We start from the raw sequence: 144,179 nt of genomic DNA, 5'->3' as shown, positions 1-144,179 counted from the left end.
GAGGCCAATGAGGTAAGACTGAGAACCTTGTTAAACCTGTCTCACCCACAATCAACCCTCTCCTCTCTCCCTTTGCCCCATGTCCCTCTGTCTTTCCTGCTGCTTGCTCTGTATTTGTGTGTGTGTAGTATCATCTCTCTAAGGAGACAGTAGAAGCTCTTAGATTGCCTACATTTGATGCTTGGCAGTGGGAACCCAATGAGGTGAGACTAACAGTTTTATGAATCAACTGATTAATGTTTCATGCTATACAGGTTAAGGGGTTAGTTCAGATGTGTCGGTAGTGTTGTTGAGGTACTGACTAACAGTAAGCGTGATACTGTACATACAGCTGACACCTTGATTATTTGTGATTTTGTCAACAATGTCAGCACTATATCAGTTCTATATTAGGTACGAGGTGACCAAAATATTTCACTATTATTTCAGGATAAAAAAAGTAATCTTAGCTGCAGCAAAAAACAAAGCTACTCTGAAATTGGTTTAAACTTCAAGATTCCTAATATGAGCTTATATTATAAATGGTGCCACTGCCAATACCTTAAACAACAGGTTGTTCATTAACTATGCATACTGTATCTGAAGCTTATTCACTCCTTCATCACCCTAAATATATGTCACATGTATTTATTTTGGTTCTTTTAATTTATCTTTATCCGTTTGCTTTTACTGCTGTTTGATATTTCTTTTCTTTTTGAATTATCTAGTCTATATCATCATCGTCTCTATTTCATTTCCTAATTAGGTTATGTACTTCTTTACTTACTTATTTGTTTATTTAATTTTTATTATTAGATTATTACTATTATTGGTATTGGTATAAGTTCTGTGATCTGACTCTGTTGCTTGAGTGGACTTTCATATGTGCTTCCCAATCTACTTACTACACTTGTATTACTTTAATTGAGAATTGTAACAGAAAAAAAGAAAAAGAAAAGAATAGAGAATGACTTCACTGACATGAACTTACCAAACAAGACCGCAGTAGACCAGCAGCTTCTTATTTTCTCTATGTAGGTATGGGAGAGTGACAGTTAAACTGTAGTTTCCCCTTGAAAAAGGCCGTTTACTGGCAAGATTAAGCAGAGACTATATCTTTAAGATAAAGTAAACTTAAGCTGACACACGGCATCTCTTGTCTGCTGTGAATTCTGTGCACATGGATCACACAGAGCACCGTCAGCTGTTTGTAACATGCCGACTATTTATCAATGCCTCATACAACTACATGGAAAAACAACCAAACTATACCTTTATTAACTTCCTGTTATTACTGAATAATAATCTGCAATTATTACCTGATGTTTGCTGAAGGTTGTGCAGAAACAGTGTTTCTAAGTGTAGACTGCTTAAAATAACAAAGGCTTAAGATGGAGAGTGACATTCTGTCATACATAAAAGAATCAAGTGAGTTATAGCATTGTGGTATGTGTTTCGTTTCTGAAGTTTCCCTTAGCTATGTAAACTATAAATACTTCATTTTTATTACGTATTCAACACCCAGACAACGTCAAATTTCAGAATCACACTGCACAGACTAAATGGCTGATGTCATTCTGATGAGTTGTGGCATCAAGCTAATTTGTGCAACTAAAATCAAACATTGTGCAAGTGCAACTGCATCTCTGACGGACACATCACAGTGATTTGCTTTGTTCTTTCAGATGCTAAGCTGTCTGGAACATATGTACCATGACCTTGGCTTGGTCAAAGACTTTAACATCAACCCAATTACACTCAAGAGATGGCTGGTAAGACCTGAAACACATTCAATACATCTGACAATCCAAACCAAGAACATTCCCTTTACAGACCATAGTGACATGAATAAGCCATGAGGTGCCATGTTGTGAATTTACACCAATATTTGTTAACTTATACATATATCGCATAGTTTAATCTAAATATTAAATGTTACACATCAGTGTTAAATCTAAATGTTAGATATAGGGTCACACAGGTGGTGTAGTGGTTAGCACTCTTGCCTTTGCAGCAAGAAGACACAGATTGGAGCCCGGTTGGAACAAGAGCCTTTCTACATGGAGTTTGCATGTTCTCCCTGTGTGTGTGTGTGTGTGTGGGTGTTCTCCAGCTTCCTCCCACAGTCTATAAAACATGCAATATGAGGATTAGGTAAAGTGGACACTCATTGACCATAGGAGTGAGCGTGAGAGTGAATGGTTGAAAGGTTGTTTCTATATGTGCTGCGGTGTTTGGACCAGAGTGAAAACAAACAAACGTGTGTAGGTGCTGAAAAACAAAATGACATATCACTGTTTATCACCAGTATGTGTGAAAACACTCACTGTGGCAGCTGCACCTAGGCAGTTTTTAAATGAATTGTTATTTATTCCTACATTTATATATTTAAGTTCTTTTTCAGTTGTGTCTGACTATCAAACTAAACAAAAAAAGAAAGTTAAATCTTTTGCTCATGTTTTACAAAGGGTTTAACCTGAACTGGGAATATAATCTGGATTTTTTGTATTGCTCTTGATGTGAATCTTGTTTTATCATTAATTATTAATGACTTATATATTGTTTTATAAAAGAGTTAACGGTCAGGAAAACCAGCTGAGTGAAGAAGGTTTTGTGTTTGTTACTGGTTAGTTGAACCAATGTTAAAATGATAAAGTGATGGCTTTGTGGCATTAAAGTAAGTTTTCAAAGATGTGTGCGTGTCTTTGAGGTCAGTTCTACCCCAACATATGACGCTCTTCTCTCACAAATGTCAGAATGATAATCCACACTTTTTCACCAAGCCTAGAAAAATGAGGTGTCACGGCTGCAGCGTGTGTCAGTGTCAAGCTGCCTGAGTCTCAGCTGACTGTTGGTGCAGCATGCATGCGCCAAGGTTATGGACAGCAAATACAAGTGTTCTTTGTTTGACAGTTTGAAGATTGTTCACATGTTTTATATGCTCTAAATAATGAACGAGTGAGTAAATGAATGAACGAATGAATGACTTTGTGTCATTGTTTTTTTTCTCTAAGATTCAAATTGAAATATTCCTGATATACCTTTGAAAGTTTTTATGGATGTTGCCAACCTGTTATGTTTGTATACAGCAATTTTTACACATTTTACAATTTTTATCACATTTACAGTGGTCAGTGGTCTGAAAATGCACTAAAGAGATACATCAGGCTTGAAAATGTACACACAGACACCACAGTCTCCTAAACTCCTGTGGAAAACACTGATTTAATGTATGTATATGTTTAGAAATATTGGTGTAAATGTGGAACATGTTAAAACACATTTTTAAACATTGAAGCTAAATGTGGCAAAGTGTTGATGTTATTTTCAGCTTGAGCCACATTACAAACAGCACTTCATGAGAAACACATTATTTCTCACACTTTCTCTGCTTCTTTGTCTCTCTTGGTAGTTATGTATCCATGACAACTACAGGAACAACCCCTTCCACAACTTCCGCCACTGTTTCTGTGTCACACAGATGATGTACAGCATGATCTGCCTCTGCAGCCTTCAGGTAAAGACCTTCTGCTGTGACACCTAAATGTTGGGGATATGTAGAGGAATTGGAACAGAAAAACATTTGCACATTTGTGAAAAGTCCACACAGTATTTGAAGTTAACCATAATCAGACCTCTGAAATCCATGGAGGCTGCTGTCGCACCCCTGAGATAAATGTGTTGAATTGATTATTTCTTTGTTGTATCAGTGCTTCTCTGCAATTAATGTCATTGTTGGAAAGCCTGTTTATTTCCTTTTAAATGGTGTCACATTTACAGTATAAAGATAATGCATTTGTGGGTTGAGCAGCATAGTTGAGTATGTGGTTTGTGCCAAATCTTCTCTGCCGATGCCAAACAGCTTATTCTGCTACTGACTCTTGTTTGGTGTCGTTTGTTGGATTGGATGATTGAAGTCTGAAGAAACAACACATATTGGCAATTCAACAATTTATTAATTTAGTAAACAGGGGCCTCAGTATCATGTGGAAGAACCATACACAGACACCACAGCCTGGCAATTCCTCCTCATGCTCAGATAATTACAGTTCATATGTGAACATTACATCACATGACAGCACTCGGCTGATACAGGTCCTGGCTCAGGTCAATTTTCACACCACTCCAATGAAAGCATATTCACATTCATAAAAACCATTGCTACCTGGAGATGGTTTGTCCTATTACATTGATTATTCAAACAATAAATAGCACTGATGTCTACGCTCAGTTTCAGATTGGGTAGGATTGGTTTTGCATGTGCAGACTGCAGAGAGCTGTCTATGGGTGAAAAACAAGCAATTGTGAACTTGATAGAAGATCAAATTTGTTTGTGAGCTGTAACGAAAGACCCTAAAACAACTGTTAGTGACATCAGCAACGACCTCCAGAGGGCAGGAGTCAAGGTCTCACAATATAATGTTCGCAGAAGACTTCATGAACAAACGTAGAGGCTACACCAGAAGATGCAAACCATTCATTAGCAAGAAAATAAGAAGGTCAGGCTGGAATTTGCCAAAAAGTATAGACAAAGTTTTATGGACTGGTGAGACAAAGATTATCTTTTACCAAAGTGATGGAAAGGCTAAAGTTTGGGGAAAGAAATGATCTGCTCATGATCCCAAACATACAAGCTCATCTGTGAAACATGATGGAGGTGATGTCATGGCTTCTTCTGGGATGGGCTCATTAATCTTCATTGATGATGTAACACATGACGGCAGCAGCAACAAGAACTCAGACGTTTACAGAAACATTTTGTCTGCCAATTTAAAGAGAAATGCAATCGATGATTTGGGAGATCCTTCATCATGCAGCAAGATAACGAGCCCACACACACACACACAGAGTTCATCAGGGGCAAGAAGTGGAAAGTTTTAGACTGGCCAAGTCAACCTCCACATTTGACCTGCTAAAGAGGAGACTGAAGGGAGTAAACCCCCAAAACAAGCAACAACTGAAATAGGCTGCGGTGAAACCTGGAAGAGCATCACAGCAGAAGAATGCAAAGGTTTGGTGATGTCAGTGGGTCACAGGCTTGATGCAGTTATTGAAAGCAAAGTATTTGCAAATAAATATCAAGTCTTATATACTTTAATCCTTTTTAAGTCTATCTGTTTCAATACTTTTGCTCACATGAACATTGGGTGGGTTCAAACAAAAGGTGACATCTTCTATGTTCTGCACCAGATCCACATGTAAATACCTGGAAGTAAAAGCTTTTGATGTAAAACCCAAATGTTTTCAGTCTATGGCAAACATAAGGAACTGACCTCACTGTTCCAGGACTATAGGAGGACACTGTATTTACAACAACAAAATCAACAAAAGTCATGCCATGCAGCTTGAATTACATACATTTCCTCTAATCAGTATCAGTACCATGACAACATCATTTACTAATTGAATGATTGCTTTATCAAAAGCATCACTGTTATATAATCTGTGTTGTTTCTACAAGTAACATCATCCATTTTTCATCATCATCATCATCGTCACCACATGCTCTTGCTCAAGTACTTTCGTTAACATGAATTAATGTGATGCTAAAAATGATTCATTCAGTCATGCTGTAATTATCATGGAAGAGTGGTAACAAAGCAAGCGATGTCATGGGAATGTGAACACCAGGGGAGACAGGATAAGAGGAGGAGGTGGGAGGGTGCTGAAGTAAAGAAGGAGGGGCTTCTATCTGTGGCTTTCCATCTACTCACTGGATGTTTTATAATCCCACACCTAATGAGTAATTATCAAGCATCTGATCTGTGATGTGATAATGAGGTATCTCTCTATCCCCCCACACACACACACACATACACACTGATTCATTCAAAAATGTGTGTGTTCATATTTCAGGAGAAGTTCACTCAGGTGGATATTTTGATTCTCATGACGGCTGCTGTGTGTCACGATCTCGATCACCCTGGATACAACAACACGTAAGAGAAAATAAACACACCTTCTGACCATGCATGGCAACGATTTTAATCCCAGCTAAAGAGGTGACCCTTTTAACTGTCAACAGAGAGTGAGTCCTCAAAGATAACAGGACAGTTATACATGATGTGCTGTGGAAGGATGGAGTGTGATTGTGTTTTGGAACAGATCTGCAGTGGATACGGGATATTTTACTGAAACATTATCAGATAGGAACCTTTTGACATAATTATACATTTCTCAAGAATTTCTCTTTAGGACTTATAGGATATTTTTTTGTCCCATATTGGCTTTTCTTGGTGATATTTGATATTTTGATCCACCGATATTGTCCAACACGTAATATCAACCAATGCCGATGTATGCAGGCTTTTTTCCCACATCACGTATCTCCTGTTGGCGCCAGGTGCTTAAGCCTCATTACCGCCCCCTACAGACTGTTGATATACGAACATGTAAAATATATATATATAATATTTGTGTTTTTTTAGTCTTGATGATCACTCCAAGCTGCTTTTCACTACGTTTTTGACATTCACCCATTCACTCACACTGTCATACAGCACATGGGTGAATCAAACCCATGTATATATATATATATATGTATATATATATATATATATATATATATATATATATATCTATATATATAGATATATATAGATATATATCTACACACACTCATATATACATATATGCACACATAGGTATATGTGTGTGTATATATGTATATATATACACACACATATATATGTATATACATCTTAATACACCTCAAGTTTATCTTGAAACTGCATCTGGGGAAAATATTTATTTCAGGTTTAAATTTCTTTTCTCTGCCGCTATGTTCCGGCCAAATGCATTCTGGGATATATGGCTTTATCAAGTACGCTCAAGTTACACTAACTAAATGCAGTATTTGTGCAGGCATGGTGCAGCAATCATTGTTGTACTGTTTTCACACATGTTTTTGTGTTCTGCACATGAGTTAGAGTGTTCATGCATTTAATGACACTCTGGGTATTCATTGCATCTGGTAGTCAACACTTTATTGGACATCCCTCGATATTTTATTCACTCTCTTTGAGTTTTCATAAAGAAAAACATATAGCCCTAAGTGATCCTGCTTGGCGGGGATACACATTAAAAGATGCGGTCCAAACTAGTATCATGATAGGCAGACAGATAGTTTTCAGAGGCAGAAGGAGTACAGAGGAGTACCCTCATGTACATAGGTGTTTTTTGTCTCGCATTCATGTGGTACTGTATATGACCTAAATGGTATACTTATTTCATATATTTATATACGTATTTGTGGAATTGTGTGACAGTATCATCACATTTAAATAGTCCAACCCCATCCTGGTCTATGTAAATGTAATATACTGAAGAGTTAGAAAGTAGGTTAAAGAGATACTAACAATATTTCTAATATTAAGTCAAATACATTTAAGTGGCTCTGTGGTGTAGTGTGGATGGATCAGTCTCTTGCTGAATGATGTGTAACCCACAGATAGTTGCTAAATCATTAGCATCACAGTCAATGCTTCATATTAATAGCAGATGCTCGCATGCTCCCGTTACAGCTTAGAATAAGGTCATGTGATCGATGTGCGTATCATATGTTTGTGTGACTGTGTGTGTGAGGGGCATAACTTTATATCAACAACAGATGACTGATGTTGTTTGTCTTTTTTATGTTGTGGGTTATTACGTCACTGTTAAAACAATAAAATAAGTTAAACATAGTGTTTACCAGCACTTAAAATGCACCAATGCTAAACACCTCCATCCGCTAACCTGATCTGCTCCTAAATGTAATTGGTTCTTCCTTGAACTTTGAACAGACAGAGAATCAAAAACATCAGGTAATGATAAAACCTCAACAAGTATATATGAAGAACTAATGTGTGTGAACAGGATTTGGTGTGAATCTGGATAATGACATGGATTTCTGTGTTGGCAGATCTGTGCACATCCTTTCCTTTCATCATGTAGCCTCATCTGTACTTTCTTCCCCCCAGTCTTGTTGTTTGTTCTGTCCTCTATCTGCTATGTCTGCAGCTCTCCTTCTCCCTGGTTCTCATTCTTGCCCTTCTGTCTCTCTTCCAGGTACCAGATCAATGCCAGAACAGAGTTGGCAGTTCGTTACAACGACATCTCCCCCCTGGAGAATCACCACTGCGCTGTGGCTTTCCAGATTTTCTCTCAACCCGACTGTAACATCTTCTCCAACTTTGACCCGGAAGCCTTCAAACAGATACGACAGGTGTGTGCGCATCTCTGTCTGTGTTTGTGTTAATGAGCTGTTTGACCGTGGGACCCACTGTTTTTCAGGGAACTATCACACTGATCCTGGCTACAGACATGGCACGACACGGTGAGATCCTAGACTCCTTTAAGCAGAAAGTCGACAACTTTGACTACACAGATGAGGAGCATGTCACCTGTGTAAGGAGTTTTGATTTTATGTAATTAGTACTTTTGAGTAGCTCTGCATGGACATGTAATCAGTAATGACATAAATAACTGATGAGTGTTGAAGTGATGGTTTGACTCTCTTGAAGTGTGGTTGTGAAAGGCATGTGTTCTGACCTTGACACACATACTCACTCTTAGTGGAAAAAATGGGCTTTCATTTTTATTGATTTGTTCTTTCACAATGGTAAACTGCTGGTAAAGCTCACAGATTGTTTTTATATTGTTACAGCTCAATTAGTTGTTTAGTCAGAACATTTTGTCAGAAAATACGAAAAAATGTTGAGTGTTATCTCAAATGTCTTATTTGGTCCACAAACCAAAATTGATTCGTTTTAATTATTTGTTTTATGGAGAAACATATAAACAGCATATTTAAGAAGCTGTCGTGAACTTGCTTTACCCACACCCGTCGCAAGAGTGCTTGTGCCCCTCCCACTGAACTACGTTCTGTACACATGAGCGCAAAAGCCCGTTGTGGTGCGCGAGCCCCGCCAGGAGTGCCAAGAGAGAAGTGAAATGATTTGATATACAGATGTTAATTAAATAGTTAATTTCTATTGTGTTATAAATGAAAAAAAACAAAAAGGGCTTTTATCTGTAATTTCAAGAGCGGATTCAATTTCTGTTAGTCAATGGTCACATTTTGCTTCCTCATCACCTGTATTCACATTACACATCTATTTATTTTCACTTGTACTTTGATTATGGAAATTATATGCAAATGAATTATGAACGTTCAAAATGACCGCTATGGTATTTGGCATTTCTCTGCATTATTTCCGCTGGTTCGAGTGTTAATGATAAATTGATTAAAAACTTTAGAAGTGATGATTACATGCTGCGTGAATATAGGATTATTAAAAATATACGTACTGTAGGCTAATAATTGTGCCCCATGCATTTCATCTGCCCACCTTGAGAGTGAGGTCTGACGACGGGTCTGGTTTTACCTTGTACTTTAACACTGTAAAATGTACTGTGTTAGAACCACACTTTAAAAAAAACACCTGTCCGACTGAGCCGATTTCATAGGTGAGATTATGACTTTAGATGATTTCATTTGTTAGGTAATTGAAGCAGCTTGGAAACTTGAAGGTTGCCTCACAGTATTATGTCAGATGATGAACATAGCAAACTGTGAATTTGTTTTCAGTGCGCTGTCAGGCTTTTGCACTGCACTGTAATCCTCATGTTGGCGTTTGTGCTATGTGCAGCTGAAGATGGTGCTTATCAAGTGCTGTGACATCTCCAATGAAGTGCGACCCATGGAGGTGGCTGAGCCCTGGGTGGACTGTCTGCTGGAGGAGTACTTCATGCAGGTGAGTCCAACAAGCACTGAGGAAACGTTTAAAAATTCTTTCATTCAATGATTTCATCTGGTTTCATTCCTTCATTATTATTATATAATATTATTATTATTATTTATATATATACAGTATATATAATAATCATTTATCAATCCTATTCTTGTAAACTTCATCTCTCATTTGTCAGTGAGGGAAACCAACACATGTGTCTCATGATATTAGATTGAAGTTTAGACTTAAGATGTTGGTGGTCAAACGCTACTACAACACTGTGCGCAGCCAGCATGTCCATGTGGGCCACATAAGGATTAAACTGTACTATGTGTGCTGACAAACTGGTTTGTCTTGTCTGTGTTTGTCCACTTAATAACTACCCTTACCCGTCTACCTGGCTACTAAGTGGCCATGAAATGGGAACATTTTGCAGGTCCCATATTGCAAACATAGGTGGAGCCACAATGGAAACCATGGACAAACCTGCTTGGGACCCATATTGTATATATTGTATATTGTAATATAACCCTTATGAGGCCCACATGTAATTTCATAACATCGGGCACAATCATTTGGACACAGTGATTAATAGATTTACAGTTAAAGGTCAAAGGTTAAGGTCACTGTCACCTTGTCAAACACATTTTTGACATTGAATACTTTTGGTACATATGTTCACTTGGGTTAAAGGATGAATTGATGACATCTTTGTGGTCACAGGTCAGTGTGACAAACATGTTTTGAGCCACTATAACACTTTACTACTACTAACACAATTTTAGCTACATTTACTGTACTTTAAGGCGGGGTCAGGTTTCCTCCATCCCACTGTGTAAAGTGACTTCTAATCAGCTCATATCTGTGTCCATGCTGCGCAGAGTGACAGGGAAAAGTCTGAAGGGCTTCCTGTGGCTCCATTCATGGACAGAGAGAAAGTCACCAAACCGACGGCTCAGATCGGCTTCATTAAGTTTGTCCTCATCCCCATGTTTGAGACTGTGATGAAGGTAAATCTGCACCTCAGTGATGACAATGTCAGCCTTTTACACCAGGATTAGTGGGTACTGAGATTTGGACATAACTAGAGCTGCAGCTAACGATTATGTTCATAATCGATTCATCTGTCGATTATTTTCTCTATTAATTGTTTGGTCCATAAAATATCAGAAATCCTTAAAAAATGTTGATCGGTGTTTGTCAAACCTGGAAAGGATGATGTTCTCAAATGTCTTGTTTTGCCCACAAACCAAAATGATTTGTTATGCAAGCAACAAAATGAAGAAAATATTCAAATCGAAGAAGTTCAAACAATTGAAATTTAGACATAACATGACTCGATTTGCTCACAGTGCCATGTTAGCAGGAAAATCACCTGAAAACAGAAGACAGCTGTAAGAGTTCACTGTTATAATACTCCCAAATTCTTTAATCACATTACTTGTGTGCTACACTGACAATTCACTATCAAAGACGACAAGTGATAAAGGGAGGACTGTCTCTATAGATTGTGATGTTCTTGACCAAAGATTAAAACATGTTTTATTGCTGTTATAGCTGCCATCCACTCCTTGACATGGATTTGGTTATATGTGGTTTGCAAAATGGAGTTCAGTGCTTGTATGTATTGTCAGCAGCTGTGTCATGAGTTAAAATCATTTTGCACGTATTGTAACACTGGCAGAACTGACACTGTTGTGTATTCAGCACACAGTGTATTATGTTTTTCCTGCTCACACGTATCAGTACAGAAATATTTAATTGTTTGCTGTAAACATAGAAACAGTGATGAAACTGACTATTGACAAACCTGTGTGCCAGCTGTTCCCCCAGATTGAGGAGGCGATGGTGCAGCCACTCCGAGAGTCAAGGGACCGATATGAAGAACTCAAACAGATCGATGATGCCATGAATGAGGTTGGATTATTTGTGAATTCAGGACTAAGATTTGAATAATTTGTAGTTAGGTTTCAGTTAGTAATACCTAGTTGGCAGTACCTGGCTGGCATTACCTAGTTATTATAATATGTATATAATAAATGCCTTGGTTAGGGATAACACTTTTAAGGTGTCCAAATAAATGCTATCCCTTAAAAGGACAGCGGTGTGTATAATTTGTTCCTGGTGCAGCTTGTTGCTCATACTTGTTTCTTTCAGGTTCAGAAAAAGAAAAGTGAGAACTTGACCATGGGAGGAAAGAAGAAGTAAAAATTGGGTAAGAAAGATTGTGACTGCTATTCCCTTAGGCATTGATTACATACTCCATCCATCCTCCACTGCATTTCCTGGAGACCTGACCTAACCACAGATGTTTGAATGAATTCTGTGTGTTTTGTGTTTTTCAGAGGCAGTGAGACTGTAGAGAATGAGAGTGAAGCAGTGTGACCTGGAGTGGTCAGACACTTTGGTTCATCCTGGACCATCACTGTGTCCTGTCCTCACTTCAGCCTGCTGCAGAGCACTTCACCACGACGATGTGTGATCTGGGAAAATCAGGTAGATTTCAGTGTGTCACAGAAAAATGGCCGAGTGGATCAGAGTGGCTCTGAGACGGTCACGGGCTAGTGATGGACTCAAGGACCAGATGGACAACCCAACCCAAAGCCTTTTTCAGGGAATGTCAACATTTGTACAGCACATACTACTTCAGTGAACAACATTTAGATACATAACTTGCATTATTTTTTATTTGAAATGTGTTTTTTACAGATTGTACAGATTTTAGTGACATTTGTTTATTCCTATGAAAAATAAAGACTTTAATTACAAGTTACAGTCTCCACTGTTATTATCACTGATTTACATCATCCACCATTAATACATAATTTGTGGTTGAGATGCAAGACAAAGCTCTTAAGTACACAATTTAAATATCATTCCTGGCTAATGATGCCTCACTGTTCAGTTTACAAAAGTGTGCATATGTTCATATGGGTACATGTGAAATCTCACAGATTGACCTTGATGGTTTTCATTTCTGTTTTAATCATATCCTGCAATCACTGTAAATGTGTTGTATTTGTTCTAAATGAAATTCCCTCTTAATATTCCTGATAAAACATAAGTTCACAGTGACCTTCGACCATCAAATTTCAATTATTTCCCTCCTTTTTGAGTGAGAGGACATTTGTAATAAATGTGGTGAAATTCCTTCAGTCACAATCACGACAATGAGACAGTGAGTGATGACACCTGAAATATCCTCACTCTGTCCCCACACCCACAGCAAATCAAAGCACAGAGTGAAAGGGAGGAGTAAATATGAGAGCAGCTGCACTCATGGCAGCAACAGAAGGCTCAGCTTTGTGTTTGCATAATATTTATTTTAAAAAAAAGTGAAGAGAACATATATATATAGCAGAACACACACTATCCAAAGGCTTCACACATTCAACTTAGATTCATCAACACAAAGGAAATCACCGTTCTGACGTTTAGGTTGATGACTGCGTTACATCCCTTGACATCTCCTTCCTGGCTTTCTTGTTATCATTTACTTTGTGTGTCTTGGTCCTCTTTAGCTGCTGCTCGTCTAGTCTCTGCTGCTTCTTGTGCAAATACGCCTCCACGTTGTCATAACTTCTCTTGACCAGATGCTCAAACCTGCTGTTGGTCCTTGTATTGGCTGTTGTGTGAGAAGGAAGACAAGTCATTCCATGCTGTATAGAGATTTCTATAGAGGACAATATAATGAGCTAAATGAAAACACTTTTAGACACTGCTCTCAGTAATCAAGTTATTATTATTATTATTATTATTATTATTATTATTATTATTATTATTAATAGCATAAAAGGTCTATTACTGGACAATCTATTAAATGCTTCTGTGAGAAATGTCAAAAGTTATGACGGGATAACAGACTGAAAAAATATGATAGCAACAGCTATCACACACAATCTGAAATAGAGAGAAAACAGCAGCATATGTATGTGATGGAAACATCCAGGAAGTGACATATTCTGACACAATTCATGAATACACATAAGGACAAGTATTGGCTTCATCTTTTCACATACTGTATCACATACTGTACATAAATCAAACATTATTTTACTATCTAAAGTTATGGTTCAAAAAATGGTTCAACAATCTGAATGAGACAGATAAAATATGAGAAAATAAATATTCTCAGCTGTAAATTAATTAAGGGACAGTAAAGAGAAAACCACTTGATTTTAAAGGAAGCTGTAATAGACACTTGTTTTTTCATGAGAAGATATGCTCAATATACACTACCATCCAATAGTTTAGACATAGTTTATTTTCATGACTATTTACATTGTAGATTCTCACTGAAGGCATCAATACTATGAATGAACATGTGGAATTATGTAGTATTTTAGATTCCTCAAAGTAGCCACCCTTCGCCTTGTTGACAGCTCTGCAAACCCTTGGCCTTCTCTCAATGAGCTTCATGACGTAGTCACCTAAAATGGTTTTCACTTCACAGCCCTGTCAGGGTTCATGAGTGGAATTACTTGCCTTTTTAATGGGTTGGTACACAGCTGACAGCTCTATTTGACAACTGTTAGAATTCATATTATGGCAAGAACCAATCAGCTAAGTAAAGAGAAACGACAGTCCATCATTACTTTGAGAAATGAAGGTCAGTCAGTCTAGAAAATGATGAAACTGGCTCCGGGGATCTCCCCAGGAAAGGAAGACCAAGAGTCACCTCTGCTGCTGAGGATAAGTTCCTCCGAGTCACCAGCCTCAGAAATCGCAAGTTAACAGCATCTCAGATTAGAGCCCAGATCAATGCCACACAGAGTTCTAGTGGCAGACACATCTCTACATCAACTGTTCACAGGAGACTGTGTGAATCAGGCCTTTATGGTCGAATAGCTGCTAAAAAACACTACTAAGGAAAAGCAACAAGCAGAAGAGATTTGTTTGGGCCAAGAAACACAAGGAATGGACATTAGACCAGTGGAAATCTGTGCTTTGGTCTGATGAGTCCAAACTTGAGATCTTTGGTTCCACCTGCCGTGTCTTTGTGCGATGCAGAAAAGGTGAACAGATGGTCTCTACATGCATGGTTGCCACCGTGAAGCATGGAGGAGGAGGTGTGATGTTGTGGGGGAGCTTTGCTGGTGACACTGTTGGGGATTTATTCAAAATTGAATTGAACAATGAACCAGCATGGCTACCACAGCATCCTGCAGCATCATGCCATCCCACCCGGGTAGCGTGAATAACAATGACCCCAAACACACCTCCAGGCTGTGTAAGGGCTATTTGACCAACAAGGACAGTGGTTTAGGATGAGATGGACTGCAGAGTAGCGGGAAAAACGGCCATCAAGTGCATCTCTGTTGGAAAACCATTTCAGGTGATGACCTCATGAAGCTCATGGATAGAATGCCAAGAGTGTGCAAAGCAGTAATCAAAGCAAAGGGTGGCAACTTTGAAGACTAATATAAAACATGTTATTTCACACTTTTTACTACATAATACATATAACATAGTTTTGATGCCTTCAGTGCGAATCTACAATGTAAACAGTCATGAAAATAAAGAAAAACCATTAAATGAGAAGGTGTGTCCAAATTTTTGGATGGTAGTGTATATTGAGCATATCTTCTCATATGAAAAAATAAGTGTCTATTACAACTTCATATGCTGCTGTATTCTCTCCTCTACCATGGCCAAGAACAGCTAATGCTGTTGCTCCTATATTTATTCATTATCCTGTGATAACTAACGACATAAATGAATGTGTTAGCGCCGGATAAAAAGGCTTGTACATCTGTAGGCTTGTGCCAGTAGACCAAACAACAGGCCAGAATGTATAATTGATACTCTTCTACTGCACCAGTTGCTGCTACACAGCCACAACAATGTCATACAAGATTTTTTTATGAAATATGAGTATAGTCAACCCACATGATGGGAGATGAATCTTGGAGACACGGTGCACACAGAACTGTGCAGTTATTAGTAGCAGATAGTAGGGTGAGAACACCTGAAGTCCTTCCCGGTTACTGAAACCACCCTGGCTACACCAATTATACATTTGGGCCTGTTTACAAGTTGTTTGGTCTACTGGCACAAGCCTACACATGTGTACTTTTGCTGGCATGGCCGCTCTTGGCTTCTGTACAATACATCATGGTCTTAGTGCAATACAGTATATATTTCCATATTTGTATAAGCACTTATGTGGAGTGTTTTTAAAGTGGTCAGAGAAAGTATAATGAAAATTTCATTATACCCTCGGGGTCCCTCGATGTGTTATTGATAACCATTGCTCAAACAACAACAATAGTTTATGTCCTGTGGGCTAACAGATATCAGATGTCATTGACAGCTAGACCAGGAGGGAGTTGGACTATGTAAATGTGATGATACTGTCGCTTGGCTCCCAGAAGGTTTCTTCTGTCGCTACCTCACCTCCCTCTCAACCTTTCTGTCCCCCTCCTCTCCTCTGTCCCCCCCATTTTTCCTTTCACCCCAAATGGTCGAGGCAGATGGCTGCACATCTCTGAGTCTGGTTCTGTCAGAGATTTCTTTTTCTTTCTTTCTTTTTTTTTTATTTCCTGTTAAGAGGGAGTTTTTTTCTCTCCACTGATGCCTCGGTGTTTGCTCATTGTGTGAACTGTTGGGTTTCTCTGCGCTCCATGATGTTGTCTATGTACAGTTCCTTGTATGTTGTGACTTGGCGCTATACAAATAAAATTGAAGGCTAAAATTCTCCTAAACCAGTTTGAGGAGTGCCTACATTCAAATGGCCACATCTTCAAATATTTTCAGATTTCCATGTGTTAGACATTAATGCAAAGCTTAGGAATCAGTTTTTGAATCTGTAAATAACTCAAAATGCCCCTCAGCCTACTTGTTCCTGTTTTTTCATGGCTGGGCACAAATCATGTTATATTATTTATTTTCACATTAAATTGGAGGCAAATGGAGGTCTATACTTATATAGCGCCTATCTAGTTTTGATGACAACTCAAACAAACACCAGTTTTGCCATTCAACCTTTCACCCACACATTCATACAGAGCATCTATGTGCTGTGGCTTTTCTATCACGTTTCACGTATGACAAATGTTAAAAAATTAAGCATCTATGCTCATTACTGAATCATAAATGCCAATTTAAAAAATAGTTTTTAATTTGTGGAAACAGGTGCAGGTCCAGAGAGTGGCATCTGACTCCACATCCATACCACAGTCCATCAATTACTGATCTCACATGGAAAGGAGACATTCATAAACTCATCATAAAACAAATAAATACTGTTTACAAGAGAGGTCATGTGACAGATGATATGCGTCAAGACTCACCTTCAAGTGTCTTCCAGTGTGGCTGGAAGGCTTCAGTGACTGTCATGAGATCTTGGCTCTCAGCATCACACTAGAGGGAGCAGGAGAGAATGTAGGTCAGTGACAGGGGAAGGGGAACCCAGTTCACACAGGATGGAAGTACAATGAGAACATTTAAATATTTGGCAAAAACAGCATATAGCTGGTCAGTCCTCCTTCCTCTCTCATCCACTGCAGAGTGACACAAGTACTTAAACATGAGTCTGGTTCTGTAAGAAATTTCTTCCTGTTAAAGGCAGTTTTTTCTCTCCACTGATGTCATTGTGTGAATTGTTGGGTTTCTCTGCTCTTCATGATGTTGTCTATGTACAGTGCCTATAGATAATGTATGTTATGATTTGGCACTATACAAATAAAATTTAATTTAATGAGAGCATAGCTGGACAAATGGCAGTTAAAAGCTCTGATCACAAGGGAAAATATTCTCTGTTATGAGACTAAAAGGTCCCATTCAGGCCTGGTATTTACAGCCATCTTTAGTGATCTGATTGTATGCAGAATGTTCACAGCTGAAATTAAAATTTATCCTATGGGCTTCCGGGTTCACGGAGCCTTCAGTTACCAGGCTCCTCCTCTCCTGTGGAACCAGCTTCCAATGACAGTTCGGGAGGCGGACACTCTCTCTGTATTTAAAGTTAAACTTAAAACTTTCCTTTTTGATAAAGCTTATAGTTAGAGCTGGTTCAGGGAAACCTGGACCATCTCTTAGTTATGCTGCTATAGACCTAGACTGCTGGGGGATTTTCTTGTGGTGCACACAAGAAAACTTGGATTTGATTGAGGACTTTCGCAACTTAAATCATGGTGTTTAAGTTGCGAAACTTAAACACCATGATAGCTTTTCTGTAAGAAACACATTTGGGACCTTCTGACCACAACAAATTAAGAATGAGTTGGGTTGGTCAGTCGTATCATTCCATTATTACATGTAAATCTAGAGGGACGGCCATCAAAATTCATAAGGCCATTCCATTTAAAGTATTTTGCACAATAGCGGACCCAAACGGGCATTATATTTTCGTTTCAGGTAAACTATATAATACACCACTAGTTATTGCTAATATATATGGGCCCAACTGGGATGATGGCTTCTTTCGTAAATTGTTTTCAGCAATCCCCGTCCTTGAATCCCATTATATTATTATGGAAGGATATGGGCTTTCCGACCCATGGAGATTTCTATATCCCCAAAATAAAAAAAAATTGTTCCTTTCCCCAGTTCATCACACCTTTTCACATACAGATTTTTTCCCGTTAGCTATCGTTATCTTAGACCATGCCCCTGTGACCCTTGAGCTCTCCTTCCCAGATAAGCCAAATTCTCGTTTGGCGTTTCAACCCATTACAACTGTCAGATGAAGCATTTACCAATTCGAAGTAAGTACGAATGTCAACCCAGGGATATCTGCTTCACTGGTTTGGGAGACCTTCAAGGCTAACGTTAGGGGCCAAATTACAGCCTTTTCTGGATCTCAGGGGAAGCAGCGTAAGCCAATCTCATCGTAGAATGCTACTTACAAAAAAGCTACTTCTCAAATCTGAATTTGACACCTTGGCCACAGCGCAAGCAGAATCTAAGCTCCCCAGGAAATTAATGGTCATTTTAGAGACTTCTTTAGTTTATTATATAAATATGAAAAATACAATGACTCATTAACTTTTGATTCTTTTTATAAATACAACAAATACACATAAATATTCCCCAAAATTTCTACAAACCAAAAGGAAAGTCTGGATAAAGCGCTCACTATGCAATCTGGGAAAAGCCCAGGGGTCTCATGTATAAACCGTGCATACTAGAGCTGCAACTAACGATTATTTTAATAATCGATTAATCTGTTGATTATTTTCTCGATGAATCGTTTGGTCCATAAAATATCAGAAAACCTTAAAAATGTTGATCGGTGTTTGTCAAACCTGGAAATGATGATGTTCTCAAATGACTTGTTTTGTCCACAAATCAAAATGATTAACGTTAAATGATTTCTTTGTTATCCAGAGCAAAGAAATTAAGAAAATATTCACATTTAAGAATCTTAAACAATCAGAAATCTTGTTTTAATCATGAAAAAAAAAAAACTTCAAACCGATTATCGATTATCAAAATAGTTGTCAATTAATTGTTTCAGGTCTAGTGCGTACACACAAAAAGATGGCGTACACACTACAAAGCTGTGTGTGTGTGCATGAGTGAGAGAGGGAGACTCACTTGCTTACGTTGAGCAAATTACTGAAAATAATTTTCCAGATTAATATTTTCTTTGGCCTGTGATGGACTAGCAGTGTGTAGGGTGTAAATTCAGCTCACACGGATAAGTCATGTCTAAACATACATGTTACACCAGAAAAAAACATGCACAGGATCAACTATCAATGCACAGCCAGTTTTGTAAGCACCAATATTACTATTAATATTAACATTAATATGAGAGCAGTTGTTGTGACCCTGACATTTAGTTCCTTCGTGTTTATAACTAATTCCAAAAAAAAACAAACCTCATGTTTGCTGCCTCATTTGTCCTTTTTCTTCAGGAAGAAGGTGTCAGAGACTGCGTTTTAGAGTCAGTTGCATATTCATTTGTGGGTGGAACAGGGGCGTGGTGTGTTACTCATTCACCTCCGCTCAGTTTCACGTTTGATGCGATGTATAAAGAAAAGATGCGATGTATGAAGAAAAGGTGCGCAGGACTTCGCGTACGCACGGTTTTATAAATCCGAGAGTTTCTTTTCGGCATACTTTTCAAATTTTGTGCGTACGCCGTCTTTTAGTATGAAAGCTGTGCACCCTTTTATACATGAGGCCCCTGGTCCGGATGGCCGAGTTTTTTAAGAAATTCTCTACAAAAATTGTTTCTGAATATGCTTAATGAGTCTCTAATATCTGGTATTCTCCTCCCCTCCCTCCAGCAAGCCTCTATCTCTTTAATTTTGAAAAAGAACAAGGACCCACTTCAATGCTCATCCTACCGCCCTATGTCATTGTTAAATCCTGACGTTAAGGTGCTTGCCAAGGTTCTTGCACTCTGAATATGTCCTTCAATCAGAGGATCCCGATACACTCTGACCAGATTGGGTTCATCAAAAACCGGCATTCTTTTTTCAATATCAGGCGTCTTTTTGATATAATCTGTGATAATAAGGTTTCTCGGTGTCCAGAGGTAGTGGTTTCTCTAGGCGCTGAGAAAGCTTTTGATACTGGAAATTCGGATTTGGCCAGGGTTTTTTATCTTGGACAGCTTTCTCCTCTTCTGTTCGCGATGGCTATTGAACCGTTGGCCATTTGCTCTGCGTAGTCTCCCAGGGTTCAAAGGAATTACTAGATATAGGAATGTATCTCTATATGCTGATGATCTCCTTTTATTAATTTCCAAGCCAACTGAGTCGTTCCACATATACTAAAGACGTTAGAATGTTTTGGAAAGATTTCTGGTTACAAACTCAACTTTGACAAAAGTGAGGTATTTCCTGTTACTAAAGCTGCAGCCACAAATCTGCTTTCAACACTACCCTTTAAGTGTTAAAGAAAGGTTTTACGTACCTAGGGGTGGCGGTTACTGACAAATTTAACAAACTTTTTGAATCCAATTTTGAAACTTTATTCACACGTGTGAAGGATGATCTTCACCTTCGTTATTACCTTTATCTTTGGCAGGTAGAATTAATTCAGTTAAGATGACAATACTTCCCAAATTCCTTTATCTTTTTCAGTGTATTCCTGCATTTATTCCAAAGACATTTTTCCACAAATTAGACACGGCAGTTGCAGTTTATATAGGGCAGAAGGGTTCCCCGCCTACGTAAAAATGTCTGGCTGAAATCAAAAGGAGATGGTGGAGTGGCACTACCCAATTTTATATATTCCTACTGGGCTGCCAACATGCAACCAATCCTGCACTGAAGCGAGCGGATGATGATCCCCCTGCCTGGTGTCTGATGGAGTTGACAAAGCCTTTGAGTTGTGGTTTCACAATGGCATACGTATAGTGAGGAATCTGTTTGTTGGTGTCTTTGCTTCATTTCAGCAATTGGTTGAGAGGTTTCATTCCGAATTATCATCTGTTTACATACCTTCAAGTAAGAGACTTTTACAGAAAGAGGTACCAAGATTTTCCTCACACTCCAGCAGATACGCTGATTGATACAATCCTTAAAGCTCCCACGGCAATCAAGGGGTTAATATCTACTCTCTATAATGCAATTCTATGTCTTTGCTCTCCTTCTGACCAAACACCAACTACTTGGTCCCAGGATCTGAATGTTGATTTGTCAGTAGGGATGTCCCGATACAACTTTTTCACTTCCGATACGATACCGATATTGCAGCCTTGAGTATTGGCCAACACCGATATTGATCCGATACGATATCAGCAGAGTCATACATACTTTAATGACTTATTTTGTAGTGTGGAATGTTAGAATAGGCTTGATCAAGTGATAGTACTTAAACAGAGAACAATAGTCAGCAACAGTAGGTATGAGGAAAAACTGACCCATTTATTATTAACCAATGTGTTGCATCAATTATAACCTTCAACATAAGAATATTGGATTTTTTTCCATGTTAATTTCATAGTCTCTGGTTAATTTCATCAGGAGAAAAGGACTCAAGTGCTCAAGGGGGTGTTTTCAGAGCACCCGTGTTTTTTCAGAAAACACCCCTCTTGTTTTCACTATTTTGGATTAGCCCAACCCACACAGGGTGAGTGACTCGTCCCACAGGTAAACACGGAGCCCGAGGACCGCCCCGCAGACGTACTTAGCTCCGTGTGTGGAGCTTCAGGACACCTTTAAAACACAGACAGCTCTTGGCATGGCTGATTTCTGGGGTATAATTAACAAACGGAGGCTGTTGAAAGGTCGACAGGTGGCGCTGGTTTATGAAATAATGTTGTTTTAGCAGCGCGCCTCAGGATGAGCTAGCAACTCTTACTTAGATTCCACTAAATTATCAAAACCCCAATCTGATTTAGCTGCTTTTCTGAGGGACTGGAAATCACAATACCCACCAACACACTCATTGTGGATTTAGGGAGATTTTTTTCAAAACTCGAAAAGATTCGACACTTAAAGAGAGGTTCTGTATCTAAATTTAACGAATTGTGGCAGCTGTTCCTTCTGCAAATGTAAATTTACCGTTATTTGGCTTATGACTGATCTTTCTCTTGTAACTGCTCTGATAGGTGAGACCCCCCCTTTTATTGATATATTATATATATTCAATTTTCTTTTATTTGTTTGTATATTTATACTTTTTTTGTGCCTCTTTTGTTTGTAAGTATATATATGCTGTTATCATTCTTTTGAATATCCCTTGTGGCCCCTTTTCTGCTATCTCCTAATGTGTATGTGTTAAGAAAAAGAAAAGCAAATTAGATCTTGCTTCCCCACCCTTTATTCAAATACACCCTTTTGTAATAACTGTTTGAAATGACGGAATTATGTTTTTTTGATCTGTCTGTTGTCAGCAGGTTTGTGTATGCATTTATAAGTGTGTGCCCATGACCGTGTCCCCCACGGTTCAAAAACATGCAGAGGACACTCTAAAGTGACCATAGGTGTGAATATTAGAATGAATAGTTCGCTAGTTGTTGGCCATGTGATGGACTGGTGACCTTCTCCCTATGTCAGCAGGGATTGGCTCCAGCAAGCCCCCATGTGGAGGAAAAAGCAGTAGTGCCATAAGTGGGAGCCTGTATTTTTCCAGTCATGATTTATATTTTTCTTTTATGACACACTGACACCGGCAGAGCTTTTGTGTGTGTGGGTGTAGTACAGCCTTTCTCAAAGTGTGGTCCATGAGCGACCCCTAGTGGTCCGCGAGGTGACAAGCAAGTAAGATATGTTTTAAAATTTAAAATATCAGTGTTTTGATTTCAGTGTTTCTCATACGGCCTGCGACATACATGTGTTGTTTTCAATATCAATCATATAGTAGCCTATGTAAAATCAAAAAATATTTTGTGGCATTGTCTCAGTTAAGCAGAGCAGTGGACCGGTTTGCGACGTTGCCTACTGTTGGGGCTATTTTGAGTTAGGTGGTCCGTGAGTGTTTTTTTATGGGCTAAGTGGTCCTTGCCCTGAAAAAGTTTTAGAAACACTGGTGTAGAAGGTGAGTTCCCTTCAGTGAGTTTGAAGGGAAAACTCATACTGTTCTCATCTATGTGTGTGCATACACAAGTATCAAACTGTACCTCCCAGGAACCGTGTCTCTGCGAGTACATTTGCAGCATTTTGTCACTGGAGTCCATCAGCACCCAGAGTCTTCCTTCCAGGTCAAACGTCATGTCCAGGGGACAGTGCGGCAAGGTCAGTCTAGTGTGTGGCACAAGTTTCTCTTTACTCTCCAGGTTCAGAGTAAAAATTTGAACTGTTGGTAACCTGGGGACAAACAAAGAAAAGAACAAAGAAATGTGAATCGCTGATCACTAAGAGGATCCACATGCCAGTTCTTTTTGAGGAGGAGTTTGAGAATCAATTGGTTTTACTCAACACGTCAATAAAGCCACTTACTGCCTTAGCCACACCCTCAATCTTGTTCAGACATATGCCATAGATATTGGAAAATATAAAGATTTTTCCCAAAAACCCTCTCCTATTTATCAAAATTTAATTGTACTATAATGAATTACATTGAAAGAAGGAAAAAGATACCACTACAGTCGATGGGATGGGATGAGGGACAAAGGATGCAAAAGGATGCAAAAAGACAAGGTTTGAATCAAATGGATGGTGTTTCTCATCTCAGAATACATAATATGTCCAGCCTTGAGGTGAATGGATACTTAAATAGACAGATTCAAACACGCAGATAAACCCACCTTTCACACAGCACAGCGACGTGGTATTGATCAGGAGAGCTGGTGATATGACTCACTGTTGGCTTCTGGCAGAGAAAAGACAAACAGGAAGTAGATGAGGAGTTGATCGTCTCCTGCCTCTACTTTCAGATCTACTGAGATTTTTAGCATCTTTAGGCTCAATGTTTCTGGTTTTATAACATATATATATTTGTCAGTTAAAGCAAACTTAGTTTATTTTTTAGAAGTTTATTTATTTATTTATTGTATGTATATATATATGCTATCTTCCATGTTGTGTAACAGATCCAGATGTAAATACCTGGAAGTAAAAGCTGAAATGTTCATCTTTTGTCTCATATGCATCTTTTGATGTAAAACCCAATGTTTTCAGTCTATGGCAAAAATAACGAAATTGGCCTCACTGTTCCAATACAATAGGAGGGCACCGTAGTAATAGTATTAAAAAACACAACCTCTTTTTTCAATGTTATGCAGATGACCTGCAGTTGTACATGTCAATGAAGTCGTATGACAGTAATGAAGTTGTCAAGCTCCTGGAATGTCTTACAGACATTAGGACCTGGAAGACATATACTTTTTAATTTAATTCTGTACTGCCTCATAGGTACAGTACCAATACTTCAGCTTGCTTACCTTCTCTTCATCAGCCTCAGAGCTCAATTTCTCCACAAGGTGTTTGAGGTCGCAGCTCTGCAGCCTGCGACCAGACTCAAAATCCCATAGCTTCACAGTTCCGTCCTGACACAAACAAATGAGTGCTGTATGAAAGTATGAGTGAACAGGTGAATGGCAAAACTGTAGTGTAACGCATAGTGTTGATCAAGACTAAAAAAGTGCTATATAAATACCGACCATTTATCATTTACAAAAGCACATCACATTACAAAACATTGTTCAATCGTTCTTGATCAATCCTGTGTCAGCTCTGATCTTATGCCATCAAGGATTTATTTAACAGTAGATCGTTACTGAATTTAAGTATAATCATTTTTGTTTTTGGTCTGGTTTTCTTACTGTGATTAGAATGTATTCCCTCATATTTTCATATATATGTAAACTTATCACAAAAAGTAAGGAAATATGTGTTTGATTGATTATGTCTTTGTTGTAACAATTCTTCTTGGCAGTAAATCTTATACTGTTGGAAAGCCCATTTATTTCCCTTTTAAATGGTGCCACAATGCATTTGTAGGTTGAGCAGCAGGGTTGAGTACGTGGGTTGTGTCCATGAAAAACTTCTCTTCTCTGCCAATGCCAAACAGCTTATTTGGCTCAACGGAAAACAAGGCTTGTCATCATTGGAGTAAATCTCAATGGAGAGAGATATTGATATGAGATCTGCAACCAGTGTCAATCCCGTATCTTCACAGTCTGGGACCAAACTCTATCCTTCAGGATGACACGCTCGCCCCCAGAGACCAGGGTTTATCAGAGACTACCTCAAGAATTTGGATGTAGAGAGGATGGTATGGCCTTCCTGCCGTCCTGACCTCAACCCTATTGAACACTGATCAGCTTGGGCTTGCTGTTTGTGTTAGAGTGACCAACACAACCCCATTGGCTGACTTGCAACAAATGCTGGTTGAATGGGATGCCATCCCAGAGCAGTGTGTGACCAAGCTGGTGTCCAGCATGATTTCCTCACTTTTTGTGAATCCGAAAAAGATTATATAAGAAAACAACTGTACGATTATAAATCATAGTTTGAAATTCAAAAATAGAATGTGGCGAAGCTAAATGGGTTTAAAATCTTATATTTTGTTAATTACCAGAGAAAATAGTATTGTGGTTTAGAATTGCAACTAAGGATTATTTACATAATAAATTAATATGTTGATTATTTTCTTCATTAATCGATTAATCTTTTGGTCCACAAAATATCAGAAAACCTTAAAAAATCGGTGTTCGTCACACCTGGAAATGATGATGTTCTCAAATGTCTCGTTTTTGTCCACAAACCAAAATGATTAACTTTTAATGATTTTTCTTATCCAGAGCAAAGATATTAAGAAAATACTCACATTTAAGAAGCTTAAACAATCGGAAAGATTGTTTTAATCATGAAAAAAGCTTCGAACTGATTAATCGATAATCAAAATAGTTGTCGATTAATTTAGTAATTGATTGATAGTTTCAGCTCTATTGTGGTTTTAAACATACCTGAGCAAATTATCAAATAAAATCATGTAACAGGTAAATAACTTTTTAAATTTTTATCACAATATCATTATGCCTTTTACTAAAATGTGGGGACAAGTGAAACCAGAATATTGATGTTACGTGTGTGAATGTGTGTTTATTTAACTCACCCCTGATCCAGACAGCAGATAGTGGGAATGAGCTGATGGGATGAGCAGTGCACTGACGAACCTGAGAGATGAAGCAATAATCATGATACAATTTAAACCTGTGAGGAAATTAAGCAAATTTTCAAGGCACGCATCTTGGCCCTGTGACGAGCAAAAAACATGGAAAATAGAAAAAGAACATTGAAAAATTAACAGAACAGGCCTGTCCACATGAGCCCACTAGAGGGAGCTTTTACTCCACTAGTGGGACAGCAGACCAGCCAGCCTGTGCGGTTGCACAGGAGCGCACAACAGGGAGCCATTGCTCCACTAATGGGACAGCAGCCTGCTGCAATGAGCAAAATGTACACTGCAGTCACACAGCCTGCAGCCCATCTTCTCTGCCAATGCCAAACAGCTTATTTGGCATTTCCTCTCAGCCCAGTACTTCAGGCAGGTCGCAGTTGGGCCTGCTTGCGAATCAAGCCCAGCAGTGGCAGGTATCTGGGGCACCAGATTGGGTAATAAAGACTGTAACCAGGGGCTACAGACTTCAGTTTGCATCCACCTCACCCCGTTTCACTTGATCAGGCCTATTCTAACATTCCACACTACAAAATAAGTCAATAAAGTATGTATGATTCGTGCTGATATTGTATCGGATCAATATCAGTATTGGCCAATACTCAAGGCTGCAATATCGGTATCGTATCGGAAGTGAAAAAGTATCGCGACATCCCTAGTAGTCATTGTTTATTTCTCATTTAGTTTATAATAATTCATTTTTTGCCTGCTCAGTTTACAGTTTATACATTGTTTGTTTTCTGGAATTCAAAAAAATTGTTAAATCTTAGATTCTGTGTGGGTTTTTTTTCTATATGTGTATTCAGTGTTTCCTGTTACGTGTGTCTATTTAAGAATACTGTATGTCCAGCATTAAATATGCATGGCCGGAATTTTGAAATATTACCGGCCACATTGACAATCAAAAATATTTTCAAGCGTAAACTCTGGTTGGGCTGCATAAATAACATTGACTTGACAGCTTTAGAGCAGTTACGGTTACACAGTGTTTTTTCTCCTTTCTTTTCCATGGCCTAATGTCTCCCTAATTTGAGGGGGAGTACATTTCCATTTTAATGTTTATATTGTATAGTAATACATATGAATTCTAATTTCAATAAACTTTTTTGGTCCCCAGGGGGCAATTTAAAGCACACATTGCAGGTGTCAAACAGAACAAGTCAACTAAGTTCTAAGAACGTTAAGGCATATTTTAGACGATTCTATGATTAATCTTTTGAATTGAACACATCCAGCTGTTCTATATTGCATGTACTGCAGTTCTGTATGGGTCATTTACTCACTCTTGATGTCCCAGGCAGAAGGACTGGATGTTGTATGGACACCTGAAGTGGCTCACTCTGATCTTCTCATCACGGTCAGCGGTGACGATGTACTTATCATCTGGTGACATAGTCTGAAAGAAAGCAAGAGGGGAAGCTTAGTCACTCAACTAGGCCTTAATCCTAAAAAGTACAGAGGATGTATGTTAAAAATTCTTCTAAAATTCTGTAAAAACTTCAAACGACTACTCTATTAGTGTATTTGGTAGTGTACTTGGTAGTGTATTTGGTGTACTTGGTGTAATATTTAACCTTTTTCAAAAACAAAGAGTGCTACTGCTTCCTACTCTGATTGCCATTTCGGTCTTTTAATTGTTTGCAGGTGCGTGCCGCAGTGCCCCGGCGGCACCCTGGGGCTCATTGGGGCCTGCCTCTCAGTTGGGTGGGGCACTGCCAGTTGAGAAGCTGGCACCCTATATGGGTAGACACTCCTGCTTGCCCACTATGCTCTCTCCCTGCCAGGTTTGGTACATCCATTCCTCTATTTTTAGCATTAGGGTCTAGGGCAGGGGTGTCAAACTCATTTTTGTTCAGGGGCCACATACAGGATAATTTGATCTCAAGTGGGCCGGACCAGTAAAAATAGTAAAATAATAGCATAATAACCTATGAACAACAAGAACTCCTTGCTTTTTTTCTCCTTTGTTTTACATTTACTGAAGGATATTTTTACAAAACAAGACATTTCTTGAGAAATATAAGTGCAATTTCAACAATATCGTGCCTAAATGTACTATTTACACATCACACTGGATCTAAAACGTCACAAACGTTTAGTCACGGGTATCTGGAAGAGAAAAATATTGTATTTGACGTTACGTTTAGATTGTAATCGTAGTGTGAAATTTTAACAAATTCATCCTGTGGGCCAGATTGGACCCTCTGGCGGGCCGGATCTGGCCCCCGGGCCGTATGTTTGACACCCCTGGTCTAGGGGGTGGGTGGTGCATACGGATAGCTCTGCTGTCTACCAACAGTGGGATGTCCGTGGCACATCTTTCCCCTCAGTTTTAATTGCACATTATGGCCCTTTTCCACTACGGTCCTGGCTCACCTTGCTTTGGCAAGGTTTTCGGTTCCAACTGACAGATTCCATCGGAATTGTACGCCTCCAATGTAATGGATTGTTCTTAACAATTCTCTCATTTCACTGCACAACATTTTTTTCCAGTTTCCCCGACTCGCGGTACATTTACGTCACACTCCGCAACAACTCAGATCTTCACACCAATCCCTCTCTCCCTAGTTTGTGTCTTTCCTTCCTTCCCTCTCTCTCTCTCTCTGTATTCTCATCTTGCAGGATCAAGATCCAGTTTTATTATTTTGCTATAATTAAAAGTCGATATTAGTATAATTTTTATCAACACTCTCTGTTGCTGCTTTATAAATGACATTGTATTGCTACACACATGTTATCATTGACTGTATAAACTTGATACAGTTGTTGTGTATCTGCTCCTGGTCTCACTCTCTCTCTTCTGTCTTTACCTCATCTTCCTCTTGTCCTTTCTCTCCCCCTTCTGTCCCCCACCTCTCCTCTGTCCCCCATTTTCCTTTCACCCCAACCGGTCGAGGCAGATGACCGCACATCTCTGAGCCTGGTTCTGTCAGAGATTTCTTCCTGTTAAGAGGGAGTTTTTTCTCTCCACTGATGCCTAGTGTTTGCTCATTGTGTGAACTGTTGGGGTTCTCTGCTCTCCTTGATGTTGTCTATGTACAGTGCCTTGAGATAATGTATGTTATGATTTGGCACTATACAAATAAAACTGAATTGAATTGAACCACACAAGGAAGTGTCATGGAGAGGAGAAAGTGATCCAAAGTCTGGCTCCATTTCACCAAACAGGCAGAAAATTCTGCCTTTAAAAAGAATGATTCTGTGAACAAATCTTTGTAATTATCTGAGTCTAATGATTCAGTACACTGAAAGCAACTGCTTTACAAGTCACTAGTTTGTGTGTCACAGCCACGGCCACATAGTAGTGTAAAATAAACCAAGGCTCTCAAGTCAAATATGGATGAAAATATTCTTACTGGTCTCAGCTGGTGAACATTTTCAATACATCCTGAGGATGGATTCACATTCACACGTAAAAGACTGCTGCCACTTGTTTCGCAAAGAGAAACAACTAAATGGGTTTTTTGTGACCACCTCTAAAGGCTTTTCAGTGCATTCAAACCTTAACTTAAACATGTGATCTTATCATTAAGGATGGATGTCTCCTGTGCATGATGATGTGGCTATACACATATGAAACCTCATGAGGCTGGACCTTGTGATGAGAGGGTTGTCAAAAACATCTTAATTAGCTGTGCATTTTTCAGCATTTTCAAATTACATACATTGTTAATTATTCCCTAGACTACACTGATAGTGGTGTTAGTGTTCCTTACTATTGCTAGCAACATGGACAGGTGCCCCATCTTCAATTCACCCTCCCTCTGCGGCTCCACGACTGAAAAGGAGTACACGTCTCCTGATTTGTCAGCCACCAGGAGCTCGTCCTCAGCCTGACTGAACACAAGGGCTGTGCACCTCCTGACCACAAACCTGTGCAAGTCAAACACACTTGTCAATAACATGTATGCCATTTCACACATCACTATCAGTGCATTACACAGAAAGTTTAAAGTTGTACCTGATGCTGATACATTGCCATGAAGCATCACCACAGTGTAAGAGAATCAGTCTCTTGGTGTCATCAGTTAATGCCACCAGCTTTCCAGAGGGAGACACCGCAAATGCGAGGACTTTGTCACTTCCTGTATCTTCTGATGCACCATCATCATTTGATCTTTAGGAAAGAAAATTAGTTTAAATACATAGTCTTTCCCTGATCTTGGAGATGTTTTTATGGATTATCTGCATAGTTTTGGTATTGGCCAAAAAAGGTATTAGATGTTGACAAACATGCCAATATTACTTCATATGACAAATGACTAAAACAGTAGGCTGAATAGGCTGTTACCATTTTGCTGGCACCCTCACCAACCATTATTTTTCATGTTTATTTATCATGTACAATAAAGATAATGCATAGCTACATCTGTGACATGAGTAAAACATTTTAAAAAGAGATTTTGAAGAGAAAAACATAGTTAATAGACCTGCCAACCACATTTAGCAGATACGCATTTTGACATTAAACTACACTGCTACAATGTGTCACTTTAAACTACACGAAAAGGGAATAACGGCTTTCAGTTCATCAGTTACGTGCATCAGTGCAGCAGCCCACAGGCTACAGATCCGGAGAGAGGCCAAATTGCAAGTGACAAAATCGATTTTATCCCTCTTGGCCCATCGATAGTCTCACTGCTTTCCCATGGGAGGGCGGCACTGAACACCGTTCCAAAGCTAAATGGACCATGTTTTGGGAATATTTAAGATTCTGATATCAACCGATACCGATACACAGTGCCCTCCAAAAGTATTGGAACAGTGAGGCCAATTCCTTTATTTTTGCCATAACTTTAACACATTTGGGTTTGATATCAAAAGAGTAATATGTTACAAGAGATCCACATTTCAGCTTTTATTTCCAGGTATTTACATCTGGATCCGATACACAATTTAGAAGATAGCATTAAAAGGATTCAAGTAAATAAGACTTAATATTTAGTTGTAAATCCTTTGATTTCAATAACTGCATCAAACCTGTGACTAGGGGTGGGCAATATGACAATATTAGATTATTAACAATCTGCCGAAACAGAGAGATCACAGTATCGTCTATGGCAGATTCTATCCACTGCTGTTCTGCTCGCATCAGTAGTTTTTTTCCTCAGTCAAATCCCACTATTGGCTATTCCATCTCACGCACCACCCTAAAGACACGTCGATCAACCAATCATAACAAACTACACCACAGCCAGCAGAGGCAACAGGTAGCAAACCGAAACAAACTAACACAGGCAATCGATAAAGGCACTCCCTATGACAAGACTAGCAAGCGTTGGAAAGAAGTATCTGAAGCAGCTACCTTTTACCTCCGCGCTATGAAGTGCCCAGCCGTAAATACTTATCAGTACTGCCATTCCACGTCTACCAACTAGCTTGTGTTGTTTACCTTTTAAATCCAATGATAAACAGTCTGACACTGAGTGTGTCAAGGTTCTTGTTAAATGTCTATTGTACTTGACACAAGTTGGCAAAAATGCACATTGCAAAAACTGATTCAAATCTCTTCAGAAATGTTCTTTGGCCTAAATGCTCGGTTATATTTTTTTCTTTTAGGGCTATGTTTTTAAATAGGAAAATACAGCATTGTTCAAGAACTTACAATAGTTAAAAATCAATCTAAAAAAATATGATAAAACCATGAACGTGATTTTACTGTAAAAAAAATAAATTGCGATATATTTTTGCCATATCGCCCACCCCTACCTGTGACCCACTGACATTACCAAATTTGTGAACTCCAGCTTGGCCTTCCTATTCTTCTCGCTAATGAGTAATTAAATTTTAGGTCACATATCGCCTGTTGTGGAATTAAAATACATTGCCTACTTTTATTGTGATGCCCCACTGGATACATTCCACAAATAAACATGGTCTGTACAAAATAAGAATAATCAACTTATGTTATGAAGTGCCATTTATTTATCACATTTTCTTTCAACTATTTTGATAATGGCACATTTTTATCACAGTGCTGAGCTTCACTAAATGGCTAGATCAAGACCAGCATGCATACCTGGCTAACGTTTGAAGACTATATATCTGTTGTGAAGCTGGATACAGCATCAGAAATTAGCTTCCTGATGTGTCTGTAAACACGTTGCTACATTTTATTACATTGCTGTACAAATGCTGCGTGTACCTCTGTGTGATTCTTCTTTAGGTGCATGATTAAATTGGAGGTATTGAATGAAGACGTCCTGGTTCCTCCTCACATAACCAAAGCGTTGCAGTCATTACAAATGGCGAAGTAATTTGCAAAGTAGTTCCAACCCACGGACATAACTGTAACTTAGGCCGGCACTTAGTGAGCGAGCTGAGCTTGTTAACCACAAAGAGCTACACACTGTGGTTATGGTTGTGCATCATGGTGCAGTTTGACGAGGTCAATCGTGCAATGGAAAACGTAAAAGGAGCATATTGTAGCGTGTTGGGAGGGTAGGTGGGCAGAGCTTCTACGCACATATCGAGTTTGTTAAGCATAAATGTTTTCTAAGTTAACTAAATGCGGTATATTTGTGCAGGCATGGTGTAGTAATCATTGTTTTACTGTTTTCATACATGTTTAACTAGATTACTGCTACTTTTGTGTTTTGCACCACGAGTGTTCATGGAGTTAATGACCATCTGGATTTTCAATGAATGCGGTGCCTTAATCAACGATGCGAGTGTCAAAATAAAAGGCACTTCTTGTTCAATTGAATTCCCTCTACTCATTACTTACTGCAACTCGAGCATTTGCGCACATATTTTGGTGAAATCCAGGCATTACTTTTTCGCGTTTTCATTATCGGCAGAAAAACCGATACCGAAATGTATTGTATTTCTGTGTCGACAGAATACAATTATGTCATATTCCCAATTCTGTCTTGCACTGTCATCCATTGTCTTGTGTTTGGAGATTGTTTGACAGTTTAACCAAGTACTGTCAAAAAACAAAAGCCAGTCTGAAGAGACTCTAGATTTCACATGGTGTTGGATCATAAAATGTGTTTGTGCGCATATTTCTCGTTACGTGTGTCTATTTAAGAACATTGTATGTCTGGCATTAAATATGCATGGACGGAATTTTGAAATATTAATGGCTACTTTGACTGTCAAAAATATCCCTAGCATAAACTCTGGTCATAACATGCCTTTTGTGATTTTCAGTTATTTAGAATGTCCAATGTCCTTTTAAGACATTGGACAAATATAAACTACATTTAAAGTGAATCAGCGTAATAAAGGGTATAAACTATATAGGTTTAAATAGCATGTTAAATAAGAATTACCATTTCATTAAAAGAGTTCTTGTTTTCTTCATTGTCTATTTCTATGTTGAATGTCTGACATAGAAGTGAGTGGGGAAGCGATTAGTAAGCATGTGAGAGATACATATTAATTATGTGTGATCAGCCAAAATGACAAACCAAAAGGTAATCGAAAAATTGGATAATTTTTTGGGTGTGTATGCGTGCTGCAAAACCTCAATATGTAAGAACAAGAAATAAAAAAATAAATAAATCAAGTCTGGTTGACAGGTCTAAGTTAGGGCCATACATATTTGGACAAAGACATATATTGTGTCATTTTGCCTCTGTACACCACCACAATGAATTGAAACAGAACAATCAAGATGTGATTAAAGCATGAACTCTTAGATTTAATTTGAGGGATTGAACTGTTGAGCAATTATAAGCATTTAATAGAATAAGCAGGATGATTTCTGAAATGTACAGGGCTAAACTCTCTGCTCAGATTCAGCCAAATGCTGCAAAATTGATAGGACGGCATTTCACATTACAGATGGATAATGAAAGCAACGCAAGGGCTTTTGAAGATAAAGAAATTGAATGTTCTGTGGCCAAGTCATCCCATGCTTTTCAGTTACTGACAACTAAACTGAAGGCAGAAATACCTGCACACAAGAAGCAACTGGAGGTGGTTGCAGTAAAGGCCTGGCAAAGCATGTCTAGAGAGTAAACTCGACATCTGGGGATGTCCATGGATTCCAGACTTTCCAGCAATTATTAAAACTAGCCTTCAATCCCTCAAATTAAAGCGGAGCGTCAACAAATCTTGATTGTTTAATTTCAAATTCATTGTGGTGCATTGTGGTGCAAAATGAAAAAATGTGCATCCGTCCAAATACATATATGTTATTTGGCGGTCCTAACTGTACATGTTAATTGGCCCAAGCACTTCGAATATATATACTGTATATAGGCATATCAGATATTGGCAAAAAGTAAATATCATGCATTTTCTGATTTTGAAAAACATAAAACTTTGATTTTTGTCTGACCTGTTCCATTTTTTAAAATTCATTATTCATTCCATAAGTGAGCATTTATCCATTTACCTTTGCAGACATCATCTATTGACAAAGTCGTCTTCTTATTTTTTTTACCTGTTTTCATTCGTTTTGTTCTTTGGCTTCTTCTCAACAGTGCTGCAGTCAAACACATATGGGTCTCTGTGATTGAGCACAGAAGAACAGATGAATAAAATATGAATGAGTGGGAAAAGTGTTTTAAGTTTGATCCAGTGTTATGGCCGTACTGTGGAGGCTTGTTTCCACCACTTGGAAAAAAGGCAAAGGCAAGATATACGTATGATATACTATGTGATATATACCTAATGTCGTCATAATTTTAGTATAGTATCTCTTTAGTATGAGTTATGATCTCATATGACCCGAGTGGCGGAAACAGGCGTCCATACAGTTGAGTTTACATTTCCGAAAAAACATTGGAAATACATGAATTATTGCTAGATGATTATAAGCTGTATCGCACATTCAAGATGCATCTGAAATTCACCTGCCATTAGTAGTCCTTTCTGAATGTAAAGCAATACAAACATACTATAGCATTTCTTACAGCATTATCTGGAGAACTGAACGTTTTCCAGCTTTGTACTGTGTACACGTGAAAAACAACTAAAAACCTTCACTGTAGGAATAAACACTGACAACAAGCTAACACTGCTAACTTGTACAGGACACACTATTTCCGGTGAAAGATATAAGAGATTCAAACCTGCTCTGTTTGCTGTGAACCGCTACTATTTTTTTGTCGCAGACGAGAAGACACCAGTCTCCACAAAACCCAAACGCAGCCATAACTGACGTAGTACAGGCGAACCATCCATGAGGCGAACACGCGACAGGTTCCTATTCTTCTTTACTGAGGTTTAATGGCGGTTGGCAGACAGCGATTTGGTGCATTACCGCCACCATCTGGTATGGAGTGTGAATCAAAATGTGGACGTGTATCTCTCTCTCTCTCTCTATATATGTATATGTATATATATACATATATATGTATATATATATCTATAAATATATATTTATAGATATATATAAATACAAAAAAGCATACATATTATCAACTTTGTGGTTTTAGGAAAATTAAATAATATTTTGGAACAGTCACTCCGGTTCTTTTGTATAATATTTACCTATTCTAATTCCTCATCAATGTCTCTCGACTTTTAAATCTTTCTCAAATCTTTCTTAAATCTTTCTCAAATTTCTCTTTCTTTCCCATCTCTGACATTGAGTTATAACACGATGAACTGTTTCCTCCTACCCACAGTGATCACATCTGCCTGTTGTGTTTATTGATCATGAATAGTATTGGGGGTTTTTTTGGTGTTACCATCGTTTAACGTTGAAAGGCAGCTCATACAGGAAAACAATTATGTGAGTAAATCAAATTATACAAATTGATACTAATGAGAATAAAGCGGAATGTATCACATCACAATCTCGCCTTAAGATTACTTTCACATTGTCATCCGCATTGCCTCGGTAACTCACTAACATCAGTCATACAGTCATGTACATACAATGAGATAAACCTAAGACGAGTTTAAGAGGATTCTATTAACTGCAGTCTTAAAAGTGATCACATTTGCAATAGCAGGGAAAACCAAGGCTGGGATTTCATTCCACAGCCTGCTTGTTCTTGGAACATATGAAGATAAATGAAGCTGAGTGTTGGATCTTGGGACATTGACGAGGTGTTGGTGACCACTTCTAGTTGATCGGGTCACTCGAAATCCAGTTGCTTGTGTTGGCAGGATTATTGTGAGTTCCTCAGAGGGTTGCAGGAAGATGTGCCGGTAGAAGGTACTAAGACTGGCCAATTCCCTCCTGTGGTCTAAAGGGAAGATGCCGGCCCTTTGAGGGTCCCATATTTGGAGTTGGTGTACAACTTTCCTCTGAAGTCTGTCTAGTAGGTTTAGAGCTGTTGTGCCAGCTTCGCTCCATATTGGGGAAGCGTATTCCATGAGGGGACGGACATACGCCTTATATACTGTTATCCGAGCCTTACTCATCCAAGGATATATAACCTCCTAACTGTCTTCTTGGCAATACTTTTGATGAAAGGAGTCCAGGTTAGAGGTATTTTTAATCCTGTATGACCAAATCTGATCCTTGATATGATATTTTCCTCTCTCCTACTTCTTTCCATGCGCCTAGCCTCTCTCACTTTTCTTTGGATTTTGAAAAAACATCTTCCTTTCCTCTCCTTTGTTTTTGCCACCTCTTCTTTAGTTTTTGTTTAATGATGCTCTTCATTTCTGTTTTGCTCTTCAGTCACCCCAATGTGTGCTGGAATCATACGAATGGAACTGTGAGTCCCATCATCTGAATTCTGTATAGTGTTTTCTGTATTTCTATTATGATGTCTTGTCTGCTTTCTGAGTGACTGAACTGTAGGCTTGTGAGTGATGAACTTGAGTCTGTGCAGATGGTTGTTCTTTGTGGCTGTATTTTCTCCACAGACTGGGCTGCTAATAAAATAGCAATAAGTACTCTTGTGTATACTGACACTTTATCACTTATCTGTTTCTGTGTTTTAATTTGAAATTCTGGTACAACGCACCTGCGTATACTTGAATATAACAATGGTAACTGTCTATATAAGCTTGTACTGAATATGGATTCTGGCTCAACATTTCTTTGTTTTTCTTCTCTAACAGCATAAGGTCTATGGGGGCATCTGGAAGTATCCATGGCGGCATTGTTGACAGTGGTTCTGTTGGGCAAATGCTGTATTGGTCTACTGTAAATTCTGATACTATTTGATTGATTGTCCATCAAAAGCATTTTTTGTTCCCTTTCTCCTTTTCCCAACATGGTTTTAATGTATCTTGTGTTGGATGATTCTGATTATGAACCTGTAGTCTGGTCCAGTAATTCAATGAGTTCTGTCGGGGTTGTCTTAAAGATTCCTGTGCATAATCTTAGAGCCTGATATTGTAGTGTGTCAAGTTTTTTGAGATGTGTGCTTGCTGCAGATCCATACACCACACAACCATAATCTAACACTAATCTCAGTAACCCATTATGTATAACCCTTAAAGCATTTCTATCTGCTCCCCTTTCCCTACCAACTAAACATCTCATTATGTTCAATATTTTCTTACATTTGTCCATTCATTTCTGAATATGTAACTATGTATGTCTATGTGACGTTTAGTATTTCTAAACTCTTCTTTAGTATAAAGTATTTCACTCTCTCCAATTCCTGATTGTATAATTTCAGTTTTACTCTATCATCAATTTTTTTTATTTGTCTTATTATTCGTCTTTGTTTTATTAACTGAAAATGTAAAGCCCAATTTATATGCCCATTCTTCAATTTTCATAATTGCTCTTTGTACCTTTTTTACAAAGAAATCCACGTTTCTTCCCCTCTTCCAAATTGCCCCATCATCTGCAAATAAAGACAATCCTGAATCCTTTTCCATTCCAAAATAAATGTAATTTATCATGATGGAAAACAATAAAGGACTTATTATGCTTCCCTGAGGAGTTCCGTTTTCTACCAAATACTTCCTTGAATGTTTTTCAAGGAAGAATGACATTCTCCTTGAATGTCTATTCTTACCTGTATTGTTCTTTCTCTCAAGAAATCCTTAATCAACTGATACGTTGTTCCCTTGACCCCTAATTTAGACAGTTTAATTAAAAGTCCCTCTCCCCACATGATATCATATGCCTTCTCCATAACAAAAAAAACAGCCACTACACTCTCTTTTTTTATTTGTGCTTTTCTAATTTCATGTTCTGAGCATATTACTGCTTATTTCCTAAAACCACCCTGGTATTTAGCTATATAGCCTTTACCTTCTCTATAATAGGTTAGTCTTTCATTTATCATTTTCTCCATTATTTTACAGATGTTGGATGTTAGGGCGATTGGCCTACAGTTTCCTGGGTTTGTTTTATTCTTAGGTATTGGTATTATAACAGCTTCCTTCCAGCAATGTGGCAATTTCCCACTCTCTCAAACTTTATTATATAGTTCTAATAATTTTTCCTATGATGGCTCACTAAGATTACTAATCATTAAATAACAAATTTGATCTTTGCCTTGTGCTGATATCTTGGTTTTCTAACAGATCTGTTGAACTAAATTGTAAAAGCCTTGTTTAATAAATAATTTATGTTTTCTTCATTTAAGTGAAACGGTCCAGCCCGAGCAGTTCTGTCAAAAGCCAGCACACATGATTATAAATGATCATTTTAAAAATAAAACAAGTATGCCGAATGAAACACATTAGTAAAAGCCCTGCCTCCTCATCCTGGTTTGATGTTCGTGCAACGGACTAAGTCAGGATGAACCCAGGGAGCTATGGGGGTTGGGTGCCTTGCTCAGGGTTACCCCGGCCCTTTTTGACCTGGTGGGAACTTGAACCGGCAGGCCCAGTTTCCTTTCCACTTGGTCATGGGCTTCCCTATGGCCTGTTTCTCTCTCACAAAATGACTTATGTCCAGCAGATGAGTGATTGTGTGGAGGAAGGCAAGGACAGAGCTGAGTCTGTTTTGGCCTCTGCCTTTTGGGGTCACAATGAGTGCTTGTTCTCTGTGTGAAATGTTGGGTTTCTCTTCTCTCTATAACATTTTAATGGTTTCTAACTTACCATGTACAGTGCCTTGAGATAATGTATGTTGTGAGTTGGCACTATACAAATCAAATTTATTGAATCATCTTACCTATCCCTTGTGTCATCTGCTTTTACACGAACTGTCCTCATGTATTCCTTCACAACATTCATGAACATTCTCTGTGGTCTTCCTCTTTTTCTTCATTCATCTTCAACATCCTGTATCCATGAGCACATGACCAAACCATCTCTCCTACTTTTTTCCTTAAGAAAGGTTGAAAGGTTAACCCAACCCCTTTCTTGCCAAGCTAGGGGGTAAATAACCGGGAAGCACTGGGCGATAGGCGGGGTACACCCTGGACAGTTCGCCAGTCCATCGCAGGGCCACACACAACTAGAGACAAACAACCATTCACTCTCACACTCACTCCTATGGTCAATTTAGAGTGTCCAATTTACCTATTCCCCACATTGCATGTTTTTGGACTGTGGGAGGAAGCCGGAGAACCCGGAGAGAACCCACGCACACACGGGGAGAACATGCAAACTCCATGCAGAAACGCCTTTGTTCCAACCGGGGCTCGAACCCGGGTCTTCTCGCTGCAAGGCGAGAGTGCTAACCACTACAACACCGTGTGGCCCACAGTGGTAAGTAAAAAGGTTTATTTCCTTTAACACACAAAAACAGGTGAACAGGTATGAAGATCCACAAATAGGCGACAAGAGGCGCCAGCACGAGATCAACGTGGGACAGAACACAGACTGGAACAGGTAAGGAGGGAATTAGCAAAGTCACGTGCAATAATCCACTGACAAGAATTCACAAAAAATACAATGTTCTGGCGACGGATGAAGACAAACTCACAACAAGACACAGGAAATGGGAGTGGTTAAATGCACTGAGGAATTTTTCCACTTGCCTTGTCTCACCACAACACGGTTTAAGTAGCGTTTCCACTAGCACAGTACCTGGTACAAGGAACTATATTTAGTACCTGCTCCGGCGAGGTTCCAAATGAGCTGAGTAGGTACTATGTGATGTTTGGTCAGACTGCCGGTGACTGATTGGTCAGAGTGCTGTCACAGGAAGAGACGTCCGACAAAGAAATCAAGCCGAACAGTGCCAAATTCTAGATCAGTTTAAACTACTTAACAATCCTAAAAACAATTATCTCAGTATTTAACACAGACCCTGCCGCTGTCTTTCAGTCCAGTGACTGTGTAAGACGGAGTCTGTGCTCCGGTCATGGAGGAAGTACTGAACAAATATTTTTAATTAACTGATTCTCGGGCTGCACGGTTGGTGTAGGGGTTAGCTCTCTTGCCTTTGCAGCAAGAAGATCTGGGTTCAAGCCCCGGTTGGAACAAGGGCCTTTCTGCATGGAGTTTGCATGTCCTCCCCGTGTGTGAGTGGGTTCTCTCCGGGTTCTCCGGCTTCCTCCCACAGTCCAAAAACATGCAATGTGGGGATTAGGTAAATTGGACACTCTAAATTGACCGTAGGAGTGAGTGTGAGAGTGAATGGTTGTTTGTCTCTGTGTGTGTGGCCCTGCGATGGACTGGCAAACTGTCCAGGGTGTACCCCGCCTGTTGCCCTATGTCAGCTGAGATTGGCACAGCACCCCCCGCGACCCTCTGGTGGTAGATAAAGAGGTAGATGATGGATGGATGATTCTAGTGATTTGATCCAGTTACACTGAAAACAACTGCTTTACAAGTCAGTAGTCACAATTTGAATTACTTCCTCTCTAAAACATGATCCCATGTTACTACCACAGCTATAAACCAACACAGTCAGATGCCATTCATCACATTTGGACAGCAGCAAACATATGATTTGCATGGTTCTGGATTTAAATAACAGAAATGTGTATGTGTGTATTTGCAGAAAGCAGATGGACAATAAAGCCACTGGACAGCATCCAGGCATTGATACCCCCAACCCCCTCCACCTTCCTTTCCTGCCCTCACCAAATGGTTGAACTCACAAGTATGTAATTCGACCCAGACATTGGGAGGTGGAGGGTTACCTGATCCCTGTTCAGAGTGGCAGCACTCACCCACTCAGGTGTCTCTTTGTACCAAAGTGTAGCCACGACAGGAAGAGCCTTATACTTTATACTATGAGCTTTATACTCAGTATTTCAGAGAAATAGGGAAGATAACGAAAGAGGGGTAGAAAAGAGAGGAAGAAAAGGAATAGAGGCCTATGGTGTTAAATGAAGCTCAGTGGAGTGTGGAAAATGGAATAATGACGAAAAGCTTTGTGGAGAGTGGTACATTTGGTTTAATCTTTTTTGTTGATGAAGAGGCCTTTTCCTCAGTCTCTTTTTCTTCCATTGATCTTATTGTTCACTCATCTCTCTGTCTCTCTCCTGTTTTGTTTTGCAGATCCTGTTTCCAACACTGCTGCTGACACAGCAAACCACCTATCAGTAAGTCAACCTTAAAGAGTTCTGTGATTCACACTAAACCTAAATTGGAATTTGGAATTTGATATTTTTAGAGCTTTGGAGTTTTGAGTTGAACTTTTCATTCAGTCAGTAATTATAATTATAGCTTATATATTGTATAGCTTACAATATACTGCAGGTTATGCTTCACAAATTATAAAATACTAAAATACTTAATTGTTTGTCACATCATCATCACATTAGCATCAGTATCAGGGCTTGACATGTTATTGTAGAAACTAGTGACTCTCTTCCTAAGAAAGAATTCACAGACGTGGACTGTATCTCTTAAATAAGTGGCTGGTAGTGGTCGATTGCAAGGCTGCTTCTGGTTACATCTGCTCGCTGTTCAAGAGGTTTTATTGATTCTCAAGAAACAAATAGATTGATAGTTAAGATTCAGGAGGAATAGAACTCCAATTCTTATGATACATTAAAGCTGTATGACATAGCAATTGCAACATAGACTGAATTAGTCATCACATCACGTAGACACAAGATACAACAATAAAAGGTGAAGGAAATCTGGTAGTTATTGATGTTGATAAGGCTTGTTTTCTATAAATGTATTTCGTTGTATTTGTTTTTTTGCACTTTTTATTTTATTTTGCTTCACGTTTTATTTAGGAGACTTAACCTATAAACACACAGGAACAGCAGACCCTCTTCTAAACAAAGACCATTATGGGTGTTCATTTAAAAGTGGTCTTTATTAAAACACCATATTCAGTAGAAACAAGTCTGTGAGGTCACCTGCGTATCTTGGCTGTTCATTGTGCACTGAAACAGCTGTGGCGAGACAACAGGTCTCTCAAACACACCTTACGTTAAGTCTTGATCTGTTCAGCAGATGCCACTTGAAATGCTGAAAGTGTTCCACTCAGTTATTCTCCTTGATGTTGCCTGTTTAGGAACATAAGACAGAGGGAGCAGAGCAGCCTGACCCTTCGAGAATAGAGGTGGTGTCAGTGACGGAGGAAGACCTCCCCACTGTTGAGACCCCCAACACAGTTAATGTCAGCCCGCTGGGAAGTTTTACTGCTGACAGTCAGTCAGACAACAATTCAGCCAGACCTGAAGAGCCTCAACCTGCACCCAGTCCCACCATGCCAGTCACTAAGGTGCAACCATTTATGCGAGGTGAGAGCTGGGATGTTCAGGAGGGATTGGTACAGCATGACAGTGTGGATGTGTAGGTTAATGTTCAAAGGTAAAGTTACAAAAGGTTCTGCTTGAAATGTCAGACAATGTGAACGATGCATTGTTATGCAGATAATAGTGTTCCAGATGAAGTGATGTGTTCACTTTGCTGTTTCCCATATCTACTGTATAACCAGACTGCTGTATAGAAAGGTTACTCAGGTTTACAGGTGATTTCATTAGCTGAATAACTGCTTCATTAACAAAGCTGTTTTATTTTATTATTATTGTTAAGTTTTACATGGACACTGTGTAATTATACTATACTATACACTAGTCACTTGTGTATATATCACTGTACAAAAGTCTTTGGGCACCACCAGCTGTGTTGTTTGTATGTCTGTCAAATTCTGTGGTCATTGGTATTTGGATTGGTACGACGTGACTCAATGATGTGACTGACCTGTCAGTTTGTATGTAATGCTCAAGCATGTCTTGAATAAACCTGCCGATATTTGTTGACAAACGCAGGTGTTTACCAATAACATTTATCAGCGCCCAAATGTAGTAGTATTTTTGTTTCATCAGATGAGGACTTGCAGAAAAGCTGGAAGGAGAGACTGATGTCTCATCGCTTTGAGCTGCTGATTGCTTCCTGCGTCATCGTGGTAGTCACTCTCGCTCTCAGCATCGGACTTGGAGGTGAGGAGCTCACTGTTGTGTGAACTGTCCACTGAGCCACTGGAATACAAAGTGGCTCTGCTCCATCAATATTTGATGGAATCCCCTACCTGTTATATCCCCCAACCCAGAAATGAGGCTTTCCCTTAGGGCCAAACCTGGCCCAGATAAGGTCAGTGTTGCCGGAAAAGGTCCTAAAGGGGTAACAAATACAAGCACATGCACAAAAAAGTAATTAAGAGGAATTTCTTACTTCCTGTCTGCGTCTCAGATGTGAAACACTTCATCTGCTGGATTAAAATCGATCAGTCTTACTATAAATTCTTACATTACAACTGCGATGACCTGTCCAGGGTGTGACCCTGCCTTTTACTCTATGTCAGCTGGGATTGGCTCCAGCTTCCCCTCGATCCTCATGTGGAGAATAAAGCAGTAGAGTTTAGACAATGAATGAATGAGGATATGGTTTGGGTTTATGTTAGGCCAGTAGTAGTTATTGGTTAAGGGGAGAGTAAGTCTCCAGGAAATGAATGTAAGTCAATGCAATGTCCACTGAAGTGATGGAAACCAGACTGCGTGTGTTTGATTTACCTCTGTGTATCCACAGTGGGTCTGAGCTGCGTGGGCAGGTTTCGCTGTGGCTCGTCGTCTCAGTGCATCAGATACTCTGCTCAGTGTGATGGAGAGGTGAACTGTGACAATGGAGAGGATGAGCTTGGCTGTGGTGAGACACACACACACACACACACATGAACATGTCTTGTATGGTTGTATGAGACACTGTCATATACTGGCGGCACCTTGTGTGCCCCCTGTGTGTCCACTCTGCTGAGAATCAGCTTGATGTTCACTCTCAGTGTAAATATGCCAGCCAGGACACAAAGAAGAACAATCAGCCTTTTCAAACAGGAAATTGATTAATTGAAACTATTAACTCCCTGCACCAAAGTCACATGTATTGTCACATCAACTTATACTGGAAGCTTGAGGAAACAGGTATGACTGCCACGCCACACCATAATATGCCATGCTGTACCGTGCTGATGTGAGAAGATGGAGAGGATGTATGAATTTGAAAGTGTGAGTGCAAAATAAATAGATATTGTGCAGTGCTATCGCTAAATTACATTAAGAAATGATGCTGGGAGCTTATTTATTAATTAAGATACACATTATGACGGTTTTAATCCTTTTTTTTTGATAAATCTAACTTTAGTAAAGAAATATAGCAAAAAGACCATTTATTGCTCACTTTGCCTGGCTTGGAATCAAATATTTACCTTACTAACATGACACATGGCAGAAATGTTCAGGTAATGGCAACGTGTCTCTTTGTGTCTGTCTTGTGTATGTGTGTCTGTCAGTGCGTTTGAGTGGGCGGAGCTCAGTGCTGCAGGTCCAGAAAGGGGGGGTATGGAGGACAGTTTGCTCAGAAGACTGGAACAACTGGCTTGGGCTCAGTGCCTGCAAACAGCTGGGTTACTCAAGGTCTGGGTTGCAACTCAAATCTCTTGATTTCTTCTCCCTTGTTTATGTCATGACCGTATCCGCATGTTGTGAGGTGATGGCACATTCATGCCCACACTATTCACTCTGTTGCCTTGACCTGAATTCTTAGAGGTTATAGCAGGGTTAGGGTAAGATGGCTGCTGAGATCTATATTTGTTTTAACTGTATGACCTGCAGGATTAATGCTGTGTGGGTCTGAAACTTGTAAATACACTTGGCACAGGCTAAAATGTGGCAAATTATGCCTTTGGTTGTTTCATTATGTGTGTTTTGTGTTAGAGGTTATTCTGCCTCTGTATACCAGACATGTTGGAAGCCTGTTGCAAGTTATATAAACGTAAAGTTAGAGCATCACAAGAACCTAAAGCAGTGCATTACAGCCCTTCATATGCACATGACAGTTACACTTTTAGTCATAGCTTTTAAAAAGCAAAATATATCCAATTCATACATTTGCAGTTTTTCAAGAAATACTGTACATAACTTTTTACCTTATTTGTCTTGTCAGATATGTGGAGTCATTCTTCATTTCGCTGAACTCCATTGAACAAGAACTTCAGCACAATCTTGTGTCCATCAACTTGAGCCAGTCACAGATCAGCAAGCTCCAGAACACCACAATCTTCAGGTGCAAACATCTCAATCTCTATGCAAACATCTCTATACATGCTGAAAATGCCACAACCTCTAAACTAAACTAAATTCCTCAGTTTCTGTTACATTTTCTGACACCTCACTGTCAAATATGTTCACTGACTTTACAATAAAACAATATGATATGATATGATATGATATGATATAATATATAATATAATATAATATAATATAGTATAATATAATATAATATAATATAATATAATATAATTTAATTTAATTTAATTTAATTTAATCATATGTTATAAGCTAAGTCATGTCATGTTATATATTATATGTTCTGTAATGTAGTGTCATGGTAAATGGTCTGTATTTCTAGACCACTTAAAGCTGCTTTACTCTACAGTTTTGCAATTCACATGTCCATACAGTGCATCTATGTGCACTGCATTGTCTGCATCTTTCATACCCATTCACACGCTGGTGGCACAGCTGTCAAGCGCAACGTAGGCTTATGTGTCTTGCCCAAGGACACATCATCATATAGACTAGCGGAGCTGGGAATCAAACCAACAACCTTCTAATTCAAAGACAACTTTCTCTAGCACTGTGTCGTCATTCCATGTCATATCATTTTATGTTGTTATGTTATGTCACGTTGTTATTTTATTTTCTGTCATGTCATACTACGTTATGTTTATTGAGTTTGTGTGTGTGCTTTGTCATCCTCCTCCTGCTGTGTGATCACAGTAAGACTCAGTGCAGCTCAGGCAAAGTGACCACTCTGAAATGTCTGGGTGAGCAAACATGCTTCATACTGACTAACTTCTGTTCTGGTTCTGACTCACAAAGTGTCTTCTGTATGTGCTCATGGTCGAACATATGCTCTTGCATGGCATGTACTTTATTTTTGTCCTTTTTTCTCTGTGTTTTACTAGTGGTTTGTAATTTAATAATCACCATTGTCATCAATCGGGATGCTCATGTGAAATCCATTTTGGATTAGTTTAATACAACTGATATGAAACGTGTGTGTGCATGACTGTTTTTGTGAAACTTATTTTTCTTATATTTGTGTTTGCATGCACTGCTGTTCTTTATTGAGTATATTTCAGAGTTGACAATAATCAATTGAATAGGTTCAATCATTTGGAACAGTTTGTTTTACACAGCTATCAGATGACTTGTCATCAGTTGTAAAACAGGTGTATAATTTCTTCAGTGGTTCTAAAGGAGGTCAGTCTCTTCACTAATGGTTTGATTAAATAACCATTGTGTATGACAAACTGGCTACGAAGTCTAAAAATGTCAGCATTAGGCTACAGCTAGGCTGGACATATGTACCCAGCCATGGCAAAACCAGCAACAAGTGGGCCAAGGGACATTTTGATTTATTTACAGATTCTGAAAGTGTGATTTTCAGCCTGATTTTAATCTCATCACAGAAACTGGAGCACAGATACTATTTTATGAGCTACACAGAACAATACATGTACAACACATACAAAACTGGACATTAAAGCTTAACAGCGGCCCTGCACATCAGGTTGGTTTGTTATTCATATTAATTGCAGATGATCACATGCTCCTGTTACAGCATATAATACGATCATCTGATCGAGCACAGGTTTTGATGTGCGTAACATTTTCATTACAATACTGAGCTATAGCTAATGACAATGTAGCCACATAACATTCTGAAATGCACAGTGGATTATTAAAAGACAGCGTCCAGCATGAAAAAACATTTTTTAATCCCTGTATGTAACTTCGAATGAACACTAATGTAACATAGATTGCCAACTACAACAATGAAAACTCACCCCATAAGAAGATAGAAGGTTAAAGACAGGTTTGGGGTGCTTTCTTTTCATCGCTGGCGTAATGTCGTCATCACAGGGGTAACTACTGTATCTGTTCACCTCAAGGTGTCCAGTTATTCTTTCTTTATTTCTGCCACTCTCTGTCTGCTACTAAATAATCAATCCACACCTATTTTCTTTGTTTACTCAGTTTGCGCTGGGTGTCAAGGACTATGGCAAGGCAGAACAAAGGACACTGTGCCGACTTGTTGCTGGTTTGGCCGCAGCGGTATTACTTTATTTAGGGATTTAGGGATCTAGTGCTATTTTTTAAGTAACTTTGTAAGCCAATATAGAAATTCAATATTAAAGCACTGATGAATCCCATTGGATGAATTATTTTGTTTCAAGTCTTGGGAGAGTTTGTAAAAACTGCTAAACATGTTGAACAAAACAATGAAACTAATTTTGATTGCAGCTGTCCAAGGAACTATGAGTCATAGCACCTGGGTATTAGTAGCAGAGGCTATATTACAATTAATTATTAATTAAGCTGAATCTCCAAAGATAAGGCTTGTTTACTTGTAGCTCTGGTTGGAGAGAATCATGAGGGACATAGGATGACTGTTGGCTGGTGCATTAATACAGACCATTATCACTGTCTGTCTGTGTATGGTGTGTGTGTGTGTGTGTGTGGTGTCAGAGTGTGGTTTCAGACCTCAGTACAACACTCGTATTGTTGGAGGCAACATCTCTAAACCAGGTCAGTTCCCCTGGCAGGTCAGTCTCCACTACAGCAGTGAGCACCTATGTGGAGGCTCAATCATAACATCCCACTGGATCCTCACTGCAGCACACTGTGTGTATGGGTGAGTCCATTATAACATGCTTCAACAGTCAGATAACTAACATCTTTTATTTTGCCCAGTAGAATAAACAAAGAAAAACAATCTCAACAAATCAACTTAAATGCAAGAGCTTCATTCCACAATGGAAACGAATCAATTACACTACGTTTGTACAATAATTTGTGAGAAAATTAAATGTTAAGGCACACTATAAAAAGTACATGTTTAAAATGATTTTAGGTGACATGCTTATATATATATATATATATATAGGTCTATATTTATTATGGAGGATGTGGATTGTGGGAATTTAAATCAGTGTTCCGAGTGTCTATCTCACATTTTTTAGGGATGTCCAATATTGGCTTTTTTTAACCGATATTCAATATGCCGTTATTCCAACACTTAATTTCCGATTCCGATATCAACCAATACCAATACCAATACCGATATTTACAGGCTTTTTTCCTACAAAACAAATTTGTGAAAAGCAGCAGTGAAAGGGTTAAGAATCTGACATAGCTGAGCAGGAGCACGAGTTTTAACTGCAGGGTAGGATAATCCAACCTCAAATAGTACAGCCTTGTTATCGGAAAGCACAGGTTTAACACAGACAAATCATGTGAGAAAACAAGATCTAAAGTGTGCCCATATTCGTGTGTGGGACCAGACACAGACTGAACCAGATTAAAAGAGTCAATAAGGCTTAAAAAGTCCTTTACCAGAGGCTTATCAGGACAGCACCTGTGCCGGGCTCCGGCACAGGTGAGTCGGAGCCCGGCTCACACACGTGCTCAGTTCTTGGTTTCACTCCTCCTGCCGAACCATACTGGACTCTGTGGCTCCATTTAAAACTGTGCAGCCCAAAGCTAAACCTGAGCCCTGGTTCAATGCGAGAACTTGCGCAGCCAGGCAGGATTGCCGTAAAGCTGAACGCAGGTGAAAAAAGGACAAGCTGCAGGTTTCTCACCAAATCCTAAAAGACTGCTGGCGCTGCTACCAGAACACTGTAAAAGAGGCCAGAAGAGCGCACCTGTCAGACATTATTGAATCCAATTCTCACAACCCATGTGTTATTTAAAACCATTGAATCTGTTCTTGGCTCACCTCAGCCTGCGTGCCCAGAGGAATCCCCTGAAATGTGTAATAGCTTCCTGAATTTCTTTATTGATAAGGTTGTTACTGCAAGGGCTCTCATCACCACACCGGCATCTGACCCCTCTGACCATGTTCTTTGCTCAGCTGTGCTTGATTACATTGAGCCTGTGTCTTTGATTGCCTTAGAAAAGTGGTTGTACTCCCTGTGACACTGTCCCACCTCACTTTTTTTAAAGAGGTTTTCCCTTGTATAGGGCAGTCAGTTCTGGTCATTATTAACAGCAGTCTGTCTTCTGGTGTTGTCCCCCAAAGTTTTAAACATGCGGTGGTGCAACCCCTGCTTAAGAAACCTGGCCTTGTGGTATGCTAGCCAATTATAGACCTATCTCCAAGCTGCCTTTTATTTCCAAAATCCTGGAAAAAGTTGTCCACGCTCAGTTAAAGTCATTCCTGGATGAGCATGATATCCTGGAGGTTTTCCAGTCTGGTTTTAAAACAGTGCATAGTATGGAGTCAGCTTTACTAAGAGTATTTAATGACATCCTTGTGGCGGTTGACTCTGGTCACCACGTGGTCCTTGTCCTGCTGGACCTAACTGCAGCGTTTGACACTGTAGACCACAACATTCTACTGTCTCGCTTGCAGCACCTTGTGGGCATTAGTGGTAGTGCCCTAAATTGTTTCAGATCGTATCTTGAGGGAAGATCTATGTGCGTACGCCTTGGTGGCTCGGAGTTCTGCTCTGCTCCGCTGTCATATGGGGTTCCACAGGGTTCAATTTTAGGGCCCTTGCTCTTCTCTCTGTATCTGCTTCCCCTGGGTTCCATCCTGAGAAAACACGGCATTTCCTTTCATTTTTACGCTGACGACAGTCAGATCTATGTGCCACTGAAAAAGACAAATGCCTGTTTGAAGTCACTTCTGCTATGTCTTGAAGACATTAAAGCCTGGATGTCCCTTTTTAAAATTTAATGAAAAGAAAAGAGAAGTGATGGTGTTTGGTCCGAGCAGCCCCTGCTGACTTCGGCCCTTTGGCACAATATATCAAGCCAGTAGTCTCAAACTGGGGTTTTAAGATAGACAGTGATTTTAAATTGGACCGGCAAATTGGTGCAACAGTGAAGTCCAGCTTTCACCTGAGGAAGCCCTTTCTTGCACATAAGCACTTTGAAGCAGTAATCCACGCCTTCATTACATCTCGGCTAGATTACTGCAATGCACTCTATCTTGGAGTCAGCCAGTCCTCCCTCACACGTCTCCAGTTGGTCCAGAATGCTGCTTCTTAACTGGGGCACGTAAGAGTCAGCACATTACTCCTATTCTGGCCTCCCTCCACTGGCTGCCTGTGCGTTTTAGAGTCCATTTTAAGATTCTTTTATTTGTTTTTAAATCTTTAAATGGTCTCGCTCCACTTTACCTCTCTGGGCTTCTCCATCCCTACGCTCCTGCTCGGTGTCTCAGGCTCCTGGAGGTACTGAGGTCTAAGTGGAAGCTCAGAGGGGAAAGAGCCTTTTCCATTGCCGGTCCCAAACTTTGTGGGACCGGCCTGCCTGGGTGTGGTGCGGCTTGGCCTCTGTCCGTGGTCTAGTTGCCGCCGGCTCCCTCGGTTCGGCCCTGGGTGGGGGGGGGCTTCCCCCCTGCGTTCCTCCGACTGGCCCCCTGCAGGGCGGATGCGTTGCTATCCTGGGGATGGTGACTGTGGGCCTCTCCTGCCCTGTACGGCTACTGGACGCCCGAGGCGCCTGGATGATTTTTGGCCCGTCGCTGGGGACTGGCCGGACATTGGCACGGTCCTCCACTCAAATTCCAATCACACCTAATGACCTAACCCCTGCACACTTACACTAATATGCGCGATCACACACACACGTGCACACACACTAACACGTTAAGATAAATTAAACTTAACTGATATAACTGTTGTAAGCCCGGACAAACTCTCTTGATGTGGTCGACAATTACTATAGAAACTGTATCTGAAAGTATGTTCTGTATATGTTAAACAATTTCAATGTTACTAACACACCAATGTCATCCTAAAGTTGTCTATGTTCTGTCTTATCAGGTATGTTCTGTCTTCTTTATATAATTTCAATTTAATGTTACTAACCCATGCATTATACTGTTTTCCACCTTGCTCTCTCTCTCTTGCTCTCTCTCCCTCTCTTTCTCTCTTCTTTTCTCTCTCTCTCTCTCTCTCTCTCTCTCTCTCACCCTCCTCCCGCTCAATGATGAATGATCAATGATGATCCGTTGCACCACTATAATTTACCATGGTTCAAACGCCTGCAAAAACCTGCTACCTGCTAATGTAACTTAAGTTTTCTTTTGTTTGGCAGTATGATATTATTTATCATTTACATTTAATTTAGTCACGAATAAGGAGTAGCTCACTAAACATTGAACTTCATTAGGATTACATTTTAATGTGCATCTCACATATAGTATTCTGCTGTGTGCTCTCAGGTTTGCTGACCCATCCATGTGGGCTGTCCATGTGGGCCTGACAGTGCAACCAGACAATGGGGCCCAATCGCTAGCTGTGGAGCAGATTATCTACCATGCTCGCTACCGGCCCAAAAAACTGGACTTTGACATTGCACTGATGAAACTGGCAGTGCCACTTGTTTTCAATGGTAATGGTGTTTTCCTGCTGATTCCCCACTCTCTATACTGTCGACATCAATGATAGCTGTGCCGGCAGTGTGTGAATGGGTATGAAAGATGAGTGTGTGAATGGGTATAAAAGATGAGTGATAGAAAATGCGCCGCACATGCACTGTATAAAAGTGTGAGTGAATGGGTATAAATGGGTGAATGGCAAAACTGTCCTGTAAGGCAGCTTTGAGTGGTCAACAAGACTAGAAAAGCACTATTTATACAGACCATTTACCATCCAGCGCAGCTGACAGACAGACAACTTTATTAATCCCTTTAGGAGGTTCCCTCTGGGAAAATGAAAAGCTCCAACATCCACACACAGCACTGTTAAAATTGGAGTCACACTTTACAGGAGACAGGAAAGAAAAACACCCCAGGTACAAAACACCATAAAATATAGAATAAAAAAAATATAAAATAAAATATAAATATAAGATAAAAATAAACTCCAGAGGGTCTAGCCTCAATCCGACCACCGAGCCGGCCCGTCTGTTTTTTTCCAGTCTGTGGAGGTCTGCCTTAGTTGTGCTCCAGCCCCAGCACACCACAGCGTAGGAGAGAACACTGGCAACCACAGACTGGTAGAACATCCACTGGAGCTTCTTGCAGATGTTAAAAGATTGTAGCCTCCTCAGAAAGTACAACTGGCTCTGAGCCTTCTTGTACAGTTGCCTTGTGTTGCTTGTCCAGTCCAGCTTGTTGTCCAGCCACAGCCCAAGATGTTTGTAGGTCTGCACGACCTCCACCTCCTCTGCTCCTATTAGAACTGGTCTCTGGGTCTGTCCCTCCCAAAGTCGATGACCAGTCCCTTGGTCTTTGAGGTGTTGAGCTGCAGGTTGCTAATGTGTCACCAGACAACAAAGTTCCTCACCAGGCTCCTATATTCCTCTTCCTCTTTGTTGTCTCTGATACACCCTATGATGGCTGAGTTGTCTTGACTTCTGGATTTGACACATTTCAGAGTTGTAGCAGAAGTCCGCAGTGTACAGATTGAAGATGATGGGAGACAGCACAGTCTCCTGAGGAGCTCCGATGCTGCTGACCACAGTGTCAGACGTGATGTCCTTCAGCCTGATATACTGTGGTCTGTCTGTGAGGTAGCTGGAAATCCAAGCAACCAGGCAGGGGTTCACTCGCATTCTGGTGAGTTTTTCCTTGAGTAGAAGGGGCTGGATGGTGTTGAAGGCACTCGAAAAGTCCAAAAAGAGGATCCTGACTGTGCCACTTCCCTTGTCCAGATGCGAGTGGGCTCGGTGTAGGAGGTAGAGAATGGCATCCTCCACACCGACCTCTGCCCTGTAGGGTATCCTCAGAGTGCTGTACATGAAGCCTAAGGAAGGTGAGGAAGAGCCGCTCCAGAGTCTTCGATAGATGTGAAGTAAGCCGGGTACTATGTTTAGTACCCGGCACCAGGTACTATGCTAGTGGAAATGCTACTTAAACCGGGGCATGGCGAGGCGAGGCGAGTAGAGCTGGTGGAAATACGCCATATGGCATGTGTGACTCTGGTCAGATAATCACAGAGGCTGAACTTCCACTCAAGCAGGAAGAATGTGGTATCTACAAGGAAATAAACAAATAAAGCATGAGCAGCAACACCGGCACAGTGGCAGGCAGACAGAGAGATGGGAAATTTTGCAGCTTAAATATCCTGCCAAATTGAGAGGGGGTGTATGTGAGGCATGCTGTGCTCTAATTACGTGGGAGCCAAGCTCCCACAAAAAGGGCCTAAATGCAGCACACGTAGGCAGACAGACAGTCGGTAGTGACTTTTATTCTTCACCTTTTCAAAGGATAGTTCAAAGACAGCACAATCACAGAAAACGCTGGCGAGACTAGTACGAATGACCCAGATCAATCTGGCAGTGACTGCATGGTGGAGAGGAGTATATAGTGGGCTGATTTGATCAGGTGCAGCTGCTGTGAACAGGTGAGTGGAGTTGAGCTGAGAACTGTGAGGGGTTGAGGATGGACATGTCCCGACCAATATTTGGAGAAAGCCAGATTGTCCCTACCAATATTAATATTAATATTAATATTACACACATGCGCAAATTCTGTGAGCGAGCAGATTTTACGAGAATCAGTGAACACATCATAACCAAACAGAAATAGTGAGAGAGGGAGAGAGCGTAGGTGACTTAATCACAAAAAATGCAGTTTTCATTCGCATAAATGAGAAATAAGTGTGCTGCTCTTTGTGTTTCAGTGTTAGAATGAACAACTCACAGTGAAGTCTTTCTAATATGGTGTGTATGCCCCCCCAGCTCGAGTTGTCTGCCTGATCTGGCTTGCAGGGTCACATCATTTATGGCTCCTCCTGTGCCTGTCCCATGAAGCAAGACAAGTCCCCATAATGTGACTGTGTAAACAGATTTAGATCACTACATGAGTAATACCTGGAACACACACACACACACACACACACACACACGCAGTCAGGTGCAGTCTCTTATTTAAAAAAAAGAGTACAAATGGGTGACGGTAGCTCAGTGGTAGAGCGAATCGTCTGTGTGAGTGGGTATGAAAGATGAGTGACAGAAAATGTGCAGCACATAGATGTGCTGTATGTAAGTGTGAGTGAATGGGTGTGATAGTGTACAGCAGCTTTGAGTGGTCATCAATACTAGATAAGTAGATATATAAGTACCATTAATATTCTCTGTAGGCTTTGTGGAGCCCATCTGCCTGCCTAACCATGGGGAGGATTTTGTGGAGGGAACACTGTGCTGGATCTCTGGATGGGGAGCAACAGAGGCAGATGGTGAGTCTAATAAAAAAATAAATAAATACACACACTTTAGTCACTTGCCTTTTTCTGTTCCTGTACTTTCTGATGCATACATGTTGATGTTTCAGGAGAGTCCAGTGTGGTTCTACGCTCAGCCATGGTTCCACTCCTCTCCACCAAGACCTGCAACCAGCCAGAAGTTTACAAAGGCTTTATCTCCTCCTGGATGCTATGTGCTGGATATCTGGAGGGAGGAGTTGACTCTTGTCAGGTACAGATGTTTTACTGTAATGTAGGAAACACTGAGGGACAGATATCCATCCACATTCTCCACCAAAATACAATATCAGCTTAATTGGGCAATAATTACGATTGATGGCATCACTGAACTATTTGTGGGTCACACGGTGGAGCACATGGCTCACTGTTGGGGGGGTTTGCTCCAGGTTCACTGGTTTCACGAGAATATTAGTAATTTTAGTGAGTGAGTGAACCTTAAAGGCCCTGGTGTGCTTCCATGCAAGCTGTGTGCAACATGCACATGAAGCCGATTGCGTCATCAAAAAGTAAAGCAAAAAGTGTGTTGGGCACACATGGACAGTACATACGTGAACTTCCGCACCACTGGTAGATGGAGTATGAGCCCTGCTCACTAAGCAAAAAAAACATTTCGACAACAGAAGAAGAAGACGTCAAGGATAGTCAACCGACCCTTGAACCGGCTGACACCCCAACTCCCCTGCCCAATGGGTCTTTCAGCTGTAAGCCACTCCAACCAGACTTATCTGAAGGTTCTCTTTGTCTTTGGTAGGAATGTGTCCTTGTACCGCCACCCGATTGTGAAGTTGGATACTACAGGACCCTGACACACGAGTATACCAGGGTTCACGATATGCAACACGCAATGTGACGCGCAATTCACGTTTCAGTATTAGAAGGTTTATTACATCACAATACATAAGGTTTAGTTTTGGTGTCCAGGCTATGACTTAATCACTCCCCACAGATATATTTACATTGACATATCGAGGAGTGATGAGCAAAGATTCAGTTGGAGCCTGAAGATGGATGCTGGGGTGGAGGTGGGGCTGACTTCATTGCTGCCAATGCCAACCACTGGACATCCTGGCTCTCACTGAGACCTGGATTAAACTTGAAAACAATGCCACCCACTTTCGACCAACTACACATTCTCCCATACCTCTCGTCCATCTGGACACTGAGGCAGGACAGGCCTATTCATTTCTAGCAAATGGAAATACAAACAATTGTTACCCTCTGTCAAGTACAACTCCTTTGAATACCATGCCATCTTGGTGACTGCACTGGACAAAATCTACATGATTGTCATTTATTGTTCACCAGGACAACTGGGTGATTTTCTCGATGAGCTAGACACTCTGCTCTACTCCATCCCCGAGCATGACTGTCCCATGATTGTCTTAGGTGATATGAACATTTCGCTGAGACAATCCCTGCTCTTCAGACTTCCTATTGCTAATGCACTCCTTTGAGTTGCAGCGGGTTCACAGCTCTCCAACTCACAAAGTTTGGCAAAGAGCTTGATCTCATTCTGACCAGAAATTGTTCCACAGATACCCTCACAGTCACACATTTACACTAATCTAACCACTATTTCATTCAGCTCAGTGTGGGTCTCACAGAACAAAGTTCTGCTTCTACCCCCGTGGTTTCCTTCTGCCTCAACCTCCACAACCTGTCTCCCATCCAGTTCTCCTCCTTTGTAGCCTCCGTTCTTTCACCCCCAACACATTCTCCTCCCTGGAAGTTAATTATGCCACTGACTCTCTCTGCTCTACACTGAGCTCTTGTCTGGATAGACTGTGTCCTCTATCCACCAGACCTGCTCGATCCTCTCAGCCTCACCCATGGCTCACTGATACCCTCTGGTCGCTGCACACCAGCCTCAGAGCTGCAGAAAGAAAATGACACAAAGCAAACGATTCCTCTGACCTGACATTCTTCCCATCCAGTGTCACTGCTGCAAAAAAGGCTTTCTACAATGACAAGATTAACAATACCACTGACACACAGAAACTATTCTCTACCTTCAAAACTCTACTCAAACCTGCACCTCCACCGCCCACTACCAAAAAATAAAATGTCATCATTACTATAAATCATTTATGAAGTATTGTGATTTAAAGGCGTGTTTCCTCAGGGGGACAGCGGTGGTCCTCTGGCCTGTGAGGATGCATCTGTGTGGAAGCTGGTTGGAGCAACCAGCTGGGGGATTGGATGTGCTATGAGGAACAAGCCAGGCGTTTATACTCGCATCACTCAGTCACTTAGCTGGATCCACCAACAGATGGAGGTCAGTAGATGATGAGATCTTTTTCCTGTTTGCATGCTTCTTCAGAAGAAACAGGCATATTCACACACTGAACACACACAGACTTCATGGTATGACTGAATTTGTGAGATGTTTACAGTTATAAATAAGTAACAAGCTCCAGCTCACAGGTAGTGAAAATGATTGTGCTTATAACCTCTGGCAGAATTCAAATTTGTAAAATATGACTGATCAGGTAGAAACATCCTTTCTCTTTAAGTGTAGTGGTCAGATGAAGCTTTTTGTTATCACATAATTGTGAGCATATTTAAAATCATGGCCCTGTTCAAAAATAATAAGCACAGGTTCTTGAGAGTACTTGACCTTAATAAATGAAGAAAAGTACATAAAAAGATATTCAAAGATTTGAAAATCAGTAACAATCTCGTAAAGACGTGGATAAAAGAGTAGGTCTGTAGGTCAAAGCAAATCAATTTTTACTTCACCCCATGGAGTCTCACTTTTCATTATGACCAACAGAGGCTTGTTGCGTGAATGGGATGAAGTCTGCCATCTCTGATTGCCTTGTTTGTATTGTACCAAATCACAACATAGAAAGTAAACTTGGCTTGTAACCAGAGGGTTGTTGGTTTGAATCCAGACAGGTCAAGGAATACCTCTGAGCAAGGTACTCAATACCCCAAGTGACTGAGTTATTTGGACACAGAGTGAGGGGTTACATCCAGTGTACTTTTATGGTCCTTTTCCACTCGCCATGGCGCGGATTAGGTTGCATCTCCACTACAAAAAAAGTACCTACTCAAAGTGGGCGGAGTCATCGCTGCACGGCTGTGTGAAACTGCAGTGACTACGTTTTACACGCAGCACACACACACACACAAAGGTACAGGAGCGCATTGCATTCATTTGAATTTTTTTTCCTGTTTTTCTGAGTAATTTTTTTCTGTTTTTCTGAGTAATTTTTTTCTGTTTTCCGGAGTAATTTCTTTCCCCCCTGTTTTTCTGAGTAATACTTTTTCTGAATTAGAGAGATACTTCGAACTCTTGCGAGAACCTCCAACCTGCAAGTGACTCCCATAGACCTATGGTGACTCCTGCACATACAGTACATATATGTGCACGATTTTTCAGCAGTCTCCTGCTCGTCTCTTGAGCCACCACCTAGCCAGCCTGAATGCATTTCAAATGCATCACATTGTATCCGTGGAGCATGCCATTTCTATCCAACTGATCCTGAAGAAACATTGCTATGTCTAGCAGATCTGAATGGGCTTTCCTTCTGAACCACCGCAAAGTCCTTAGCTGCCTGCGTAAGGTCGACAAACTAATGGTAATAATGGTGTCTTAAACCCAGATCAAAGTAAAACTTTATTAAACTAAACAAGCCGTCCATGTTGTTACCATGAAATTTAGCTCTCAATAAAGGCATTAATGTGTGTATTGTTTCAAACGCTCTCTTAACTCAGAAAAAAATATTATTCAGTAAATCTGAAAAAATTAAGCCGAAAAACCGAAAAAAAATAGATTACTCATAAAACTGACCGAAACAAGAATGATTTCATGACAATAAAAACTTCTTGATCTTGATCTTAATTGTATGCGATTCACTCATATTTTTAGGATTGTTGTCTTTTGAACTGATCTACAGTTCGGCACTGTTCGGCTTGATTTCTGTGTCAGGCGTCTCTTCCTGTGACGGCAGTCTGTCGACGTCACACATGGTGGCTACTCAGCGCGCTTGGAACCACGTCAGAGAAGTTACTAAAAATAGTACCTGGTACCAGGTACTATGCTAGTGGAAATGCAACTTAACCATGCCGAGGCGAGTAGAGCCAGTGGAAACCTGCCATTAATGGGAGGGTTCCATCAGGAAGGGCACAAAGCTGGGACAACTTCTCCCTAAGAATCACCACATATATTATCTCAATTACTTAACATAGTAAGGCTGAGACTGTACTATATTATAGAGAGAACAGAGACCCAGCAGTTCACACATTGTGCTTGCACTTGGTTGTAAACAGACACGTGGTTAATTCCTGTAACATGTCTCGATGTCTGTGGACGTGTCTCATTTCCTGTCGTCTTTCAGAGAGAAGAGGATCATGTTTCGCCCACAGCGAGCACAAACTGAATCTGCTGCAGCTAGTCCTTACTGGAATCTGTTGGGAGTTTTTACTTTGACAAAGCCGGTGCCGCAGCAAAACGAAAGAGCCTGGAAACCAATCTGAGACTGAGACAGAGTGAAGAGACCGTGCACATCAGAGTTAGGCATCATTTATTCCAAAATATAAAGCTCTAAGGCAAACAGACAAGAGAGAAGTGAAGAGGGCATCATACAAAGCAAGATGGATCCAGCACGGGTCCATGCAGTTTTCTCCATCCTCAGGCTGCATGAAATTGACCATTTCATGTCTAAACTTTACAAGAAGGATATAGACCAGGTTACTGCAACTTTAGACAGACAACCGTTGTATAGTACAATATTACAAATATCCTAGAAAGAGGAACCCCAATTTGTGCAGTCATATCAACAAATTCATGAAGAATTTTCTTTAAATTTTCTCTACATGTGTCTGTAGTAATGGGGAACCAGCCGAGGCTGCAGCACAGTCCAAAACCCTCTGTCTGCCAATGAATCCAAATGTCCACACACTCCCTCACTACAGTGGCATGTATGTATACATAAATAAAAGTTCAATGAGTCCAAATGTCCACTGCTTCTTGTTGATGGAGTTGAGATACAAGTGTGGATTATGCGTTCCCAAGAACTTCCCATCAGACCCTGGGGGATTGTGTGAGTAACAGTGTTCTGGATTGTGCACTTGAGAATTGATGCATAAACTCTTACCATAGAATAATTAAAATACATAATGTATAGTACACAATGTGCTAGTTTAAATAATCTGAGCACTACAGTTGGGTTACTGTGTGAGAAAACTGAAGGAAACTGAAGCTGCAGTAAAAGGAAAGTAATTTACAATGCTTTACAGTACCACAGCTGTTGTGCACTTTAGTGTCTATTTGACAAGGGTCAGACTTTCATTTTGTGCTTCTTGGCAAAAAACTCTTTAGAAAAGAACACAGGTAAGGCCTTGTTAGTATTATATGTTTAAAACCAATTTAAATAACAGTTTTCAGCATTTAATTCCATTTTTCAGTTGTTTTTTTTTAGAAAACTTCAAAGAACCCTGGAAAACAGGGTTGCTACTTTTAATTATGAATCTGTACATAAATATTTCTTACAAAACAGCAGAACACACAAAAAAAGAAATGAACACTACTTTCATATTTTTGAATATAAAAATAAGCATCTCTGTTTTCCTCTCTTCACTTGGGCTCTGCTCAGCCGACAGGGCCTGTATAAGAGCCAAGGAGTCAGTTGTAAGAGTGCACACATCTACTCAAAACACAAGCATGCAAAAAGTGAAGACAAACTCTTACAGATACACATTAAAGTGTTGGCATCCAAAATGAGAAATCAGGTGGGGAATGGGAGCAGGGGCCATGAAAACAAAAAAAAATGTCAGTCAACATTTAACGGAACATACAAACTTGCTTCAGGTGTTTTTAACACTTCATTTTTTTTCTTCTGTTTTAATCTTTTTGAGCTTAAATATATTTTAAAAAAGTGCACTCGCCTACATCAACTAAACAAACAGTTTCTGAAAGGAAACTTCTGATGTACACACACACGCACACACGCACACAGCACAGACTGCTGTTCAGCAGGGTGAAAATTTGGAAGAATGCAGGACTGAATCTGTTGTGTCCTAGTGTTGTGCTCTGTGTGAACCTAATGTGAGTTTGTGTTATGATTCCTTTGTGTTTGAGAATGTACATGGACTCTGTTGAACTATTTACACATGATGTGTAGATCAGTGTGTGCAGGAGGCATGTCCTCTCTACTGCAGTGAGTCACTGTTGTCCAGGCCCAGCCCAGCCATGTCCGCATCATCGTCCTCATCCCCGCTGTCCCCCGACTCATCTTCACTGTGGCCTCCAATCATCACTTGCTGCACAGCCAGTGTGGCACCGTCTGACGTCAGGCTCTGCAGACCCTCCATGTTCATTGTCACCATTGTACCTGAAAATGAGGAGATGAAATAAATGAAAACCTCATAAAATGCTTTCATTTTGTGTACAATTTTATTTGCATGAAAGGGTTAATTCTTAGAGCAGTGCTGTTTCAGCTACGAATAAATCGAATACAAACACCTTCATTTGTCATTTAATTATCATTTTTACCAGCCACATTTGAACCCTTGTGGATTTGTTGAACTGCTGCCTCTGATGTGCTTCTAAAACATACAACTATATCGTCAGACTTATTAAAGAGGCCATAGCATGGTCCTATCTCACTTATATGTGAGATATGGAGGTGTACTTACAAACATGAAGTCATTTTTATGGTCAAAAACCTCCTAGTCGCTGCAAACGAGCCGATGTAAATGTCTCATCACTGACGCTCTCGTCAGCTGTGCTGTTTCAGACCAAAACCACGCCCGCAGAACACGGACTGTCTTGTGATTGGCCAGTTACAAGGAAATGACGTAATTGGCATGTCAGCTCTCAGACCCGCAGCTCCCCCTCTGAAAAGGCGGATGCATCGCTACCAATTATCAAAACATGCTGTCGTCACGACCCCTCACAATAATCCCTTATGCATTTGTCAGAGGACACTGTGACAGGTGAACCACCTCCATCACAAAGACTGCTGCAGGACGCCTGTAGCTTGGATAACGTTGTGGTTACTGAGATGAACACACATACATGCAAATGAAACACGAGCGAACGTGTGTAGCTTAGCATGTAGCCGACTATCGCTAATGCTAAACGACAGAACAAGCACATAAAGACAGTTTTACGGTTTGTAAATATTGTAATATAGGTATTGTTCCTTCCTTTAGCTGAAGTTTGGTGCTGCTTCATATTGCCCTTAGTTTGTCTAACAATCCTCCGTGAAGCGGTCGCCGCATACATGGAGGTATTTGGGAAATGTAGCAGGGATATTCCCATCAAATATTAAAGATATCCACTGAGCTTTTCTTTGGTCATTGGCGGGGAGCTTTTGGTGGTATTGTTTATCACAACCCAGAACACAGCAAACACTTGCTGACATGTTCTCAACCGATACACTCAGCAGCTACAACGAGAATAGTTCTTCTTCTTCTGTGGTTGAAAGAGTGGTGAGATTCGCTAGTGACACTTTGTAGAGCTCAGGAAAACAATAAAACCCTGCACTCTCAGCAGTGGCTGAACTGATTGTTATGGACTTTTAGGACTTCATAGTCAAGCTAAACACGCAGATACACACCAAAACGCAGCGTTAATGGTTACTTCTGGGCTATGGCCTCTTTAAACTCTCTGTAGACCTGGGGCCAGTGGCAACTGGTTTCACTTCATATTTTAAGATGAAGCCAAGTTCCCATTGCAACTCTCAGTTGCAGTGCATCCCACACTACACAATCACCAAAAATGCGAGTATTTAATACAGCCTTATCAATATAATGTCAGATCATTCCGATCATCATTGATCATTGAATGTCAACACAGAAGTGGGTGTTCACATGTAGTACCGACTGTTCTTGGCTTCAGTCAGTGCAACAGATATGAGATCAATTCTAAAGTCTGGTCTTGGCAAAGACCATCTTGGCAGTTATAGAAACACATAAGTAGGTTCCCCCTACAGTTGATAAATGGTATTGTTTGTTACAACTGTCATACACATGTCACAGTAACATAAGCATTTGTTGACAAGTCAACAATACCAGTGAACTCTGAAGCGGTACTTCTAATGTACAAACCACCATGTAAATTGATCACCCAGTTGTAAATTGATGTACCATCAAAATAATCTCGGAAACATTATTTGAATCTTACATTGTGTCACCCTAAGACCAGCCTTATTCAGAAACACTGGTGCAACTAGCCCAAGTCTTTTTTTGCACAAATTATTCACACGTTTGAAAATATTTTTCGAACATGTGTCCAATCAACGCAGCATTCACATCAGACGTGTAATTTTGCTGTGCATGGGAGGGTGCATTGTAATTCGCATCCAACTATTCCAGATTCTCGTCCCCTATATTTGCAACACGCCCGGTTTGCAAAGGTTTTATAATATTTCCACTCAAATACAAACTGTAAAGAGAAAACACTGTTGCATACCATCTGGCATGGTAACATGCTGCTGGGTGCCTCCAGTGGCGATGGAGTCGGGCCAGAAGCGCTGCAATGGCCGGTTCTGAGGCGTCTTCTTCTTGGCTTTAGGAGTCTCCGAGGAGCTGGCGTCCAACATGGGCTGCAGGATTCGCCTCCGTGCATTTATAAACCTGTAGAAACAAAACAACCACAGTTGTTTCTTTATTCTGGCAAAATGGCATCACATGTGTGGCTTTGTAGTTTATTAAGTATTGCAGCCTTTTACACCTCTAACAGACGGGCTGTGATAAAATCCTCTCCTCCTTAAATGATACCAAACACACTGCAAACTCGGTCCAAGCTGGATAAATAAATGTAGCTAGGCATGCAAAATGACAGAATAAAAGAAACTCATCTACCTGCACCTTCAAATCCTGAAGGTGCAATATTAGCTCTCCAGATTCTCTATAGAAACCCTCAACATTTACTGTATTTACTGATTTTGTAAGAGACAAAGAACATATTTACACAACAAAGCCAGTTTATTTGTTTTACCAACAGTTCAATTTAAAATAGTTTATTTCACGTTTTTAATATGTGATAATCAAGTGTGGGGTATTTTGTTTACACTCAATTTTAAAGTGGACAAGAATACTGGAACATAAGACTAGAAGAGATAATTAGTTACAGAATTACACGCTTTCTGAACATTTCAACAAGTTGAATTTAAAACAGTAATGAATGAAATATCCAGTGCAACAAAGTCCCAGAGTACTTTCAAGACGCAAAATTAATCTATATATAAAACAATCCGGCTTTCTCCCACAGTCCAAAACATGCAATATGGGGATTAGATAAATTGGACACAGGTGTGAATGGAGCAGTAGATATTAGTGAAGGTTCTCAGTCATCCAGGTCAAAATCTTTATCAGTAGTTGGCTATGGATGCTTAAATGCATCCACCTACATCTGAACGAGGGACACTCTTTTGAGGATGAGAATTTTCGCATTCTAGCCAACAGAGCAAGAGGATTATGGCACCAACTACCAGTCATCTACATTGATGTCCTGATGCTCTTGATTTACACATTAATAATACTTTTTAAACCTGTATCCACTCAATGTGAGTGTTCACATCAGTGACAAATTCACTGAGCAATACTGAGGCTTTTATTTTTGTGGACAGAGATTCATTATTTTTCACTTCCGGCTGGTTCACATCTTACCAATTAGGATCCTTGTTGAGGATATTGAAATAAGAAAATGCACAGAGATGAGATTGTTTACATACATTTATAAATATCGTTCATCACACATCAACTACCTCTACTGCTGCTTTGGCAGCACAATCTTTTTAACGTTGCATCACACATTCATTATAATTTGTTCAGACCAAAAGACCAAAAATGCTGACATGTTTGACACACTTAAAAGTTTCAGATTATCAAGCAAATTTAAACAAATTGCTGATCAAAAAGAACAAAGGCTGGTCTCTCACACAAAACATCCTGAAGTCTTTTGGGACAATATTACATTATTGTGGACTGACGAAACAAAAGCTGCGTCCTGTTTCATCTGGCATAAAACTAACAAAGTACTTAAGAAAAAGAACCTCATGCCAAGAGTCAAAGAGAGTAGTGTGATGGGGCAGCCTTGCTGCTTCAGGACCTGGACGAAATGCTGTGATTGATGGAACCATGAATTCTGCTCTCTAATAAAAAATCCTGTAGGAGAATGTGCGGCCATCAGTTTGTGACCTTAAGATGACGCACACTTAGGTTCAGCAGCAGGACAAGGATCCAAAACACACCTGCAAGTCCACCTCTGAATGGCCTAAAAAAACTAAATGAAGGTTTGTGGCCTGGTCAAAGTCTGGACTCTAATCCAATTGAGATGCCTTAAAAAAAGCGATTCATGCTCGGAAACCTTCCAGTATGGCTGAATTTATATAATTCCGCAAAGATAAGTGGGCCAACATTCCTCCACAGCGATGTGAAAGACTCATTGCCAGTTATCGCAAACACTCAATTGCATTTGTTGCAGCAGGTGGCACAAACAGTTGTTGTTTAGTTTAGGGGGCAATTACTTTTTCCACATAGGGCCATGTAGGTTTGGTTAGTTTATTTTCACTTACAAATAAAATCATATTTAAAAACTGCATTTTGTGTTTACTTGGGTTATCCTTGTCTAATATTCTTTGATAATCTGACATATTTAAGTGTGACAAACATGCAAAAAAATTAAAAATCAGGAAGGGGGCAAATACTTTTTCACAGCACTATAGTTCACTTTCCTAAATGTCACTTCAGTTTGTTGCTACAGTGCCCTCCAAAAATATTGGAAAAGTGAGGCCAATTCCTTTACTACTGCAATAGACTGAAAACATTTGGGTTTGACATCAAACGATGAATATGAGACAAAAGATAAACATTTCAGCTTTTACGTTCAGGTATTTACATCTGGACATTTTGACACATTTTTCATGTAAGCAAAAGTGTTGGAACAGACTTAAAAAGGATTAAAGTGAACAAGACTTAATATTTAGTTGCAAATCCTTTGATTTCAAAACTGCTTCAAGCCTGTGACCCACTGACATCACCAAACTTTTGAATTCTTCAGCTGTGATGCTATTCCAGGTTTTCACTGCAGCCTCTTTCAGTTGTTTTGGGGGTTTACTCCCTTCCCTTCTTCCTACCTGGAAGCAAAAGCTGAAATGTTTTTTGATGTCAAACCCAAATGTTCTCAGTCTATGATAAAAATAAAGGAATTGGCCTCACTGTTCCAATACTTTGGGCACTGCATGTCACGACGCAAGTGACATGTCTTCTTATCTAAACATATCAAGAACTTTATTCATGATATCACTCGTAATTAAGATCCACACCCCTTCAACACGACCACAGCTGTTGAAGCTAGATAATAAAAATGCCACCTGGATATGTTGAACCTACTTTATAATACAGACTATAACTATAGACTAAATAAATAATCACTATTTTCATAAATCGATAAACTTTTTTTTAATTACTAAATTAGTTGTTTGGTCCATAAAATGTCAGAAAATTGTGAAAAATGTTCATCATCACCAAAGATGGAAATAATGATGTTCTCAAATGTCTTGTTTTAAATGATTTGTTTGTTCATATGGAGCAAAGAAACTGTTGAAAATGTTCACATTTAAAAAGCAGAAAAAGCAGAGATCTTCTTTTGATATAAAAAGACCCCACTCAAATCGATTTATTGAGTATCAAAACAGTTGACCATTCATTTAGTAATCGATTAATAAACAAATAATCGATTAATAGTTGCAGCTCTAATTCAAATCCTTCTATCTGGCTAACTCAATTCACTGAAGAAATATGAACTGTGTAGCAAGAGCTGTGAGATTTGGTGTTTAATTATTTGGACACTACACGGTTTTTACTCACACAACAGAGAAAACAACGAAGTCCAAGAGCAAAAGAGCACACTTACTCATCACATCCACACACACAAACAAACAACTGTTCACAACACAAATGCAAAACTGTTTATATTATTAAGACCAACCTAAATGCATTTATGACCTAGTATATGATGTAAAACTTTCCAGAGCCTATATTTATTAAGGAAGAAGCCCTATACACAGTGCTAAAGATGAACTTGTGTGTGAGTCTTTGGCTTAACATCTGAATAATAAATCAACATGGCATTTTTTAAGGGAGAAAAAGAACAAACTCACCAGTTGTTGACTTGAAGAAGTGTCAGGTTTGTCTGAGTAGCAATTTGTTTCTTTTCATCCTCTGTTGGATATGGATGCTGTACAACAAGCAGGCAATGGAGGCAAGTGGTGTAAGTGTTTTATGAGCATTACACAGGAAAGAGTATGACACACATACACACACACTTACCCCTATGTGCTGGAAGAGCCATGAGCGCATGACATTGGTGGCATGTTTAGGGAGAACACCACGCTTGGTCTTAGATGAGTTGTCATCATGATTAAAGAGATTCAAGTCCTGGTGAAACTGTAGCTGGAGCTAAAGAAAAACACACCGAATTAGACACCTTTTGATTTTACCATGTGACAGATAATTCAAATTGCAGCTGAGTTCCATACTATCTGAATGGAGATTTCAATTCTGAGCTCTCACCTAATTAGCCAAATAATCCAACCTTGCCCATGATAACAAAATATATCATAGTGTGGATAATTTGTGAGTTGGTAGTGACCAGCAGCTGGTCTGCTGGGCCAGTACATTGAAGGTGACTAATACCAACAGACTGAATGGACTAAAGAACTAACTGCAACCAAGAAATACCAGTGCTGGTATCATCATGTGTATACTGTAAGCATGTGAGCAAAGTAAAGAAGAGGAAAAACATGTCAACATATTTTCATGTTTAGGTCTATCAAACATTGGTCATCAAGAATAATCATTAGTCATCAGATTTCATTGGTCGTTCAAAACTGAGAAAAACACACACCAGGAACACTATCTGAAGCTGGGTTTTATCTAAATAAAATCCAAACCTATATGGCTGAACCATGCATGGCTTAAATTTGAAAGGGTGGACACAGGAAGTGTGGTCACAATGACTAGTTTGACAGAAGTAATTTGCGTGTTTACAGCTGATTCGCTGCTGACAACAAAGTCGATCAAATAGTATGTTGGGTTAGGAGTCTTTATGAAGGATCTCCTGTTATGGCTTCCCTTTCATATTTAAGAAAGATATGTGAAAACAGAATGAATCAGAGTACAAGCTGGGACAGTTGGACTGACTGAACATTAATTTGAAAATCTTGACAGTATTTTCTATGTGCTGCACTGTAATTGATCTTGATCTTATTATGTCTTTCTCCAGGAAATTAGGGACAATTAGCCACTGTTATGTTTACAGTTGAGTCTGTTTAGTCATTTAAACTTGTTACTTAATGTAACAATTTCATGTTTTTTTTGCATTCCTTTCTGTACTAAAAACCATGATGTCAAAACCGAGGTACATACCAAACTCTGACTTTTGCGTACCATTACACCCCTACTGTTCACCCTTGGCATTAAAATGTCTCCCACATGTCACCCCCTGTGACCCATATATAATCAAATATGGTGACTGCAACTGTTTGCAAGAAGGTAAATTATTTTCTTTCTGATTCTAAGAATGTGTCTGCTGTCAGCAAGTTTGTGAGACGAGGAGGTGAGTGAATCAAAGCACGCCACTTTCACCAATTACATAAAATACATTTCATGGAGATCAATGTTAATAAAATAAAGTAATGTATGACTACTAATTAGTGTAATAATGCTGTGAAACTACTGCTAATTAGACATACTGACATCAGCTGAAGAGGTACTAGAGAGTATTTAATCTGTCCTGAGGACAGATTGCAGACATGCAACTCAGGAATGTGGTCAAGTCACTAGTCACTAGTTTGTGTGTTTGGTATAAAACTAAATCCACGGCAGTTTGACACAGCCGTGCTATGATGACACCGCCCACATTGAGGAGGTACTGTATTATAATGAAAAAGTTGCTTTTAAAAATGGTCATGAATAAATTTGAATAAGATACAACTGTGTGGCTGCTCTAATGTGTAACATGAGTGCCTAAATGAAAAGCAAGATGATCTACAAAGCATCCATACTTTGTACTTAATATATAACACATTTGCAATAAAAACATTTTTGTCTACAATATATTTAGTGTTAGATGAGCGTATACAGTACCAGCATCTCAATCACAAACACTGATGTACTACCTGATTGTTTTGGACGCGTATTGTCCCAGGAGAAAGAGCCTGTGTAACCACTTGACCCTGAGGAGTAACAACTGTAACAGGCTGGTACACTGTGCCACCTGAAAATTAAAACACAGTTATAAAGTGATGAGCTTAGGAGTGAAGGCTGCAAGAATAGCTATGATCCAAGTATCCAAGTCAGAAAAGTACAGTACCTGAAGGAGTGGTTGTATGCCATGATGACATACCTGCGACCACCTGGGTGGGGTTGACGGCTGTCACGGTAACGTTGCCTTGCTGCAGGGCTGATGCTGGCATGACAATTTGACCCTGGGGACTGATGGTCCCAGAGACAGAGCTGGGGTTCTGTATGAAAGAGCAAGTACACAAAAAGCATGCCTGAGTCACAAATGTACATTTTTATTGTACAGGGCTCTTTTAAGTCTTATTTTTGCAACAAAACAAACACATTGTTTACACTGTATAGAAGTTTAGAGATGTAAAAAATGGGCAAAATGGATTAAAGGCAAAGGAAGTGGATACTAAAACATAATGCCCATAGTGTGGTATTTATCCTGACACCTGTCTTTAATTTAAATCATCAAGTTTCCTTTGTGTGTTGTTGCATCCTTCTAAAGCCTTTAAAGATTTGACGCACGCACACACACCACCTTCCCAGAAACAGCTGTCAAAACATTATATATTAATATTTATTTCCACTTTAAATGACTCTGTCTTTTAAAGCTATTTCAGCCTGAAATATACATATCAAATATTAATAAGATTTTTTGAAATTTTAACCCTTTAAAGGCCAGTTTGTTTTCACAACTCCAGTGTTTTTCTATCTAATAAAAACAAAAAAACTTCAATAATTTCTGTAAAATATACAATTCAAGGAGTATTTGGTTATTATCATTATCAGGCCCTAAGACGTGTCAATGATTGGCAGCAGTGCCAGATTTAAAATTTAAAATAAAACTAACCTAATTTGTTCCTAGGACCAGAAAACGTCCAATTGAAAACCATTGAAAACACAATTTTTGATCCCACATTTATCTTTACATAAAAAAATTAATTTCTTTATGTTAAGATTTCATGTTGGACTACAAGCATTACATTTTATTTTTATTTGTCCACCCGTGGCGCTATTTTTTTTCCTATTCAAAGCATGCAGCACTGTTTTCTGCACACATTTCTTGCTACTGAAATAAGTGTGTGCCACTATTGATGTTGGATAATGGTGTATGTGTTAAAAAAGTGTGTGAATGTGTCTTTTATGTCCAACTTCACAAGACTTTTTTCTTAGAAGACCACACTCTGCATTATATATATATATTTATATATATATATATATATATATATATATATATATGATATATATATATTATCATAACAAAAACTATGAGTAGCCTTTCAGCACTTCAAAAGATACCTCAGCAGCAGGAACCAAAACAAAGTTGTACTTTGTTTTGAGTCTTAGGTAGTTCTAGTATGCAGGTGCACTGCAGCCATGGTATGAGCAGTAGTGCAGGAGTAGTCATTTTGGAGAAGGAAAGACTTTACACCACACAGGAGGCTTTGGAAATGATCATGAACTCTGAGGACTCAAAGGCCGATACAGATAAAGCCTCAGAAGTAGAAACAGACCAGCTGTAGTTCAACTCCAAATTGATCTGAAGATTTATCTGAAGATGAGAGTGAAGTGGAGGAGGATGATGCTTTTATGAAGACACACTGTTCACTTACATCTCCTGAGGAGGCAAGAATGTGCTAATCCAGAAACAACCGTTCAAAGGAAGAGAAAGCCCATCATAATCAAATATTACAACAGATGCAAAAGGTAGGTGCCATTACGCATCAGTTACACACACATTATTTTTATTGTTACTCTAATGTTCTTGTCTAAAATATATGTAGTTTTATTTTGTTCTTGCAAATTTGCATTTTTGGTATAAAATAAATAATATGTGTATCATGAAAGAATACTTTTCTCTAATACGCTTCCAATATCCAACAACACACCTAACTGCCCGATGTTTCGTATTTCAGTGTTAATCATTCAATGTTCGTCTTTGAACCAGAAAAAAACATTTCTTTTGAAAACTGTTCTTGTATTTTTATTTATCTTAGAACAAAACACGGCAACAATTATTTAGTAGGAATTGTTATAGGATTGTTATAGGAGACCTACTGATTGAATCTGCCATGACAGAAAAACTAACAATGCATCAAAATCAATGTTTCTGCCAATCATTGACCCATCTTAGGGCCTAATGTATGACTTAATAATAATTATTATCAAATTCTCCTTGAAATGTATTTCATGGAAGTTATTGTAGTTTTTATAGACAGAAAACCGTGGAGTTGTGAAAACATAATGGCCTTTAAAGGTTTAAAATTTCAAAAATATTAATATTTGATATGTATATTTCAGGCTGAGGTAGCTTCAAAAGATTGACTCTAAAATAAATAATAATATATGATATTACAGCTGGTTTTGGAAGGCGTCATTTTCTGCTGTTAGGAACAAATTAGACAGTTTTTTAAAAAATCGGATAAATAACAATGTGTACAGGATATAATGCATACCTGAGACTTGGTGGGGGAGAAGCTTTGGACCTGGCCTTGTACTGGGGAATATGGGCTGCCTGGCTCCCCACTCAGCAAAGTCTCACTGTTCATCTTAGTCTTGAGGCAGGCGATGTATCGGCTACAGAAATCTTTGCACAGATCACTCACCTTCTCCAGCTCCAGCAGGTGGATCCGCAACACCTGGATAGCTTTTACCATCTGTAAAATAGAGGGAGAAATAATACTAAGAAAGGAAACCATTCCATTCTTCAATTTCAAATGCTGAGGGTTTAGACAACTTGACCCAGAAAATAAAATTTTATTTATTGATGCTTAAATTTAAAGGGGACATATTATGCAAAACCAACTTTTTAACCATTTCATTACTTATATTTGGGACTCTGCAGGCCCTACCAGTTGCCAAAGTGTGGAAAAAAAATACTCAGTCATGTTTTCGTGGTCCCCCTTAGTGTAAGTATAGGTGATAAAACACATGATGTTGAATTCCCTGCGCTTATGACGGCAGAAATGTGCATTTCACCGCAAATGTTACCACCCCACCAGTAAGTTTACCTCGAGAGCTCCACCTTAGCTCCACCTTGTCCCTATAAAATACGAGAGTGCAGGCGAGGGAGGAAGAGCGGTATTATGTCAACGCGGAGGGACAAATGTGCTGTTCGTGGCTGCACAGTGTAGCACAGTGTTTTACACAAACTTCCAGCCTCAGAGGATTTTATATATGAAGCTAATGTGCCGGATAAAGTCAGCAAACGTGTGTTCGTGTGTTCGCACCACTTTGCATCAGACTGCGGCCAGCAGTCGCCGTATTTAGTCAGCGACTGTACAAACACACACATTTTTATAGTCACATACAGCGGCAGTTTATGCAACCCAAAACCTTGGCGTTGAAAGACGACCCGCTCCAACACTAATCTCCATATAATTAGTATTAATTTCATTCTTCTCCTTCGTCTTCTGTCTATAGGATACCTCAAGCATAACATGAAATAGCTAAACTGCTCTGAGTCAACACACAAAGTCAGGTTCAGCAGCTTAGTGACAATCGGTATTGTTTACATGTCACAAAGAGTTTATTGTTGCATTAGTCTGATTAAAACCATACATTTTAAATACATTAATGTTTTTTTTTAATGTGGCTAGGGGTTGAATGACCAAAAACGTGCAGATTTGGGGATTAGGCAAATTGGACACACTAAATTAACTGTAGGTGTGAGTGTGAGAGTGAATGGTTGTTTGTCTCTATGTGGCCCTGTGATGGACTGATGACCTGTCCAGGGTGTACCTCGCCTTTCACCCCATGTCAACTGGGATAGGTACCAGTGACCCCCACGACCCTCATGTGGAGGATAAAATGGTAGATGAGAGAGAGAGTAAGTGAGTGAATGACTTGAATTACTATTGCAGAGATACTTTCAGATGGACCCAGATGTACCACACAGTTGCTGCCCACACAGTTGCTGCCCCATGTTTTTTTTGGACTATCTGGGTATCTTATAGGACTACTGGAATTAAGCTAAGTATCACTTCTGTAGGTCTTTCTTATTTGGTTGCTATTTAAAAAAAAAAAAACTTGTACATCGCACTTATGACTAGCACTTCATAGTTTGTTCTACTTCAAGCTCTTACTTACTTCTAGCTCTTATTTGTACCCAAATGTTTAAATGCACTTTTGTAAGTCGCTTTGGATAAAAGCGTCTGCTAAATGACATGTAATGTAATGTAATGTTTTGACCCGCAAAAAAAAAAAACATAGCAAAATTGAAAGATACACATGGTACCAACTTGCCAACAGCTGAAGTTGTCTTGGTCTGTGACATAACTGGTCAACCCAGAATAATACTAACAAGATAAAGGAGGCATATCATCATCTAGAAGAGTGGAATCAGACACACTTCTTCAATTAATCTATTATCCATTAATGCTTGTATAGTGGGGCAAGGACATTTGTCCATTCATAATTCTCAGAAGTTTCTGTATTTAATTAACTGACTGCATATCACTGTGCTGCTGACGTCAAAGGTCCCATTTTGTATGAGAAGATACTGACCCAGCCTGCAAAGGTCCCAACTGCACACACACTTGCTACCCTTGAAGAAGTCTCAGTACTCAGCCAATACAGGCTCTATATGTGGAAGGCTGTTCCACCCTGAGTGACACTGACTGTCTGGGTCACCTGCTACAGACTTTCTCCTCCAGTCCCACTGATCTTGGTCGTACCAACCTGGTGCAACATGATATCCTGATCACCCCAGGGCCACCTGTACAACCGCCCATCATATGGCCAGAGACAAACAAAGCACATCAGCTCAACAGCTGCGTCAAAATCTTGAGTAACAAAATCAGTAACAGCACCTGGGCTGTGCCAATAGTTATGGTATGAAAGAAGGATAAACGTCCACGGCTGTGCGTGGACTACAGACTTAAACACTATTAAAGACACATCCTTGTCATGCCTGGACACCCTATCCACAGCCAGATACTTCAGTACAGTGGATTTAACATCAGGATACTGGCAGGTGGAGATGATACCAAGGGCCCGTAAAGCTGCCACCTTCTGCACCAGTAATGGACTTTTTGAGTGGAATGTGATGCCTTTCAGTCCCTGCAACATTCCAAAAGCATATGGACCGTGTCATGGCAGAGCTGCATGAGACATGATTGGTGTACCTTGAGGACATAAAAGTCCTGGGGCGTCCTGGGGCGTGACGGCAAGAGGGGTGAGGAGAGGCAGTTGTTGGCGACCGAACAAAATGACTGTACCGCGAGAAGAGAACTGTTAAACAGTACCCGCTGGCTGGAAGATTCACTGTTAGGACTGACCACAGTAGTTTGTGCTGGTTAACCAGCTGAGAGGGCCAGAGAAGCAGATTAACTGCTGGCTGTAGAAAGTGGCGGAGTATGACTTCCATGTGGTCCATCATCCAGGGAAACACCATCAAAATGCGGAAGCCCTGTCAAGGAGACCTTGCAGAGCTGTGCCCATGCTCGGTAGCAGAGCCTATTTCCAACAGCCAGTGTCATCACAAGGGCATACAGTGCGACCTAGCTCGCAGTTCAGTTGTGGAGGCAGCCCGGATGTCAATCACAGAGCAACCTCAAGTGGGGGTAGTTTGCAGACAGCAATGACTCGTGTCAACGTTGTTCCTTAGACCACCATCTTCAGAGTGACTGAATGACCACGTACCAGCCCGCTCAATGGTTGGACTCCAGAGCAGCTGAAGACTGCCCAGATAAATGATCCAGATATAGCACCAGTGTGGCAATGGATGGATGGAGGGAGGGGTCAGCCACCATGGGCTGATATAACATCCTGCAGTCCAGGTAACAAAGCTTATTTGTAGACATGTAGTCAAGACCACCTAAACCGAGACCAAGACAAAACCAAGACCAGAGTCCAGAGACCGGAAAAAAGTGTTAAAGTTACACCATAACTTGCATGAATTGAAGAACAGCAGCATACTGGGGTTCAGCCGCAGTTTACATTCAATACATATTTCAAGGTATTATTTCAACTACAGGTCATGTGTGCTCACTCACTCTAAATGTTTTTACAGACTGGGTGAGATAAACTGTGTAGCAATTGCATGACAGCTGTTACTGCACTATTAGAGAATTGAGACTCCCTTACCTTTTGTGTGCTGTTGAGGACTGACATGGCTGGTAAAGTCATCTGACAAAACAGCTAACACCTCTAACACCATCTTTCACCTACAACAACTGTCTAAATAATGGGAAATACGTAACTGATTTAAGTCATACTTTGGAGAGGAAATTATAACATCAAATCCACTACAAAAAAAGTACCTACTCACGTGGGCAGAGTCTTCACTGCACTGCTGCATGAAACTGCGGTGACTTCCGTTTTACACGCGACACACACACACACACACAAACGAGTGACTACTGACTTGTAAAGCAGTTGTTTTCAGTGTAACTGAATCACTAGAGTCAGTTAATTAAAAATATTTGTTCAGTACTTCCACCTTGACCGGAGCACAGACTTGGTCTGACACAGTCTCTGGACTGAAATACAGAGGCAGGGTTTGTGATGCCAGTCCTATTGAGATTTTAGACATTTCCCTGGTAATTGCTGTTGATTAACCCACATTTTTAGGATTGTTAAGTATTTTTAACTGATCTACAGTTTGGCATTGTTCGGCTTGATTTTTGTGTCGGACGTCTCTTCCTGTGACTTGTCGTCATGACCGCCTAAACTGAGACAAACAAAACAAACAAAAAAGACAAACAAAACCAAGACAAAACCGAGACCACGTAAAAGTAGTCTCGAGACATACAACTCTACTTATTGGACACAGTGGAAGAGACTGTATCACAATAATGGCTTTCTTTTATGGAAGTTCAACTAAAAAGTTCAACAAAATCTTTTACACACAGATCTTGTTGCCTCCCATATACGGCAATGCTGTGATGGAGCAATTGGGCCGGTGGGTGGCCATTTTGTGGTGGAGAGAACGTTGGCACGCCTCAAAACCCGATATTACTGGTACAAAATGAAAGATGATATCAACTCAAAAGGTTGTGGGTTTGATTCCCAGCTCCGCTAATTTAAATGTTGATGTATCCTTGGGCAAGATACTTAAACCCACGTTGCTCCTGACAGCTGTGCCGGGTATGAATGGGTGTGAAAGATTAGGGATAGAAAATGCGCTGCACATAGATGTGTGTATGAAAGCATGGGTGAATAAGTGTGAATGGGTGAATGGCAAAACTGTAGTGTAAAGCAGCTTTTTGTGGTCATCAAGACTAGAAAGAGATATATACTGTTAATACGGACCATTTACCATTACATACGGCATAATGGCTTATTAGCTCCACTGGTCTTACCCCCATTTTGGTCGAGACATAACACAGGATGCGAGTTGATGTGCTGCTTATTGAATTGTTCCTTACAGCACGTGCACATTTTATGCTTGTGAACATTTCCTTGCACTGATGAGACAGAGAGATGTTTTGGACTCATTTCATTTGCAGGTGGAATCCTTTATGGACTGTGGGGAATGGGTGATCTTATGGGTAATGGTAGATGATGGAGTGACTAAAATTGTGTTTGAAGTGCTTAATAAACACACAGCCGTCTGAGCAGCACGTAGTTGTCAGCATCTTTAATTGCTAAGTGCATCAATAACACCAGAGTAACCCCAAAGTTTCCACTCATTTTAGCCCTGGAGCAGCTCAAGTCTCCCCTGCATTCTTTGACTAAGGTCCGGGAGTTTGCCGGCAATAAGTGGCAGCCATAGAACGGTTACACCAGGTTGCAATAATCTAACCATAAATTGTGTTTTTCTGATCATAAAATGAAGGTGCATCATGACAAAAACTTGGCAATAATCAAGCCAAAAATAATAAAATTTGCATGAAGTATATTGAAATATGTATGGCAAAGACTAATGTTGGTTTAAAACATAAATAAAAATGTATAAACATTTTTTAGGGATGCACGATATATCGGCATTAATATCGGTATCAGTCGATATTCATAATTTTATTCATATTTCATATCGGCATTGGTAAAAAACTGCGCTGATTTTAACAACCGATGTTTATACTTGTCTAGTTGCTGTTTGTGTATGTGTGTCGGGAAGGGGAGGCCATGCGGCATTTGTTTGGGCATGTGACAGTGTCAGTGACGCAAGCGCAGCACAGGACTGTGGTGTGTTGAACTAAAGAGGAGAGAAAATGTCAGCGGTGTGGGCACTTTTTCACGATGTCGATAGAAAATATGCGAAAAGCAGTATGTAACACTTGCAAAGTAGAGGTACTACAAGGAGGATACCGCGCCATGTCATTCAATACCACAAATTTGATTATGTCATTTGAAAAAGCAAAGTATACAAACAATGGCAGGAGGCTAACGCTGCTAACGTTTGCCAGCAGGCAAAAAGAAAGCTGCCGCAGTTGGGAGCCCAATACAGAAAGTACTCTACCAAACAAAGACATTTGCCAAGGACAGCGTGAAGGCTATGGTAATAACGATCAAGGTAATGGAAATTATTGCGCTTGGCGACCAGCCATTTTCCATAGTGAAGGACCGGTGGTTGATAGAGCATATTGAACCCCTCAGCAACCTGCCAAGTCAGCGCTACTTTTCCAACATTTTTTATGATAACTTTGATTTAGCCTTTTTCCCAGATTTGAGTTTTAATAGAGTGGACTTGAGCTCAAAACATGTTTTGCAATTTAATAAATGTCTGGTTGCCATGAATATTGGCAAGTTTGATAAAGTAACTTTGTCAGGGTATTATTATTTTGATTTATGTTCATGTTTGTAATTTATGATCTAAAAACATAGTTTTTAGAAAACATTCTTGTAGTTTGTTACTTGTGTTTTATGGTAGCCCTGTAACCTTGTTATTTGGAGGTGAAACATGTTTTGAAAATAAAGGAAGGCATTTGAAAATTCAGCTTGCATGATTTTCAGACTGTACAAAATTTTATCATCTCAGAAACCTTTTTTTTAAAAAAAAACATATATCGATATCGGTAGATATCGGTTATCGGCCATAACAGCAATATTAATAACGGCCATCGGTAGCGGCCAAAATTTTCATATCGGTGCATCCCTACAATTTTTATAACTTAATTTTTTAACACATTTTGGTGCTCTAGGAGTGTAAACATAACTTTTTTGAAGGTGCATCTAGGGGTTAATGATGTAGGATTTAAAAAACAAACAGACAAAACAAATAATCAAACACACACAAATCTAGGAATTTCTACCCTGATTTGCAGGGGTATCTCACCAAGTTGTCAAGTTCAGGGTCCTCACTGAAGAAAGGCTTGCCCTCTTTCTCTTGATTGCGAACAAAGTTCTCAATGTCCACATCAAAGCTTGCTGAGGTAATGCAGTCAGTGCTCATTGTGGACTGTTCGCACTTCTCAAACAGCAGGGCCAACAGAGGGAACAGTGGATGCCTATGAAAGGAACACACACAACAAACAATTAATTAAACAAGTAATTTAAAATGAAATATTGTTGTGTGGCTCCCAAAATAAGTTAGGGGCAAATGTCCAAAATCTCATAATTTAGTCGAGTCGAGCTAGTTTCCACTAGCTTGACTTGTGACATATGGCTATATGTCATTTATGCCACTACAATAACAATAACAACAATAATAACAACACGCCCATTATGTAGGGCCATGTTCAGGGCCTAAAGAAATCATACTATTTGGCACTTTACTTGAATGCCTCATTGAATGTTTCTAATCTTTTGTTCATGAGTGCAATAAACAATTTGATTTGTGAAAAAAATCGTACCAGACAATCTTGATCTCAATTTAAAGCAAAAAAATTGTGATTAAATTTTTTTCCAGAATCATGAAGCCCTAAAGTGTATGTTGTGTTTCTAATAATATTCCCTAAAAGGAAACATGTATAGGGTGAACAGTATAGGCTTGACTACTGAGCCCTGTGGAATGCCATACTTAACTTTTGTGTGCAAATACATTATCATGTTATACATTAACATGAACAAATGGGAATCTATCAAATAAGTATGATTCAAAACAGCAGACGGCAGTACCTGCAACCCCAAGAGTCTGCTCCAATCTCTGCAATAGATTATGATCAATGGTGTCAAATGCAGCACTAAGATCTAACCACCACCAGAAAGACCATTGTCTGAGGCCAAGAGAAGGTTGTTGGTAACTTTAACTAGTGCTGTTTCTGTGCTATGATGTAATACAAATCTTCAAACACGGCATTACTGTGCAGATATTCCATATTATAACTAATTTGCAACTGCCTTTTCTAGGATTTTAGAAACAAAGGGAATATCGGAAATAGGTCACTAATTAGCTAAGACATCTGGGTTGTGGGTCACTTTTTTGAGAAGGGGTTTATTAACTGCAAAGGCTTGGGGTACAATCTGATTTAATATGGGGCTGTTAATTAAAGGAAAAATATCTTCTAACAGTGAGTGAGGATGGAATCTTAACAGGTTGTGGTTTGGATGATGATACTAATGATGTTAACTCTGGGAGATCTATAGGGGAGAATCTGTACATCTGGTGCTTCTAAAGCTGTTGTGCTAAAAAAATAATCTGTACCACTTGGAGAGAAGGTGATTTTTTTCCTCTAATTGATATTATTTTAATCACAAAGAAGCTCATCGTCACTGTCTGGCTTCTGTGCCAAATGAAACTTTTGATTATTCTTATTATTCTTTTTTTCTGTTACAAAACCATCTTTCCAGTCAGCACTAGTTGGGGACAGTCAGCATGGCAAGTTGGTACAGAAATCTGTTCGTGTTTGAGGGGTACAGACTCGAATCGTCAAGTGTGTGAGGGTAAAAGACCTGACCTAAGTCACAGTCAATTGAACATGGTTGAATTTTTTGAGGCGACTCTGGACGCAGTCAGGTAGTGTGCACTAATTACCGACCTAACTCCAAACACATACTGCCAATAGCCAAGGAAAACGAGTAGATGGGACACAGGACATGGCGTCAGAAGACAATAGGCAGTAGTGGAGTGGGAATATCTAAACAATGATGATATCTAAGCAATGATCGTCAACTCCTCCATGACTTTACCCATACTTTCTTTTCTGATTTCTCACAGCAGATAGCTGCGCGAATAACAGCAACAGTGAACCGTTTGTCGTCCAAGTTTGTTTGCCCTTTGCACTATCGCTCTTGCAGACTCACGAGAGTTTGCACGAGAGTTGTCTCCTTGAGTTTATTAGTAGTATTCAGACAGTGACTGACTGTAGCGGTATTTTATTTCATTGTAATTTATTATCGTGCAGTTAAATGTCTCTAAATGATAGTTGGATAGGGAAGGGTTCTGGGAAAAAAATATTACAATTTTCGATATTTATGCCCTATGTCAGAACAAGATCGATGGTGTGGCTAAGGCAGTGGGTTAGTTTATTGACATGTTGAGCGAATTAAATGCAGAACTCAAACCCTCACTCTGAATTATGCGCAGGTGATTCTAGCCGATACTAAAATGTGACGTTGACAGATTGCCAGCCACTGATTGGCAGAGTCACTGAAAGAGTCATAAGTATGACGTCTGACACAGGAATCAAATCGCACAATGCCAAATTGTAGATCACGTAAGAAGACTTAAAATCCAGAGAACACACATTCATTCCCAACATTTAGCAATGTGCCAGTTTAAATTTGTTTTATTATTATTATGATTATTTATTAGTTTTGATGGACCCTCCAGTTATTTAGTTATAAGTTCTAGTTAATTCTTTTTATATTTTATGTAATACTGGAGAAAATGGAGATGCATCAACCTAGTGGTGTGTGATGTATCTCAGGCTGAGGGACAAACATGGACAAGTCATATAATCGCCCATAAATGTTCCTAACCTGGAATATGATTTACAAATATAACTTATCTCTGCTCAGATTTCTGATTTGAACAACAGATAGATTTGGTAAAAAAATAAAACACTATTTTAAAAACATATAATACTTACAGCGTCTTCATTTATTTAAGTCAACTAATTGACAAATGCAGTTAACTCTATTATTAATTATTCACAGCAGATACATTTGGACATGAATCAGTAGAACAAACACAGGCTTCAACTCTTCTCTTTAATCTACAAATGCTAATTCTTCAAAACTAAACCCTTTTTAAATATTATGAAGAATGTGTTGAAATTACTTATCTTACCTAAAAAAGCTTCAAACATATCTACATATCGCAATTTGTATTGTTATTATTTTGGAGTTAATTTAATTTATGTATTCTTTATTGAATTTGTGTTTAAGTAAATTTAAGTAAATAAATAAATAAATAAATAAATAAATAAAGCTCTGGGATAGCCTCAACCGTGAAAAGCATTTGTCAGTTGCATGAGGAGTCAATGATTCGTGTGTCATTTAGGACAACCCACGACACAGTCCTGTGACATATTTTGACAACATCCTGGCGATGTATCTACAATTGGGAGGATCAAGGCCCAGGGTCACAGCTAGTGATTTTAGTGAAAATGATGCCAACAGAAGGTGATAGTAATTATCAATTACAAAACAAGTGTTTGTCCAGTGAATTGATTACAGCACTAGCTAAATAAGAGCAGAAACTGGCTGCTTGTAGACAGCAGGAGTAAGCACAATGCAACATTAGTGGAAACAGTGACACAATACATTATCACTCATTAGTGCACAGTGTATCTATATGTGGTGGTTGGGGTGGGGGGGGTGAAGTGTCTTGCCCAGGGAGCACAACCTAGGGGAACCAGGGATAGGAACCCTGACCCTCCACTTGGAAGAGGAACTGCTCTACCACCAAGTGTTTCAACAGCTCATACACAATCACACACATATTGGAAAATGCTATTCGGCCTAAAGGTTTAATACTAGGTCTGAATGGGGTCCAAGTAAACAATGTGAACTACAATGAACACTTCCATTCCTTTTACACACACACACAACAATCTGCACAGCCTTTTGGATTTCAAATGCCTCAGAGTAATATGAAAGTCACATGAATAAAGGGGAGGACTTATTGGAGATCATGTGAGGTTTTCTGAGAATAATTCAGTTTCTGGCCTATCTTTAAGTAATGTCGATTCATCAAAGAAAACAGAAAAACACTAATTGTGTTGCTCTGCTCCTCTCTTTGTAAAAACACAAACACAGATGGAATTTGATCTACCGATATATGGAGGCTTTGTCCACATCCATGGGTGTCTGCGGCTCTGTAGGCACTGGGCTGGGTGCGTCTGCCAATGTCCCTTCAATGAACGTCTGCTCTGAGTCAGTGTCCAACTTTACCACACCTTGCATCTGCAGATAAAGAAAATTAAATAAGTGAGAAAGACAGCAAAAAAGAGACAGAAAGAAGGACAGAAACAGAAAAGAGCTGAAGAGAAAGGCAGAGAATGAAAGACATCAAAACATCATGTGAAGACCAAGACTAGCTGGAGGGCAAATCTTAACTGAGTCTTGCTTCAATATGAACCCTTTAAAAAAGTCATGAGGATGTGGTTTGATCACTGTGCAGTTTTCTTTAAACATGAGTATGGTGTTTTGTTCGCTGTGATAATAAACATCCAATCCTGTATTAATCACTACTTATCGACAGCTGGGTGATATGGGGAAAAATAATCACTATACTTTTTTATATCATAAAATATGGATAAATATCACAATAGTAAATCGAACCAATATTTCTAAACTCAGCAACAAAAGGAAATTTGTGTTTGGTTGATTATTTCTTCGTTTTAACAATGCTTCTTGGCAATGAATCTTATACCATTGGAAACCCTGTTGTTTCCCCTTTAAATGGTGCCACATTTGTAAGGAAAATGTGTTTGTGGGTTGAGCAGCAGAGTATGAGGGTTGTGCCCACTTGCCAAATCTTCTCTGCCAATGTGAAACCACTTATTCTGCTACTCTTGTTTGGTGTTGTTTATTGGATTTGATCATTGAAGTCTGAAGAAACCACACATTGGCAATTTAACAATTTATTCATTTAACAAATAGGGGCACCGTACACAACCACAAGAGCATGGCACCTCCTCATGCTGGTCACCAACTTGGTCACACTTGGGATGTCATTCCATTCAACCAGCATTTGTTGCAAGTCAGCCAATAAGGTTGTGTTGGTCACTCTGGCAGAGACGGCACACCAAAGCTAATCCCCCAAGTGTTTGATGCGGTTGAGGTCAGGGCTGCAGGCAGGGCATTCCATCCTTTCCACTCCCAAATTCTGGAGGTAGTCTGTGATAAACCCCACTCTGTGGGGTTAGTCTTTTCGTATTGGAGGATAGAGTTTGGTCCCAGACTGTGGCAATATGGGATTGCTACTGGTTGCAGAATCTCATCTTGATATCTCTCTGCATTGAGATTGCCTCCAATGATGACAAGCCATGTCTTTCCATCGAGGTAGATGCCACACCATCACACTACCTCAACCAAAAGCTGTTGCCCTATAAGTGCAGCAATCAGCATAGCATTCTCCACGTTTTCTACACACTTTGACACTATGATTTGCAGGCAGAATCTGGACTCATTGCTGAACATACCATTCCTCCACATGTTCAGGTTCAAGAGGCACCTGATTGTCAGACCTGGGGTACCAGAAGCTCAAAACAAGAGTCAATAGTAGTATAAGCTGTTTGGCATTGGCAGAGAAGATTTGGCAAGTTTTTCATGGGCGCAACCAACATACTCAGCTATGCTGTTCAATTCACAAATGCATTTTCCTTACAAATGTGGTGCTATTTGAAAGGGAAATAAACCAGCTTTCCAACAGTATAACATTTATGAGCATTAAGAAGCATTATTACAACATAGAAATAATCAAACCAAACACAAAGCTTGAAGGTAAGGCTGGACGATATGGCTTCTCAATATCTGGATAGGTTGTTTCTCTGGGCTCATGAAAAGTTTTCTTTTGAGAGGTTTGTACTTCTCAAAGGTGAGTGACAATACACTGTAAATACACTTACATTAAAATATATACTGTTTATGCTTAAATACAGTTATAGCTTTCATTTCAGACAATGAAAGGTTTTTTTGGGCTTTGTTAAATAAAAGATATTTATGGGTGTTAAAAACCCTGTCTATAAATATGGTCAAACGATTTAAATATACCTGTGTTGATTTCATGTATATTGAGTCAATACATATGTACTGATATCATACCATTGCAACATCCTTTGAAACCAGGAAAAGTCACTATGTATTGAAACCACAGGGCAGATCTAACGGCTACCCTGTCTGGTGTTATGACCTGATGGTAATTATGAAAATAATCCAGAAAATAAATGTAGATAGGTCACACAAATGTCCCTTCCTGCAAGGAACCCAGTATCCCTTTCAGGAGCATAAATTCCATCTCCTACCATGTGACTGACACCAACAATCGAGTGCAAATGGGCTAAAAAATAATTACTTACTTGAGGTGTAAAATTCTCATTAGTCATATTTTATTTTCAGCACAACACCCTCAAATGTGACATTTAAATAAGGATGGTTTGTAAGCAATTGAGCAGATACAGAAATACTAGGCATGAAAGGGTTTTATGTTATAGCTACATTTTTCACACAGTGATATTTGCAGTGGCATACAACAGAGGGACACGCAGAGTAGCAGAAGACAACTGGAACTGGTGTAACTGCATTACATTTTCTTGCTAAATGTATTGCTAAACACATCAAATCCATAGACTAAAGAATAGTAAATATGTTACAACATGATACATTTAGGTAATTTTATTTCAGTGTCCCTTTTGAGTGTTGTGTTTATATGCATTTGGCAAGCACGCACAAAAGGAGCAGTTAAAGCATGTCGTGTTGGCTACAAGATCCAAAAATCCTCCCTCTCACCCACCTGCTGCTCGCCCTTAGGGTACTTGTCTATGGAAAGCGACTGGGCTGCCATCATGTTCACTGCAGATGCTGCAAACACTGGGGCATTATAGAGGGCGGGGACAGGTGGCCAACCTACACAATGGATATAGTTTTGGTTAGACTACCCTTGAAGGATGTCCATAATATCTATGATAACAGGACTGTCCTGATGCCACACTTGTAAGCTATTTAAACTAGGATGGTGTGGTCAAGGCAGAATAATATATGACACTAAAAATACAGATACTAAAACATTTAAACTTAATTAAAAACTTACAAAATTAAAAATAAAACTTACACACGTATTTAAAATTTGGCGGTAAAAAGTGCTTTTTAAACAAGGAAAAAAATAATATGCAACATCCGCTAGATATGTAGAACTGTTGAAATCACGAAAACAAAAAAAAGGGAGAAAAAAAACTACATCTGTGCAAATCAATTCCAGCAACAATACACATGACTGCCACAAAACTTGTAAGGGGTTGCGTTAATACGTACGCATTCACTCGACTCTATTAAAATAATGGGGACTATTTGCTATCACTGCTGCATTATTTGTGGGCATGTGTTAACGTTACGATACCCCGTAACTGACACTATAAGCCACCATGATGTTAGCTTTTAGCCCGGTGCTAGCTACAGGATAGTTAATATGGCGGTAGGAATTACAGTTTAAAACATTTGGACAAACACAAGTTAACCATCCCCCAGTTGGGACAATAATATAGTTATTCACAGATAGAGCTATTCCGTTGGGGGTATGTCACAATAATGAACAGACTAGCCTTAAGCGCTAAAACCAGCGTTAGCTCGCCAACCCGATCTAAGGTTAACCCGAAAAAGCAACCGTATGGCCGTGCTACGGCTAACTGTTCGCTTATAAGCGTTTCTCATGCTGGTACGGTACGTCCAAAATGTAAGGCGCCATGTTCAACGAGAGAATTGAGAAACAAAGCTTAAAAAAATAATAATAACCACGCTAACGCTAGCTAGGTCTAAAAGATACTCCGCTGCGGATTGATACAATAACGAGCTGCCTGCCCGTGGAAGAAGACAGTATTGATAGCTTTCCTGTTGCGTTAATGCATTATAAAGGATTATGATTTTTTTTTGTCAACTGTGCACAGTAACTCGGTTGTAATGAGTAAAAGATAAACTACATGCACACCAGGCTAGCCCGGTCGATCATCAAAACCTCCCCACATCAGTCAACCAATAACGCGGAGACAGCTGCCCTATATCTCGCACTGTGCGTTTCCACAGTCCTCCTCTGCCCCCAAAACGCCGACATATTTTTTTACCCCCTCCCCTTGAACACAGGGCTTTTTTTATTCTTTCCGTAGCTGTGCCGCCCCTGTTTCACTTCCAAAAGCATACTCCGCTGCTCAGACTAGGTCCGCGGTTCTCGCCCTGGGGCAGTTTTGTGTGCGGCCCAGACTGCTTGATTGATAGGGAACGGAAAAAGAGGGATTTTGAGTGACAGCTTACCTGAGTGCCAATCTTCGTCACACTGACAAGCGGCTGCAGCAATCGGACCCGCAGTTGTCGCGGTGCGTCATCGCGTAAGGGCACGCAGGGGCACTCGACTCATACATATTAATGAAGTAGGCGGAGACATGACGTTTCTCTGCGCCCATCTGTGGCGTTTGCTCTCAAATGGCGCTTTCTGTGCCGTCATTGCTACGTATTATCTTAAACTTTACGATCATATATGTATATTTAATCAAGATGCGCACATTAACACACGAACTTAACAGGCAGATTGCTTGTAATATAAAACCCATGTACTGAAAACAGTAATAATTAAATTAGAAATGAGATAAAGCAGTTTCCCACTCTTCAGCTCTATTCATGATACTCCTGAGGAATAAAAGAAGCTTCTGATCTTTGATGGTTGCTTTACACACCTATTCCTCTATGTAACTCAAAACAGATTCACACCAGGCAAAATAAAGTTTGTGAAATTAAAGACAACATTTTAACAGCTGACTTTTATTCTGTGACAAGTGGAGGGATATTTATAAGCATTATACAGATTCACAGCAAGTCTGCCTCCTCTAGTGTCTGGGTGAGGGTCTTCCAGATGAGGGCTGAGGGAGACGGAATTTGGCCATCTCTACATCCAGGTCAACGAATGTGAAGGGGGTGTAGCTGTGGTGCTGGTAGTTTTTATAAGTGCTGTTGTCAAATGGATCCTCAGGGACTGGAGGTGCCACTTTTTGTTCTGGGGAGAACAAAGGGGGAATGTAAGAAAGTTGAGTCTCATGATGAATATCTCAAGTCTTCCTGTTAAAACATAACATGGTTAACCAAACACAAGACTGGATGTCCTCTACCTCAAAGACTGTAATTAATATCAGACATAAGCATGTGTGGTAAACTATAGAATAATAAGAGAAAATGGGGCTAACATTGAAAATATTTGGAAAGGTTTTTTGATTTTAAAGGGACAATGCAGAAAGCATGTGATGGTAAATGTGCCCACAGACAGTAAAGAAAACCAATACCATGAAAAAGAACAACATTGCCAGAAACATGCAAAAGCAGTGTTGTTTAAGCAAGACTTGGATTAGACAAAGATTTATCTGCTTATATAAAAACTAATTTACGTTTCAGACGAAATCTACTGGCGTGTTTCCACCAGCTTGGCTCGCCTCGCCATGGCACAGTTAAGTTACGTTTCCACTAGCACAGTACCTAGTACCAGGTTTTTTTTTTTTATTACCCGGTCTGGCGAGGTTCCAAGATACTATACGGGACATCGCCAGACTGCCGGCCACTGATTGATTGAGTGTTATCACAGGAAGAGCGTGACATCCGACAAGAATCAAGCCGAACAATACCGCCCTGGGGCATTTTGTGTGCGGCCCAGACCTTTTTTTTTAGGATCGCTTTTTAACTAATCTACAGTAGATTAGTTAAAAAGCGATCCTAAAAAGGTGGTTTAATCTCCAACAATTACCAGGGAAACCAAATCAAATATTTAACAGAGGAACAACTGCTTTACAAGTCACTCGTTTGTGACGCGTATAAAACGAAGTCACCCGTGTAGTGATAACACCAACCTTCGTTCAGTAGGTACTATAATACAACCTTAACTGTGCTGTGCCGTGGCAAGTCGAGCTGGGACCATAGTGGAAAAGGGACAATACAGTTGGTGTTCCAAAACAACATATTATACAAAGGGGAAAAAAGCATAGACATCCACCATCAACCATCAAAGAAATACAATCAAAAACAAACTTTTTAATCCAAAGTTTTCAGGTGATTTAGCAATGTGAGGGTGAAGGCGCTCTAGGAAGCAGTTCAGAGAAGTGCTGGAGAAATGGTTATATTTGCCATTTCAGTTTGTGAAACTCACTGCTAAACACTGAACAGTAGCTGCTCATGTTATGACTAATGGCTTATTCATGTGTGATCCTGCTTGAGATCCATTCATCCAGCTACAGTCAGGGAGAGAAGGCCTTCAGCACTTTGAGACCCCACATAAACTATACAGAGTATAAATTCATAATGTCATTATGTTACTGGCAGGTGAAAACCTCAACAATTATAACAGGAACTGGAAAACCTATACAGATATTTGTTGAGACCACCTGCTTGAAAACAAGAAAATGCAGGACAAACAAAGCATATGGGTAAAAACTACAAACATATGCCCTTTGACATTACTGTTTGTAATAAATTTACTTGGGACAATGAAACAAAAATTAACTGCTTATCATTAATGGTTTAACATTAAATAAAAAGACATGAAATGTATTAAAAAACTAACTAAATATGAAAGACATTTTGTGAGGATGAAGAAGGATTTGGAAACTGAAGAGATGAAATGAGGAGAAAAGAAGATAGAAAGGTGGTAAGTAGTCTGCATTTATATAGCACTTTTCTAGTCTCGATGACCACTCAACATTGCTTTACACCCATGGTTGCGCCACCTGGGGGGCCAGCGATCACATGGGTGGGGGGCTGGTTTTGACTACAACAGCTGTTTTTTTTGCGTATGAACTTTTTACTTTATTATTATTTGTGTGCGGCATGGCCTGGACTGAGGTTCGGGTCAGGGGGGCTGGCTTGTCCTGGACACAAGCAAGGGGGGCTTCAAGGAAAAACGGTTGGGAACCACTGCTTTACACTACTGTTTTGCCATACAACGATTAACTTACACATTAATACAGAGCATCTATGTTCAGCGTGTTTTTTTTAATCACACACATCTTAACCATTTACATGCTGCTGGTCCAGCAGTCAAGAGAGATGTGGGGTTAAGTGTCTTGCCCAAGGACACGTCACAATGTAGACTAGCAGAGCTGGGAATTGAACCCACAACCTTAAAGTTGAAAGACGAATTGCTATATAAAACATGCATTAGCCCTTTTTGATGTTGTAACAGGTCAGAGTAGAAAAAGTACAAATTTAAGTAATCAAATGATAGCTGAGTTCCATTCAGTTTAATGGTGCATGGTGACTGTCGCACTGACCTGAATCAAATGAAATTAACAGAGCTATTGTTATTATGATGAGCAACACCTGTGTTTGCCTGCTGTGACAAATGTTACAGTAACTACGATCATAGGTACAGTAGTGAAATATAGAAAAGCAAAGAAAGCCACCACACACACACACACACACACAACCAATGTGAGGGATGTTTAGATGTCATAATGATACCACAGCAAAATGTGACATTTAAAGAATTCAGGCAAACGACAAACTGAAGACTTACAGCAACCTAATAGTTCACAGCATGTGTTATAACAGATTAAGAAAATGAGGGTTAACTGGAGAGGCTTAAAGATTCACAAAGAAGAGAGAGAGAGAGAGAAATTGAGATTCTGGAGGGAAGGGTGTAGTGTGTACCCTCAACTGTTGTCTCCACTTGTGGATCTGCTCCTGCACCTTCAGCTATGACTCGGGCAGGGTCCATCAGCTCCTCAGTGCTTTCCATATGAGTGGAATCATCACCTGCATGCTCAGCAGCGGCTTCAGTGGAGGCAATTTCAACTTCCAAAGGCTTGGCAGCAGCTTCCACGGGAGCAAATGCAGCACCTTCCACGGGAGGAAATGCAGCACCTTCCACAGGAGCAAATGCAGCACCTTCCACATGGATCTGAGCAGAATGAGCAGGTTCTGTACTTACAGAATTATGACATGGATTTTTCTCTGGACTTGCAACTTCAGCTGGAGTTTCTCTATGAGTATTGGGGACAGCTGGAGTGACCTCAAGAGTATCTTCTGCAGAAGTGCAGAACACAGGGGCAGAATCCACCAATTCCTCAGAACTGTCACTAAGGGTTACTAATGGTGTCTCCAAAGTAGCTTGAGCTGCTTTTACAGCTGATGTTACTGCTGCAAGTGGTGATGATGAAGCCGTTTCTTGTACAGCCTCAACAGCATAGACAGGAGTATATTTGTGTTTTGAAGGAGCCTCCTTGTTATCTTCCTTAGTGCCATACTTCAACTCGGAAGTGACTTCGTGGGCTACTGTCTCTCCTTTCATAGCAGACTCTGCCATCTTCGGTGGATAGGTCTTGGTTTGTGTCTTTGCTTCAGACTTCTCTTCATCAGAGTCAGAGTCAGAATCAGAGTCTGAGTCTGAGCTGGATGATGAGGAGGACGATCCATCAGATACTGGATCATGAGGCTCTGAGGAAGCTTTGGTGGTTGGGACCGCACCCTCTGAAACAGAGCTTGCTGGTGTTGTGTCACTTACAGTTAAAGACGTGTCTGAAGCAACGTGAGAAATATCTGGGTCTGGAGCTAGATTTGAGGAAGTGGCTGTAATGTCTTCCATCTGTGGCACAGCTCCAGCTGGCCCTCGAGGAGCTGCTACTGCTGCTGTAGCTGCTGCTGCTGCTGCTGCTGCTGCTGCTGCTGCTGCTACGGAGCTGGACACTGGTTCAGCTACACCTAGATATTGTGCTGAGGAAACCTCAGGCTTGGAAAATCTAACTGGGAAGGCAACTGCAGTCTTGTAGGCTAGCAGGGTTGCTCGCTCATCTTGAGCCCCTGCTGCTGACAAAAATGGTAAATGGGACAGAGCAACTCATATTATAATTTTAGCATCTACATAATTTGTTGAACACAGAACAAAATTTGAAAAGATGTAATTACTGCAACATAATATTCAGTTATCAAAATCCATAAAGTTACAGCAGTGTTTAGATTGTATTGCCACATTTTTTATGCATATTTTCACACTTGGTTTTAACGTTCTATTATTCTGTGTAGAATGGATGATTGGAGTGACAAAATATAGACCTTATGGCACTGTTTTCCCCTGTAAAACAAAGTGGCACGTTAGGGTTTAAAATCAACATAAAATCGTAAGCCATTCATAAACACACAGGATCTATCATTTTTATATAATTAATACACAATGTCGACCAGTTATTAACACTTTGAAGGTAAACATATGGCTTACTCTTGCTTGCAGCCTTAGTCTTTGTGGTTGACTTTGTGGTGTCTTCAACCCCAGAGCAGAACATCATAGCTGGGTGACTCCTCAGGATGCCCCAGCTCTCCAACTGGAGACACTGCACAAAAGCACAGGCACCTTTTAATATGAGTACCAGACAGACACAAGATACAGGTATTCATCATGGAAAATAAAAAATAAAACCGCTGCAAACACAGCAAAAAATGAAGTGTACAGCCTTATTGGTAGAAGGAGAGGAAGGAGAAGAGACACTTTCGAAGGCGTGGTGGGGAGGAGGACAACCTGAACCTCTCTCCACCAGTAGGTAGGTAACTTTTTAGATACTACTATCTGTAGTTAATGTAAATCTTCTTCTTTTGGCTTGTCCCTTTTGGGGTCATCTATGTAACTAAATTAATACAATGAATGTTTCCATTAAAAAGCCAGAATCTAACTATGCACATAAAGGTACAAAATAATTTGTTGACCAGGTGGAAGGTACAATGTTAGTTAACAGTAAAAAAACTCATTAAGAGTAATTGCAGAACAATGTTATTTGATCCTTGAAGTAATGAACCATGAACTAATGGGCTTGTCAGGCCCAGTCACAGTCATGTGATGGGAATTAATTACCATTGTTTGCCGAATGATATACTTCAAAAAATGACTTTGTGCAAATGTATTACAAATACCACATCAAAACTTAATTATGACATACTTATTAAATGATTATTTCTCAAAGGCCACAATTTTATTTGACTTCCAAGTAAAGTGTAATAATTTCTAACCAATCATGCATTTTCTATAATAACAGGTACGATGAAAGACACATATGATGCAAAACCAAAAACGGCCTTGTTTCTAGAAGCTAAAGACAATATTACATAGATATTTTCTGTCCTTGAAGTGAGCATCTATCTGTATCAAAAACGTTGGCTTATGCACACATTCTGTTACTTAGCAGCAATTGTTGATTTTAATTATTTAAAAATGATCTTGCCCTGATGGAGTTTATATAGATTTGTGTTTTATAATGTGTGGTAAAATGTCATTGTGACTCCTGTCATTAAAAAATATATATGTTCTTTAAATCTAAAAGTAAATGTTTTGGGCCACTACCCAAGAACTGTTGCACATTAGAAATGTAAGCAGTGACCATTTATTTTGAGATCAAATCTCCTGATTCACTGAGTGAAAATACAGGACACACTTTTCATCACAAATCATATCACTGAATATCCTAACCATCAACCGGCAACACTGTTCTTACCTCATCCTACTATAGTCACATAGGACACATCGTGTAAACAATACTGTTTAAACAGCGTTGTTATATCCATGTCTGACAAAATCTCAGAACTTGCTTTAAATATATAAAAAAAACATTCAAACCGATTTATCAACTACACATGTAGTTGAAAATTAATTTAGGAATTGATTAATAATCAATAAATCGTTGCAGCCATACTTACAGCCACGTTAAAATAATTTAATTTGGAAATTAATCAAAAGCCCTAGTAATCAATAACACCTCTTCAACATTTTAACATGTATACGATCTGCAAAGGACATTTTCTGAGCGCAAGTCACAGAAGGACTTACAGACAAACTAATGAGCAGTAGTTGATGTCAGGACATACAGCTGCCATTTTCAATACCTGGCGATTACTTGAGAACATCGAGCTCTTGTTCCAAACACAAAATATTAATTTGAAAGTCACTTTGAGTGACGTTCTTGACAGATGTATTGTACGACTTGTCGTCATGGCCTTTATACTACTAAGTTAGCAGTATAAGTATTTAGTAACTACTAAAAACTAAGTTATAGTATTTAGTAATACATTCTAATTGCAAAGAATGTATCACGTAGCAGTGCGGGGGTTGGAGAGATAGTTTAGCATGTCAGGTGAGATGGTTGGCCGGAGTCCGGAAACACGGGTCCGCCATTTCCCAAACTTTTCACCTGCACACTCTTTGCTGTTCTCTCTTTACAGAATACACGAACAGGTAAAGGAAACAGCTAAGCTGTTGTTACCTTGAGAGAACCCAGACGCCCTAATCGCAGTAAGGAGGTCGCCATCTTATGTTGCCAGCATTAAGTTCCGGTCGTAACCTGACGTTTTCTTCTTTTCTGAGGTTTTATGGCGGTTTGGTGCATTACTGCCACCATCTGGTATGGAGTGTGAATCGAAACGTTGAACTATCGAACTGAACTATGACTTTAAAATTAAAAATAATAAGTATATATATAATTATATATGTATATATATATATATATATATATATATATATATATATATATATATATATAATTTTATATAAACAAACAAAAACAACAACAACATTTATATATATTTGATATCTCTGACATTGGGTCATAACATGCTGAACTGTTTCATCCTGCCCACAGTGATCACATCTGCCTGTATTGTGTTTATTGATTTTGAATAGTGTGTTGTTTAATCCTGTATGGCCAAATCTGATCCTTGATATACTATTTTCCTCTTTCCTGCTTCTTTCCATGCACCTAGCCTCTCCCACTTTTCTTTGGATTTTGAAAAAACATCTCCCTTTCCTCTCCTCCCATTGTTTTTGCCATCTCTCCTTTAGTTTTTGTTTAATGATGCTCTTAATTTTTGTTTTGCTTAATTTTATTGCTCTATACAGGTATGTCCTGTTGCTGCTTTTGCCACCTTATCCACTATTTCATTTCCTGAAACCCTGATGTGTGCTGGTATCCATAAAAATGTAACTGAGTCCCATCATCTGAAGTCTGTATAGTGTTGTTTGCTGCATTTCTATGATGATGTTTTGTCTGCTTTCAGAATGACTGAACTGTAGGCTTGTGAGTTATGAACTTGAGTCTGAGCAGATTATTGTTTTCAGTGGTTGTATTTGTTCCACTCACTGGACTGCTAATAAAATAGCAATAAGTTTTCCTGTATATGCTGACAATTTATCACTTATCCATTTTTGTTTTTTATTTGAAACTCTGGTATGAATACTCCTATTTCTACCTAACAGGTTTTTGGATGAATCTGTGTATACTTAGATGTACCCATGATAACTGTCTATATAATCTTGTATTAATTGATCTATCCAAAGCTTTTCTTGTTCCCTTTCTCCTTTTCCCAACATTTCCCAGTGTGTCTTGTGTTGGATAATTCTAATTATGAACTTGTAGTCTGGTCAAGTAATTTAATGAGTTCTGCATTCTTCTTAGTTCTAGTGGCATTTCCCCCATTTCTATTTGGATGGCTGATGTCGGGGTTGTCTTAAAAGCTCCTGTGCATAACCTTAAAGCCTGATATTGGAGTGTGTCAAGTTGTTTGAGATGTGTGCTTGCTGCAGATCCATATACCACACAACCATAGTCTAACATTGATCTCAGTAACCCATTATGTATATCCCTTAAAGCCTTTCTATCTGCTCCCCTTTCCCTACCAAGTAAATATCTCATTGTGTTCAATATTTTCTTACATTTGTCTATTAATTTCTGAATATGTACCTTCCATGTGACTTTTTATTTGACTCTCTCCAATTCCTGATTTTATAATTTCAGTTTTACACTTCTTTTATTTGTAAATATCATCGTCTTTGTCTTATTAACTGCAATTTAAAGCCCCATTTATATGCCCACCCTTCTATTTTCATAATAGCCCTTTGTACCATTATTTTTTTTTTTTTACAAAGAAATCCACGTTTCTTCCCCTCTTCCAAATTGCCCCATCATCTGCAAATAAAGACAATCCAGAATCCAATTCCATTCCATCATAAGTGCCATTTATCATGATGGAAAATAAAAAAGGACTTATTATGCTTCCCTGAGGAGTTCCGTTTTCTACCAAATATTTCCTTGAATGTTTTTCCTCTACTCTAACTCTCAATTAATACATTCTTCCCTTGACCCCTAATTTAGACAGTTTAATTAAAGGTCCCTTTCCCCACATCATATCGCATGCCTTTTCTATATCAAAACAAAAACAGCCACGACACTCTCTTTGTTTATTTGTGCTTTTCTAATTTCATGTTCTAAGCAGATTATTGGGTCCATCTTCCTTTTGTAAAACCAATCTGGCATTTAGCTATATTACTTTTATTTTCTCTATAGTAGTTTAGTCTTTCATTTATAATTTTTTCCATTACAGATGTTGAATGTTTTCCACGTTTGTTTTTTTCTTTCCTGGTTTGGGTATTGGTATTATAACAGCGTCCTTCCAGCTATGTGGCAATTTCCCACTCTCCCAAACTTTATTATATAGTTCTAATTAGGGATGTTCCGATCCGATATTGATACTGGATATTGGTCCGATATCAGCCAAAAAACGCATATCGAATTATATCGGATTGCCTCTAAAATCTTCGATATGAATGCTCCGATACAAGCAGTCCATTACGCTCCAGCAATTCTATCCAGCAGTGCACGTTTTGATCACGTGGGCTCTGTGCGTTGGATGCATGGAGAGCCCACATGATCACAACAACAGTGTGTGTGCTTCTGCTATTTCAGAGGTTAAACATTTTTCTTTAACATCTGAAATCAGAGGCTACGAAACCGCACAGTGAGCGTGAGTTAGCCATTAGTACCACGCTAGCTCATGCTGAGACAAGCTGCTAAAACATTATTTCATAAACCAGCGCCACTTGTCGACTTTCAACAGCCTCACTTTGTTAATTATACCCCAAAAACCAGCCATGCCAATAGCTTTCTATGTTTTAAATGTGTCCTGAAGCTTCACACACAGGCTCCGGGTTTACCTGCGGGTAAGTCACTAGTGAGTCAATAGAGTCAAATAATACCACTTTCAAATGTGGACTATTAAATAAGGTCTCTCTCCTCAAAATCTGTTTTAATAAATGATCTTATTTCTGACAATTGTATTGATTTATTCTGTGTAACTTAAACTTGGTTACATGAAGACGATTACGTTAGTCTAAATGAGTCAACTCCACCCACTCATGCTAATACCCATATTCCTAGAAGCTCAGGCCGAGGAGGAGGTGTAGCCATTTTTAATACTAGATTATTAATCAATCCCAAGCCCAAACCAGGATATTCATCGTTTGAAAGCCTTATTCTTAATCTATTTTATCCTAGTTGGAAATCACAGAAACCAATTATGATAGTCACAGTTTCACCTGCACCTTATTCAGAGTTCCTATCAGAGTTCTCTGAGTTCTTATCTGAGTTAGTGCTTAAGACAGATAAAATCATAATTGTAGGGGATTTCAACATCCATGTAGATGTTGACCGTGATAGTCTTAGCTGCACATTTAACTCGCTGTTGGAATCAATAGGTTTTATTCAACACGTTAATGAACCAACTCATTGCCTTAATCACACCCTCAACCTTGTTTTAACTTATGGTATTGATATTGATAACTTAAACATAGTTCCTCTAAACCCTCTCCTTACTGATCATTATTTACTCACATTTAATTGTACAATAATGAACTACAATAACATAAATAAGAAATACAGCTACAGCCGGTGCCTGTCTGATAATAATATTGATACATTCAAAGAGACAGTGCAACCTTTATTTATTTATTTATTTATATGTCTATGTATTTATATGTCAGTACATCTGAAGGTACCTTTTGTGATTTTACTCCCATCCTCATAGATAACCTTGTTGATAGTACAGCAGCCTCACTGCGTACTACATTAGATTGTGTTGCCCCTCTGAAAAGGAAAGTGGTGAATCAGATGAGATGAGCACCATGGTTTAACTCCAATACTGGCTTTCCAGTAACCTAGAGGAATTTCATATAGCCTGGAAAGATGGTTGTGTAGCTTACAAAAAAAACCCTACACAAAGCTAGAGTTGCCTAATATTCTTTTCTAATTGAAAAAAAATAAGAATAATCATAGATTTCTTTTCAGCACTGCAGCCAGGCTGACACAGAGCCATAGCTCAATTGAACCATCTATTCCTTTAACACTGAGCAGTGATGACTTTATGAACTATTTTGTGAATAAAATAACATCAATTAGAGAAAAAATTGATCATCTCCTCCCTCATATTGGGACTGACTCATCTTCTAGTACAAGAGCTTTTTAAGCACCAGGTGCACAGTTAGACAGTTTCTCCCCTATAGATCTCCCTGAGTTAACATCATTAGTTTCATCATCTAAGCCATCAACCTGTCAGTTAGATCCTATCCCCACCAAACTGTTTAAAGATGTGTTTCCTTTAATTAACAACTCTATATTAACTCAAATTAATCTATCCTTATTAACTGGATATGTGCCCCAAACGTTTAAAGTAGCAGTTATTAAACCCCTTCTAAAAAAAAGCGACCCTTGACCCAGATATTTTAGCTAATTACCGACCTATATCTAATCTTCCCTTTGTCTCTAAAATCTTAGAAAAGGCAGTTGCTAATCAATTATGTGAATATTTGCGCATTAATAGCCGGTTTGAAGATTTTCAGTCAGGTTTTAGATTAAACCATAGCACAGAAACAGCACTAGTTAAAGTTAGTAATGATCTCCTCTTGGCGTCAGATAATGGTCCAGTTTCTTTTCTTGTCCTGTTAGATCTTAGTGCTGCATTTGACACCATTGATGATAATATTCTACTGCAGAGATTGGAGCAGACTCTTGGTATCACAGGTGCTGCCCTCTGCTGGTTTAAATCATACTTATCTGATAGATTCCAGTTTGTTCACGTTAATGAAAAAGTTAATTGTGGAGTTCCACAAGGCTCAGTGCTTGGGCTTATACTTTTTACCTTATATATGCTTCCTCTAGAGAACATTATTAGAAAGCACAACATACACTTTCATTGTTATGCAGATGACACTAAGCTATATTTATCAATGATGCCGGATGAAATAAATCAGGTTGTTCAACTCCAGGAATGTCTCAGAGACATTAAGTCCTGGATGACCTGTAACTTTCTACTTTTAAACTCAGAAAAAACTGAGGTCATTATACTTGGCCCTAAACACCTCAGAGAAAAACTTTCCGATCACATTGTCACTTTAGATGACATCACCATGGCTTCCAGTTCCACTGTGAGGAACCTTGGAGTTACTTTTGACCAGGAAATGTCATTTGATTCACACATAAAACTAATTTCCAGAACAGCCTTCTTCCACCTGCGGAACATTATGAAAATTAGAAACATTCTGTCTTTACAGGATGCTGAAAACTAGTTACATCTAGATTAGATTACTGTAACTCCTTATTCTCAGGATGTTCCAACAAGTCTGTTAGAATCCTTCAGTTAATTCAGTTAATTCCGCCCTCAGGTCCTCGTTAATTTATCACGTGACAGCTACCTAGTCACTGTCATGCTGGGAGGATACAGCATGAAGCTGGCTCCCAGCCCGCACCAGGCGCCTCTGAGAGTCTGAGCGCCTCATGCTGTGTAGTGAATTGTGACCTTTTGTTTGTGAGTATAGTCTCAAGTAATGCTGAGTGGTGTATTACTGAAAGTTGGGCTTACAAAAAATTGGGCTTAGGGCCGTAGACCTAAAAAACTGATTCTGTCTACACGTAGGATTAATTTGCTGTGTTTAGAGACACTTTGTTCCCCCTTGTAATTTTTGGGTTTTTTGTTTAAAGTGAATCTATATAGTTATTTTCAAGTGGAGTTTCATTTTGTACTGTAACCATAACCTAGCTTTTCGTTTTTCAGTGGATTCTTGTTTTATTTGAACAGCATCCTCTGCCCTTTTTCTGTTTGCCTTTTCATAACTTATTATTCTGTGTTAAAGGTGACATCGAATGCTTGTATCGCACATATATGTTAGTTATGGAGGTCTACTTACATATATTAAGTTGTTTTCATGGTTAAAAACCTCCTAGTTGCTACGAACGAGCCGATTGAAATATCTCCTCACTGACGCTCTCGTCAGCCGCGCTGTTTCAGACCAAAATCACACCCCCAGAACGTGGACTGTGTTGTGATTGGCCAGCCAACGAGAGCTTTCCCACTGTCCTGTGATTGGCCAGGTACCTGGAAGTGACGTAATAGATAGGCCAGCTCTCAGATACACAGCTCCCCCTCTGGCACGGTGGATGCTCTGCATCTTAGCAGTTACAACGAGAGTAGTTCTTCTTCTGCGGTTGAATGTTGACAACCGGATGTGCTCAGACTAGTGCCCGCACCAGGAGGAGCTACGGTGGTGAGAGGAGTGGTGAGGTATACTGATGATGACATCAACATACTGAAGTGCCGATCCGCTTCGCAGAGCCCAGGAAAACAATAAAACCCTATTTTCTCAGCAGTGGCTCAACTGTTTGTTCTGAAACTTTAGGGTTTCATAAACGAGGTAATGACGCAGATACACACACACAAAAGCAGCGTTAATTGGAGCTTCCGGTCTATGTCGCCTTTAATTAAATTCCTTTAATTAATTTCTTTTTTTTACCACATTCCACCTTGGTTTTAGTTACTTCCTCTCAACGAGCTGGGACGTAACATAAGTGGGGACTCATCAGGGATATGTTCCCATTAATGAAAAAAAAAAAAGTATTTTGCATTGGAGTTGATTTTTTGATTGATTCGGATGTGATAAAAAAAAAAAATATATATATATATATATATATATATATATATATAGTGCACAAATTTGATTGGAGGCGATAATGAAATGACTTTGTTCAATTTAGAAAACTTCTTTGCTTCACCCTCGTTTGAGCAAGTGGTTAAATGCAGAAAAGCTGAGTTAGCTGAAATCGCAAACCACTTTCAAATTACCTTCTCAAAACCTATACTCAAATAGGATCTTCTGTTTCATATTTTTATTGGTGTGTATACAAGAACAACAAAAGGCACTTACATGCAAGAGACACTGATGTCGGCATTAAACGTCTGTATACACCCTTAGATTTTTATAGTTTTTAGAAACAAACAACATCACATGAATAACCAACCACATAAACATAATAGATAAAATGAATATTATTATTATTATTATTATTATTAATAATAATAATAATAATAATAATACTAATAATAATAATTATTATTATTATTATAATAAAAAAAAGGAAAAAAAGGTGGGGGGGGAGGGGTGATAGAGGATTATATTACATTGTTGCAAAAGAAATCCATAAACGGTTGCCATTTATTGTAGAATGTGTTCAAGTTTCCCCTTCTTGAATATCTAAATCTCTCTAGTTTTAAAAAGGACATAGTCTCTTTAATCCATTGTGTGCTGGAAGGAGCTGTTAAGAAGGAGGTGGTGTTTAGCTATCAGGGAGGTAAAAGCTAATACCCCCAACTCTTTAGTAGAATATTGGGTATATACTTCTGGAAGACCAAAAATACCAATGTGTGGTGACATTATTAACCTTATACCCTGAGAACCGGCCGAATCTATGAAAGAGCGAAACAATGGCGGGGCAGGCTCCTACTGGATTTGCGACATATAGCAACAGGTCATCGGCATATAGCGACAGTTTCAAATCCGTAGCCCTGGTGATACCATCAAAAGTGGGAGAGGTCCTTAAGTGCATAGACAAGGGCTCTATAGCAAGCGCAAACAAGAGGGGAGACAGGGGGCAACCCTGTCTACAACCTCTGTTTAAAAAAAATAAATCTGGATTGAATGTATTAGTAGTAATACTGGCACAGGGGAGTGTATAAAGAAGGTGTAACCATGATATAAAACTCTTACCAATTCTGTATTTAGCTAAGACTGCAAATAAATAATTCCATTCTACTCGATCGAATGCCTTTTCGGCGTCAACCGATATCACTACTTCAGGTACAGCTGTTGCTTCTTTTGAGTAGATTACATTTAACAAAGTACGAACATTATAATAAAGCTGACGCCCCTTTATAAAGCCAGTCTGCTCCTCAGAGATAATTGTTGGAAGAACCCTTTCAAGTCGGCGAGCCAAGGCCTTTGCAAGAATCTTCGTATCAACGTTCATTAAAGAAATTGGTCTATAGGAAGTACAAAGATCAGCATCTCTGCCCTTCTTCAAAAGAACACTAATAGAGGCTTGTCTCAATGTAGGAGGGAGAGAACCGAGTGATAAAGATTCGACATAAACAGAATAAAGTAGAGGAGTAAGGTAAGCCTGAAAAGCTTTGAAAAATTCGAGCGGAAACTTTTATTACTTTGCATGCTTTGTAAAGCTGAGTTTAATTCTTGAATGGTCAGAGCAGACTCTAATTGATTAACCAATTCCGGATTTATGGAAGGAAACTGAAGTTCATCTAAAAACGTGTGCATATCAGTTGGATCCGATGAGAATTCAGACTTGTAAACGGGACTCATAAAAAGACGAAAAAACAGAGTTAATAACAGCCGGGTTCTCATGCAACTCTCCCGATCCATCCTTAATGCGAGGTATTAGACGTGAGGCTGCTTGACGACGCAACTGGTGAGCTAGCAACCTGCCAGACCTATCGCCATGTTCGTAATATCTAGAACGGGAATGAAGTAACAGGCGTTCCGCCTCCGCAGTTGTGATAAGATCCAGCTCGGTCTGTAAGGTCACGTGACGGTCTACTGATTCTAAAGCAGATGTATGCCTCTGAATATTAGACATCCTCGATTTCCTTATATGTGCAGAGTATGAAATTATCTGACCTCGCAGATATGCTTTTAAGGACTCCCACAGTAGCGCCTTAGGGATAGGTTCCGAATCAGATTGATTAAGAACAATAAAATCCTCTATTGCACCTACAATGAATTAATGAAATTTGTCATCTGATAAAAGTGAGGTGTTGAATCGCCAATGGGTGGAATAGCGAGGTTCTAAGGAAATCTGAACACCTATGGACACCGGTGAGTGATCTGAAACAATAATTGGATGATACGAAACATCTGTTACTTTTGGCAAAAGTTTAGCGTCTACAAAGAAATAATCTACGCGTAAAAAAGTTTGGTGCACATGCGAGTAAAAAGAATATTGTCTACTGCTCAGATTACGAAATCTCCAGGGGTCAACATAGCCATTACTAGACATGAAATTGCAGAGAGCCTTAGCCATTAGTGATTGGGTTGAGCCAGGTGTAGACCGATCTAGTTGAGGATCTACAACACAGTTCATGTCCCCGCCAAAAATCAAAAAACAGTCACTCAGAGAAGGGAGATTTTCAAACAACCTGTTCATAAATTATTATCAAAATTTGGTGCGTATCAGATATCTGCCGTCTTTATCAGAAATGGTAGTAGTCAGGGTAAATGGGACGGATTTACTAATCAAATGGCAACCCCTCTGGCCTTTGAGTTGAAGTTAGAATGGAATACCTCAGCAACCCAGGGACATTTCAGTCTAACTTGATCTTTGTTCCTCATATGGGTCTCTTGCAGAAATACAATGTCAGATTTCAAACGCTTCAAATGGGAGAACACCCTACACCATTTAACAGCACCTCCTAGACCTTTTATATTCCAACTAATAAATCTCACATTTGAGCTTGAAACATTAGCCATGTGAAGTGTGTATCAAAATGGGAGGCAACCAGTTATTTTTCTAACTTCGTTCGGTGTTTCACTATGGGATATCGCCTTGGCATGACCAACCAGGGAAGCTCCAATGGCACCACGTCTGTCAGTGACAGACAGGTCGAGCTGTGCTGGGGCACCGCCCCCTTCATACTATCACAGCCGACCCGCCCCCTCAAAATTATTCTCGCTTTCTTCCCGTGAAGAAACTGTTGTGGAAGCTCCCTCAGCTATTCGGGCTAGCTTGGTTTTGCTAAACTGTTCGCAGACGCGCCGTTAAGGTCCTCGTCGCCGAACGCAGTCCCTGGCTTACGTCTGGATTTGCTGAGTAAGTTCTTCGCAAAAAGTTTTCCACTTGATCTTGGTGTAGTGTCCGCGTCAAGGCGAGCTGCTCCACCGGCCACCCTGTATTATCTACCGGGGGTCGGCTAACTGTAGATCAGTTACCCACAGACTAACGCATTGCGGCGAGTCAGCGTGGATACGGTTGACATTTGTTTGTTAACTGTGTGTTTACCGGGAGCGGAGCTAACGTGTCGCGGCGAGCTAACTCTTCGGTGTTTCGTTAGCTAGGACCTTAAACTCCGGGTGCTAACGCTAATTACCGAGCAGGGCTTAGCATCACAGCTAATCTGCCGGGTGCACGGTGTCTTAGCCGACAAGCTACATCAGTCACCGAGAGTAAAGCTAACGCATTACGGCGAGCTGACTTTACGGTGCTTGGTGAGCGATCTCCGTGCGCGACGAAATGTCTCTCTCTTCGCCCGCTGCCATGTCCTCGACCGCAACCCCCGCCAAAGGGCCGGTTCCGAAGGTCAAAGAGGCTGCATCCCGCCTGTGTCCCGCGTCATGCGGCTGATCCATCTCAGGCAGGGACCCTCATCCCATGTGCATGGGTGCTAAACACGCACAGGCGTCTCTGGCTGACCCGCAGTCATGTCCACACTGCGCGGATATGCCAGAGAAAATTTTGGAGAGGAGACTGATAGTGGCGGTCGCTAATTCTCAGGACCCACACAGCCCTTCGCCCCATCCTAGATCTCCGTGTGCTAAACAAACACCTACGGAAATACACATTCAGGATGTTGACACACAAAGTGCTCTGTCGCTCTATCCGTCAGAGAGATTGGTTTGTAACGATCGATCTCTCGGACGCGTATTTTCACATCGCCATTCACCCTGCACACAGAAAATATCTCAGGTTCGCTTTCCAAGGCAAAACCTACGAGTATCAAACTGTCCCGTTCGGGCTGTCGTTAGCTCCGAGGGTATTCAGCAAGTGTGTGGAGGGGGCTCTGTCTCCATTACGGAGCAAAGGCATCAGAATTTTTTCGTACATAGACGATTATCTGATATGCGCTGGCTCGCACGAGCAGGCGGTCATGGATTCTGCTGTGGTGATAAATCATCTCAGGGATCTTGGGTTCAGTATAAACTGGACGAAAAGTCAGATAGAGCCCGTACAGTGTGCGGAGTATCTGGGTCTGAAAATAAACTCCCTGTCATATCGCATCACGCTATCAGACGGGAGAATAAAATCTCTCACACAGTGTCTCTCCCTCTTTCAGATGGGGAGAGTCGTGTCGTTTCGACTATGCCTACGTCTGCTCGGCCTGATGGCATCAGTGATAGCTGTGGTGCATTTAGGTCTGTTGATGATGAGAGATTTTCAGCGGTGGGTTGGAGCTTTGCGCCTGTGCCCGCGCCGTCACCTCAACCGCAGAGTGAAAGTGACTCAGACCTGTGTGAAGTCTCTCCGTCAGTGGAGGAACGGAGGGGCGTTCACCACGGGGGTCCCGCTGGGGACGGTGACGTCCAGGGTTACCATGACAACGGACGCTTCCCTGTCAGTGTGGGGAGCAACGATGTCAGGCAGAGCGGTGAATGGCTCCTGGGGTCCAGAAATGGCCCAGATTCACATACATGTTTTGGAGCTCTGGGCAGTGTTTCTAGCGCTGAAACATTTCCTGCAATTTCTCCGAGGCCGTCATGTTCTGGTGAAAACAGACAACTCCACTGTGGTAGCCTATGTCAACCGTCAGGGAGGCACTCGCTCACTACGGTTACACAAGTTGGCTCGGGAGATGATACTGTGGAGCAGCACCAGGCTCCTCTCGCTCAGGGCAACACATGTGCCGGGAGTTCTGAACAGAGGGGCGGACTTGATGTCTCGCGGGAATCCTCTGCACCCGCAGGTTGTGGACCAGATTTGGAAGAGATACGGCCGAGCCGCCGTAGATCTCTTCGCCTCGCAGGAAAACGCCCGCTGTCCGCTGTTTTTCTCCCTGTCGGACATCACTGCACCTCTCGGTGTGGATGCTCTGGCTCACCCGTGGCCAAACGTGCTGCTCTACGCATTCCCTCCCCTCAGTCTGATTTCCCCCACCCTGGCCAGGGTGAGGGAGCAGAATCTGTCTCTCATACTGGTGGCGCCAAGATGGCCGTCCAAACACTGGGTGGCGGAAATAGTTCAGATGTTGGCGGGCGACCCCTGGCCTCTGCCCATACGCAGAGACCTCCTGTCCCAGGCACGCGGGGAGATTTACCACCCCCACCCAGACCGCGTGGCGCTCTGGGCCTGGCCCGTGAGAGGTTTAATTTGGACGCAGCAGGACTGCCTCCGCAGGTTATAGACACCATTCAGAGTGCAAGGGCTTCCTCCACCTGTGCTTTGTACGGCTGTAAATGGCGGGTTTTCGAGGAATGGTGTGAGTCTAGACTCACAGACCCTTTTCAGTGTTCAGTTGTGGACCTGTTGTGTTTTCTACAGGAGCTGGTGGATAAAGGAAGAGCTTTTTCCACAGTAAAAGTGTACCTCGCTGCCATCTCAGCATGTCACGTGGGTTTTGGTGATAAACCGGTGGGACAGCACCCCCTGGTTTGTCGCTTTATGAAAGGTGCACGTCGAAAGCTCCCAGTTTCTAGGCACCTGGTTCCACTGTGGGACCTTCTGGTGGTGCTGGATGCCCTTTCTCAGCATCCCTTTGAGCCTTTGGAGGCTGTGGGGATGAAGTTTGTGTCTCTGAAAACGGTTCTGCTTTTGGCTTTGTCTACGGCGAAGCGCGTGAGCGACCTTCAGGCGTTGTCTATCCGCCCTTCCTGTCTACAGTTCGGTCCGGGACTCTCCAAGGTTTGCTTGCGGCCCAATCCGGCTTTTGTGCCTAAGGTGGTGGAGTCGGCTTACAGGTGTCCCACAGTAGAGTTGCTGGCTTTTCACCCGCCTCCATTCTCCTCGACAGAGGAGCAGAGGCTTAACACTTTGTGTCCGGTGAGGGCTCTGCAGTCCTACGTGAGTAGGACGGCAGATTTCAGGCGTACTGACCAGCTGTTTGTTTCCTGGTCCACTACCCATAAGGGCAAGCCATTGTCCCGCCAGAGGCTGTCTCACTGGATTGTAGAGGCCATTTCTGTGGCGTACAGTTGCAAAGGTTTGCTGCCGCCTCAGGGTTTGCGTGCTCATTCCACCAGGAGTATAGCTGCTTCCTGGGCTCTGTTTAGAGGGGTGTCTGTTCAGGATATTTGTGCTGCGGCGAGCTGGGCTTCGCCTCACACCTTTGTCAAGTTTTACAGGCTAGATGTCTCTGGTCCTTCTTTGGCCCAAGTGGTGCTCGGTGCCGGTGCTCCGGGGTTGGAGTGATGGTGTCACTCAACCTTTTGTGGTAGTTAGGCTTCGGGAGTCATATGCAATCCGGGAGTGGTCTATATCTCCCATAGTGAAACACCGAACGAAGTTAGAAAAAGAACGAAGGGTAACAGAGTGAGGTGTTTCACCACACGCCCCTTCTTGCATGAGGCACGGAAAGAAACCGGTCTCGAATAATTTTGAGGGGCGGGTCGGCTGTGATAGTATGAAGGGGGCGGTGCCCCAGCACAGCTCGACCTGTCTGTCACTGACAGACGTGGTGCCATTGGAGCTTCCCTGGTTGGTCACGCCAAGGCGATATCCCATAGTGAAACACCTCACTCTGTTATCAAAGAACCGGGGTTACGTTGAGTAACCCTTCGTTTTCCCAACCCAACACTCCAGGGACAAAGGAAAAGAAAGAGAATAAAAAATAAAAAAAAGCTTAACTGGCTCAACTAACTCACCCCAGATCCCACACCCACCCCCCATAGCACCTTCCACTATCCCATCCCCAAACGATAGGATACCAGTGCTAACTCCACCAAGATTTAAAAACCAAAAGAATGGACTCCAGGCTTTGGACCAAATAGCAATACTCACCTCGCTCCAACTTGACTGGAGCTCCTGCGAACGTTAAGAAAATAAAAATATACAGCTAAAGACAGGTCCGAAATATTAAGACCACAAAACTCAGAACCATCTAAGAAACCTGCACATACATAAGCAAGTTTGACTGTTTATTAGAACAGTATGGGTTATGGTACCATTCATATCAACATTAACAGAACATATCTGCAGAAATGGTATAATATTCAAAACTATTACCTAGACAGTACCGATAAAAAAAACCCCCAAAACATATCACCACTTTTTATAAATAATGTAAAGTAGCATAACTGCAGTGGCACCTACACTCAAACCTGTGTTTCAATAACCTAGTGGTAACTAACCCAAGTTTACTTAAGTGTTTTCACAAAAGCTGCGGCTTCGCCAGGTGACGTAAATTCCCTCGTGACATCCGAAGATGCACCGGATGCAGCAGCCCAAACCTTACGTCAGGAATGTCCCTGAGCTGGCGTCGGACATCATTGAAGGAAGCGTCTGCGCAGTGAAATCCGGGAAAATGGAGATTGTTGAATCCTTTACCTCAATCCGCCGGTGAACTCTGGCACGTCGTAGAATATCAACACAGTCTGCATAATAGTGTAAACGCGCTATTATGGGACGAGGGCATTCGCCAGGTTTCGGCTTAGACTGTAGGGATCGATGTGCACGGTCCACAACTGGCTCCTTCTCTAAGTCGAGAGCATCTTTCAGCAAGGTGGAAACTATGGTCGCGTCGATCGTGCCGTGCTCCTCGGGTAGACCTATTATCCTGATATTGTTACGGCGAGACCTCGCCTCCAGATCCTCACATCTACTGTCAAGAGTAACAAGACGGGCCGAGAGTTTGTCCACAGAACTTTTGAGTGAAACCACATCATCAGTACATGTAGACAGCGAGCGTTCCATGTCATTCACAGTTATCTTTAGCACATCCACCTCCAACCTGATAGCCGACAGGTTAGCTTGTAGCTCCGTTTTCACACTCTGCAGTTCGGACTTTATCTGAGTAAGTTATGTGTCATCGCCGACTCTAATTCTGTCTTGAAAATGCCTGCCATCTCACCTCGAAGAGCAGTAAGCAGTTCAGCCTTAAACTCCGCAGAAGTCATGGACGGTAGCAGCCTCCTCTGAAGGGGGCGTCTTAGCAGCTGCACTCTGCAGCAGGGATACAGCCGGGGGGGTAGGCCTTATTAGTGTAGCCTCCGGGTTGTTCGTATTTTTTGCTTTTTGAAGGCATACCAACATGTAATGCACTCACAACGAGCTTGTGGAGCTAAAAATATATAATAGAAAGTTCACGAAAAAAGCCCAAATGTTGTTACAAATTAGTTTTGCAGGAGCTCCCGAAGGCACGTCTTACTCCATCAGTCGCTAAGCCAGAAGTCCAAATAGGATCTTAAAGCTATTGTTGTTGGTAAGTTGGTGGAAATTAATCTGCTCAGTTACCTCCAGAATTGTTTGGCTCTGACTCTGGCACCCTGAGTGAAGTGCAGGGCAGCCCACAAAAAGAGGGGGAGTTTTGATAGGAGTAGACAGTAAGGAAGATGAACAGGCTAAAATTCTGTCCATGCGTCTCCACTATGATCCTCTTGCCATTTCCTTTTCTGCAGCTACTTCTGGTTCCAGAGACGAAGCCAGAGTTAAAGTCTGCATTGCCTGTCTCCAAATGGAAGCCCAGGAGAAAGCATCAAGCCAACAAGCCCAATTCCAGTATCAATTGGAAATAAAAAAGCTGGAGATTGAAGCAGATAAAGCTGTGCGAATACGACAACTAGAGCTGGCATCACAGTGGGAGGTGGCTCCTTCATCAAGCTCATTAACAGATACACGGATGCCAGTTCCCTCTTCCACCTTCTCACCAACTAACCAATTTGATATCACGAAAAATTATAAAATTACTACTGTTGTGAAAACAGGTCACGTGATAGCATATTGTCCTGCTTTAACTCGTAAAGAACATCTCTCTCAGAGTGCCCCACAGCCAAAAGGCATTGGGCTAATTAAAGGTGGCAATTGTGCACACCTTCCGCATGATGATCAAGTCAATGATTGCTTCAAGCATTTTGCCTTTGAAGGGTTAGTGTCTTTCACAGGTGAACTTAAAGATTAGAAGTGCGCCACTGGACCAGACAGAGTGTGTGGGAAGGTTATCGCTGCATGTGCTGGCCAGCTCACAGGGATCCTCACCACAGTTTTCAACCTCTCACTCATCCAAGTGGCATTCCCGACCTGCCTCAAAACCGCAACCATCATCCCCATCCCCAAAACATCTGGCAACGGCGACCACAGGAACTACATGCCCATTGCTCTGACATCTGTGGTGATGAAATGCTTTGAGAGGCTGGTCCTGCAGCACATCAAGACCTGTCTCCCTGCTGCTCTCGAACCCCACCAGTTCGCCTACAGGAGAAACCACTCCACTGAGGACGCCATTGCCATCACCCTGCATACCACGCTGGAACATCCTGGAAACTATTTAAGAGCACTCTTCATAGACTACAGCTCAGCATTCAACACAATAACACCGGACATTCTGAGAGAGAAGCTGCTGGACCTGCATCTCCCACCTTCCACTTGTGCCTGGATGAAAGACTTTCTCTCAAACAGACCACAGTGTGTGAAGCTTGGCCCCCACCTCTCCTCTCCTCTTATGCTCAGTACTGGCTCTCAAGGCTGTGTGCTGAGCCCACTCCTGTATGCCCTGTACACCCACGACTGTGTCCCACGCCATCCCACAAACAAGATCATCAAGTTTGCGGACGACATCACAGTGTTGGGGCTCATAGCTGGGGGAGATGAGACCGCCTACAGGGAGGAGGTCCGACATCTGTCTGTGTGGTGTCAGGCCAACAACCTGCTCCTGAACACCACCAAAACCAAAGAAATCATCTTCTTCTTCAGGAAGAACCAGACAGACCACGCTCCTCTCTGCATCAATGGAGACCTGGTGAAGAGAGTGTCATCCATCAGGTTCCTGGGGGTCCACATCCAGGAGAAGCTCTCCTGGGTCACCAACACCACAGCCATGACTAAGAAGGCCCAACAGCGATTGCACTTCCTGAGGATCCTAGGGAGAAACAGACTGGAGCAGAAACTGCTGGTGTCATTCAACCGGACCACAGTCGAGAGTATACTCACTTACTGCATCACAGCGTGGTTCCCTGGGAGCAGTGCCGCAGACAGGAAGGCTCTGCAGCGAGTGATAAACACTGCCCTAAAAATCATTGGCTGCCCCCTACCCTACTTGGAGGTGAACACCACCACCCGCTGTCTCAGCCGATCCAGAGCCATCCTCTCCGACCCCTCCCATCCAACCCACCACCTGTTCCATCTGCTTCCATCAGGCAGAAGATACAGGTCAGTCAGGGCCTGCACCTCCAGACTGACCAACAGCTTCTTCCCCTGGGCCATCAGAACAATGAACACTGAACTCTCAAACCACCTTCCGTAGTGGGTCACTGAGTGTGTGTGTGTGTGTGTGTGTGTGGTGCGTGTGTGTGTGTATGCGTTGCTGTGTGTACATACCTTGTGTATGTTCTACTCTACACTTTAGGATCTGCTGTTTCATATTTTGCACCTCCATTTTAAGCTGCTGTCTATTTATTTCTACCTCACTCATTCCACACCTCACTACACTATAGGGCCTGTTTTGCATTTCTGTTTACATATGTTAGCTGACTGTTTATTTATATTATTTATTGGTTTGTGTATGGGCGTGTGTGTGTGTGTCTGCACTATATGTAAATATTTTTGGGGGTTTCTTCTTTTGGTGACGGGTTATCTGTCCCCCTAAAAACACTTGTTAGAGCTGCACCTTAATTTCGTTGTATGTTGTACAATGATAATATCTATCCCTTTCCCTTCCAGTTGAGTTACAAAATGATCTCCAATGTTCTTTCTTTGCACTTTTTATGGTTCTTCTTGCAGTTGCTTGTATCCTCCTTTTATAATTAATAAGATTTTGAAAGTTATGGATTCTTTTCAACTTTTCATAAGCCTTATTTATATCTTTAATAACTTTATCACATTCCTCTGACAACCTAGGTATCATTTTATTCTTTCCTCCCTTCTTTTTAATTGCATGATTTGCTGCCTCTGCAATAGCTTTACACACAGATTACACATTCCTGTCCATATCTCCTTTCTCAAAGTCAATCCCTATTTTCGTCTCTATGGGGAAATGATCGCTTCCTATAGTTGTTTCTCTGATCACTTCCCATGAACACACACCTGCTAGAGAGTCTGACACCAGTGTAATATCTAACACTGACTCTGTGCCTGATCTAATATTAATTCTTGTGCTTCTTCCATCATTTAGACATACCAAGTTTTCCCCTCCATTAGCTCTTCAATCACTTTACCATTATCATCATTGTTACTACACCACAGTGTACTATGCGCATTAAAATCACCACAACATATAATTTTACCCTCAATGTACGCATTAAATTTGTCCATTGCTTCTACTAAAAGTTTGTTACATGGATTGTAAAAATTGACTACTCTCATGTTTCCTGTTCTTGTCCATATTTCAATGATTATATATTCCAACTTAATTCCTTTTCCTAATATTCTATATTGTATTCCTTGTTTTACAAATATTACACATCCCCCTCCACTGCCTCCACCTCTGTTTCTATGGATACCATCATAACCTTGAATTACAAATTCTAATTCAGGTTTTAACCATGTCCCAAGTTTCCCATCCATTTCAAGTATTTTATTGATATCTTCCCAGCACGTGTTTTTTATACCCAAAAACTTATCTGCTTCCTTCACGATTATTTTTATTTTCTCCGCATTCTTTGATTCTATGTTCACCTCCACATTTGGGACACATCTGCTTTCCTTTACAAACTGCTGCAATGTGACCATATCTCTGACATCTGTAACATCGAAGTGGAGGAGGAACATAGAGTCTGACCAGAAAACTTTCTGATTCTATCAGGAAGTCTGGACTCCCTGAAATTCTAGAAGCACAGACATGTCGTTAATCAGCATGGTGGTCTCCCTGGATGCGGAAAAAGCATTAGACTGGGTTGATGGCCCTATGGATATGGCTGTTATATGCATTACCTAAAGCATGCATAATTACTAATAAATTGTGTTCTAAGTCTTCTTACTGTCCAGGGGTACCCAGCAAGGTTGTCCTCTTCTCTTCAGCTATCATTTAGCAGACACCTTTATCCAAAGCGACTTACAATTGAGTAAGTAAAAAAACTTACAAGTAAGTAAGTGGTTCAAGTAAGCCAAACTATAAAGTGCAACATAAGTGCGATGTACAAGTAAGTGCTGCTTTTTTCTTCTTCTTTTTTTTGTTTGTGGCGTCGTCATCTTAGTCAAGGTAGAGTCGAAAGAGATGTGTTTTTAGTCGGGGGCAGAAGATGTGGAGGCTTTCTGCTATCCGGATGTTGATGGGGAGCTCATTCCACTATTTGGGAGATAGGACAGCAAACAGTCATGAGTTCAGTGAATGCCTCTGCACGATCCTCTCAGAGAGGGGGCAGCAAGCTGGTTTGCCGATGCAGAGCAGAGTGGACGGGCTGGGGTGTAGGGTTTGATCATGTCCTGGATGTAGGCTGGGCCAGATCTGTTTGTAGCATGGAACATAAGCACTAAAGTCTTGAAGAGGATGTGAGCAACTACAGGAAGCCAGTGAAGGAGAGAACTGGTAAGTTGAAGACCAGTCGAGTTGCTGCATTCTGGATGAGCTGCAGAGATCGTATGGCACATGCAGGGAGAAAAACGGATTATTCTGCCTTCTCTAAAATTAGCTGATTACATTCCTAAGCACAAACCTCAACAACAACTCAGGATGGTGCCAGTCGCAACTCTCTAATCACAAAGGCCTTGGTGTAGCACTGACACCAGTCATTTATCTACAAAATGTGCCTGTTTATATTTTGACTGTGCCTGGCCTGACTGGGACAGAGGACTGGGTGACACTTGATGTGTTTACATAGCTCCGGTAACTTTACTTTTATTAATACACTACACACCCGAGGTCACCGTACTTCAGCGTCAAGTCTCTCGCTTGAACTCTGAAGTAGAAAAACTAACTCAGAAATGTGAAGACCTAGAAGGACGCTCTAGAAGACACAACATCCGGGTCATCGGAGTACCAGAGGGGACCAAGGGACCCAGACAGAGAGATTTTATTGCCAGTTTGCTGCAAGATGTCCTGTCCCAGGATGAGAAGCCCCTCATTGATAGAGCTCACTGGACCCTCCGAAGGCAACCTGAACCTCATGAGCCACCTAGACCCCTTGTTCTGAGGCTACACTACTTTCACACGCTTGAGGACATCCTACACAATGGGGCAGCGGCGAAACAGCTTTACCACGGTGGTAAAAGGATCCAAATTTGGAAAGGTGGCGCTGCCCGTTGAAAAGGAATGACTGTGATATACAGCTTGTGAAATCCATGGTGGTGACTTGCTGTGCTCTGCACAATCTGTGTGAAAGTTATGGGGAGACCTATAACAACGGATGGGATGCACTCACAGCAGCGACAGTCGATGAGCCAGTCTTGGAACTGGCACAGGGTGCAGAGGAGGGCAGAGATGTATGTGAGGGTTTGATGCGTCACTTGTTGTGAACTTGCAAACTGTTTTTGTTATAATCACTGACATGACACTGTTTTCCCTACTACTTTTTAAATAAAGGTTTGTACTGTATGCTGGAATGTCTCTTGTTTGATGCTTACATTTGGGCATGCTAAACACTGTAACTTTACAAAAAACATCTCTCACATGGAGATCGAGGTGCAGCTAACACACAGCGGCACTTTTTGCATATGCATTACAGCTACAGCTAAGTATAAATGTTTATAAAGAACAATGACAATGGAAAAAAGAGACAATAGTATTTACAGAATCCAGAGCAGGAACTGATTGGAAACATGCTGACATGTTTCACACTCTTCTTTGGTCATAACAAATGCTTACATTGGGTTAACTATTAATGAATATCAAGATAATTGTCAATAAATATTCAGTTGTTTCAGCTCTGTATAACACCACTGGTGTATTACCGTTTCACCGATGACTCTTACTACCAGTGTGGGTGAAAAATAAATAGTCTTGATGCAAACACATAACACACATTGTTTGTTTATTAACCAGAAAATATTAAAAAAGTGCAACACAGCAAACCAAAGAAAGTGTGCAAAAGAGAAAGGGCTACGCGCATCTATATACATGTCCTGGGACAGAAGGGAGTGAACAGGTCAATTGTTTCTGTGACCTATTGCCTGAACTAGCTGTCCAAGCACAGCAAGGACTGCCTGGTTATATTGAGCATTTGCAGTGTTCTCCTCCCTCCGTATTGCAGCTTCGTGCTCCCTTGCCATACGGGAGTCATCCAGCAACATCTGAATATGCCGGTTTCGCTGGGCCAGGCACTTTAGGGCAACACGTACAAACAACATGTTACACGATTAGAACAATTTTAATTCATGAGATGTACAAATATGTGTTTTACACGAAGTTTTGTTGTAATTTCATTAGCGAACATAACTAGCAGGCATTGCTAACCAGCTAGCTAGTTACGTTTTCATGTATACAGACACAAGTAGCCAGTTTGTTCCTAGAAGTGGTTTAACACATGCCATCCTCCACCCTCCACCCTTTTTAAATGTTTTCTACCTATTTCGTACCTGTATCCTGTATTGTACGTCGCGCTCATGACGCATCCAGTGACGACACTTCTGACCAATCAGTGGCCGGCAGCCTGACCAATCAGTGGCCGGTGGTCTGACCAATCACGGCATACTACCTACTAAGCATGCTTGGAACCTCGCCTGAGCAGGTATTAAAAATAGTACCTGGTACCAGGTACCAGGCTAGTGGAAACGCTACTTAAAGCGAGGCGAGGCGAGTAGAGCCGGTGGAAATGCACCATAACTGTTAACTATCCTTATGAGTTACACACTCATACGCTCACAGCTGGTGCCTCATCATCTGACTGTAAAACCGCCATTCTCATTAGAAGAATAACCGGAAAATGTGATGTCCTGCCTCATACAGCTCGAGGTTTGCCCTGTTACCGTTTTTCGAATATATCTTATTTAGAGCCTTAATCTAAGCCTTAAGTTCAGCTAGTTCTTTAATTCGCAAGGGTTGTTGTTACAGATGTTTACGATGTAAGTTCTCAGGTTGGTGCAACTAAGTTAAGTTTTTGGTCATATGTATTCAATCGATTTTTTCTTTTCTTGATCCGAATAACACTCAAATATGAATATAACAAATTATCTCTGCAAAATTGAGTAAAGCATAGGCAAAAATGCTTTGAATTTGGTGACAAACCACACAAACTACTAGCTAGACAACTCAGAAAAATGGAAAATAACAGAACGATACATAAAATCACAATAATTCAATACTTACAAAGCCTAAAGATATCAATGACAGGTGTCTTGAATTTTATATTGATTTGTATATCTCAAAGACCACTTCAGACTCTACTATTAATGCTATTTCTAGACAAATGTGAGCTTCCCAGACGACTGAGCGAGGAAAATTGTGGTTCTTTGAATTCTGACCTCACAATTGCAGAGGTTCAGAGCACCATTCCCTCCTTAAAGAGTAATAAGGCACCCGGTCCTGAGGATGTGATCACATTAATTCACAAAAAGGGGAAGGACTCATAGGAAGCAGGCGCTTATCGTCCTATCTCCCTCCTTAATGTCGATGGGAAATTGTTTGCCAAGGTACTGACCAACAGGCTGAATCCTTTATTGGGAAAACTAGTTCATATGGATCGGACAGGTTTCATACCAAATAGGAGTGCTACTTTCAATCTTAGATGTCTTTTCAATATTACAAAGAGAGGTCCACCTATTGATCTTGTCATACTTGCACTTGATGCCGAGAAGGTGTTTGACCAGATCGAGTGATGTTATTTATTTGAAGTTCTTAATAGGTTCAATTTCGGAAATAAGTTCCTGTCACTAATTTACAGGAATCATTTACAGGAATCACGCGGCTCAAATCCTAACAAGCCGGACAATGTCCTCCCAGTTTAGCTTACATAGAGAAACAAGGCAGGGGTGTCCACTATCCCTAACCCACTATTTTGGCTATCGAGCCTCTAGCCCCATGTATCAGATTTAAACCCCAGATTTATGGATACTCCACCAAAGAAACAACTAATAAGATATCATTATATGCAGCCGGGAGACAAACAGGACAAACAGGGCAGCTGGGTGACTGTCCGCAGTAAGAGGCATAGTGTTAGGCGTGTTTGACAGCCTGTGGCCAAGGGGAAAGGGAACTTGACTTGTAACCGCAGGGTCGCCGGTTCAAATCCCCACCCGGCCAAAAAGGGCTGGGGTACCCCTGAGCAAGGTACCCAACCCCCAATGCTCCCCGGGCGCCACTCAGTGTGGCAGCCCACTGCTCCTACTTGTAGGATGGGTCAAAATGCAGAGGAATACTTTCCCTAAGGGGATTAATAAAAACTAACTTTAAGCCTAAGAGTCCTGTCCACCACCAACCTGTTCACACCTCAAAAAAGTTTTCCCCTCTCAGCACCACACAGACTGAGAAACCAACTCTGGTAATTGGTGACTCCATCCTGAGCAATGTGAAAATAGCGACGCCAGCGACCACAGTCAGGTGTTTTCCCGGGGCCAGAGCGGGCGACATAGAGTCTTATCTGAAACTGCTAGATAACCGTAAATTCATTAAAGTTATTATTCACGTCGGTAGTAATGACCAATCGGAGGTCACTAAAGTTAATGTTAAGTCTGTGTGTAGGTACGCACAATCTATGTCTGACAACATAATTTTCTCTGGTCCTTTGCCCAATGTAACCAGTGACAAAGCTACACAAAGCTAGAGCTGCCTATTATTCTTCTCTAATTAAAGAAAATAAGAATAATCATAGATTTCTTTTCAGCACTGTAGCCAGGCTGACACAGAGCCACAGCTCCACTGAACCATCTATTCCTTTAAACACTGAGCAGTGATGACTTTATGAACTTTTTTGTGAATAAAATAACATCTTGATCAACAACAAATTGATCATCTCCTCCCTCATATTGGGACTGACTCATCTTTTAGCACAAGTGCTTTAGAAGCACCAGCTGCACTGTTAGACAGTTTCTCCAGCTGCGGTGAATAAATCCCTGTATAATAATAATCCCATCATACATAGCATGATCTGATTTTTAATCTTAAACCAATCTCTCTCCTATTACCCATCACTAGAAACCCCACATTTGCCCCTTCCAGTCTGGATGGAGCCTTTTCTACATGGAGTGAGAGGGGTGTCCGATATATTGGTGACTTATACATGGGAGGCATCTTTGCTTTATTCACACAACTACAGGGGAAGTATGAGCTGGGGAATAATAGCTGCTTTCATTACCTACAAGTCGGGGATACATTCGGAATATTTAAGAGATTTTGAGATGATAACACAATCTAAAATGATGACTGTCTGAAACTGTCTCCTAACAACAATAAATTGATGTCCCACATCTCTATTAATCTCTTATTAATAAGCTCCCCCTCGACTAAAAATTATAAACATAAGTGGAAGAGGTGAATCAATTCCAGATAATTTGTGGAAAAAGAGTCTTGACAATATACATAATTGTTCAGATAACGCAAGACACTGTCTTGTCTAATTTAAAATTATATATAGGCGTCATTACTCAAAGGAAAAACTGCATAAAATATACCCAGAGATGTCACCTTTGTGTGATTAATGCCACTTTTCTGTAGCAACACTTCTCCATAGCTTTGCTTTGTGCCCAAGGATCCAATTGTTCTGGAACGATATATGTCACATTATGTCTGAGGTCATAAATACTTCAATCAAACCTGAGCCTCTATTCATCATTCTTGGAATGTCAGAGACCTTCAGGAAACTGAGTGTGGCACAGCAGTGTTTTCTCTCTTATTGTCTTATAATAGCAAAGAGATTAATCCTCATCTTATGGAACAGCACAACTATACTTACCTCTAAGATGTGGCTAGAGGATTTAAATAACTTCCACTTTATTTGGAAAGGATAAGGTATACGCTGAAAAACAGGCTCAGACTATTCAATAAGATATGGGAACCCCTCATATCATACCTCAAAACTGCGAATCCAACACAGCAGTCCGCATCCTAGCACACAATATATGATGATTACAATGGTTTTAGAGTGAAGGTCTCTGTGAGGGAGGGTGTATGGGATTCGTTGGGCGGATTTATAGCTTTACATCTCAGACCCAGTTTCATCTGCCTTTGACATTGTGAATATGTTACACTGATTTGGCAGGTTTTCAGGATATAAATTAAACTTTTTAAAAAGAGAAAGATTTCCAATCAATAACCTAGCCCTCCAAATCCATCCACCCAAAGCTTCCTCCTGGATGAAAGATCTAATTCTATTCCTTAAACTGGAAAAGTTAAAATATTGCATGAGAGGGTCAACCCAAAAATTCCATGATACATGGGCCCCTCTACTATCTTATTTTGAGAAACTTGAAGTCCTCCCACAAAACTGAAAATTTAAGCAGGAATAAATCCTATTGTAGTTGTGTCTGTACCTTCTTGGAGACTCAGGGACCTCAGAAGTCCTGTGTAGTGATACTCACAGAAGGCAAATAGCCTACTTGTACTGTTTTGAATAATAATTTGATTTTTACTTTATTTGTTTTGTTTTTTTTTTTGCTTGTAACCTTTTCAGTGTAACATCTGAGGTGTGTTTTTCGCATTTATTCTCATTAATTAATTAATTAATTACTCTATACTGGCAGCATGGTGGGGATGGGTGGGAGGGTAGAAAGTGAGGACAAAGATGCATGTTGAATATCTGTGATCAAAGCTATTTTTCCTCAAATAAAACATTTTTTTTTTTTAAATCCACAATTTTCATTAGTAGTTTATGGTTTTTTGTTGGACACTCATACTTTATGAACAAGTAGTATGCAGTCCTTTCACCTTGTACTTTGGAGTAATCAAGGGTCAAAGTTTCTTAAACTGAACAATATTCTGACTTTTTGTCAAATGTATTGTACAAATTACTTTATTTACTTTATTTAATCTTCAAATAGACACATGGAAAATCTAGGTACAGGCAGGATTTGCTGAACTGTCAGAACTGTGTGTGATAAAGGCAGAGGCTCATGTATTTGTGATATCTCTGGATATCAATACATGAAACTTTTTCTTCCATTCAACTGCAGGCAACACCCTTCAGTTTCATATAGTGCAGTGCCCGTGCATTGCACTTTTTTTGTGTGTGTTTTTAGTAATTGGTTTGGTGTGTTTGAGTGCTCATTGTTACTATTACACAGCAGAAGTTCAGTGACACTTTTATTTGTGTATGGTAGAAAGCAAATACTGATACTGACATAATGAAATACAATAATTATGGAAAATTGAACTACATGGTTGCATAACAGTTAGTTGGTTGTCATCAGGATGCAGAGCTAGAGTTCAGTAGGGTGACACCTGCAGGAAAGAAGCTTCCTCTGAACCTGTTGGTTCGGGTGTGGAGAGACCTGTAACGTCTCCCGGAGGGGAGTGGGGTGAGCAGTCAGTGGTTGGGGGAACTGCTTTTGTTGAATGCCTCAGCTTCTTGGCGCCTTGTCTCACTCACGGTGCTGTGTGAAACATGGCTCCGCTTCAGACAACACACCGAGCTGATGTTCTCTGGACCCATGAAAGGAAAACCCGAAGAGGAAAAATGCCTTACCTTCTCCTGTGAGTTGGGGAGAAAGGACAGGGGGTTTAAAATACCTGGAGACTGGGGGCGGACGATGCTAAGAAGCTAAACACGTACTATGATAATTACATGAGTACCTCATGCCCAAGTCCAACCCTATATACGCGAGATACCGGTTCCACAAGAAGATGCAAGGGGACGCAAACAGACCCAAACAGCGACAAGATGGTGAGGGATTGCATTGTTTTTGCTACTAATCCTCTGCGTGACAAGCTGCTTAGCCATGGCACAGACAGGTAGGTAGACAGCAGGTAGAATTTTTCATTGATGGGCTCATGACCGAAAGCACAGGAGGACAGCAACGAACAAGCATAGACTGAAATTCAAAATAGACACACATATTAATGCCATGTTCAAAAGACTGTTTCAAGATGTCACAGTGAAACCAGACATCCAAAGGCTAACCACCTATGGAGGGGAACTATTGAAAGTGAAGGGCACCAGCAATCTTTTATGTAAGCACGGAGATAATTCCACGATGCTCAAATTCTACATAGTTGATACCAAAGCACTCCCAATCTTAGGATGAGAGCCAGTCTGGACTTCAGCTTAATAAAACTGATACTGGCAGTAACTGAGGAGGACAAAGAGCCCGACACAGACTCACAGAGCGTTCTCAAGGAATACGCTGATGTTTTCCATGGCATAGGAGAGAGTCCCGGGGGGAGTGCAACCTCCATGTCGATCCAAGCGCCACACCGGTGGTATATCCAGCGTGCAGAGTTCCCATTGCACTACAAGGCTGAAACAGTTTGCACCACATCTTTCCGAGTTAAATGCACACCTGCGACAACTTATAAAACAAGACAGTGAGTTTGTATGGGACAAGAATCATGACAAAGTGTTCATGCAGATGAAAGAACTGATAACACATCACCCCGTGCTTGCATACTTCGACTCACAGAAAGAGCTGAGACTCCATGGATGCTTTGAAATGCGGCCTCTGTGCTGTCATGCTTCAGGAGGGACAGCTCATCGCATATGCATCCAAGTCACTCAAAACCCAAGACCTTCTTAATTTAAAAGTGGATCAAAACCATAGATCATTATTTTGGAATTAACCACATATTTGTAATAATAAACTGAAAACAAAAGAATGTAAATAAATAATAAAAAAATAGTTTGTTGCATTATGTGTGTACAGCATGTTGACCTAATAACAAATGTGCACAATTTAGACACTATGACAACCCAAAACCAAAATTATAAAGATGAACTAATAAAGATTGCACCACAAGGTGGTGCTTCGAGGTCATATTTGGGAACTAATATTTGAGACTAATGGTTATTCTACATCTTACTTCATAACACTTATTACCCATGTTATTGTATGTGAGTGCTTGCAGTTACAGCTATAGGCTAGTAGGCTACGTAGCTTTAGATGTGTCCTCAGGTTCGACATCGACTGTTTAAAAGTCAACAGCACCTTCACTGCCGGCAAACACTCTTTGCATTATACTAAAATGTTTGGGTGCTTATCTTCTGTCTGTGTAAATATTTTAATTGTATTTCCAACTCAGGAACGTCTCGTGCGCCTCTGACATTGTTGCTGCTGACTGTCGTACCGTTGAGTGAGTCTAGCAGCAGAATGGCACATGACCAGAGAGAGCCAATCACAAGTGTCGGCTTTAGAAGGAGGATGTTGATATGACAAAAACTATTTGATAAACCAAGCTTTTGCGGCAATTTTTTAAAATTTTAAAATTGTAATCATGGATATTTCCAAAAGCAACTCTAATTTTATGACACATTTTCTCCCAGTAATGTAACAGATTACAATGACATACATTTTGTAATTAAATTACCTAAAATGACCTTACTATGCCATTAAGTCGTTACATGTAATTCCTTACCCCCCAACACTGGTCACGGACTCTCGCTAGTGTGTTCAAGATGGCGGAATACACAATACAACCAGATATCAGTGTCCATTATAACTCAGTTTAGCCAGCGGGCGAGATAGAAACATTACAAGGTGGAGTGGCTGCAGTAGAGCCAATGTGTGCTTCTTTTACCGATATCTTTTGCATTACTTATCCAAACAACGTCAAACTGCACTTACTTGTGGCTGTAGCAAGACACCTGTCAAGTTTGAAATCAATCAGACCATCGGTTCGAGAGATATGCGAGTAACAAACACACACACACACACACACAGACAGATGTTGCTGCAATTTATAGATAGATTAGAGTAGCCTAGCACTATCTACTGGCCATAGGCTGCTATAGCACACAAATGCCATTCAATCATCTTCAGTGTGGCCACAGAAGACTGTGCTACATGCAAGTCACATGAACTGCAGATTTCATAAAACACCTTCTCTTACAGAAAACTCATGTTGTGTTATAGTTTTCTCTTGAACACAGATCCACATCAAACGTCCTCCAGGAAACATGAAGGAGATTTTATACTGAGTTTCAATCAAACTGAGAGGTAACTCTTTAAAGTGCAAATATAATGGTTTCAGTGGAGCAGTGATAAGTAATTGAGGAGCTCTTTTGTAAAAAATAATAACAATAAACTAAGAACAACAAAGGGAAAAAGTATCATAGGAAACTTCTCCCTCATACTCTAAACACAGCAGCTGTTAATTTGTAAAGTATCTTGATAATGCATGTTATGTGTACCACATAGCATACAATTTAATAAGGGACTACTTTACGTTGTCAGAGCATGTTGTTACAGGTGTCTCGTTAACGCGCACTGATCTGTATGTGTTGCTGTTGAGTTGCATCCGACCAGTAAAGAACCACGAAACTTAGTTCCCTTTCGCCAGTGTTTTTATTCACAATATAATTGTGTAAGTCGGCCACATACACAACAATTGGCGCCAAGATTGGCCCTACATCAGAGCGTCAGACGGGGTGAGCGCTGGCTAGAGGATACGTGAGTCAAGTGAAATATACAGTAACTTGCTAGTAGCTAGCTAAAAGAAAAGTAAAGAAAAGACAAAGAACGGACTGATAACATAACAAAGATGGCAATGATTGGGACCATCACAGCATTTGATGCTGACTGGGCAACTTACATAAACGGAATCACAGCAAAAATGAAAGCATCTCTGAATATTGTGCAGAATTGCGCAAATTATCAGAACATTATCAGTTTGGTGCTGGTCTGTCTGTCTGGGTGCTTCAGAGATACAACAAAAATCTCTGGAATATGCTACAAATAAAATGTCACTGAATAGGAATGAAAGAAAGACCTGCTATCGTTATGGCAACATGTCACATAATCCTGATGACTGTTTAAAGACATTACAGGAACTGTGGCAAACAGGGCCCCATGTGCAGGCAAACTAAGGTAAGATCCTTCAAGACAGTATTGGGAGCAGTGTGTTTGTAGTTTTACATGTTTGGAACCCGGTTATCATCCCTGCACTGATGCTTCATCAGAGCATCAAAAACTAGACCTGATTTTGTCTCCAGCAGCTGAGCTGTTAGATCTCTTTGCTCCTCCACAGTCGTCTTCACCACAGGTCTATGAACTGAAAACCCAGAAAAGAGAAAAATAAAGTGTTTGTTTGAACGATGTTTGATAGATAAAATGACAATGGACTGCATGTTATGGTTAGTAGGTTATTCAGTATTACCAGTGGTGTAGCACCAATTTCTGGGCCCTGTACACTCTTGTCAGTAGGCCCCTATCCATGCCAGTGCATGAAGCGCATAAGCAAAAAAAAATTGGGGGTTTAAGCTACAATCAGATCAGATTATATTGATGACTGGTTCGTTCATTCACCACCTGAATTGATTAGCATACAAACATCAGCAGCAGCTGACTTTTAATTTTAATTTTTTTCATACATTGTACAGTACACTCTCAGATATCAGTGTATAAAATACTTTGTGCTACTTTGAAAACCGGACGTTAATTTCCTTAAAAATCAGCTGCAGGCTTTTTACCGTAAAGCCCTTTATAATTCAGGTGTTAAAATTAAGCATCAGGTAGTTTTACTACAGAGAAACTAGTGATAGATAGCTTGATTGCAGTAAGAATGAAGTAGTTCCTGACGGCTTGTCGTAGAGCTGCACGAAAACGAAAACTTGCTTGTGTTTTGGGGTTTGTGTATGTTTTCGCTTCTGCGTGTGTTTTTGTTTTCGTTTGTGTTTTTGAATCTGCAGTGCATTTTCCCCCTGTTGGCCACCATATTTATTCACTCCAGCATCAACAGCATGTACTGCAGAATAGACAGCGCACACTCACATCAGCTAACATAATTAGCAACCCAGTGGATTAGCAACCCGAGCGCCCCATGGAAAAAACAAAACACAGCAGGGTTAAGCAAACTGTGATGTTTTATTATATGTCCACAAGGACATATAAAATATATATGCTAAATATAAAAAATGGAACAAGATCTGTGTAAAAACTAATAATCTAATTTAAATTAAAGACAAATATTTCTCAATTGAACAAATCATTCATCAGATCAATGGAAAAACATACTTAAGAGAAGCCAGTTATACTATACATGCCAGAAATATACACAATAATAAGTACAGAAAGCATCAATAACAATATAATACAAATACAATAGAGAATAAAGATTCTTAAAAACACAAATCCTTCTTACACAAATTTGAAAACACACTGAAGATAATGTAATTATTATACAATCAACCCAAACCATGTGGGTTATTTGGAAGAAAGTCGAGGTGTGACTGATTTTAGCCCACTAATTCTATTAGAGAAGCCTATCGCTTTATCGTCTGTTACCCCCTTGACCATTCCAGTAGGGAGACCCAGTAACTCCCATACTCGTTGACCTAGAGGTTAACTGTTTTTCAACTTAGTATGCCAAGTTAGTATGAAAAATAGCTCAATAGAAGGAAGGCTACAATAAAAAATATACCCTGCAAACAATAATAAAGAAACACTCAATCTTGACAGCTGAAGAAAAAAGCTGGGGCAATGCAGAAAAAGTCACATGCAAATTAGGCCTAGTTAAAATGTTGAGGTGTGTTGCCAATCCCAATGCTTAACAAAGAATCACAAGAGCATATAATTACTTAATAGTGAAGAAGTTGGAAGCTACTTAGTTCATTAAAATAAAATCACAATAATATTGTGTAAATATTGATTGATATGTCAACATGCACAGTTGTTGAATCACAGACAGCACGTCTCTGTCAGTTAATTAATTAATTAATTAATTAATTAATTAATTAAATAAATAAATAAATAAATAAACAATTAAACAAGTGATTAATTAACTAATTCACCAATTATTTATTAATTAATTTTAGTATTATATAAAAGTACCCGGAGGGAGAGTTTGTGGTTTCAATAAAGGCCAAAATTTGCAGACTTTCATGACTCATACTAGCCAGAATAAAATATGAGATGCTATTTATATAATTTTTTTCTGACAAATGGTTGGTGGGGGTAGCTCAGTGGTTAAGACTGGTGCCCTGTGTGCAAAAGACATCATGGTCGCAAGTTCAACTCCACCCCTGGCAAGTTGTACTCAATTCCCTTGTAAGTTGCTTTGGATAAAAGCGTCTGCTAAATGACATGTTTTGAGTACATTGTGTTTGCTTTCGATAGATCTTTATTTTGGAAACCTGAAATAGGACTGCTTGGTTTGGACCATTTGAGTAGAATTGACATAAATGAGAGAATATCGGTGCACTTCATTTAGGAGCGGCTGATTTGACCATGGGAAAGCCAAGTGACAGCTGGCTTGACTGCTGTTTCGAGCCATAGCTTGGCATAAAAAGCATTAGGTTCTCAAAATGCAATGCTTTCCGCTTTAGCTCTGCGCGTTCCCTTCAGAGGCATGCAATTCTCGGCAGGCACGCAGAACTTCCGGCCACTTCTGAGGGGGATCCCAAGGGATCCCATGAGTATTTTATGTTGCTGGAAAAAAATGACTACAAGGCAGAGGGGGCGGTGCTCTTTTCAGTTGTTATAATACATCCATGGATTAACATCATTGAGAAGCTGTGGTAATAATTATTTTATCCCACCTACTCATGTAAAACTAATCCTGTCTGTTTTGACACCACATGAAAGTGTTTTTCCAAAGTTATTTCCAATGGTTTGTTTTGTTTGTTGTTGTTTTTGTCAGTGTTGGGGAACAACTATAGTGGCAATAATTTGATTGATAAAAATAAAATAATAAAAAATAAAATATTTTTTTTTTACATTCTAGAACGGGGCACCACCCTGAAAACAGGGAAAAGACAGTCAAATTCAGTCTTAAATAATCACTGTAATTGACTATGATATCAAAGATATCCCAATTTAACAGTATTAAAGGTATGAATCCGAGCACAGACGCTCTCAACCCCCATTTGTCACAGTATTCATGATAGCATGGCTGTAGAGACACGTGTTTGACGCAAGATGGCGCCTATGAGGAGACTCTCTTAACAATAGTAAAACAAATACAAACGTGTGGGTGCGCAATCCAACATGTTCAACACAAAGGAAAGTTTATAAAACACAGAACCTTAACCTAACTCTGCCCAGAACACTTTGCCTCTTACTGTGAGCTGATAACAAGTTTTGCGGTCCGTCGGGTCCGGTCCAGTTCGTTGGAGTCGTGGAGCGTGGAAAGGCCGTGGTGTGGATTCTCTGTGTCGGTAGAGGACGTCAGTTTGGGTGTCAGGTACGGAGAGAGATGTCGGCCCATGTGCGGACATCGCAGGGAAGAGGATGGCAGCTGGAGGCTGCAGAGTTTCCATCTCGGTTCCGGAAGGATGCGTGGTTTCTCACTCGGGCAGTGAGTGTGAAACTGGCATGGCTTCTTCAAAAAGGGCCATGTGGCATGGGGCCACATGGCCGGAGCTCTGGACTCCAGGGCCCTGGGGGCCCTTTTGGTGGCCCCCGAAGGAGAGGAGCACCAGGAGAGCAACATGAGAAACCAAAGAGAGAAAAACAAGAAGAAAAAAGAGGAATGTCTGTCCTCTGGTTTTATAGTGTTTTCAGGGATAAGGCTTTAAAACTCAAATCAGACTTTTGAAACTGCATGTAGGCCTCACCCATGAAGAACAATAGAATAGTGGATTACAGTAGACATCTCAGCCCCCAACAATCCCCCCTTTTGGTCTGGATGGGATGCCAGTCGCAGGGTTCAGAGAAACCGAAGGGCCTAGATGCCGGTGTGGTCTGCCAGTGTTCACGGCTGTCAACAGTTTGGGTTCTGAATGGCACAGTCCATACTCCAGGGTCAGTGAAAAGACCAAAGTCCATTGGTCCCTAGTGGGCACAGTTCATGGTCCAAAGGATTAACAGTTCAAAGTAAGAGGGTTGTGTCTGGGCAACCTTGAGGCACATCTGGGCAGATGTAAGCTAAGCTAGCTGGTTATATACACATTACAACAGTCAGAAAACATACACAATCACACAGTCCTTAAGTTCTTGCTGTTGGTCCAAGAGAGGCACCTAGGGAAGGGTTAGGTGCTCGGTGGAAGGGACTGCAAGCAGAAAGGAGACAGGACAGTGTGAGGTTGGCTTAACCTCAAAGTGGTTAGTACTAGCCAAAGAGTTTCCAGGCTGTTTTGTACATCAGTAAATGAAATGTGCAACGAGAGCCGTGATGGCCAAGCAGCTAAGGAGAAAGCCAAGTGCAGTAAGCTAGATTGTCGCTATAACAGGCCTGTTTAGGTGATCAAGCCTGTGGTTTCAGTGCTTTTGGGACTGAACCTCACCATTTAGTTCCCTCTGAAATAAGTTGCTGCTGGAAGATGGTGTTTACTGTGATGTGACCGTTAAAAGGGCGTCCATGCTCTTGATGTCCCAGTCTTGTTGATTGGAGTCACGGTGAGTGGAGGCCTAGGTCATCAACATGCTCAATGGTTCCAGGAGGAACCCTTGAAAGAAAAACAATCTACTTTTGGCAGGTTCACCTTAGTAGCTGTGTCATGCCGGTCACGCCATTAGGACACCATCCACTTTACCTGAGTGTTTGTGTCTGGTTTCTTGAACAGACATGCAGCCCTGGCACATTTACTCAGATGCAGAAATTCTGAGACTACACAGATAATTGGTTATTGGGACAAACCCAATAACTATCTTTGGTTTAGGTGCACAGGTTCAGAGTCAGGTAAAATGAGGGATCCTTGTGTTGAAATGCGAGGGGGTGTTTCAGTTGCACATGTGTGTTGACCTTTCCAACAATCGACGTAGAGTACGGATTTCAAGTGACACACATACTCTAGTTAGATGATTAGAAGGTTCAGTAAAAGTCCTATCTCTAACCTGTAGGATTCAAAGATAGGTATTGCACTGCCAAGACTGCGTGAGAGGTGTACCTGAGAGACAACAACCAAAGTGGTGGTGGAGGTAAGGATCTATTCGACCAGGTCAAGTGGGACTAAATAAGGAGGGTTTTACCGCTACTTTAAGTCACTGACGGGAGAGCTGACTTCTCTGTTCAAAGTCCTGCATTTGAGTCCTAACTACACACAAAAGTTTCAATCTTCTCAGACCCTCTGACAGAGTCCTTCTGACATGCAATGATGTTGAGTGTTGGTTACTCCTAATCAACCTAATAGAATTATTGAGCTGGTTCTTATAAATGGTTGGTGCGTGCTGAAAAGGTGGAGCATGCAACCTTGTGAGTAGTAGGGATGTAACGATAACCGGTATTACGATAAACCGCGGTAAAATTCCAGACGGTTAGTAATACCGTTTCAAATTTTAATTATCGTTAAAACCGTGATTGATTACCGCAACTGATTACTGAAAAACTCAGTGATACTGCTAATTTCCTGGAGAAGCAGCAGCACCTGAACGCCACTCGCTCAGAAGCGGGTACGCATGCGCGGGTATGTTTGCACTGTCTGTCCCGTGACAACATGGCTGAAGCGACCTGCGCTCAAGAGATTTTCCCCCCCAGTAAGAAAACTAGATCAGAAGTCTGGGCATATTTTGGATTTTTAAAGGATGTTAACGGGAAAATAATCGATGACAATCTACCTTTGTGCATAAAATGCCAAAAAAAAATCTCCGCGAAGGGGGGTAACACCTCCAACTTGATGAGCCATCTACGTGAACACCACCCACTACTTTTCAGCGAGTGTAAGGTAAGTCAGCAAAAACGGTATTTCGGAATAGTGGGAAATGTCATGGTTTGTCTGTAAAACGGTCCTATTTTCTCAATAAAGGAAACCTAAGTTAAGTGTTACCTTACGTTACTCCTGTAAAAATACATGTTATTGGGCGCTATCAGCGAAAGCGAGTAGTGTGCAGACGACACGTACCGTAGCAGAGCAAAATGTGTTTTTTTTTTTGTGCTGTGTACGACTGCTGCTACTTAATTATTATCCGACACAGAGTGAGGAGGACCTGTGTGTGTATGTGCGTGCGTGTCAGTCAGTCAGATGATAATTATTATTATTAATAATAATAATGATAATAATAATAATAATAATAATCATATAATATAAAAAAGATAATACCACATTTGCTTTTCCCCTATTTACAGAGTGGGCGTAAAGCAAGCAACCCCAGTGCTACAGCTACAGGTGCCACAGCAACATCATCTACAGTTACACAAACAATACCTCATTCATTTCAGGGGCAGGCTGCTTATGCACCTTCATCAAAAATGGCTAAAGACATCACTGCAGCCCTCTCATATTTTATTGCAAAAGACATGATGCCGTTTCAAATAGTTGAGAGGCCGGGCTTTCTGAGGCTGATGAAGGTTGCTGTCCCACATTATAAAGTTCCATCACGGAATTTCTTTTCAAAGACTGAAATACCCCAAATGTTCAACAACGTTAAAGCTAATGTTGTACAAAGTTTGGCTCAGGGTACATACTTTGCTGCAACTACAGATATCTAGACTAGTACAAGCGGGTCTGGTCAACCCTACATCAGCTTCACTATCCACTACCTCAACACAGACTGGCAACTGCTTTCACACTGCCTGGAAACACAGTTCTTCCCAGAAGATCACTCATCTGACAACATAATTGAGTTTCTTCATAATTGGAAGAATGGGGGATCAACAAGGAAGACCTGGTTTGTGTAACGACAGACAACGCAACTAACATGGTCAAGGCTTTTGAAGGGTTCACAGATCTGTGGCTTGGGTGCTTTGGACATAACTTGAACCTAGCCATCTCGAAGGCTCGAAAAATTCAGAGGGTTGACACAGCAGTCAAGGCCTGCCGTCATCTGGTCCAAGGCTTCTCACGGAGCTGGAAGAGAAGGAGAGGACTGAAAGAAAAGCAAGCTGCCTTCAACATGCCACAGAAGGCTCTCATCCATGATGTAGTGACACGATGGGGATCAACATATAAGATGGTTGTGCGTTTCCTCAGCCAACAGCAGCCAGTCTGTGCCACATTGGCTGCAGAAAGAGGAACATGGCATTTAATGCCTAAGGACTCGCACATAACTGTCATGGAACAACTCTGCCAGCTCCTTAAGCCCCTGAGCAAGTTAACTGATGCACTTGCCTCAGAGACACGTGTGACACTGTCAGCCATCAAAAAAACCACACACTCTGTTGGATCCAGTCCTCCACTTCTGATGTAGCAACTTCAGCTTTCTGCTGCTCTGCATACTTCCCTTGGTCTTCCGCAGTTTCTGTACTGGGCTAGGTGCAAGGAGAATTGACCTGTGGCCTATAAGTGGTCGCAGCTACCTGTGTAGGCTGGGACAATGCACGGGGAAAAACATCCGGTGACTAACAGTACCGCAGTTCCTGTAAACTGGACTAGGCGCAGGGAGAATTGACCCGTGGCCTGTTAATGGTCGCGGCTATCTTTGTAGGTGGGGACCATGCACAGGGAAAATCGTCCTGTGACTCACTAGCAGGGTGCAGGGGAAAGTCTGCCTGGCCTGAATAAATAACAATCACAGCTCTACAGCTGGGTTGTGCATGGGGAAATGTCCTCCCACGACTCGCTAGATGCCACAGTTCTTGTGAACTGGGCTCGGCGCAGGGAAAGCTCCACCTGGCCTAACTAAAATATACAGCCACAGCTCTTTGTAGCTGGGCGGTACACAGGGGGAAGTCCTCCCGTGATTCACTCAATGCCACAGTTCCTGTGAACTGGGCTAGGCGCAGGGAGCTAAACTGTGCGCGGTTATTGTGTCGGTTATGTTTAACTAACTGCGAAAGAGGTGTATCAGAGATCAAACCACTTAGCACACACACATTAAAAGTATTCAAATCTTATCCAATTATCACGATTGAATGGTTGTTGAGTGTCCACCAACAATCAGGCACCAGTCAATAGCTTAGCTAGTTAACAATTTCCACCAGGTTTTGGTGATGGACCTTAAGAAACCAATCAAAAATCATAATAAGCTAGGTTGCATGCCAACATGCTAACACATGCTAATATGCTAACACGTGCTAATATGCTAACACGCGCTTAGCAGTAGCAATACACCATTAGGAAGGTTTGGTTATCCCAGCAGTCAAATTCAAGGACTTTAGGAGACAAAGTTGGTATATTTGAGAGCCTCACACGGGGCACCATTATGTTGGGGAACAACTATAGTGGCAATAATTTGATTGATAAAAATAAAATAATAAATAATAAAATAAAATATTTTAATTAAATATTTTGAAAAATTAATTAAATGTTAATTCATTCTAGAACGGGGCACCACCCTGAAAACAGGGAAAAGACAATCAATATATGCCTTTAAAATCAGTCTTAAATAATCACTGTAATTGATCAAAGATATCCCAAATTAACAGTATTGAAGGTATGAATCCGTGCACAGACCCTCTCAACCCCCGTTTGTCACAGTGTTCATGTACAAAAGACACGGAGCATTCCTTCATGTTAATAAAAGTAACAATTTATTAAATCAAACAACAAAATTAATTAAACAATTATATTCACTAAAAGTGAACATTAATGTAGAATGAAAATCTATTGGTTGAATCAACAAATATCACTTGCTAAGCTACAACAACACAGGCTATATACAACATAAACACCAATGTGTGTATGAGTGAGTGTGTTTGTGTGTGGGTTTTTTAAAATATATTCAAAATATTTTATTTTATTTAAATTTTTTATTATTTTATTTTTATCAATCAAATTATTGCCACTACAGTTGTTCCCCAACATCAGGTTTTATTGGAGTAATAACAGAGCAGGTTTTTTGATATGATGACATAACTGATATTTTCTGATATTTCCAATCTAAATTATATGTATCAACTAGTTTGCTACCTTTAATCCTCTGGCAATTCTCATTCACACTCCTTATGTTGTACAATCTACAGTACACTTTTTAATATGGAAATAAATAAATAAAATAAAATAAATTAAAATAAAATGAAATAAATCAAATGGAAGTTCACCAACAGGTTTTCTTAAATATCCTGTTTAGATTTGAATGTTTGCTGCTCCTGTAAGAGTGCAAACTGAGTTTCAAGGGAAACAATGCTGCTGATGAATTACATTTGTAGGTGGAACTCAGAATTACTGCATTTCCTTGAACTCAGATTTCCAAAGAAAACTTGGAACTTGGAGCTACCTCACCCACCCCGTTAGGATTTCAAAATGGCTCCCGCCTTACAAACACTGCTACTCTTACCGTTAATAGCACTTCTGTCATTTGTTTCACAGTAAATCAGTCATACATAGTCACATAGTACTGTTTAGTATTTCACCATAGACATGTTGCTTTGTTTGTGTGCACAAAATACTGTGTTGAGGTTATCGACTGGTATTGCTAACAATGGTAAGTCCAAGATAGGTTTGTGTCCATGGTTCTTTACGACTTCTCAACTGGAATGTGGTGAACCACAGGGTGATGTCGCTCAGTTCAGACTTGTAAATGGAAGGCAGCCTTACAGTATGAATGGAAATCACATTAAATCTGTTTCTAACAACCATATTTCTAATTTGTCTCCAGTTGTTAAGACACTGGCTTGCATTGACAGATCATGATGCTCTTCGAGGGAGGAAGTGTGTGCAGGACTGGTGTCGGCCCACACTGCTGCCCTTTCTAAGCTCTCCTTTGTGTGACAGCGCCATGTAGTTGCCAGGATGAGACAGAGAGGAGTAGGTGGTGTAATGATTCTCCTCCAGGTTCTCCTTCAACAGGCAGTCAGAAGAAAACTGCTCCTGGATACGACAGGCAATTATCAAACTATGCTTCTCCATATTCCATGTCCATTCACACACACACACATACACACACACACACACGTACAGTGGTACACACGTACAATTTTTCACTCTGTTTCATTGCAGCCATTTTCTAAAATCAAAAAAGGTCATTTTATTTCTCATTAATGTAAACTCAGCACCCCATCTTGACAGAAAAGAAACAGAAATGTAGAAATATTTGCAAATTTATTAAAACAGAAAAACTGAAATATCACATGGTCATAAGTATTCAGACCATTTGCTTAGTATTGAGTAGAAGCATCCTTTTGAGCTAGTACAGCCATGAGTCTTCTTGGGAATGATGCAACAAGTTTTTCACACCTGGATTTGGGGATCCTCTGCCATTCTTCCTTGCAGATCCTCTCCAGTTCTGTCAGGTTGGATGGTGAACGTTGGTGGACAGCCATTTTCAGGTCTCTCCAGCGATGCTCATTTGGTTTAGGTCAGGGCTCTGTCCTGACCAGTCAAGAACAGTCACAGAGTTGTTCTGAAGCCACTCCTTCATTATTTTAGCTGTGTGCTTAGGGTCATTGTCTTGTTGGAAGGTGAACCTTCGGCCCAGTCTGAGGTCCTGAGCACTCTGGAAGAGGTTTTCTTCCAGGATATCTCTGTACTTGGCCACAATCATCTTTCCTTCAATTGCAACCAGTTGTCCTGTCCCTGCAGCTGAAAAACACCCCCATAACATGACGCTGCCACCACCATGTTCACTGTTGGGATTGTATTGGGCAGGTGATGAGCAGTGCTGGGTTTTCTCCACACATACCATTTAGAATTAACGCCAAAAAGTTCAATCTTGGTCTCATCAGACCAGAGAATCTTATTTCTCATAGTCTGGGAGTCCTTCATGTGTTTTTTGGCAAACTCTATGCGGGCTTTCATATGTCTTGCACTGAGGAGAGGCTTCCATCGGGCCACTCTGCCATAAAGCCCCGACTGGTGGAGGGCTGCAGTGGTAGTTGACTTTGTGGAACTTTCTCCCATCTCCCTACTGCATCTCTGGAGCTCAGTCACAGTGATCTTTGGGTTCTTCTTTACCTCTCTCACCAAGGCTCTTCTCCCACGATTGCTCAGTTTAGCTGGACGGCCAGGTCTAGGAAGAGTTCTGGTCGTCCCAAACCTCTTCCATTTAAGGATTATGGAGGCCACTGTGCTCTTAGGAACCTTGAGTGCTGCAGAAATTATTTTGTAACCTTGGCCTGATCTGTGCCTTGCCACAATTATGTCTCTGAGCTCCTTGGGCAGTTCCTTCAACCTCATGATGCTCTGACATGCACTGTGAGCTGTAAGGTCTTATATAGACAGGTGGGTGCCTTTCCTAATCAAGTCCAATCAGTTTAATCAAACACAGCTGTACTCCAATGAAGGAGCGGAACCATCTCAAGGACAATCAGAAGAAACAGACAGCATGTGAGTTAAATATGAGTGTCACAGCAAAGGGTCTGAATACTTATGACCATGTGATATTTCAGTTTTTCTTTTTTAATAAATTTGCAAAAATGTCTACATTTCTGTTTTTTTTCTGTCAAGATGTGGTGCTGAGTGTACATTAATGAGAAATAAAATGACCTTTTTTGATTTTAGAAAATGACTGCAATGAAACAAAGAGTGAAAAATTTAAAGGGGTCTGAATACTTTCCGTACCCACTGTATATGTATGTATATCGTCCTATGCACTCCCAATATATCAGCATATCAGATATTGGCAAAAAGTCCTGTATTGTGCATCCCTAGTTTGAACCAGGCAGTAAAGCAGGTGTGAGAAGGGGTTTCATACCGTTCCATATGCCTGTCCTTCTTTACTCATACAGAGGAAAAAGCCACTCTTGACTCCTTTGATTCCAACAACTCCATGTTTCATAGCAAACACTTTGAGCCAAGCTTGTAGATGAAAAAAATGCAAAAGTAAAGAAATATTTTCTGAATGGTTATACACAATATACAATAATTGTTCCAAAACCATGGTGGTGTGTGAGGACTGAACTCACAGAACTCAGTGGGATTGTGGACTCCTCCAACAGAGCCATTGGGCAGAATCTGAAGATGGTAACCAATCCCAACACGGCAGTAGAGCAGCTGCTGTTTTACCCTTTCACCTACTGGATGAGAACCTGGATTACAAAGAGAAAGACTAATATTACTATCTTTTAATGAACAAAGTTTACAAAGTGTTTCAAATGCAGGAGAAATAAGATTTTCCAAATGTCAGTATAAATAAAAAAAAGAAAATAAGGATGTCACATAAAACTGAGAATAAGAAGAAACAACTTCTAAAAGAATTCAAAAAATTAAAAAGTAATAAAAATCTTAATGTTATCTCCTCAGACAGCTTGTTCCAAATCGAGGGGTCCTGATGGCAAAAGCACAATACTTTAGATTTAAGCCTAAATTGACCTGAGGATCAGCTGGCTAATACTGGGTCAAAATGTCTGTTATGTAAATCTGGACCTGACTTTGATGTGGTGCCTGTGGTCAGTGGGTAGACCAGGTTGACCTTCAACCCAAGGATCAATCACTGGCTCCTCTTGTCTACGTGCTAATGTGTCCCTGGGGAACACGCTTAACCTCAACACTGCAAGCTGTGTGTGCAGAATGTGAATGATGTGATAGGAAAATTGTTGCATATACTGTACATGTGTTGTATGAATGTTAATATGAATGAGTGTGCATGGGTGAATGGCAAAACTGTACTGTACAGAGAGTGTCAAGACGAGGAAAAGTCCACAAGCCAAAATGTACGGGGTGGAGTGGCTTAGTGGTTAACCTGGCTGATTGCACTCAATTCCATTGTAAGTTGCTTTGGATAAAAGTGTCTGCTAAATGACATGCAATGTAATGTATTAGTTGTATAGCTTTGTTATGTAGAGCAACAAAATGGGAAATGTTCACATTAAAGAGGCTGAAAAATTGTTGACAATTAATTTAACAATTTATTAATAATTGATTAGTTGTTGCAGGCTGAGGTGCTTTTAGTCGGCTCAGCACAAATTATGGAACAGTGGCTGTTCACTTTTGCTGAAATTGTGTGTGCTGTGATTTTACAAAAAAAAAGAAGACAGAAATTGTTTAAAACTCCATGAGTCAAACAATACAGATGCTGCTGCTAATGATTGTTGAGTTTACAGGTGCATTCAGTGAACCTTTTAAAATGCATTATTTCGGCTCTCTACTTTACAAACACAGCTACAAGAATGTAGGCAGATCATTTGTTGCTGTACATAGATGTCTTACTGTTGTCATAAAGGGCAAATACCTAAATCCATCAATCCTAATCTAGCAGTATTGTTGCCAAATGATTTTTCACAGAATTCTTTAAAAGTCCACTCAAACAGTACAGAAGATGGGACTGGAAACAATAGAGTGTCATGATACAGGTTATGGTTAGATACAGATATTATTCCTCTTGCAGAGATGACAAGGCTATCATTTAATGCAAATGCATTAAAAAGTCTTTCCATGTTTCGTGGTGACTGATTGCTACAACAATTCATGCAATTGATGTGGACATGCCACAACACACCATCAATTGCATTAATTGTTGTGGCTGCGCGCTCTGTCGCAGCGGCTCTGAGCCCTCTCTTTCAGTGCTTGTCAAGCTGTGTAGAATTGCATTACAGTGCAAACACTCTGTAAGCAATGACTTTATTGACAGACACGGAATACTGGTGGATATCGCCAGGTCCCCAGGCTCTACGTGGATCAGTATCCCCGCAGGAAGAAGGCGGAGATGGCGCAGAGAGAGGAGAAAGAAGCGGGACTGCCGAGCCGGTATCTTCATACAGTTAAGGAGACCTCCACACAAACTGCCATTTCCCAGCATCTTCCTGTCCAACGCCGGATCCATCGTAAACAAAATGGGCGATCTCAAACTTCAGATCGCAACAAACACACTCATCCAGGACTGTTGTATGCTGCTGATCACAGAGACCTGGCTTAACCCTCGCATATCGGACTTAGCCATCAAGCTAGCAGGCCACATAGCTCATCGCCAAGACAGGAACAACAACTCCAGTAAGAGGATGGGAGGGAGAGTATGCTTGTGTGTGGACAATAACTGGTGCACCAATAACACCATCCTTGACAGTCACTGCTCACCAGACTTGGAATACATAGCGATTAAGTGCAACTGGTTTATCTCCCCCGGGGGGTTTCTGTTGTCATAGTGACGGCTGTGTATATACCACCAGACACTAATGCCAGCTCAGCCTGCAGCCACTTGTACAACACCATCAGCCTTCAACAGAATAAATATCCAGATGCTGTGCATGTAATTGCAGGTGATTTTAACCATGCTGACTTGAAAGTAGTACTTCCTAAACTATACCGACCCATCAAATGTGCCACCAGGGGCGTACTATGGATAAAGCCTATACTAATATCAAACAGGGCTATAGGACTACACAGCTACCTCACTTGGACTCCTCTGACCATTGTCTCTGTTCCTGACCCCAGCATACACCCCCCATCAATACTGTTAGATCATGGCCTGATGGTGCCTCACAGCAGCTGCAGGAGGTTTTGAAAACACCAACTAGGATATTTTTAGACACCAGGACCTGGAAAAGAATACCTCCACTATACTCCTACTCCTCCTGCTACATCCAACACTATCGAAACTGTCACAGTGAACAGGTGTATCCGGGTGTTTCCAAACCAGAAGCCAGGGATGACAAAACAAGTACAAGTGTTTGACCGGATGGTGTGACAGGAAGGGCGCTGAGGGACTGCACAGATCAACTGGCTGGTGTTTTCACAGAGATATTCAACCAGTCCCTGTCCCAGTTCACAATCCCACCCTGCCTGAAGTCCTCCACAATCATTCCACTACCACAGAAAACCACCGTCAGCTGTCTCAATGACAACTGGCCAGTGGCTTTTACACCCATTATTATGAAGTGTTTTGAGAAACTGATCCGGAGTCACATCACAACTAGCCTGCTAGGCACACTTAACCCATGTCAGTTTGCTTGTAGATAAAAACGGTCTACAGAGGATGCCATAGCCACAGCTCTTCACGCTACACTGTTACATCTGGAACAAAGGGGGAGCTACGTCAGGATGCTCTTCCTCAATTTTAGTTCTGCTTTTAACACTATTATACCAAACAGACTGGTGGAAACACGTCTGGACCTTGGACTCTCACAACACATCTGTTACTGGATCAAAGACTTTCTGTTAAATCAAAAAAATGTTAAATAAAAACCCTGAAACTACAGAGAGCGCGAGAACTTAAACCTCCACCAGGTGTGCTTGAAATCAGGATTCTTAACCAGATCACAAACAAAATCTAAATATTTCTTGCTATTGCCGTAACTTGCATCCCCAGAAAATGTCTGGCAAATCTGTCCTTTAGTTAGTATTATGGTTCTCATAAATGGTGCTTTCATGAGGAGCTTTTTAAAACGAATCAATAAAAATGCACCTCTGCATGGGTGAAAGTGCGTAAGAATCCATGGTTTTCTGCAGAAATTGCTAACCTTCTCGTAGAAAGGGAAGCTGCCTGGGTCAAGGCAAGGAAAAACTGAGGTTGACTGGCTCCGTTTTTGACAGCTGTGGAATAAATGCAACTCTTTATTTAAAATATAGCGAGTGGAATAAAATAAATAATTGGATACAGTGCTCACCTAAAGAGAGTAAGGCAAAAAGAATTGGTTCAATTGGAAGGGGAATTAAAACAATTGGAACAAAATCAAAAAATTAGAGAGCTACTTAGGAAGAAAAATAATTAAATAAATGAGATCTATATAAAAGAAGTTAGTTTTTACAAAACAAAAATGCTAAGAAGGGGGAGGGAAAGCCAGTAAACTATTATTCTCTGCTGTCCCCCATTTTTCCTTTCACCCCAACCGGTCGAGGCAGATGATTGCACATCTCTGAGCCTGGTTCTGTCAGAGATTTCTTCCTGTTAAGAGGGAGTTTTTTCTCTCCACTGATGCCTAGTGTTTGCTCATTGTGTGAACGGTTGGGGTTCTCTGCTCTCCTTGATGTTGTCTATGTACAGTGCCTTGAGATAATGTATGTTATGATTTGGCGCTATACAAATAAAATTGAATTTAATTGAATTGAATATTATCTTATAGGCTAAAAAAACAAGAAGTGGAGAATTCAATTTATAAAATTAAAAATCTTATTACTAATACTATACACTACAAATTAAATGAAATACAAGATTGTTTTGAAATTTTTTATAAAGAATTACACTCCCAACCTTAAATTGATGGAGAGAAAATGGAAGATTTCTTTCAGAAGATTAAGCTGCCTAAATTGAATAGTGAACAAAGTCGGAATCTTGTAGCTAAAATAACAGAGAAAGAAATTTGGTTAGCCATATCACATCTTAAATCAAATAAGGCTTCAGGTCCAGATGGGTTCCCTTCTGAATGGTACAAAGTAATGGAGGGTTCTTTGTTCCCCATGTTTCAGTACACTTTTAACTGGGTTCTTAAAGAAAAAAGTATACCCCCCTCTTGGAGGGAGGCGGTAATATCATTAATTCTTTACCCATATACTAACCAAACATGTGGGATTGTTACCACAAATTATTAGCCTTGACCAGACGGGTTTTATTCGAGGTAGACAAACTCGGGCTAGTATTAGAAGGACGTTACACATAATTAATCATATAACAGAACATGATTTAGAAGCAGTTTTAGTGGGGCTGGACGCAGAAAAATATTTTGATTGTGTAAATTGGTCTTTTTTGTATAGAGCTTTGGACAAATTTGGATTTGATAGTAACTTTATTAAAACAACAAAGCTCTCTATGATAGCCCAAGGACGAGAATTAAAATTAATGGGGCTGTGTCTGATCCTTTTCCTTTGGAACGAGGAAAAAGACAGACAGGGCTATCCAATTAACCCTCTCTTGTTTGCGATCTTTGTAGAGCCCCTGAGCCAATGGATCATTCAGGATGACAATATTAAAGGAATAGTAATGAATAGGGGAAAACAAATTATTTCGCTCTTCGCTGATGATGTGTTGGTGTATTTATCGGACCCCAAATATTCTTTGACACAGTTATTTGTACTCTTAGAACAATATGCATCCTTTTCTGGTTATAAGCTGAATTTTCCAAACACAAATTCTCTGTTTCAGAAACAGCCCCTCAATAAATGTTAAAAATAAGTACAATTTGAAATGGGATACGGAATCAATTAGATATTTAGGGGTAAATATTCCAATGGATTTGTCAAAGTTGTTCTCACTTAACTAACTCCCCCTCAGCAAAAAGATTAGAAGATGGGATCTTATACCTTTCTTTAATTTTGGAGCACAAGTGGAATCTGATAAAATGGTTATTTTGCCAAAATTGTTGTATCTCTTTCAGTCTTTCAGACCAACAATTTCAGGAGCGGGACAAGCATATTTCGAGGTTTATTTGGCAAGGACGGAAGCCAAGAGCAGATACCAGAGTTTACAATTGGCAAAAAACAAGGACGGGATTGCTCTCCCTTGTTTAAAAGATTACTATATTGCTGCTCAATTGATGCCATTAATATGCTGGTGCAACCCAGAATACTGTGCAAGATGGAAGGAGATTGAAAGTACTATATCAGAAGAATTTCCAATACAGGCGGCAATTGGTGATAAAGACATTATGAATAATTTGAAGGAATTGAGTAACCCATGGCTATGTTTGTCACTTAATATGTGGAATAAGGTAGAAGCTCAAAACCACCTGAAAGAGGAAGTAAAGGTCTTGAGATTGTGTGCATTTGTATTTAAGAGATGGGTTTCGCAAGGTTTAACAGCATACTGCACATTTTTACACAAGAGGACTATGAATAGCTTCCAAAATCTGAAGAGGCAGTTTGGCTTGGATAAGGACGATTTTTTCAGATTCCTACAGGTCAGGCATTATATTAACAAAATACAGAAGGGGTGTACACAAGCGGGCTGGGACAAGTGTTTATAGAGGCTTATAGTTCTGGCACTAACCAGAGGCTAATCTCAAGAAGGGGTTACAACAAACAAAATGTGAATGAAGAAGATTGGGAGAAATTATGTGAGATGCAATGGAAAACTTCCAGCTCAGCTGTATGGCGAGAATTTTGCTGGAAAAACTTTATCAGGTTTTTTATCACTCCAGCACAAAAGAGGCACTACACAAATTCTTCTGCATGCTGGCGACAGTGTGGGTGCCTTGAAGCAAACCATTTTCTCATGTTCTGGTCCTGTGCATCATTGATACCATTTTGGCAGGAGGTGTGTAACATTTTACAAACCGTTTTTCAGAAGGACATTCAATTTAAATTTGAGACTTTATATTTGGGTGTCATAATCAGAAAATGTTTCTTCTAATGTATATATATGTATATGTATGTGTATATAATGAATATTTATTTAAGATGGAAAGGATTACCTTTGCTTTGAGACTGCAACAGGGAACTTTTTTGGAAAGATCGATAACCTATGTCACACCAATACGACCATCATTTGTCTAAAAGGGGGTTTCTGTGTCCTTTATGTTTTCCTTTATATTCCCTCGGTAGCACAGGATAGAGATAGACACGGATAGCAAGCAAAGAAATCCTTGAAGCCATCAAAGGGCTGAAGGATGATTTCTCAGACAGGTTTGATGTGCGCCTGCACAGAGTGTGTTAGGAGAGCAGAGGTCCGCATTTCAAACACAGAGGACGAGGTGGTTACACGCCAAGCTCATTTTTGATACCTTGAACACGAGAAGAGAGAGCTGCAAGATAAAGCCATGGACCAAGAGGCAAGGTCCAGACGTAATAACCTGAGGTTGGTTGGCCTACCAGAGACAACAGAGGGGGGAGATACTTGTGGCTTTCTTGAGAAGTGGATCCCAGAGACAGAGGCATCACAACACTAACGTCTGCTGTTTTTCTGAAGAGAGCCCATCGCTCCAGTCTGAACCGAAAACCCGATGCACCCTCAAGAGCAATCATAATGAGGTTCCTGAATGACAGAGAGGTGGCCGTACTGAGAGCAGCCAGAGCTAAAAAGCAAGATAAACAAGTACGCTTCTACCAAGACCTGCTGGAAGAAGAGCACAAGAAACAGAAAAGTTTCGACACATTCAGACAGAGGCTTCGTAGCTTGGGGATTTACATGGCATGCTCATTCCTGCTAAAATGTTGGTGACCTACAAGGACGAAACACATAGTTTTGGTAAACCAACAGAAGTGGAGGAATTTACGCTAATGTGAAACGTTGCAATGACCATGGCAGTGAATTAGGGCAAGTAAGTGTGTTTACATGCAATGTTCTGTGGGACTTAACGCTGCAGTCTAAAGTAACATGTTACAATGTTTATTTTGCTCGTTTTGTTCAGACAAGAATGGCTAATCCTTTTTACATAGTCAACTTTTTATACAAGGTTTAGAGGCCAGCAGCTAAAACACTAGCTTGAAACAACATTTTGTTTGGTTTTGTTAAGGGGATATGCCCCACTTGAATGTTGTTAGAACTGTTTGGAAGATAATAAACCTGATTCAAGTAGATTAAACTGCATATCCCACAACGCATAGCACGGGTTGTTTTGTTTCCGGGTCACTGACGCCGTGAGGTAATCTTGCGGAGTTTTGAGATGACGGCCTTTCCATATACTTTTGCCTAATATCAAAAGGGGTGTTACCACTAGTAGCATTTTTTACTCACATACATAAGGATGGATAGATATGTCTTTATAAATAGTGGAGGGAGATCCATCTAGATGACTTTTACTGAGAACTCAATATAATGAAATCTCATTCATCAAAGCAAAAGCTAATCTTTTAAAACTCAAGCAAACTATTTTTGACCAAGGGGAAAAGCCAGGAAAAATTTTAGCCTGGAACATAAAACAACTTCGAACTGAAAGAGCTATTACTGTATTGAAAAAGCATGGCGCTAATGATATTACTGACCCTATTAAAATCAATGTGGCATTTAGAGCCTATTATGGAACATTTTAAAGCTCTGAAAGGAATAAGGAAATTTCAGACCAGAGTATCTTCTTAAGCAATTTAAATATTCCTAAAATCTTGGAGGAGGAGAGGGTGGCTTTGGGGAAAGAAGTCACTCTCGAAGAAATCTTGTTGTTTGTGGAACCTTTCGGGAAGGGATTCTTCCTCCCTTCTTAAGGAGTGCTTGGAAACCTGGAAAGACCAATGATAAATGTGAAAACCTAAAATGTGAAATTTAAAAATGCTGTGTAAAATTTTAGAAAAAAGATTAGAAAGTCTAATACCTGGAGTAATAGATGGAGATCAAAACAGATTTATTTTGGGACATTAGGGATTTCATAAGGTAAGAAGAGTTAAATATTCTACATAACCAGGGAGAAGTACCAGATACAGCCTTCCTCTCATTAGACGCAGTGAAGGTGATTGACAGGGTAGAATGGGCATTCTTGTTTGAAATACTCGATAGGTTTGGACTCAGGAATAATTTTTGTAATTGGGTGAAACTTTTATATAGAGTGATAATGCGGAAATAGTAACTAATAATAATCTAAACCAATTCAAATGAATAGGGGGTGTAGACAGGGTTGCTCATTATCACCTTTATTATTTATGATTGCAATTGAGCCTTTTGCAATTGCAATAAGACATCACTCACTGATCTCAGGCATATTTATAGGTCAAGTTGAACATAGTATGGCTCTTTATGCTGATGATGTCATTATTTTTCTGAAAACAATTGGATAAATCCGTTCCAGTGCTTATGGACCTTATTAAAAGATTCAGCAACATATCGGAATACAAAATTAACTGTCATGATTCCCCCTCACAGTTCTTCTCTCCCTCCTTCTCATCACATAACAGCCTCTCCCTCCTCACCAGCTCAACTCCACTCACCTGTTCACAGCAGCTGCCCCTGATCAAATCAGCCCACTATATATACTCCTCTCCACCATGCAGTCACCGCCAGATTGATCTGTGTCATTCGTACTAGTCTCTCCAGCGTTTTTTGGACTGATTCCCCGGTTTCAACCCTGCCTGTCCCAGACCTGTCTGCTCTGTTTCTGTTCCGGTGATCGACCCAGCCTTCTGCCCCTGACTACGGATTCTGCCTGCTCCCCGCCTGTCTTCGGTCTGCTTGCTGTGACTGAACAGCTCAGCCTCAGCTCCATTTCCTGCTATGTCCTCAGAGTCTGTTTGCTGCTTCAGCCACAGGGATCACAAGCTGCACCCCACGAAGCAAGTTTATACAATTGTGCCGTCTTTCAATAAAAGTCATTACCAACTGTCTGTGTGCTGCATTTGGGTCCTCCCCTGACCTGTTACAGTACAATATAGCCAGACATGGACCCAGAACACACGCCTGGGTCTAGTTGAGGATCAGCTCCAACGCCATGAGGCAATCTTAGCCTCCACCACAGCTGAGGTTCGACAAGCAGCGGCGAATCAAGAGCAAGGTATCGCCGCGCTAGCCGCCCATGTTCAGCAGCTCACGACCGCCACACCGGAAATGAGAGAGAGACATCGCGTTGGGAACCTCTGTCTCTACTGTGGTCAAGTGGGGCACTTCATCTCCAAGTGTCCAGCAAAAGGCCTGGGCTCGCCAGTGAGGGAGGCTGTGTGGCTCGCAGTCCTG

At 40.4% G+C, this 144,179-nt stretch overlaps 7 protein-coding genes across 12 annotated transcripts in view; 3 read left to right on the top strand and 4 right to left on the bottom strand.

The window, feature by feature from the left end:
• Positions 1 to 12,425, top strand: part of pde9aa (phosphodiesterase 9aa) — a 40,902-nt gene extending 28,477 nt beyond the window's left edge. Inside the window, exons 9-19 of one of the 3 annotated variants that reach the window (XM_044014877.1) lie at positions 129 to 203; positions 1,665 to 1,751; positions 3,392 to 3,496; positions 5,836 to 5,918; positions 8,029 to 8,185; positions 8,254 to 8,367; positions 9,612 to 9,716; positions 10,577 to 10,705; positions 11,517 to 11,612; positions 11,853 to 11,910; positions 12,041 to 12,425. In XM_044014877.1, coding sequence (XP_043870812.1) covers positions 129 to 203; positions 1,665 to 1,751; positions 3,392 to 3,496; positions 5,836 to 5,918; positions 8,029 to 8,185; positions 8,254 to 8,367; positions 9,612 to 9,716; positions 10,577 to 10,705; positions 11,517 to 11,612; positions 11,853 to 11,903 — 1,002 coding nt within the window. In that variant the 3' untranslated portion in view covers positions 11,904 to 11,910; positions 12,041 to 12,425. Of the gene's footprint in view, positions 13 to 128; positions 204 to 1,664; positions 1,752 to 3,391; positions 3,497 to 5,835; positions 5,919 to 8,028; positions 8,186 to 8,253; positions 8,368 to 9,611; positions 9,717 to 10,576; positions 10,706 to 11,516; positions 11,613 to 11,852; positions 11,911 to 12,040 lie in introns of all 3 variants that reach the window. The other 2 variants (XM_044014869.1, XM_044014885.1) reach the window with 2 other exon arrangements.
• wdr4 (WD repeat domain 4) lies at positions 12,408 to 35,392 on the bottom strand. The gene is made up of 11 exons (XM_044014898.1): positions 35,246 to 35,392; positions 34,615 to 34,680; positions 30,181 to 30,336; positions 29,936 to 30,092; positions 27,503 to 27,615; positions 26,157 to 26,217; positions 24,481 to 24,585; positions 23,845 to 23,909; positions 23,218 to 23,404; positions 16,988 to 17,057; positions 12,408 to 13,320 (listed from the first exon to the last, which is right to left on the bottom strand). The coding sequence occupies exons 1-11, from the start codon at positions 35,326 to 35,328 to the stop codon at positions 13,130 to 13,132; spliced, it is 1,254 nt and encodes a 417-aa protein (XP_043870833.1). The 5' UTR covers positions 35,329 to 35,392; the 3' UTR covers positions 12,408 to 13,129.
• A 5,812-nt stretch (positions 35,393 to 41,204) lies between these two features.
• Positions 41,205 to 59,129, top strand: tmprss3a (transmembrane serine protease 3a). 2 transcript variants are annotated; one of them, XM_044020017.1, is made up of 14 exons: positions 41,205 to 41,383; positions 41,499 to 41,542; positions 42,472 to 42,700; positions 43,289 to 43,402; positions 43,989 to 44,105; positions 44,746 to 44,869; positions 45,399 to 45,518; positions 46,235 to 46,281; positions 47,990 to 48,155; positions 51,699 to 51,868; positions 54,562 to 54,657; positions 54,753 to 54,895; positions 56,807 to 56,959; positions 59,028 to 59,129. In XM_044020017.1, the coding sequence occupies exons 1-14, from the start codon at positions 41,317 to 41,319 to the stop codon at positions 59,067 to 59,069; spliced, it is 1,632 nt and encodes a 543-aa protein (XP_043875952.1). In that variant the 5' UTR covers positions 41,205 to 41,316; the 3' UTR covers positions 59,070 to 59,129. The 2 variants fall into 2 exon arrangements, with proteins under 2 accessions (XP_043875952.1, XP_043875951.1); XM_044020016.1 differs by lacking the exon at positions 41,205 to 41,383 and having other exon boundaries at positions 41,400 to 41,542.
• A 67-nt stretch (positions 59,130 to 59,196) lies between these two features.
• pknox1.1 (pbx/knotted 1 homeobox 1.1) lies at positions 59,197 to 86,305 on the bottom strand. Of its 3 annotated transcripts, none has more exons than XM_044020019.1 (11): positions 86,224 to 86,303; positions 84,716 to 84,828; positions 82,034 to 82,164; positions 78,152 to 78,323; positions 71,388 to 71,588; positions 69,014 to 69,164; positions 68,820 to 68,917; positions 66,970 to 67,098; positions 66,801 to 66,877; positions 63,107 to 63,270; positions 59,197 to 61,022 (listed from the first exon to the last, which is right to left on the bottom strand). In XM_044020019.1, exons 2-11 carry the CDS (start codon positions 84,767 to 84,769, stop codon positions 60,841 to 60,843), a joined length of 1,359 nt encoding a protein of 452 aa, XP_043875954.1. In that variant the 5' UTR covers positions 84,770 to 84,828; positions 86,224 to 86,303; the 3' UTR covers positions 59,197 to 60,840. The 3 variants fall into 3 exon arrangements, with proteins under 3 accessions (XP_043875954.1, XP_043875955.1, XP_043875956.1); XM_044020020.1 differs by lacking the exon at positions 86,224 to 86,303 and adding an exon at positions 85,034 to 86,192; XM_044020021.1 differs by lacking the exon at positions 84,716 to 84,828 and having other exon boundaries at positions 86,224 to 86,305.
• Positions 86,306 to 86,711: 406 nt separating this feature from the next.
• Positions 86,712 to 93,275, bottom strand: ndufv3 (NADH:ubiquinone oxidoreductase subunit V3). Its single transcript, XM_044020018.1, has 4 exons — positions 93,189 to 93,275; positions 91,160 to 91,271; positions 89,596 to 90,747; positions 86,712 to 86,959 (listed from the first exon to the last, which is right to left on the bottom strand). Exons 1-4 carry the CDS (start codon positions 93,231 to 93,233, stop codon positions 86,793 to 86,795), a joined length of 1,476 nt encoding a protein of 491 aa, XP_043875953.1. The 5' UTR covers positions 93,234 to 93,275; the 3' UTR covers positions 86,712 to 86,792.
• Positions 93,276 to 104,168: 10,893 nt separating this feature from the next.
• On the top strand, positions 104,169 to 106,211 carry LOC122765297. The gene has a single exon (XM_044019470.1). It carries the CDS (start codon positions 104,169 to 104,171, stop codon positions 106,209 to 106,211), a length of 2,043 nt encoding a protein of 680 aa, XP_043875405.1.
• Positions 106,212 to 131,533: 25,322 nt separating this feature from the next.
• Positions 131,534 to 134,785, bottom strand: fgf9 (fibroblast growth factor 9; the record flags this gene model as incomplete). Its single annotated transcript, XM_044019462.1, has 3 exons — positions 131,534 to 132,589; positions 134,412 to 134,515; positions 134,623 to 134,785. Coding segments are annotated over 3 exons (450 nt in total), but the record flags the coding sequence as incomplete, so codon positions are not given.
• Between the last annotated feature and the right edge of the window lie 9,394 nt (positions 134,786 to 144,179).

The sequence above is a fragment of the Solea senegalensis genome, linkage group LG2 (assembly GCF_019176455.1).
Source record: "Solea senegalensis isolate Sse05_10M linkage group LG2, IFAPA_SoseM_1, whole genome shotgun sequence".
Lineage (NCBI taxonomy): Eukaryota > Metazoa > Chordata > Actinopteri > Pleuronectiformes > Soleidae > Solea > Solea senegalensis.
This window is presented reverse-complemented; position numbering and strand designations above follow the sequence as displayed.

Excerpts from the sequence above, each read along its gene's own strand:
- LOC122765297 (XM_044019470.1), top strand. The coding sequence starts at position 104,169 with ATGCCTACGTCTGCTCGGCCTGATGGCATCAGTGATAGCTGTGGTGCA.
- wdr4 (XM_044014898.1), bottom strand. The coding sequence starts at position 35,328 with ATGGCTGCGTTTGGGTTTTGTGGAGACTGGTGTCTTCTCGTCTGCGAC. Across the intron at positions 30,337-34,614 it reads AACAAAACGAATGAAAACAG|ATCAAATGATGATGGTGCAT; the intron begins GTAAAAAAAATA and ends TCTTTCCTAAAG. Across the intron at positions 17,058-23,217 it reads AGAGACACGGTTCCTGGGAG|TGTGATGCTGAGAGCCAAGA; the intron begins GTACAGTTTGAT and ends TGCTCCCTCTAG.
- ndufv3 (XM_044020018.1), bottom strand. The coding sequence starts at position 93,233 with ATGGCGACCTCCTTACTGCGATTAGGGCGTCTGGGTTCTCTCAAG. Across the intron at positions 90,748-91,159 it reads GACTAAGGCTGCAAGCAAGA|CAGGGGCTCAAGATGAGCGA; the intron begins GTAAGCCATATG and ends TTTTGTCAGCAG. Across the intron at positions 86,960-89,595 it reads AGTGGAGACAACAGTTGAGG|AACAAAAAGTGGCACCTCCA; the intron begins GTACACACTACA and ends TGTTCTCCCCAG.
- pknox1.1 (XM_044020019.1), bottom strand. The coding sequence starts at position 84,769 with ATGATGGCAGCCCAGTCGCTTTCCATAGACAAGTACCCTAAGGGCGAG. Across the intron at positions 68,918-69,013 it reads GCATACAACCACTCCTTCAG|GTGGCACAGTGTACCAGCCT; the intron begins GTACTGTACTTT and ends TTTAATTTTCAG. Across the intron at positions 61,023-63,106 it reads GCATGTTACCATGCCAGATG|GTACAATGGTGACAATGAAC; the intron begins GTATGCAACAGT and ends CCTCATTTTCAG.
- tmprss3a (XM_044020016.1), top strand. The coding sequence starts at position 41,411 with ATGAAGAGGCCTTTTCCTCAGTCTCTTTTTCTTCCATTGATCTTATTG. Across the intron at positions 41,543-42,471 it reads ACACAGCAAACCACCTATCA|GAACATAAGACAGAGGGAGC; the intron begins GTAAGTCAACCT and ends TTGCCTGTTTAG. Across the intron at positions 54,658-54,752 it reads GGGAGCAACAGAGGCAGATG|GAGAGTCCAGTGTGGTTCTA; the intron begins GTGAGTCTAATA and ends TTGATGTTTCAG.